The sequence below is a fragment of the Maylandia zebra genome, linkage group LG4 (genome assembly GCF_041146795.1).
Source record: "Maylandia zebra isolate NMK-2024a linkage group LG4, Mzebra_GT3a, whole genome shotgun sequence".
NCBI lineage: Eukaryota > Metazoa > Chordata > Actinopteri > Cichliformes > Cichlidae > Maylandia > Maylandia zebra.
In genome coordinates, this window is record NC_135170.1 from 18370422 (window position 1) to 18514600 (window position 144179).

The 144179-nt window shown below is 41.6% G+C and overlaps 5 protein-coding genes across 15 annotated transcripts in view; 3 read left to right on the top strand and 2 right to left on the bottom strand.

Moving 5' to 3' along the window:
- Positions 1-10503: 10503 nt before the first annotated feature.
- On the top strand, positions 10504-12225 carry ier2a (immediate early response 2a). Its single transcript, XM_004558487.4, has one exon. The coding sequence runs from the start codon at positions 10598-10600 to the stop codon at positions 11162-11164; it is 567 nt and encodes a 188-aa protein (XP_004558544.1). The 5' UTR covers positions 10504-10597; the 3' UTR covers positions 11165-12225.
- Positions 12226-16516: 4291 nt separating this feature from the next.
- cacna1aa (calcium channel, voltage-dependent, P/Q type, alpha 1A subunit, a) lies at positions 16517-118314 on the bottom strand. Of its 8 annotated transcripts, none has more exons than XM_076883095.1 (48): positions 116383-118312; positions 98801-98906; positions 98382-98521; positions 88639-88730; positions 87861-88013; positions 87375-87562; positions 85305-85408; positions 85071-85186; positions 84106-84150; positions 83913-83996; positions 82722-82928; positions 82309-82421; positions 81965-82077; positions 81749-81880; positions 81450-81522; positions 80990-81107; positions 78767-78834; positions 78502-78608; positions 76048-76098; positions 75074-75212; positions 74175-74770; positions 73736-74085; positions 73525-73648; positions 70674-70803; positions 70178-70237; positions 69968-70080; positions 63051-63150; positions 62707-62867; positions 62384-62524; positions 62093-62294; positions 61842-62006; positions 61510-61620; positions 47441-47524; positions 43012-43128; positions 39149-39214; positions 38743-38840; positions 38478-38628; positions 37843-37970; positions 36612-36708; positions 32504-32609; positions 31846-31953; positions 29435-29535; positions 27721-27836; positions 27486-27618; positions 25911-26024; positions 22957-23173; positions 22438-22709; positions 16517-20844 (listed from the first exon to the last, which is right to left on the bottom strand). In XM_076883095.1, the coding sequence occupies exons 1-48, from the start codon at positions 116712-116714 to the stop codon at positions 20050-20052; spliced, it is 7437 nt and encodes a 2478-aa protein (XP_076739210.1). In that variant the 5' UTR covers positions 116715-118312; the 3' UTR covers positions 16517-20049. The 8 variants fall into 8 exon arrangements, with proteins under 8 accessions (XP_076739210.1, XP_076739209.1, XP_012776554.1 ...); XM_076883094.1 differs by having other exon boundaries at positions 27721-27812; positions 75044-75212; XM_012921100.3 differs by having other exon boundaries at positions 75044-75212.
- A 6945-nt stretch (positions 118315-125259) lies between these two features.
- Positions 125260-127107, top strand: alkbh7 (alkB homolog 7). The gene is made up of 4 exons (XM_004558478.2): positions 125260-125666; positions 126030-126203; positions 126288-126412; positions 126568-127107. Exons 1-4 carry the CDS (start codon positions 125394-125396, stop codon positions 126686-126688), a joined length of 693 nt encoding a protein of 230 aa, XP_004558535.1. The 5' UTR covers positions 125260-125393; the 3' UTR covers positions 126689-127107.
- Positions 127108-130002: 2895 nt separating this feature from the next.
- On the bottom strand, positions 130003-135958 carry gtf2f1 (general transcription factor IIF, polypeptide 1). 4 transcript variants are annotated; one of them, XM_004558476.4, is made up of 14 exons: positions 135868-135958; positions 135267-135320; positions 134242-134291; positions 133956-134028; positions 133555-133748; positions 133231-133401; positions 132894-133099; positions 132642-132792; positions 132474-132529; positions 131901-132032; positions 131715-131788; positions 131313-131454; positions 131022-131154; positions 130003-130857 (listed from the first exon to the last, which is right to left on the bottom strand). In XM_004558476.4, exons 2-14 carry the CDS (start codon positions 135276-135278, stop codon positions 130653-130655), a joined length of 1599 nt encoding a protein of 532 aa, XP_004558533.1. In that variant the 5' UTR covers positions 135279-135320; positions 135868-135958; the 3' UTR covers positions 130003-130652. The 4 variants fall into 4 exon arrangements, with proteins under 4 accessions (XP_004558533.1, XP_024657958.1, XP_024657959.1 ...); XM_024802190.2 differs by having other exon boundaries at positions 131709-131788; XM_024802191.2 differs by having other exon boundaries at positions 131709-131788; positions 135267-135323; positions 135868-135910.
- Positions 135959-144077: 8119 nt separating this feature from the next.
- LOC101463852 (adhesion G protein-coupled receptor E1) overlaps positions 144078-144179 on the top strand; it is a 6006-nt gene continuing 5904 nt past the window's right edge. The window contains exon 1 of the mRNA XM_076882789.1: positions 144078-144117. Coding sequence (XP_076738904.1) covers positions 144078-144117 — 40 coding nt within the window. The remainder of the gene's footprint in view (positions 144118-144179) is intronic.

The window sequence follows — 144179 nt, forward strand, 5'->3', positions numbered from 1 at the left end:
GGCCAGGTCTAGGGTCAGGGTCACAGAAAATCTTCAGCGTTTTCCAAGCATCCAACACTGAACGATAAAAAGGTGTTAAACCCGTCATCTCAAGCTCTGAAGAAAGAAAGAAAGAAAGAAAGAAAGAAAGAAAGAAAGAAAGAAAGAAAGAAAGAAAGAAAGAAAGAAAGAAAGAAAGAAACTGATTTTATATAGGATTGAGGTCCTGAGACTGTCTAGGGCAGCGGTCCCCAACCCCTGGGCCTCGGACCGGTACCGGTCCGTGAGTCGTTTGGTGCCAGGCTGCGAGAGTTGAGGCTCAGGTGTGAAATGTATAGTTTTCAGGGTTTTTATCGGTTTTCAGTGTTATTTTGTTATCGTTTTTATCGTTTACTCAGTTTTCCTTGGTCTTTTCATGTGTGTTATGAATAAATTTCTTTTTTTCGGTACCGGTACTAGTTTTATTTTGTTGTATTTATCCACGACACCTTAAAGGCCGGTCCATGAAAATATTGTCGGGCATAAACCGGTCCGTGGCGCAAAAAAGGTTAGGGACCGCTGGTCTAGGGCATTCCATGACACTAATGTGTTTCTTCTTTAGCCACTCCTTTGCTACCTTGGTGTTATGTTTTGATGACTGTCATGCTGGAAATTGCAATTAATTGTGGCAATGGCTAGTGTGTAGCTCGGGAATGCTTTCGTTTTTCTGGGATTTAAGTGATGCCTCACTGATGTAAAGTAATGCATTGCCTGATAAATTTGAAATGCAATGTAGATATCTGATACTGAATGAAGACATTAATAATGCATGACCAGAACAAAATGCAAGGCAGCCGTAATGCATCAGCTTATTCTCGTGTACTACAATTATCATAAAACTGAATACTCCACTCATTAAGACAGGAAATGCTTTGTTATGATTTTGTTTCAGCAAAAAAAAGAAAAAGAAAAAGAAATTAAAATTTAAAAAAAAAATCCAATTTTAAATGGCAAATAAAATGTTACAATTAAAGAGCAGATGACTTACTGCCAGACATGATGTGCTGTGTTATAAAAAGTTGCTTAATGCGGTATGACAGACTTCCTATCTCTGTCCTTGCGGCAGCAGATCAGAATCATTCTGTTGTGTTCCTAACCTCTTACTTTTGGGTGTGATCACCATCTCTTTCATCGTATTTGCATTCAGAGACAAATCTCCCAGACCACACAGTTTTTCCTTAGGTGTTATGATCTGCAGTTGAGACTCTGAGGTGTACAAAGTGAACACGGTGGAGGCACTGTCCCCTGTGGAGCTACTGTACAACAGATCACCAAAGCAAACAGAGTACTCTCCAATCACAATTCCTGTGGTCTACAGTGGCTTGCAAAAATATTCGGCCCCCTTGAACTTTTCCACATTTTGTCACATTACAGCCACAAACATGAATCAATTTTATTGGAATTCCACGTGAAAGACCAACACAAAGTGGTGTACATGTGAGAAGTGGAACTAAAATCATACATGATTCCAAACATTTTTTACAAATAAATAATTGAAAAGTGGGGTATGCGTAATTATTCAGCCCCCTGAGTAGAACTTTGTAGAACCACCTTTTGCTGCAATTCCAGCTGCCAGTCTTTTAGGGTATGTCTCTACCAGCTTTGCACAGAGACTGAAATCCTTGCCCATTCTTCTTTGCAAAACAGCTCCAGCTCAGTCAGATTAGATGGACAGCGTCTGTAAACAGCAGTTTTCAGATCTTGTCACAGATTCTCAATTGGATTTAGATCTGGACTTTGACTGGGCCATTCTAACACATGGATATGGTTTGTTTTAAACCATTCCACTGTTGCCCTGGCTTTATGTTTAGGGTCGTTGTCTTGCTGGAAGGTGAACCTCGGCCCCAGTCTCAAGTCTTTTGCAGACTCCAAGATGTTTTCTTCCAAGATTGCCCTGTATTTGGCTCCATCCATCTTCCCATTAACTCTGACCAGCTTCCCTGTCCCTGCTGAAGAGAAGCACCCCCAGAGCATGATGCTGCCACCACCATGTTTGACAGTGGGGATGTTGTGTTCAGAGTGATGTGCAGTGTTAGTTTTCCACCACACATAGCGTTTTGCATTTTGGCCAAAAAGTTCCATTTTGGTCTCATCTAACCAGATTCTGACAGAAATCTGCAGCTATCCTTTGAAGCACCGCTCCTCTAAAACAGCAATAAGGATAATTATTAGGTTATGTACATTATTATGTAAATAACTAACTTCAAGCAAAAATTGGGAAACGTAAAGTCCGAAGTCTTTATATTAAGGGCCATCAGTCAAACAATGTTGTTTGGTCTGGGTCTAAACACAGCTCGTTGTGTGACGTCTTCTTTTGCGCATGCGGGCCGCTTTGAGCGTTCACACTAGATGTCATGGCCAGGCGGATCAGCTGCACGCTGATCAGCCCTCTCTGTCTCTCTTCCTCTTCTCTCTCGCCGGGGCGGAACTCACTGTGGGTTCATGCCCTTGGCCCACGCCCTCGGGAGATGAGACCCAGGTGTCTCATTAAGGGGAGCAGCATTTAAGCCAGGAGGTGACTGCTGTTCGTCGCTGGATCGTTGTCTACCACGCAACCTCTTGGATTTTTCCCCGTGTGTTTCCCGTGTGGCAGTGTTGGAGTGTGAACCTGTGATCGTGTGAGTGGATATTCTGAAGAACGTATGCTTTCCCTTGGACTTCCCTGGAGACCCCTTCTTCCCCCACTCAGCTGTATATAACACCCCCCTGCACATTCTTGTATATACACCTGGTGACTTGTAAATAAACTCTTCTTGTAAGCATCAGTACCGGAGTCCTGCGCTTGAGTCCTCCTTCCAACCGTAACAATAACGATCCAGCCATCATGGACTCAGCGGACTCAAACCCCACCCAGCAACCCGTCCTCACCCCGGAGGCAATTCTGGAACGCCACGAACACATGCTTCGGCACATAAATCAACAACTGGCCGCACTCACTCAAGCCCTCGCTCAACGTCTACCGTCGGTAAGCCCACCCTCACCCCCTCCGTCTGTTTCTCCTCAGCTATCGGCTCCCAGTCCCTCTGCAGCCGCTCCGCCTGTTTCCCCCACGCCGGCCTCCACAGAACCACCGGAGCGATCGTTACCAGCGCCGGAGCCTTTCTCGGGTGAGTTCGAGAAATGTGGTGGATTTTTGACTCAGATCACACTACAATTCCGTCAGTTACGAAGAACATATGAGACAGATGGGGCCAAAATCGCCTTTATGGTTCAACTATTACGCGGGCACGCATTAAACTGGGCGCAAGCTGTTTTGAGAACAGCCCTGGACATTTCTTATGAGGACTTCCTCACCAAATTTAAGAGTGTTTTTGAAAGAGGCACCGGAGCGGAGGCGGCTGCCCACAGACTGTTAAATTTGAAGCAGGGGAGGCGGAGTATGGCGGATTTTTCGGTCGAATTCTGGACCTTGGCCGAAGAGACTGGCTGGGGGCAGTCGGCATTGATAAGTACTCTCCTGAATAATGTTTGTGATGAGTTAAAGAGAGAACTGATGATGAGAGCTGTTCCTAAGACCTTGTCTGATGTGATTACGCTGTGTGTGAAGTTGGATGAGCACCTACGGGCGCGTCGGGGAATCGGAAACTACATTTCCCAGAGGCCCCCCGGCGCATGGAGACGTCAGGTGGGGGCGCGCCTAGCGGCAGTCACTTGTTGGACAGCACGGAAGAAAGTGAACAGCCCATGCAACTGGGCCGCTCCAGTCTGTCGCCCGAGGAGCGGTATCGTCGCTGGAGGGCCGGTGAGTGCTATTATTGTGGCCGCAAGGGCCATATTGCCATGGATTGCCAGGCGCGGCTAAAAGACAGCGCCCGCCGGTAGTGAGGAGTGTACGGGTGGGCGAGGTCTCATGTTCTCAGTCTCCTCCTCGTCTCATGATTGCGGCTAAGCTAACGGTTCGTCTCAGGACTCATTCTCTCGACGCTCTGATTGATTCCGGGGCAGAACAGAATTTTATTGATGCCTCGCTGGCACTGAAGTTAGGTTTTAGCACGGAGCCTCTGTCTCATTCACTCCAAGTCACAGCCCTTAGTGGCCAGCGTCTTCCAGACATTACTCATGTCACAGAACCGATTTCCCTGTCTCTTTCCGGCAATCATGTTGAAACCATACAGTTGTACGTCTTTAAGGCCCCACTCACTCCACTAGTCTTGGGCTATCCCTGGCTATGTCAACATAACCCTGTGATTGATTGGAGGAAAAAGAGTATTTCGGGGTGGGGGGAGGAGTGTCACATGTCCTGTTTAAAAGCCGCCACCCCCGCCACGAACCTACCACCCAATAAAACTATTTCAGAACTGCCTGATCTGTCCTCCATACCGTCTGACTATCACGACCTGGCGCAAGTGTTTTGTAAAGATAAGGCACGCTCTCTTCCCCCTCACCGGCCGTACGATTGTGGGATTGACCTCCTCCCAAGCGCGCCGCTTCCGACCAGTAGCCTGTCTCGACCGGAGCGGGAAAGCATGGAAAATTACATCAATGAGTCACTTGCCGCTGGTCTCATTCGCCCCTCGTCCTCACCTGTTGCTGCTGGTTTCTTTTTTGTCACCAAAAAAGATAAAAGTTTACGGCCCTGTATTGACTATCGCGGCCTCAACGCCATCACAGTTAAAAACAAGTATCCCCTCCCTCTGCTGAGTTCCGCGTTCGAGCTTCTTCAGGGTGCCACCATCTTCACAAAGTTGGACCTGCGCAACGCCTACCATCTGGTGAGGATTAGGGAGGGAGACGAGTGGAAGACGGCTTTCAATACTCACCTGGGCCATTTCGAATATCTTGTGATGCCTTTTGGTCTCACCAATGCTCCAGCTGTGTTTCAGGCTCTCGTGAATGACGTGCTCCGAGATTTCATCGACCATTTCGTTTTCATTTACTTGGATGACATCCTCATCTTCTCCCAGTCTGTCGCCGACCACCGACGCCATGTCAGGCAAGTGCTTCAGCGTCTCCTCGAAAATCGTCTCTTTGTTAAAGGGGAGAAGTGTGAGTTTCATGTCTCAACTGTTTCCTTCCTGGGCCACGTCATCGATCGGGGTAACCTCAAGACTGATCCCGCAAAGGTTCAAGCCGTTGTTGACTGGCCGACCCCCTCTAACCGTAAACAGCTTCAAAGCTTTCTGGGGTTCGCGAACTTTTATCGGCGCTTTGTTCGCAACTATAGTAAACTGGTCCTGCCTCTGACCCGTCTTACTTCTCCCAAGGTTCCCTTCTGCTGGGATGAGCTGGCTCAACGTGCATTTGCCCATCTGAAGGACCGCTTTGCCTCGGCGCCCATTCTCGTCCAACCCGATCTCGACCGGCAGTTCGTTGTGGAGGTGGATGCCTCGGACGCTGGAGTGGGGGCGGTGCTTTCCCAGCAGCAAGGAGGTAAGCTGCATCCCTGTGCCTACTTTTCACGCCGTCTCACCTCTGCAGAGAGCAACTATGATGTGGGAGATCGAGAGCTACTAGCCATCAAGCTAGCCCTGGAGGAGTGGCCCCATTGGTTAGAGGGTGCTGCCCAGCCGTTTGTGGTCTGGACTGATCACAAGAACTTGGAGTACATTCGATCGGCAAAACGCCTCAACGCCAGGCAAGCCAGGTGGGCCCTGTTTTTCACTAGATTCCAGTTTACGATCACTTACAGACCCGGTTCCCGTAATGTCAAGCCAGACGCCCTCTCACGCCAATTCGCCGCCTCCGAAGACGCAACTCGGGACTCTCCCATTCTACCGCCCACCTGTGTAGTCGGGGCCCTGACCTGGGAGATCGAGTCGGCTATTCGAGAGGCTCAGCGGACAGAACCGGACCCCGGAACGGGCCCTCCAGGGTTGCTCTTCGTCCCCTCCTCAGTAAGGTCACGAGTGTTACATTGGGCTCATACTGCCAGATTCACCTGCCACCCGGGGGTCCACCGCACTATTACCTTCCTCCAACGTTTCGCCTGGTGGCCTTCCCTTGCCAAAGACGTCCGCGAGTATATTTCCGCATGCTCGACCTGCGCTCAAAACAAGAGCGTCCATCAACCACCCTCTGGCCTCCTTTACCCTCTGCCGACTCCGAGCCGCCCTTGGTCGCACATCGCTGTTGACTTCATCACTGGTCTGCCCGTCTCGTCAGGTAACTCTGTGATTCTCACCATTGTGGACCGCTTCTCCAAAGCTGCTCATTTTGTCGCCCTCCCTAAGCTCCCCACTGCTCTAGAGACCGCCCGGCTGCTAGCTGACCACGTGTTTCGCCTCCATGGCATCCCCACGGACATTGTGTCAGACAGAGGACCGCAGTTCACGTCGCGTGTATGGAAGGAGTTCTGCAGTGCCCTCGGAGCTCAGGTCAGTCTCTCCTCTGGTTTCCACCCGCAGACGAATGGCCAAACGGAGCGTGCCAACCAGGAGCTCGAAGCAGCTCTCCGGTGCCTGGTCTCCACTAACCAGTCAACTTGGAGCGAGCAACTGTCATGGATTGAGTATGCTCATAACAGCCTTACCTCCTCTGCCACCGGTGTGTCCCCTTTCGAGGCGTCCTTGGGCTATCAACCGCCACTCTTCCCAGCCGTCGAGGGTGAGCACTTTGTTCCCTCTGTCCAACAGCATCTTCGGAGGTGTCGGCGCGCCTGGAGAGCGACTCGGGCCTCCCTTCTCCGCACGGTGGAACGCAATAAGCGCCTGGCGGATCGCCACCGGACCCCTGCTCCCACCTACACACCTGGACAAAAGGTTTGGCTGTCTACCAGATTCATCCCACTCAGGTCTGAGTCCAAGAAACTGTCTCCCACTTTCATCGGTCCCTTTGAGGTCGACTCTGTGATTAACCCTGTCTCTGTCCACCTTCGCCTGCCCCGGAATATGAGGATCCATAACTCCTTCCACGTGTCGCAAGTGAAGCCGTGTCTCTCTAGTCCTCTGTGCCCTCCTTCCGGACCCCCTCCGCCCGCCCAGGTCATTGATGGCCACCCGGCTTTCACCGTTTCACGGATCATGGATGTCCGGCGCCGGGGGCGCGGTCTGCAGTATCTCGTGGATTGGGAGGGCTACGGGATGGAGGAGCGTTCTTGGATCCCGCGGGCGGCCCTCTTGGATCGGGGTATGGTGCGGGCGTTCCATGCGGCTCACCCTGACAAGCCTGGGGGTCGCCGGGAGGCTCCCGTCAGGGGGGGGGGGGGTACTGTCACGGCCAGGCGGATCAGCTGCACGCTGATCAGCCCTCTCTGTCTCTCTTCCTCTTCTCTCTCGCCGGGGCGGAACTCACTGTGGGTTCATGCCCTTGGCCCACGCCCTCGGGAGATGAGACCCAGGTGTCTCATTAAGGGGAGCAGCATTTAAGCCAGGAGGTGACTGCTGTTCGTCGCTGGATCGTTGTCTACCACGCAACCTCTTGGATTTTTCCCCGTGTGTTTCCCGTGTGGCAGTGTTGGAGTGTGAACCTGTGATCGTGTGAGTGGATATTCTGAAGAACGTATGCTTTCCCTTGGACTTCCCTGGAGACCCCTTCTTCCCCCACTCAGCTGTATATAACACCCCCCTGCACATTCTTGTATATACACCTGGTGACTTGTAAATAAACTCTTCTTGTAAGCATCAGTACCGGAGTCCTGCGCTTGAGTCCTCCTTCCAACCGTAACACTAGAGCGCGTTTGCTGTCGCATTTTATTTGTAGTGTGAACGAGCAGACAAAAAAAATCGGATTTGATCAAAAAATCGGAATTGAGCATTAAGACCTGCAGTGTGAACGTAGCCTTAGTAGCAGCTGAATTGTGTTAGGTGCATTTAAGGAACCAAAGAAGGTGATCCTCACAGTGTAGCCATTACTATCTAGATGGGAAAATAGTTTTTGCACTACTGTGACTGTTTCATCCACCCTCAATTTTGGTTGATATGCAAACTGCACAAGATATATTTTCATTTCTGGTGGGCTGAGATTAGTATTTTTATCTCCCGTGAGGAAGCTGTGGTTTGAACACAATTACTCAATAGTTATTAACCTCTGATGGTGTCAACTTCAGTACAGGAACCAGAATGGATGCTTTTCCACAACACCAGTATCTTCTCCTGCTTCAGACTCAGGTTGTAATTGTGACCCACCTATGCTCTCCAGTCTGCCCTCTAGCTGTCTGTCACCTTAAACCCAGTGATTTTATTTATTCCACTCAAGACATCCCTTGTTTTAAGCCCCCAGATTCCTCTTGTATGAGTTTTTGGATTTCCTCAGTTTCACCCTAAGGCCATGCTGCACTCTCATCAGTTCTTCCCCATCTCCAGACCTAGAGAGTAAATTCTTTATGAGCACATATTATAATTTTTTAATAGGCCGCAAACGCCAACATTTTGAGTCACTTCCATAAAACAACCACGAGAGGGCAGTCTTTAACTGCTATCTAGCATTTTGTCACAGGGGACCAGAAACAACTTTGAATTTACCGAGGTTAAAATTGACCTCTACCTTTAATGCGGGAGCACAGAAAAATGATTGCAGGAGCAGTCATTTTTACACACAGTCTGCTCAAAGTCTGAGCAGAAAATAAAGCTCAAATCACTTCACAATTCATCTGGTAGGTGATTTTCTTAAACTTGTGTAGCTTTTAGATGATGTAGATGTTTAGTCCAGATAAGTCTACATCTAATCTGGACTTTCTGTCTCGTTCTCCCTCTCCTAGTTTTCTCGCTTCTCTTTGGTAGATTTGTTTAGGGTTTTCAGTCTATGTATTACCTGTTTTACTAACACTGAGAGTTAATGCAAATGCAACATTTGACAATTATCTCCAGGACTTTTACTTGCTTACTCTGTAAAGAGATAAAGGGAAAGTCCCACAAGTGTCTGTGAAACAGCTTTTGGGGGAATTATAATTGATCTCCTAAAAATAAATCACTGTGTATAAATAATGCCTCTTCAGCTTTTTTTACGATTTTGTTGAAGGCCTCAAACTAAACTGAAATAACCAAAATGTTGTCAACTTTCAAAAATGTGTCAGCCTAAGTCTATTTTTCCAAGTAAGAACATGTTTCAGGGGTTCAGACCTATCATTATCGAGAATTTATGTTTTAGTGAGAGGCATTCTCAAGAAAAAACAATCACCTGCATGCCAGAAATTGCTTAGGAATTACGCAGCTCGAGATTCAAAGTCTTCGCGTTTCCTTCATGACCCAAAAATCTTATGTAGCACATCTTTAAACCGGTACAGTATACAGTAATTTTTAAAGGTTTAAACTTCTCATATTTATGTTATATTTCATGTAGACCGCTCTGGCACTGAAAAGGGAAGCGGGCACACTGCGGTTTCTGATCACCCCATAATGTAGCAGAGTGAGTTTCATTGTCCAAATATGGTCTGAAGGAAGCAGCAAGCACTGACGCAATCTGGTGTTGTTACTTTAAATGGCTTCAGGAAAGCAGGGCTCCCATTCACGTCATGGGTTTTCCTTTGCGCTGGCCCACTACAGCCGGATGAACTAAATATGGGCATCTGTGTGTGCGTTTGTGTGTGTGTGTGAGAGAGAGCGCAACACACTCCACCTCCCATTTTTCTTTCTTCCTGCAAGAGGAAGCAACACCCTGGGGGGATGGGTGTCATTGGAGAACTCACAGACTGATTGGATTTAACCCTAGAAGTGAAACGTACCGGTAGTTCGTCTCTGGAGTAAAAATGTGACTGAAAAAACAAATAAACAAAAACGATTGAATTTATGCACTTCTTAGTAAATCTGCTACAGATTGCCTGCAAGCAGTAGAAGCTTGTTGAGTGCAAAAACACAGGTAAATAATTTCCTTAGGGAGAAATAATAATAATAATAATAATAATTATTATTGTTATTATTATTATTATTATTATTATTATTATTATAAAAAACCGCATTGTTGCAAATGAACAGTGTCATTAAAAGAGACACTATTGACTCTTTTAAAAAACACAGCCAGACTCCAATTTTTACATTTATTTATGAATTGGTACTAACTGATGTCAGAAAAGGGCCTTTTCAAGAAATTATTGTTTATTCTCTTTTCCATTAATTCACTTATGTGTTATATATCTCTACAAAGATCTCCAATAATGTATATACCTTGGACACTTCATAGACACTAATAACTGTATATAGGTTTATATCATGTGTAATTCATATTTATATTTTGATGGCTCATATTCACTTAGCGCGCTGTTTTACATTATTTTTTCATTATTTCTAGATACAATAAAGCTGACTTTGAATAATTTTAGATATTGTTTATCATAATAATCATCGCTGTTGATATTATTAGTAGTAGTTATCGTTGTTGTAGTAGTTTTATCACTGGGCGAGTTATTTTCTGCTTTGTGTGTGTGTTTTGCAGCTTACAGTAAATAGTCGAGCTTGTTGTGTATCTTCGAGGATTAAAATAGCTACAGTTGTCTAACCAGCTGGTGCACGGCTGTTTGAAACAGGAGTCCGGGTATGAGGCCGGTGGGCGGGCCTCTGTCGTGTGACGCTGCACTGAGTGACGTCAAAGAGGTGATAAATAGCTGTCTCGCGCTTCGTCCGTGTCTGTGTGAAGTCAGAGGGGGAAACACGGGATATACAAACCTTTTGACTGTTTGTCTGGGAGTAGTTTCAAAACAAGCCGTGACATGGAGGTCAGCGCAGAGGCCAAGAGGATCATGGTCGTGGCTTTGGGGAAACTGTACAGCTCCCGCACCCAGCGAGGGGGTCTCCGTCTTCACCGGAGTCTCCTGCTCACTCTGGTCATGAAATCTGCCCGGGACATCTATCATGCGGCCCAGGCGACAGCTCAAAGTGCCGCCCCGACATGTGAACCACAACACCCGGCTGTTAATGTGATAACCACAAGGCCAGCTGCCGCTCAGGGGCTCCAGAGTCCCGCTTCTCACCCAGCTGAAGAGTCACGGACCGCCGGTTCATCCACGGAGCTGCGCTGCGCGCCGCACGCGCACGACCACGCGGAAAACAAGGAGAATGTGTGCCCGTCCGGCCCCGCACAGCACTCCAGGAAAAGACGGGGCAAAGCGGCTGCTGAACCGGACTTTCTGCCCTGCAAGAAAGCAAAACTCGAGCAGGTGAACTGTCATCAGCAGCTCATTGTCAGCTCCGTTTTGAGTGACTATGTGAAGTGCAGTAGTGAACTGCGAACAGCCCCAACCCTCATTCCCGTGCAGACAGCCATCGCAGCGTGTTGAAGACCTGCTGAAATTAAAGGCAGTGAACTTTTTAAGGCCTGGATGTCTGGACGTGTCCATTTTGCAGGCTATACCTGCTCCAGGGACTGGCTTTGGATGGATGACCCAAGAGTCCCAGTCATGGCTGAGCAAGGAAGCCCCGGAGCATGCCCACCGTGGAGGTCTCAGTGACTTGTGATCTAATTTATGACCTCACCTGTTCAGTTCAGAGGCGGGACTATCATTACGCCTTAAACTAGACTGTATGAATTGACTCTATGTACATTTTACACAAGTGTGTTTGGGGACCATGCTGTCAAAACAGCAAATGTACATTTTTACTGAAGTTTTCTTTTTTTTTTTTTTTTTTTTGCGGGGGAGGGGGGGTGTAAAACCTTGAATGACTTTATCTACCTCAGTATTTATTAAACCTTTGGTATCTAATATGAATCTGAAGTCGTGTGTTGTTTATAATCTGTCATATCGTATCGTACAGATAGCACAGTGAGAGACCAAGGTGTTGTGTGTAATGGGTGGCAGGGTGGAGCGCTGTGAGGTGCAAGAAAACCGTGTGAAAGTTGGATGTGGGTGTGTGTTTGTCAGTCTGACAGGAAACTGGCTTGGGTGTTTTCCTCCCCCATGCCTCTTCCACCTCCAGGCTGATTTGCAGAACAAAAGCTGGGACAATTCCAAGGATGGGGGGCTCTAAAGAATGAGGAGGGGGAGGCTGTCAAGCCTTTTGACTGACCAAACAAGGAGAACAATCGGGGTCCTGTTGCCATCCAAGAACTACACTGCTGTTTTTTTGTTCACATTCGTATGCATTCCATACGCTCTAAACCTATAAACGTGGATAAAGCTCTTGGCTCTACTACTATTTGAGTGTTGCAGCAATTCATAATTATTTAAACAAATCAAATAATTAGACCTGTTTTTCAGACATTTCCAGATTATTATTTTTTAATCTGTATTTAAAGGTTTAAAAGGCTTATGATTGTTTAGCTCTACGGAAAGCAGTTTGTGAGTTTGTTATGTTTTTAAAACTCAGTATAAAAGTCACAGCATGAAGCAAGTACAACAGGGATTCACCCGCCGCTGTTTTTGTGTTGGGGGAAGGGGGTTAAGCCTGGAAAATAGAAGCAGGAATGTGGGGGAAGTGCCTGTGTGGCCTCCACGAGGCCTCAACTTGTGCAGCTTAGTCTTCCGGCTGAAACCGGAGGGCCCAGAGGGGCTGGGAGGAGTGGCCGGAACTGTCTCTACATGCCTGTGAAAATACACATCAGACACATGAAACTTTTAAGTGCATGTGTGTGGCTTTTCCAGTGCAGACTGCTTCTTTACTCCACCTTCACACTTTTTTTTTTTGTCCACACACAAGCTCATTTGGAATTTACATGCTGACAAACTCAAGTCTTCTTCGTGGGGAAGCATAAAGGAACTTATTTATTATATACTTCAGAACTGAAATACAAAATACAGGGGAAAAATAATTCAAATTAGACCAATTAAAGCAACTCAGATGACTCTGTCCCTTAATCAACCCTGATATTTAAAGGTTTGTAAATCTTATATTTTAAGACACCAAATATGTCAAATCACTGTCACATCAGAGACCAACCTCTCCATGATTATCCACCATCCTGCAGCACTCAATACTTGTTGCTTTGCCAACATCTTCAGCTAAATTAGATCTGACTGCTGTGTTAAAATGAGGAAGCTAAATGAGCTGACTGAGCCTTTTCAGGCAGATGTGTCAGCGAGCCTCAGCATAGTGTTGCAGAATGGAGGAGGCCTGTTTAATTACAATTCATTTTTATGCTGAGCAAATCATCATATTGGGTGTGATTATTATGATTACTGAGAATATTGTAGCTGACAGGCATCTGAAGTCTTTACGTTTCACCAGTGAATCGCGTGAATTTCAACAAAACACGTGTTCCTGAACACGTGACCGCTGACTGCCCTTACACTGCCCGGAAGGTTTCTGTGTCTGGTGTTTGTGCTCACACCAGTTGCTGCTGATGGTAAAAGCAAATATGGTTTAATACCACAGTTTTCTTAAATTCTCGAAGGAGGGAAAAAAAAGAATGAAAACAAACAACAACAAAAAAAGAGAGTAACTGGATTTTATCCATTAGTATGTGAGCAACCCTGATCCAATTTTCATGCAATCATGAGAGCACTTTAAAAGGAGCTGGCCATTTTACTGCGCTTCTCAACTTTTCCAAAGTAATCTCCAAAAAGATAGCAGGGTCACTGACAATCTCTCTGTTCTCTGACTACTTCATAAAAGTCAAAATGTGTAATTAAAGTGTAAAGGTGAAAATTGTAGCATCATCAGTTCTGCAACCTCCAGATCAGGGTCCTCTCTTTTTGTCAGTAAATGGATTGCATTTATATAGTGCTTTTTTGGGCACCCAAAGCGCTTTACAATTCCACTATTCATTCACTCTCACATTCATGCACTGGTGGAGGTAAGCTACAGTTGTAGCCACAGCTGCCCTGGGGCAGACTGACAGAAGCGAGGCTGCCATATCGCGACGTCCGCCCCTCTGACCAACACCAGTAGGCGGTAGGGTAAAGTGTCTTGCCCAAGGACACAACGACCAGGACAGAGAGCCCAGGGATCGAACTGGCGACCTTCCGGTTACAGACGCGGTTCCCAACCCCCCGGTCGCCCAGTACTACAGTACAGTACAGTACTACCATCTCCAAACTCATCGCAACAACCATCGCAAACCCTTTTTATTTTGCTGCTATCCTTCTGTCATAAATCAGCCCTGACAGTCATCTCCAGCTACCCCACCCTGCCTGCAGTCTCTTCTTCACCTCTCTTGTGCACTGTCTGTGCTTCGGGTGACTGACCCCAGGTATTAAAACTTATCTGTCTTCACTACCTCTTCTCCTTTTATATTCACCTGTCTCCTTCTCATTTACACACATGTACTCTATCTTACCTCTACTGACTTTTTTTCCTTTTCTTTCCAAAGCATGCCTCCACCACCTGTCCAGGCTTTCCTCCACCTGTTCCCTACTCTCACTACTGATTAGAATCTAGTCTGTCAAGGTTGTAGTCCATAGAGACTCCTGCCTGACCTCATCTATCAATGTGTCCCATCACTACTGCAAACAAGAAGGGGCTCACAGCCAAGCCCTGATGTAATCCCACCCCCACCTTGAACCCATCTGTCATTCCTACAGCACACGTCACCACTGTTTCAGTGTCCTCATACATGTACTGCACCAGCCTCACAAACTTCAATTCCTCATAGTACCAAATATCCTCTCTTGGCACTTTTTGTTATACACTGTTAAAAAACTTTAAAGGAACACTTTGAAAACACATCAGATCCCAATGGGAAATATTTTGTTGGATAGCTATACTGATATGGACTGGGTAAAGTTTTAGGAATGAAAGGATACCAAAGTGATTAATGGAAATGAAAATTACCAACCTACAGAATCCTGAATTAAAAGACACCCTGAAAATTAGAGTGAAAAATGCTGCAGACTAGTCTACTGTGCCAAAATGTCATTGCAGCAACTCAAAATGGGTTAGGGCTAGCAGTTTATGTGGCTCCTGCCTGCTTTTATGCATGCCTGACAATGTAGGCTATGCTCCAAATGAGATGACGGATGATGTGCTGGGTTGCCAGTTTTGACAAATGCCAATTGGGCTCCTTGTTCCGGGCAGTGAGTACAGGGTCCACCAGATGATGTCTGGCCCTCAGGCAACCCTAATGAAGTCTGTTTTTGCTTGTTTAGTCATAGATATTTATAACAGTGGACTGAGACTTTTTTACCAGTATTCCTGTACTTCCTTCAATTCTGTGACTATCCCACATTTTCTTTGCTAATCCTTCATAAAGTTCTTCGTTTGGTAATACATTTACCTGCTATTTTATTAGGTATACATTGCTAACAAAGTGGTTTTGCCTTAAGAGCTGTTCACAGATCTTGGTCCTTATCGACATGATTACATCATGCAGTTGCTGCAGATTTGTTAGCTGCACATCCATGATGTGAATATCTTGTTGCATCACAACCCAAAAGTGCTCTATTGGGATGAAATCTGGCCAAGTGATTATTTGAGTTTTGTGATATGGTGCATTACTCTGCTGTAAGCAGCCAGGAGAAAACGGATACACTGTGGTCATAAAGGGGTGGACATGCTCACCAACAATACTACAGGTAGGCTGCGGTGTTTAAACAATGGTCAGTTGGTACTAAGGGGCTCAAAGTGTGCCAAGGGAATATCCCCCACACCATTACACCATGACCACCAGCCTGAACTGTTAATACGAAGCAGGGTGGAGCCATGTTTTCATGGTGATTAGGCCAAATTCTCAGCCCTAAATCTTAATGCTGCAGCAGAAATCGAGACACATCAGAGCAAGCAGTTTTTTTCAATCTCTCATTGTCCAGTGTTTGTGAGTGGTGCGAATTGTAGCTTCAGTTACCTGTTCTTAGCTGACAGGTGTAGCACCTGGTGTGATCTTCTGCTGCTGTAGCCCATCTGCGTCAAGGTTCAACATGTTGTGCATTTAGAGATACTCTTTTGCATAGCTTGGTTGTAATGAATACTAATTTGAGTTACTCTCACTTTTCTATCAGCCCAAATCAGTCTGGCTATTCTCCTCTGACCTCTCACATCAACATTTTTACTCAGAGAACTGTCGCTCACCAGATACTTTCTCTTCTCCATAATGTTCTCTGTAAACCCTAAAGATGGTTATGTGATAAAATCACTGTGGACCAGGTGATTTAGGATCACTTAAATCACCTTTCTTCCCCATTTGGATTTTCAATTTGAACTTCAGCAGGTTTTCTTGACCACGTCAGCATACCTACACCGAGTTACTGCCATGTGACTGGCTGATGATATATTTCCATCATCCGTGGTTGACGTGCTGTACCTAATTGAGTGTATTTCTTTAAAGTGATTATAAAAAGCAGAGTAAAAGTATATATATATATATATATATATATATATATATATATATATATATATATATAACATGTGCTTACTTTCACCATGACTGCAAATCCTTTTTGTAATAAAAAATAAACCAGTTGTTAGCTGTTTTTTTGTGATAATACTACACAAAGGTAATGTGGCCAAGTACAGTTTTAAAGTTCATGTGTGGCCTTCACTTTCTGTGAGTAATGCTTACAAGCGTTTATTTTTCTTGACTGACTGACAGGTGGAGGAAATGGACTGAGAAACCTATGCACTTTCCTAGGGCACACACACACACACACACACACACACACACACACACACACACACACACACACACACACACACACACACATGCAAATTCAAAGCTGAAGAGGACTTGGCGCACAAAAAAGAAATGACACAAAGCAGTATGCATTCTCTCTGGATTTTATTCTTTAGGAAGAGTTTCTGTTTGGAATTACAAAATGCACTGGTAGAAATAGCGGTGAGACTGGCTGAGAGTGTGACAGGTAAGAGCGTGAGAGAGACAGGGTAGAGAAAGAGAGAGAGATAGAGGGAGAGAGAGCGAGAGAGAGAAAATAGAGAGTGAGTGAGAGATCAAAGGACCATCAGCCAGTTTTTAACAAGTACATCAACAGTTTTGGCGAGCTCCTCCATCCCTTGACCCTCCCCAACACAAAAGTATAAGGAAGAATACACCATCGTCTGAACTGTACTTTCTTTTCTTTCTTTATATTTTTATTTTTTCTGTTAAATTAAAAACAGTTCTTTTTTTTTTCATGGTGTCCTGAACATGGTTGTGCTGTGCCTCAACCCCATGTAACAGAAGAAAAACAAACAGGACTTTGACTCTCACCAAAGTCTCTTTTTTGTGTTTTTACTCTTTAGATTTTTTTTTAAGTTTTTAAAACATTTTTTGTTTTCAAAAATAGAAGGAAAAAAAGGAAACATTGCTTTTTTAAAAACATCTATTTATATATCACTTTTTTCTTTTTTTTTTTTTTTAAATTCCTCTGAATTAATTAATCTGCTTTTTCTTTTATGTCCTGAAGATGACTTTTTAACCCACGGTGTGGCATGCACATAGCACATGCATTTCTGGAACTAGATATTTTTTCCTTTTTTAAAATCTTTTGTACTTGAAAAACGAACAAAAAGAAAAAAAAACATTTTTTTTTTAAATTTATGTATTTTTTTCCCCCAGTAGCGACTTTACATTGCTTTTTGAAGACTTTGTGTGGTTAATCAGCGTGTTAGTGGATTTTACTGCAGCATATACACAAAGATGGAAGGTGAACATTTTGGGGCTTTGCACGTTCCATTCAGTGGAGGGGGCAGGTGGGAGGGGCTTTACTGACATCACACACGCACGCACACGCACAACCACAGAGCTGAAGGTCGTTACAATGATTTGATTTGAATGTCTTAAGATTTCAGAAGAGTTCTGGAGAATTTTTTAAAAAAGCATTCAGAAAAACAAAACATAATTTTATTTGAAACACACCCACCCGTGTGCATACATACACGCAAAAACCCACTGACACACACCACAACCAGGAGCTACATACCTTAGTGTGCTTTCTAATTTTACATGTAGTGATGTGAGAAATATTTTTTGTGACATTCCACTGAGGTTGGAAAGACACTAATAGGCAGTGTTTTCTATTTTTTTTTTCAATGCATTCTCTGGTCAACATGTGATAGGCCTCCAGGTAAGATGTGGGTCAAGTAAAAGAATGAGAGAAAAAAAAAAGGAACTTAAAGTAAAAAATAACAGTAATGTTGGGTCTGACGGTGGTGTGCGTTAGTGAAAAGTGTTAGTTTGAGGCACACAGAGAGAACTGAAACTTATACAAGAGTGATACACACAGAACGCAGGTGATTTTTAGGACTACAGCGAGGCCCAGGCATCCTTTCTCCAGCCCATCTGCTACAATACGACTCACACACCTGATTTTTACACAGATAAGGCGGTCTACTAGCGAGAGAATGAGCTAAACTGCATTTTTGGTGCACTCACTGTATAAGTATAGTGAATAGACCGGGACACTATTTGTCACACAGCGCCATCTGTAGGTCAAAGGCGATGGCGAGTGGATTGTAAAACCTGCAATTCAATGCATTTTGATGTACAAATTTCAAATAGTTATTAACTTTGAAGAAGACTCAGAGTAAGAGGACAGCTCTGTCCTCCTGATAACTCATTCTCCCACAGTGTAGTGGTGTGTTCCAGCGCCACCCAAGGGTTGGAAAAAGGATTATTTTCAAATCTTCAAAGATCAAAATAAAAACAAGCACACAGAAGAAAATATAAGACCAAATATGGAGAACTCGCCTCATTCTCAAGCTCATCATGATCTTTACAAACGATGGTATAAGTTTATCCCTTAATACGTTCAGCAACAAAGAAAACAAAGATGAAGAGTTTCTCTCCTTTCTGCACATTTCTATTGGTCTCTTTCTGCTGCCTCTGTGTTAACCCCACACCCTGGAAGACTTTTGAGATGTTACTGATTTGTCAGACATAATTCACCATATCCATGTTTATACCCTGCGTCCCATTAAACCATTTTTTTTAGCCTTAATTACAAAAAAAGGTAACTTCCACAAAAATAAGTACAATTCCAGCTGTATCAATGGCAGGCATTTGGCACGGAATAGACAGTAGACGAGCAAGCAGAAGAGTTATCATTTTGTTCCCTCTAGATATACATACAGTAAATATCCAATCTCCATGTAACTTTCGGGCCACTGGTGTTTTTAGCATATGTGAAGGTACAGAGAGAGGAATATCATTCAGAGGAGAGAGAGAGAAAAACAGAAAGCACTTTTAATCATAAATAAAAAAAAGAGAGAGAAACCCTGCAGACCATAACAAAAAAACAGGACTGAAGAACATTTTCCCTCTGCAAACAGTAGATTCTCAGTGTTGCTATTATTAGTATTCTTTTGTATCATTCATGCAGGATTCCATAGAGTGTACAACTCTGCAAGTCTACAAAAAACGAAGCTGTGTGGGGGTGCAACAGAAGATTCAAGCTTCAATGTTTTGAAGAAGTAGAAGAGAAGGAGGAAGAAGAAGCAGCTCCAGGAGTAGAAGAAATACTGCAGAAAACAGTTTGTTTCTCTGTTTCTGAAACCCATCCTCCACTATTTTTTTCCCTCTCATAGGTCATAGGTTGAGGTTGGTTAAATTGTTTCTGGGAGGAGTGCAATCTCTCCAGATGCACCCATCCTCTCCTCCAGATGTCCACGGAGGGACTCGTCGACCCCCGTGCAACACTCCCCAACTCTCCCACCCACTTAGCCTCCCTCACCTCTTACAGGTGGAGGGCTCTGTGTCAGGTTTATTTGTATTTAAAAACACAGATGATAAAACTCATCAATATTCAACTGGTGGCTGGGAGGGTTGGTTTGAAATCTTTTTGCAGCTAACTTAACAGAAGTTAGCTCAGAGAAGCAAAGAAAACAAACAAACGACAACAACAACAAAAAAAGAGGTCGCTCATTTTTGTCTCTGACTGTAAAGTGTCTTTTGTCGAGTCGCAACTCTTGACATCTTGTAAGTGGCTATAGCTCATGGCCAGAGGCATAATTTAAGACACAAAGACTAGTGTCTGACGCTCCTCCAGTTTGGTCTCATTTGGCATCAAAAGAAATGATCGACAAGACGCGAGCAGAACGCGGAGGTGTTTCGTTACCTCCTCGTATCGCTTTTGGATCTCCAGATTCTGTCTCTGCATTCTTGTTCCATCCCATGACACCGGTTGTTTCATGTAGCTCACCGTCACTTAGACAGCAGTGGAGGAGAGGGAAAAACAAATCGAACAGACAAGAAAGAAACGTTTATATTTTTTTCCCTTGGCAGTCAGTGCTCTGGCTCATCTTCTTTCGGTATTTCAAATTTTTTTTCCTTGTTAAGTCCCACCCCCTTCCCCAGAGGCTAGCACCAATCGTCATCCTCCGTTTCACTGTAGGGTTCATGCAAGCCTTTGCGAGGACCCCTTGGATGCCCAGCCGGAGGAGGGACCTTGTGGGGACCAGTGTGTGGGGGTCCGTGGACATGTGTGGAAGGTGATGAAGAACGATAGCCGTTGGGTAGCCGGCGCTGGGCGGCAGACTGAACTTGGCCCTGCACAGGCCCTGTCAGAGCCGTTGTTGGCGGAGGCGCGTGATGAACAGTTCTAGGCGAGGTTCGGCTGGGCTGAGGATGGGGGTTGTTGACTGGGTGTGGCTGTGGGGGAGGTAGGGGATGGGGGTTATGCTGCTGTGGTTGTGAGGGAAGTGGCAGTGGGTGGTTGGCATGAGGGTGCGGGTTGCCCCCCTGCACGGGGTTTGGCTCATAGGCAGGTGGTTCATGATGGGGCTCGTAGTCCTGGTAGTCCTGGTTGTAGAAACATCCATCCCCTTCTATAGAGCCCCCTCCTCCACCTGTGTCTCCCCAGCGCAGTGGGGGCTGATGACGTGGTGTGCCATGGTGGCCCAGCTGAAGGCCAGCGGGGGGAGGACCCTGGCCTTGGGAAGGTTCTGGAGAAAAGCGGCGAGGGGCAGGAGCTGGGGCTGAGGGTCTGCCTTGTGCCACCCCAGGAGGGGTGGGCATAGCCTTACGGACTACAGGGGAGTAAGTAACATGGGGCCGGGGTGTTGCCGGGGTCTGAGGCAACTGCCGACGGCCCCGCCGCGGTGTACTGGTCCCCGAGGTTGAGGGGACAGGGCTTCCGCTGACTGAACTACTGCCCTACACAAAAAGTGAAATAAAGCAAATAAAAAAAACGAACCACAAATTCAACGACAAAACATGTAGAATAAAGTAGAGGATGGTAAAGATTTAGCGTGAAGCCAACAGAGAGAGAAGGAAAAGAACGCAAGACAGAGAGTCCAGATAGAAAAGCAAGAAAAGGACCAGAGCAAGATCCACAGCAACAATAAGAATAAAAGCACCATCCATAAAAGAGTGGCAGAAATGAAAGGCATTAAAAAGGAGCAGAGCAGATGATGTGGATAAAAAAGATGAGATTTCAAACAGGACCATACATAAAAAAGCAACATGTTACGCAGAGGAAAGAAAACAAAAGACGACAGGAGAAAAGAAGGATAAAGGGTTGATTTCCAGGATAACAAATGCAGTACAGGGTAAATATGGTAACTAAACATACATAAAATGTGTCTGGTTTTGCATTATTTTGAGCAAGCTGTGTAGCATGTATGTATAACACAAATTCAAATAAGAAAATCCACTTCCTCCCCTTTAAAGAAAGCTGTTGTTCCTGCAGTAATTATTAAAATATATTACAAAATCAGCGTGTTTAGCTAAATAATATGCATTACCAAAAATTCATGAGCAAAGAAAATTTAGGTCTAAAGTATAGTGAGCAATAAGCTTGGAAAAGAATGTCATAAGGAAACATAGTGGGGAGGGCATGACAGAACATTTAGACAGGGCAACTGGGAACAGCAATAAGGTACTCAAATATACATTCTTTATGCATATTTGTTTGGTTGTTGGTGGTTTGGTAGCAAACACTTCTTACTCATTTCTGCATTATTATACCAACAATAATGCATGTTTATGTGAATATAGTGAAACATAAATGTATATACAAATATACATAAAGATACACATGCTATCTGCTGTCATTAACATAATGCCAACAATTAAACAATGGCCTCTAATCTGAGGGCAGAAGACCTTATTAAAAGTTGGACCTAGGTTCTGAGACTGGTGCATTAAACTTGCATTCTCTCTATTGGCCAGCAGGGGGCAACCCTTCTGGCTTTCAACAAGAAAATGATTCTGTTTGACACATATTACTTAATACTTTTTGCTAATGAGTTTATGGCTTAATTGTTATATTTAATTCTTATTTATTACAGAATGATTTTTAATTTTAATATATGATTATGTTTATATTTTATATCTTGTGTATTTTTTAAAGTACGGCTAGCCTGTAATTGTGAAGCCACCATACGGTGATTCAAGAAACTGAAACAAGCTTTCAAAACAGTAGTCCACAAACCAACAGGTGATGTCACGCTACATCTATCTTTTTTATACAGTTTCCAATCAGAGGAACATTTCTAACATAACTACATCAAAAAGTTACACCTTATGTAGACTATACAGCACTGTGTTTGGTTACAGCCAGAAAAGGTTATTGGGGTTTTTCTAGCTGATAGTCCACCAGTTAACTACCATCAAATTAGAGGCCCAATATTAGACCACTTGAAATGTGTTTGACCAATATTTATTTAATTATTTTTCTCCTCAAAAACCAACAGGTGTGTTTTTCCAGCCTAGATATCAAGTACACTCAATACCCCAGGAGCCCACCTGTCTGTGTGTCACGCAATCGCGACCCTCGCTGGGAGATCGCGACCAGCGCCGGTCCCTTTCTCGCTCCCGGTCACGGTCGCGAGAGTGCCTGTGGACGTACTCGCCCCCTCGTTCTGCTACATAGCGCTCCTTGTCCACAGAGCCGTGGTGATGGTGATGATGGTGGTGGTGCTTACGGTCTTTGGAACGGCCGCGATCCCTGTCTCGATCCTTGTCTTTTGACGTGAGGTCGCCAGACTGAGTGGTTGTGCTTAGGTCTGTGCCCAGGCCTGATGACAGAGTGTTTAGAGGGGTTCGTTATTATTGCACTCCAGCGACACATTCTAGCAGCCCTTGGAACAACAACAAAAAGACTTTTATGTGCTTTTTGTTCAGTTGTACAAAAATTGGATTCATTTATTGCAGAAGGTGAGACGGTTAGAGAAAATGAGTTCTGGATAGTGGAAATATCTTCTACAGTACCTGTCAAATGATCAATTATGCAAAAAATGTGTGTGTGTTTGTGGTTTCACCCACCTGTGTCAGCCTCAGTGTAGCGACAGAGGGACCTCTCAGATGCCCGATGGCTCCGGTCTTTTCGCCGGTGTCCGTGTCTGGAACTTCTTCCCTCTTCTGGGATTGCATGCTCCATGTTGTAGTCGTCTGCCCCTCCTTTGTCTCTGTGACCACGCCCAGACCTGCTGTGGCCCAGGGAGGAGGCGGAGCGTTTCATTGGACTGCTGTCATTGATGGTCTAAGAGAGGAAGAGAAAGAAACCACCGAGGGATGGAGGGAGAGAGAGAAATGCAAGGAGAGGTGTTTCCTTTGAATGTCAGGTTGGTGTTCCATTTATACAATGGGATAACAGATATGTATAGGGGTGTATATATGGGTTTAACTGGGGTCTGTTTCTATGAAAGCCCTCAACGGATCTTCTTCCTTTAACCTATACCAAATCATAGACCCCCAATCATGCTACTTCATAAACAGAGACATTGCATACAATTTATAAGGCAGGGGTCGGCAAAAAAACCCATTAGCCAAGTTTAGTGCTTGTAAACAATCCATCCATGTATTTCAGTAGCTAAGCATGGCTAAAGCAAGGCCAGTGCAGTGTTGTATTAACATTCAAACCTGGTGCAGGGCTCAGATGCCGACCCCTGATACAGAAGATTAAAAAAAAATTCAAAAGGAAGCACAGGGAAAGAGATGATGGCAAGCGACCATGCCTTCCATGCTTCTGTAACTTGTAATGTTAAAGAAAAAAAGGGGACAGAAGCGTCAGTTCAGCACTTCTCCATTTTCACCACTCATTAATGCCCTCGAACATGGCGCATTCCAGGCTGCACAAAACTCTTCTGTTTCTGCTCTGTCTCAGCGTGCTTCCCTGCAACCATGCATGTACATAGGGGATGTCCTGAGTCTGCTAACGACATTCCTCTGCAGTGCCGATGCCTCGTGACCTGAGGCAGGACAGGACAGCAGGACAGCGCCTATGGTGCCACAAGTTGATGACCTGGGCATGAAAATCATATCAGGTTACTTCAGTGCTAAATCCTTTTTGCAGCTGAGCTGAGCAAGTTTTGTAGACATTGTGAATTGTCACAGATTAAATTACAGAAGATGGGTTGGCAGATTAACTGGCCTCACAGAAGTAGCACTGAGAATCCTATAAACATATCCATTCATATGCACGTATGTCCATATCCCTCCTTGTTTCTGACACTCTAACCACGCACCACATACATTCACGCAAGCATACACTCACTCAAACAAAAAGATCTAAGTTCTAGCATGCAGGTAGGTAGTCGTGAATGGAGACTCATAATGGAGACTGTTAACAGCAACAACACAAAGATAAGCACACAGGCATGAGGACATGAGACAACGAAGCACCAGGAGCAGCAGCTGAGTAAAGAGAGACAGAGATACGGAAGACCCGGAGACAGTCATATGACCGTAAATGATGAGAAGGGACAAGCAGAGTTCAGCCCGAATCCAAACTTTCTGCATTAAGTGCACGAGTGAAGTAGTTAAGGGTCAGTAGGATTGGTTTGGAAACTGGACTTGCATATGAGTTCATGCTAAAAATGGTTGCTTTAATACATCTTAAGAAAACCCCTGCTTAAAAACACACAACACAAAGACATGTTTGAGAAGGGGACTTGAATAAAGAGAAAGGGGAGGAGGGAGAAGACAGAGAAGACAGGGTACATACACTGAGGTTACTGCCACGTTGCTTCCCTTTCCTCCGCTGCTGTATGAGCACAGAGAAGACACACACACACACACACACACAAACAATGCCACAAATACACCAAATGTATGGATGTGGCGCAAACACAAAACAAGGAGGAGAAGTGATGGGGAGAGGGAGAGAAGGAAGGGAGACAGGGATGGTGTGATATGCAGTGATCAAAGAGGAAGGGTGAAGAGGAGTACAAGTTTAAAAGCGTTAAATTGAGGTTCAACCCAAAAAGAGGATGGGGTGCCAGAGTGGAGAGATGAAAGAGAGAGAAAGAGAAAAGGAGGGACAGAGAAAGAAGGTCCGATTAGACACCGAAGCAGCAGCGAGGGTGGAAGAGATACACTTACCACAAATACTGGGGGTGATTGGTGCCACGAGAGTGTTATACAGACAAGATCACCATGAAAGTGCTCAATCAACAGAAACACGGTCACAACATCAATGATGATAATCAGCGAAAAACACATATAAAAACAAGCTCCAGAACACACAAACACGCACACATCTGTAACACTCAACATCATACTAGAACCAGTCCTGCTAATAAAGGGGGGGAAGCCCGGTTCGGCACTTGGAAAACCTCTGCTAGGAAGGAAGAGACAGTTTAGCAAATCGAGAAAAAAAAAGATAAATAAATCACGGTCCTGACAAAAGAAGAAGAAATAATGTGGGGTGGGTGTGGGGGTAGAGAACTGCGCATGTCTGTGTGTGGTTTATAAATGTGTCGTGTGTGAATGACAACCAGAGCACTCACCGAGATATGAAACAGTTTAACATGGATGAGGGTGTGGGATGGAAAACAAGGCAACCGCATTTCCGAAAACACCTCCATGCAGGTGAAAGAGAGATAAGGGGAAGAGAAAAGCAAAACAGTCGGGAGAAAAGAAAAAGAAAGGAATGAAAGGTCTGACTTTGCCTTGCTGTGGTCCTTGTGAACCCAAGCCTGGAGGTCAACATGTCAGCAAAACATTTACATGTTTTACCCTGAAATACTGTCATGATATGCTAGCGGACATCATGGTTGCAACCACGACACCCAGCGCAAAATGTAACCAGTGATTGTAAAAGTTTGTCGTTCGCAACCTCGTCCCAAACGTTCTCCACTCTGGATTCAAGAGGCCGCAGCAAGAAATCCATAAGCAACGAGTCAGACCTTTGTGAATGTCATTGTTCCAAACAAAAGGAGATAAGGAGCGGACACAATGAGGACAACGGACAGTGGAAAGGTGAGAATGCTGCTCACTTGGTTGTCGCCTGGGAGGCGGGGCATGGAAGCGGCCCTGCCGTGGCCTTCCATTGGTGGAAAGTGCTCAGTATCCGAGTAACCATCCTGCCCCATCTCTCTCATCTCTACCGTCTGTAAACAGAGCAGGAGAGCAGGAGGTGGTGTGATTGGCTGCCATGAAAACTAATAGGGAGGAGGAGAGGGGGGTAAGGTGGAAAGGTTATCCAAAGAGAGCAGAAAGCTGAAGGTCCCAGAGGAAAATCATGTCAGTTGGATAATTTGGTCTTTAATTGTTGTTTTCATTTTTAAATCAAACAGAAAAAAGGAAATTGTGTGTTTTGGTCTTTAGAAAATACTCCAACCAAAATCCAATTTTGTGTTTGCATATGCTGCTGTCACTTGAGTTGCAACAAATGCGAGCAGAAGGTGATTTGTTGTTTCCCTTTTTGTTTAGTGGCACTCAATGCCAGATGGAGGAGGTTGTGAGTCACGGCAGGAGTGGATTCTGGGAGGAAAAAACCACGTGCAGCCAAAAAGAGGCATGAGGGGAAAAAAAGAAAGAAAAAAAGAAATCTGATCAGATGATAATGTTAGCCAGGTGCAGGTCCTGGTACATTGTGGGCACTAAATGAGGTTATGTAAAACTGAAACTGCACTGGTGGGTCAGCTGCACTGCAGTTATCAAAAATCCAGTATGTTGGGGGTTTTTTTTTAATCAGAAACATGCAAATTTTATGTAGCAAATTTGCAAAATTCGATTTTGTTTGGAGTAAATCGCATTTTAGTTAAATCTGAACTGATAATCAAAGAATATCAGGTTGTCTCTCTGGCTGCTGAGTTTAGTCGTTCCTTTAGAGCTCTGCTGATTGTGGACAGGTGGCTACAATAAGAGGGCTGACAGATGCATGCACCTGCCAGACCCCCACCCTCCCCCCGCACGAGGTCTACAAGCAGACATGTTTAACGGCATGAAAACAGAGACATGAACCAGTCTGAGTCAAATGAGATGCAGAGATATATAGCCACTGAACAATTCAGTGAGATTTTAAAGAAATAAAATAAAATAAAAAGACTTGTGTGTAGAGACAGGTTTGAGAGATGGAGCTAATCAAAGAAATGTTCAATGTTAGTGATATCTGAAGAATCCAAAAAAGAGGAACTGCAGGAAATAAGTGTAACAACTTCAGTAAAATGATAAAGGCAACAGTGCAGTAACGGTGATGCAGTCTGAGCTCTGAACTTACGACACCATAAGAATGGGAGAGTATTCCTAACAATGAACATACTGGGAAAAAACTAAATAAACTTATCAGCTGCCCTGATTTGATCTAATCCTCTATAAAAATCAGGTGTTACAAATGAGCAGGTCACTGCTGAGCCTGGATACGGAATTACAAACTTGAACAGTGAAGATTTTACCACGTAATTGTCCTCAGTTGCAATTGGGAGCTACATCAAGTAACACGGCACAAACTATTATCTGTGTGGTCTCTGGCCAGCTTATTGTGCCATTTCCAGTGTGTGTGTGTGTGTGTGTGTGTGTGTGTGTGTGTGTGTGTGTGTGTGTGTGTGTGTGTGTGTGTGTGCTTTTACCTGAGAGTTGGTCATGCTTCCCAGGCCATCCACAGGGTGTCCCTCAGGGCTCCAGCTGCCAACCTTCTGAGACATTTCCTGAGCGCGAGCCGTCACCCACGACTGGCTTTCCGGGACACCTCCCTCCACCGGCCTGTGACACACACACAAACACATATTAACAAGTCAAGGGTATGTCTTTCTTCAGCAAACCTGTTCCTGTAAAGTGAAAATAATCCAGAAGTGTCCAACTCACAGGCTGTTGGTGGTGTCTGTCATCTCAGGAGGAGGCAGGGCATTGTTAAGTCCCGGACCCCCATCCTGGGAGGGGGTAGGTGGCTCCACGCGCTGAAATAGTAATGGCGTTCGATTCTGTGTGAGATATACAACATGGCCGTCGCCAGCTATCAGGCAGACTGACAGGGAAATGGGGAGGGGGAACAAGGGCAGAGCATGAAGAGAGGGGATAGAGAGAGGGGGCTGCCGGTTGAAGCGAGACCGGGCAAACGGGAGAATGGAAGAGGGATGAATGCAAGAGCAACGAATGCCCAGCAGCTAGCAGAAGGAGAGAGATGAGCAGACTCAGATGTCATTCTGGGATCAAAGCAAAATGACGATCAGTGAGGAAGCGGGATTCAACCACTGCATCCAGAGCTTCATACAGCAAACTATCACATTATGGTTGTCATCTGATGCATTAACAGGCTGAAATTTAATGGGTGGGGGTGGGTATGTAAAAAGAGAAGAAAAAAACATTTGCAGGACAATTAAAAAAAAAAGATCCTATTCTAAAATGATAGAGGACATTGTAGCAAAGAAACACAGCAAGAAGCCGGTAGCAGGCAGGTAAAGTACACGATGGCACGTGTCAAATAAGAATTGCTACATTTGTTACAACTGCCTAATGTCCACTAATGACCACTTAAATCTAAAATTTTATTTAGTTGTTAAATTATTTTATTATTTTTCTTTTGTTTTTCAGTTTACTTATGTGAAAATACTGTAGCAAGCATCCCAATTAGTTTGCAAGGAATAAACACAATGTGAACCCCAACAAGTAAAGCACATCTAAAACTTGTGTGATCCGGTCTGGCCTAGCTGCGTTTTCTATAATGAAACACTGCATAGATCTCTCTTTGCATTTCTAGATAATATGGTAGCTGAGATCTGAGGCTCTAGTAAAGTCACACCGCAGACTGTGTGATAAAAAGTATGTATAAAAACAATTGTGTGAGAAATGCGTCTGTGTGTGGATGTGGAACATTGCAAAGGACTGAAGGCAGGAGAAAATAATGAGGATCAGAAATAATAAAGAAGGCAGTGGCTTGCTGATGTTTCGGGAACATCATGAGAAGTATCTCATAATACATAACACGTGCAATGACAATATTAAGTGCAAGCAGACCTTTATATTACGGCTGAATAATAATGTTAGGAATCACATAATTTCAGCATTGATAACATATCATCTTGTGAGGGAGGTCTATACCTTTCCAAGGTGACAAGCATGGGTAACAGGGAGTTAGAAGGTAGTGTATTGTTACAAGCAGTTGATATAGGAAAGACACAAGCTCAGCTAAAGAAGCCATTGTGAAGATTCCCATCAGGTTCAGGCATGGGCACATTTGGGATTGTGACAACATTTTAGCTTAATGTGAAAAAAATAACCTGCTACATTCTGTATGAGGAAAATGTTTTTTTTTTCCTCAAGAATTTCAGTGCTAGTGTAACAAACTTTGCCCAGAAGGTGGCAGCATTGTTTCTGAGCATTACCTTTGTGAAGTTATTGCGTTTGCCTTTATAGGTAATTGAATGGACACGCTTCCCTAATCTGAACGAATGCTGTCACAGTCCGGGCTTGTATAGATGAAGTTACAGACCTGTGGCCTCGGTTTCAGCACGTCAGTCTGCCTTTAATTTTAAAGGATCGGATGCAGGTAGAGTGTTACTTCACTGGAGACAGGCAGTACCTGCTCATCACGAAGAGCCTGGGAACGTTTGATCTTGCTCTGCCGGTAGTACTCCATGATCATCATGGCGGCATAGATTTTCCCCACTGTCAGGTCGGTCGCTGCAGAGAGAATGACAAGTTACCCTGCAGGATCAGGCTCTTTGGTCTTTGAGCATGAGGAATGGTAGAGAGGTGTGAGGCAAGCGCACAGGAAGCACTTGCATACATGAACATACGAGAAAATAGTCTTTTCACTGCCAGGCTGATTAAAAACTTCAGTTAACTCTAAAAAACACTTCTATGTGTCACAAGTACAATGCTGTAACTGAACAATCTCCTTCTGATATATGGCTCGTGTTTAGTGTGTAATATTAAACAAACTGTGGTCTCCAGTAAAATGATTAAAATTGTTTAAAAAGAGATACAATCTGTGCACATCAAGGCATCACAGAATGAGAGCAACTACTGATTTATACTTTCCTCAATATAACTAATGGTAAAAAGAGAGATTTGCCCCTAGTCTATAAACCTGCCTGCCACGGAGTGAAAAGACATCTGTAGAAGGTTTATCTATAGTAGGACACCCTCTGATCTCAGGCACAGAAATGGGTAGAAGTGTGAATGTTAAGGAATGGTGACTCTTGCGTTTGTGAGTTTAAGGAGGGAAAAAAATGCAGTATTCATTTTGTAATTTTGTGATTGCAAATGAATACTTTACCGCCACCTGTTGGACACAGATGGTAGCTTCAGTCTTGTAACCCTGAACTAGCAAAAGTTCACAACTACCTTGTTTTTTTCTTGGGCTGCTGACCTATTATGGCCAACGCATGCAGAATTTTTCCATGTACTGTATTGTAGCATGCAAAGAAAGCCCTTTAAGTGTGAGGCAGCATTAAAAATGCCAAAAAGCAACACAGCAGTAGTTCACAATCATAGCAGGAAGTCGCTGCAGCTAGCCCGAAATAAATCATCAGGGTCTGTTACTGTCATTATTCATTTGATGGAGGGACGTGAGGAAAAGTCAGCTGAATTTACGTCATGAGTGAGTCAGAGAGGAAATACGCCCAAATGCATAAGAAAGTATACTCTGTCATTCTCCGAAGGAAAGAAGTTTCATAAATATTATTACAGGAGGAAGTTTACCCTCATTAATGATTAGAGAGCACTCTTGGCAATTCCCGGGCACAGAGCCAGCCATCCCCACTCTGGCTGCATTGAAAAAGCAGCATTGGGTATCCATACTTACAGTATTTAACCATGACAGAGTATTATTGAAAGTCATCAGGAAATGAAAATGCAGATACATTTCTTTAGATGGGAAGCAGTGATACGGGTAAAGAAGAAGAATATTACTTTTTTTGTCTCACTCACGAAGGTCTTAGAACAGATGGCCAAATCACGTACACGATGACGCACTCGAGACATTCTTATAGACATCCAACTGGGCTGTGTGTGGTTCAAAGATGGGTCTTCTAGGAAGTGACGGTCATAGCTCCTACAGTTCAAAGAGCAAATACGCTGAATGGCCTACATCGCGAACATGTGGCCATCTGCCACATGAAAGCATTTGCAAGAAGCTAGTTGTGGTGGCTCCATCTGGAAAGGGGTGGTGGTAAAGAACTGCAGCACATGCCAGGAAATGACAGGCTGAGGCTCCGCTGCTGTGATAGAAGCGGCCAGCCCCTGTGGCAATATGATGGGCAAGCATGACTTCCCCATGATTCAAGTGGGTATTTCACATTTCCATAATTTTTAGCTTCTTATGGATAACCAGAAGAAGTGGTCTGCAACAATCAACCAAAATTCATCCCAGTAAGCTCAGGTTACTTCTGAGGGTATGTAGCAGTTAACAGACTCCAGTTTCTACAGAGAAACAACAAGCAGAGCACTGCCTTTAACAAGTACGAATACCACCTGAAAGACTGAATCTTTGAACCAGTGTTGTAGTTTATTTAATGAAGTTTTTTTTCTCCTTGTTTTGGATAATTGGGGATTAGGGGAGGAGTGTAATGGATTGGAATTGCAGGAGACTGTATTATTGCACTGCCACCCATTGGACATTTTTGATATATTCAGTGATGATGGAGAAAGGGTTTTTTCAGGTATGAGCTGTTGTCCTTGTGTAGTTCAGTCTCAGTCAGTTTTATTGATCTCCACTTCAAGATACTGCACTATTGCGTGGGTGTGTGGAGCTGTTTTGTGTCTACCATGCAGCTTGTTTCTGTGCTTCTGTTTTTTCATGATCATTTTCACACAATCTGAGTACTGATGTGTGAGACAGATGTGAAAGCTAATTCAGAGGGTGCAGCACTGGAAAAAGACTGGTTTGGAGAAGCAGACCTCAGGGGGCATGGAGAGGAACAATGGTGGAGCATTAGGTGGTAGCAGAAAATGGCACTGCTGTGGTTTACCCAAACTCTGGTCACTTACACTTGTGTGGTGTCACCAGCAAATCCAGATGCTTCTGGGAGAGGTTGGGCCAGATTGCCATCATCTCTTTCCTTAGCTCTGCATCCATCTGGTGTTTGTCGATACCACCTAGACATATTCATTAAAAAAACAGAAGCATGCACACACATGCAGATACACACACACACATGTATGGACATCCATGCCCAAGTATGAGAACACAAATGAACACAAAACACAGAAAAATGCACATTAAGAAAGTTTACCCATACACACAAAATTACACACATTGTTTATAGCCATTCAGATTGAAAGGAAAAGGGGGAAAAGACATACAAACATGGAAACAGACAAACAGAAAAAAAAAAGGTTCCTTTTATTAGTCATGTAATTAATATAAGCTCACAACTGAAGTGAAACACAAGCAATCAACTTTGTGAGCTACATTCAGTCTCACCTTCAGCCTCACGCTAAATCTAGAAAAGTTCTACATATAGAATCTAAAGCCTTGGAAATAACAACACATCAGTTGCTGTATAGAGGATTGAGCATCAAGAAGAGTTCGAAGTTTCTGGTTCAGCACAGAAAAGACAATTCTGCTTTGAGGATGTTGGGGTTAAGAGAGAAGGAAGAAGAAAGCATGTGAAAATGTGACAAGTGAAAGTCAAATTGTCCGTACCCTTGGCAATCTTTATGTCCAGCGCTGTGCGGATCAAGGCCATGAGAGTGGAGTTGAAGTGGACCGTGTTGTCATCAGCCACGGGCAGATCCATACGGAGCAATCTCTGCGAGGAAGCCAGTCAGGCAGTAAGAACATTGAGGAGAAGGTGGGGTGCATGTGGAACCTCCAGGTGAAAAGGGGGAAGGGCTCTGAGCTTGTAGCAGGGAAGGAGAGTGGGTAGAAGGGAAGAGGGGGTGGGTTCGGAAGTTGAAGGAGCTGTGCATAGCATCTGCAGCAGGCCCTGACTTTGTCTGTCAGCCTATAGTGGCTCAGACTTAAGTGTCAAATTAGGCGCATATGTGATTATGAGTGCTGAAGTGACAAGAGAGTCGTAGTAATGCCCAAATTCTTGTTCATTTTTAAACATCTAAGTCACAAATTGATTAGTGGAGACTTTTTTCAGAATCACATTCTTATTTGCTTCATAACTGTCCAGGAACAGGCTGAGCAGCAGTTACTATTATCCAGAGCTCCCCCTAGTGCTTTGGAGGTTCACAGTGAAAACAACAGAGACCAGATGATAAACCAATAAGCCAACCGAGGGACTGGTCTAAGAAAGAGGAACACTGTGGTTTTTGTTTATTGGTTTTATCCTTTGCGGGTCTTGTTGGTTAGTAACAAACACACACGAATAATACGATTTACATCAACTAACAGAGTGATGTTCATGCATGTTTGGTGACAAAAGACAACAACCCGGCGACATCCAAGACATGCAGCGCACCATGCATCTCCCCCGTCCCCACATTCCAAAAATATGCCTCTCCTTTAATCCGTCTTTCCCCCCAAATCCTTCTTGCGCGTTCCACCCCCATGCAGCATGCAATGCAGGCACAATATGCCTCACAGGACAAGCAGCTGTGCAGCTGTACACAGAAAGCATCCTCTGTTGGCGACATTAAAATGAGTTTGTGAGTTGCTTTAATGTGGCTGTTATCGGAGGCATTAAGAAAAATAGTAGACAATGAGGCTACGCTGACATTTTCTGATGTCAAATGTGTGAACAAATGGGTATAGACTCGAAGGGTTAATAGGTGAGAGAGAGCAGCGTTCTGTGGAAAAAGAGGAAAAAAAACAACAACAACAACAAAAACAAAAAAAAAAGCCCACCATGGAAGCGTTGTTCTGGTGCTAAGACGCGTAATGATTTTTCAGGTGAACATAATCCAGGCGTGTGTAGGAAATATGAGGTGAAGCGAAATATTTCTTCTGCCAGAAAACAGATATAATAAGAACTGAAAGGGAAAGCTTAAGGGAAAGAGATGATAGAGAAAGAAAAATCAATAGGTTATGAGCTGGAGCACATAAAGAGAAAAAGTGACCGAAAATAGAAAAATAAAAGTCAAAACAATGTAATGTAAAAAAAGAAAAGGAATCACTGCCATACTTAGTTGGCTGTGTCTGTAAAGGGAAAAAAAATAAAGCAAGCAGTCCTGCCTGAAAAGCCATGCTGTCTCTCTTCAGGAGAGAATAGATCAAGGGTTAAAAGCAGCGACACTAAAAGGATAGCTATTAGGTGGACTGGATGGAAGGTCCTAGTTAAGATTTAGATTCGCCTGGAAAGCAAATTGAGACTTATGCTAAATAAATTTGGATCTAGTAATATTTATCAGAGAAGATAAAGATGCTCAACCATGCATAAAAAGCATTATAGAATGCTAAGCACACCTACCAGGATACATTTTGGTATTTTTACTTTTACATTTCAGGAAGGAGGCTCATAGTTTGAAAGTTTATAGGCCCAAGTTGGATGATGGCGGGTGTTAAACATAAAATGTTCAATTAAAAAACAGAAAAGTAGAGAGTTAAAAAGCTTGGGTCAAATAGCACATTGTATCAGATCACAACGTCAGCAATCTTGACTTCTTTTATGTAATCGGATAAACGTGTTTAATCACATGCAGCTTTAAATCATGTAAAATCTCTGCACTATTTGCCCCAGCTCTACTGGAAGAGAAGTGGGAGGTGGAGAAAGCAATGGAGTGATCGTCTGTGCCTACAGATTGTGTGGCTTGCTGCCTCCTCAGGCTAACAGTAATCTGAAAAAGATTTTTTTTAACCTGATCACGTGTAGCATGTAATGTAAATGTGTTATTAATGTTTAGTATATTCTTAATCTAACGGTTTGCGTGATATCCATTGTACCTGTATTGTACTTGACAAATAGGGCATGTGCAGGAGTGATGCGGTGGTGTTGGTGGGGACTGGCCATGCAGGGGGGAAAGTGAGGGAGTGTACATGTGTGGAGAAGGGAGCAATATGCAGAGATAATGGGGGGGGGGGCTGGAAACAGAATAGAACTGCATTGACGACAGAACCAAAGGACAAAGAGAAGATTGGACTTGCAGATAGAAAAGGCTGCTTGGGGGCTTGGAGCTGCTACATGAAGGGTGACAGAAAAAGAACTGCTTCTGTATGGCAACCAAAGGCTCTCTGAGGAAAACACATCACTGACACAAGCCCTTCTGCTCTCTCTACCATGAGAAGTAACAGAAAATATCTGTGTAGGTTGATATGACCTATTTCTGTGTGTTTCTGTGTATGCGTCTACCTCATCCACAGGATGGAACGAGTCAGAGGACATAAGTCTAATGGACCTTCCAAGCCCTGCTGCACACGCATGCTTCTGTGTAAGTGTATGTATTGAAGGGTGCCTACATGTGTGACACGTTTATCTGCTTAATAGGTGTCTTAATGTCTTCATACAGCATTGATCTATACAGTTAAACGAGGACACTACTAATCGTGAGGTGTGTGCCTTTTGTGCTTTTGTGTATGTGAGCTGTACACGGTGCAAATGAGCTGAGAAGGTCCCTCTTTGTCATCCCCTCCTGTGGATACAGACCCCTTATCTAAACCCGTCAACCTAACCATCCTGCTACCTCCACCCACAAGTCCCACATCACCACACAACGTCACAACACCGACCAGCCCACCCCCACTTTCCACAAAAAGAAACAGGAACAGAACCAAAGAAACAATGACACTAAAAGTTTACACCACGTTGATAATTTAAATCATTGTTCTAGATAGCCTTCCCCCCCAAAAAACCCACATCACCCATAGAAGACTTGGGTGAAGATGGGGGCCTTTCTGACCTTGTAGGCCACCCGAGCTGGACACCTCTTCCCGAGGCCTAGTGGAGGACTCATGTGCCTCAGCATGTCATACATTTCCCTGCAACTGATCCTGCCACTGCATCATCAGCCATGCCACCACCCCGTTAACAAGAAAGAGAGAGATGCAGATATTCCAAGAAGGAGAAATACAATGGAGAGAGAGTGAAAGAGTAGCAGAAAAGATTTTAGAGAAAGATAGACAGAAAGCAAGAGAGAGAGAGAGAGATGACTGAAACAATGTTTAAAAAAAAACAACAACAGAGAGACAAGGTTATTGGGAGGATTTGGAGAGACTGTTTTGGCTGTGTGGCTTCTCTTTGAGTAACAGTACTCTCTAACAGGTTGTCATATCAGAGAACAGGGTAAATGACAGTGGATAGGGAGGCGAGCAAGAGGAAGAATTTAAGGAATAAATATCCTCTTGTAGTATCAGAAGATAATTCTGTGCAAGAACAGAACAGGCAGAGCCTGACAGCGGGCGCCAAGCTGCTCCTGCTCAGACAGGAGAGGAAAAGGAAGAGGAAGGAGTGAGGGAAGAAGTGTCAATGCAGTTTCTGTCGTTCCCCCAACCCCCCAACAACCAAGAACAATGCAACACTACAGTGGGCGACCGTAGCTTGCTACATTATAGCCATGTCTCCACAGCAAGCAAAAGGAAAAAAAATGCTCATATATTAAAAAAAAAAAAAAGATTATTTTTTCCAACATGATAAAACGCCTTGATGTGAATTACCCCTCCCTATTTCGGTTAATGCATTTCGCATGCTTCTCTGGGTGTCTGCATTGTCCCGCACATTCTCTCGGCAGTTCAGAATGCAAGTCGATAATGGTGGAAACAAAGTTGTAAAGTTGAAATGAAGAAGAAAACAAAGCGGCATTCACTCCATTCCTGGATGCTGTGGCTAGCAAGAGTGATTTAAGAAGTTTTGTTTGAATGGAAGTCAAACCTTGCAGGCCACCCTATGGGGGCATTTCTTGCCTAAGCCAAGAGGCGGGTCGATAACTCGTAATAAACTGTACATGTCCTTATAATGTATGCGCCCGCTGCAAGAAGAATACAGGGAGTTAACAAACACGCGCACACACACACACACACACACACAAGAAAAACACATGCACGCGCACACACACAGGCACACACATCAAGAAAGAAGAGGGGACATTGGGAGGAAGAATACAAGATTGACAAGAACACAGTATCTGGAAATACTTTACAATATAGAAGAACTGTAAAAACTGACTCTTACGACATCACTTGAATGCACTTATACAAACTCTACATGCACATACAGAAATAGCAGAAACATAACTGAATGGCACATTCTGTTTAAAGTTGTCCTAAACAGTGCCTTCTTATTGTATTCTCTTCTTCTTCTTTGTTTATTACTTGGTTTCCTTAGAGGTTAAAAAATAGCATGTTAGTCTCAAGAAAGGCAATCCTAACACAACTGTACAATAGAAATGGTGCACAGCATATTTATTGCACACCATATTATTTGTATTTTCTATTTATAGTAGTGCATTCTATAGGAAGGCATGAGGGAAAAACACAGGCACTGGAATACAGATACCATGAAACTTAGCATGTCTACAATATACATTTGGACTACACGGAAGCTTCAGTTTCGAGTGTAGACGTTGCCGTGTTAAGTTTTTGACAGTATACCGATTCCAGAAGAGGGAGAGTGTTAGGAAGGGGTGAAGGGAGTTTACAATAAAGGCGAGGACAGAGTGGGAGGGGTTGTACGGTGTGAGAGAGATAACCAGATGTCTGATGAGGTTATACTCAGATCCGTTACAGCCCCCTTGCAGCTATTTCTTTAGTAAATTAATGTTTTAAAAAGCCGATGCTTGTATGTGTTCAATTCTCTTGTTCACTGTATCACTTTAAAAAAAAGTCTTCACACCAAAAAAAGAAAAGAAAATCTCAAAATTAAGGAGAAGTAGCCGCTTTAACTTCTTGCGTCTCTCTGTGTGGGCAAGCTTATTAAAATATAGAGAAAAAGATGCATTAAAGGTGTCTAAATATCAGGTTTTAAATAGTGTCTTTGTTGTTGTATGTACAAACTCTTAAAAGTATAATTTTATGAATATATGTGCAAGTACTACATGTGTAAACAGATCTGTTCCTTGTGCTTGTGCCTCTTTACACCTGAGTATAGGCGTTATATAACTCACCAGGCAGCAGGGTCATACTCCGCCCATATCCTGACATACTCATCCAAATGGTGAGGTCCTAGTATGGATGAATCTCTAGTCAGGTACTCAAAGTTGTCCATGATAACAGCTACAAACAGATTCAGCATCTACGCATGCATGCACACAAACACACACAGCGACACACATACAAACAGAAAAGTTACAAAAAAAGTTACAAACAGCCACTGATTTCACAAAATCACTGGTTTAATAGCTGTGACGTGAAATGCTAATTTACTTAATCAGCTTTAACTAAAAGATGGACAATTTTATGTTATTGTTAGTCTTGTTATGTCTTATTATGTCATATTACGTTATACCAAGTTATGTCATGCAATTTTACGATATGTCAGGTTACAATGTGGTATTTCATGTTACGTTATGATATACTATATCGTGATACATTATGTTACGATGTTATGATCGGTCACATGATGTTATGTTAAGTTTTGTCAAGTCATCTTATGTTGTGCTGTCGTGTTATGCCATCCCTAGTTATGTGTATGTTATAATGTGTTTTGTCATGCTGTGTGACATTGCATTGCACTGTGTTGTGTCATGTAATGTTATATTATGTTATGTCGATCAGTAACTGGGATAACCCGGGGGCTCACCAAGAATGAACAGAAGAAGATGAACGACACAAAGTAGAGGTAGGCAAACTGGCTGCCACAATCTGGATCTACATTCCCTGACTTGAGGTCACAGTCCTTACCCCCAAGACACGCCAACATGATCTCGTGCCATGCCTCACCCGTTGCACTCCTTCAAACATACAAAAAGATTATTTTACCTATCCAGAATTGAATGACCTCAAGAGAGACTGGGGCATGCATGGAAATGTATATTATAGGTTTACAGAGTTACATATAAAAGCACCTAAAGAGAAGCATAAGAGCCTCTACAAAGGTCCTGAAGTTGTTATGTTGGTTGATGGCACTGTCTCCAACTTCTTCAATTGCAATATTCCCAAACAGCTGTCAAACACAATGATACTGTTAAAAGTGAAAACTAGACGATGGTTGTTGATCGCTGAACATTTAGTCTTTTTTGCCACAAAAACATACAGGAACAAAGATTATAAGTAACAATCTGAAACTAAGACATAAATCCCATTTTGACATTTTTGTAATGTTCCTTCTCTTGCTATTATACTCCAAATATGATCACTCTTTTCACTATCATTTAGTATGCTGCACTCCTCGTCATTATAGTTATACTATAAAATATATTTAATGCATCCCAGCAGCACTGGAGCAAGTTTTAGGTTGAGGTTCTCACCCACCTGCATCCCAATGATGGCGTAGATGAAAAACAGCATGGCAATGAGGAGGCAAACATAAGGCAATGCCTGAAAAGAGACACAATAAATGTTAACTAATAAGCTAGATCCTGCATCTATCTATCTATCTATCTATCTATCTATCTATCTATCTATCTATCTATCTATCTATCTATCTATCACCTGGTGGAATATCTCACAATTAATACAGTGGGGCAAAAAAGTATTTAGTCAGCCACCGATTGTGCAAGTTCCCCCACTTAAAATGATGACAGAGGTCAGTAATTTGCACCAGAGGTACACTTCAACTGTGAGAGACAGAATGTGAAAAAAAAATCCATGAATTCACATGGTAGGATTTGTAAAGAATTTATTCGTAAATCAGGGTGGAAAATAAGAATTTGGTCACCTCAAACAAGGAAAATCTCTGGCTCTCACAGACCTGTAACGTCTTCTGTAAGAAGCTTTTCTGTCCCCCACTCGTTACCTGTATGAATGGCACCTGTTTGAACTCATCATCTGTATAAAAGACACCTGTCCACAGCCTCAAACAGTCAGACTCCAAACTCCGCCATGGCCAAGACCAAAGAGCTTTCGAAGGACACCAGGAAAAGTATTGTAGACCTGCACCAGACTGGGAAGAGTGAATCTACAATAGGCAAGCAGCTTGGTGTGAAAAAATCAACTGTGGGAGCAATCATCAGAAAATGGAAGACATACAAGACCACTGATAATCTCCCTCGATCTGGGGCTCCACGCAAGATCTCATCCCGTGGGGTCAAACTGATCATGAGAACGGTGAGCAAAGATCCCAGAACCACACGGGGGGACCTGGTGAATGACCTACAGAGAGCTGGGACCAAAGTAACAAAGGTCACCATCAGTAACACACTACAACGGCAGGGAATCAAATCCCGCAGTGCCAGACGTGTTCCGCTGCTGAAGCCAGTGCATGTCCAGGCCCTTCTGAAGTTTGCCAGAGAGCACATGGATGATACAGCAGAGGATTGGGAGAATGTCATGTGGTCAGATGAAACCAAAGTAGAACTTTTTGGTATAAACTCAACTCGTCGTGTTTGGAGGAAGAAGAATACTGAGTTGCATCCCAAGAACACCATACCTACTGTGAAGCATGGGGGTGGAAACATCATGCTATGGGGCTGTTTTTCTGCCAAGGGGACAGGACGACTGATCCGTGTTAAGGACAGAATGAATGGGGCCATGTATCGTGAGATTTTGAGCCAAAACCTCCTTCCATCAGTGAGAACTTTGAAGATGAAACGAGGCTGGGTCTTCCAACATGACAATGATCCAAAACACACCGCCCGGGAAACAAAGGAGTGGCTCCGTAAGAAGCATTTGAAAGTCCTGGAGTGGCCTAGCCAGTCTCCAGACCTCAACCCCATAGAAAATCTGTGGCGGGAGTTGAAAGTCCGTGTTGCTCGGCGACAGCCACAAAACATCACTGCTCTCGAGAAGATCTGCATGGAGGAATGGGCCAAAATACCAGCTACTGTGTGTGCAAACCTGGTAAAGACCTATAGTAAACGTTTGACCTCTGTTATTGCCAACAAAGGTTATGTTACAAAATATTGAGTTGTATTTTTGTTATTGACCAAATACTTATTTTCCACCCTGATTTACGAATAAATTCTTTACAAATCCTACCATGTGGATTCATGGATTTTTTTTTTCACATTCTGTCTCTCACAGTTGAAGTGTACCTCTGGTGCAAATTACTGACCTCTGTCATCATTTTAAGTGGGGGAACTTGCACAATCGGTGGCTGACTAAATACTTTTTTGCCCCACTGTAAGTGCCTCTATTGGTCTTATGAAAATCCCTCCATGGACTCCAGAAATTTCTGAAAACCATTGTTTTGAAATCCAAGTTAAAAGTTTAACCTCAAACATGCAGTGAAAATAAATATGAAGACCTCCGTCCTCTCTTGGCTCCTTTGTATGATACACATACAGTGGGGCAAAAAAGTATTTAGTCAGCCACCGATTGTGCAAGTTCCCCCACTTAAAGTGATGACAGAGGTCAGTAATTTGCACCAGAGGTACACTTCAACTGTGAGAGACAGAATGTGAAAGAAAAATCCATGAATCCACATGGTAGGATTTGTAAAGAATTTATTCGTAAATCAGGGTGGAAAATAAGTATTTGGTCAATAACAAAAATACAACTCAATACTTTGTAACATAACCTTTGTTGGCAATAACAGAGGTCAAACGTTTACTATAGGTCTTTACCAGGTTTGCACACACAGTAGCTGGTATTTTGGCCCATTCCTCCATGCAGATCTTCTCGAGAGCAGTAATGCTTTGTGGCTGTCGCCGAGCAACACGGACTTTCAACTCCCGCCACAGATTTTCTATGGGGTTGAGGTCTGGAGACTGGCTAGGCCACTCCAGGACTTTCAAATGCTTCTTACGGAGCCACTCCTTTGTTGCCTGGGCGGTGTGTTTTGGATCATTGTCATGTTGGAAGACCCAGCCTCGTTTCATCTTCAAAGTTCTCACTGATGGAAGGAGGTTTTGGCTCAAAATCTCACGATACATGGCCCCATTCATTCTGTCCTTAACACGGATCAGTCGTCCTGTCCCCTTGGCAGAAAAACAGCCCCATAGCATGATGTTTCCACCCCCATGCTTCACAGTAGGTATGGTGTTCTTGGGATGCAACTCAGTATTCTTCTTCCTCCAAACACGACGAGTTGAGTTTATACCAAAAGGTTCTACTTTGGTTTCATCTGACCACATGACATTCTCCCAATCCTCTGCTGTATCATCCATGTGCTCTCTGGCAAACTTCAGAAGGGCCTGGACATGCACTGGCTTCAGCAGCGGAACACGTCTGGCACTGCGGGATTTGATTCCCTGCCGTTGTAGTGTGTTACTGATGGTGACCTTTGTTACTTTGGTCCCAGCTCTCTGCAGGTCATTCACCAGGTCCCCCCGTGTGGTTCTGGGATCTTTGCTCACCGTTCTCATGATCATTTTGACCCCACGGGATGAGATCTTGCGTGGAGCCCCAGATCAAGGGAGATTATCAGTGGTCTTGTATGTCTTCCATTTTCTGATGATTGCTCCCACAGTTGATTTTTTCACACCAAGCTGCTTGCCTATTGTAGATTCACTCTTCCCAGTCTGGTGCAGGTCTACAATACTTTTCCTGGTGTCCTTCGAAAGCTCTTTGGTCTTGGCCATGGCGGAGTTTGGAGTCTGACTGTTTGAGGCTGTGGACAGGTGTCTTTTATACAGATGATGAGTTAAAACAGGTGCCATTCATACGAGTGGGGGACAGAAAAGCTTCTTACAGAAGACGTTACAGGTCTGTGAGAGCCAGAGATTTTCCTTGTTTGAGGTGACCAAATACTTATTTTCCACCCTGATTTACGTATAAATTCTTTACAAATCCTACCATGTGAATTCATGGATTTTTTTTTCACATTCTGTCTCTCACAGTTGAAGTGTACCTCTGGTGCAAATTACTGACCTCTGTCATCATTTTAAGTGGGGGAACTTGCACAATCGGTGGCTGACTAAATACTTTTTTGCCCCACTGTACACTGTACCTTTAAGCACAACAATGCTACCAATGTTAGGAGCAGCTTCCTCTAAAAGAATTGCTGGCAGCCAATTTAAAATGAATAATGCCTTTTAACAACACGTTTTACAGTTTAATATAAGGTTCAAATCAAAATCAAATTCTTTTTTTTAATATACTTTTGCACTGCACCAAAACCTCTTTTGTAAAAGGAAGGGATCTATACAATGAATACACTGCACTGACATGTAGCGTCTACACATATCAATGCATGTGATTTTTCAGGGTAATAAGCTGTATAATTGGAAGCAAACCTTGAAAGACTGAACGAAGGTCCAGAGCAAGATTCGGATGGTTTCTCCCTGTCTCAGCAGTTTGATGAGACGAGCTGCTCTGAACAGCCTTAGGAAACTTAGGTTGATGAAATTATTCTACAATACAGCCACAGTATAACCAGAGAAATGGGGGAGTTGAGGAAGGGAAAAGCAAGGGAAAGAGAACAGAAATAAAGGATTGTGAAAAGGGAACAAGAGGGGGGATTGGGGAATGGAAAGGGAAGGAAAATAGTTAGTCGTACTTCAAATTATGCAGGCAATCTTCCTTACAGACGAATAAAAAAAATGAGAAGAAAAACAGTCAAATCCAAATTAAAGAAGATTCAAACTCAATACAAATAATAATAAAAAATATCAGGAGCCAAACAAGTCAAAGCAAACCAAACTCAAATCAGCAAGGCTCCAAACAAGCTTTTCATATCCAGTAATGTAGAATCAAACCATACAACACAGGGGAAAGGAAATCATCCAGATCTAACCAGTTTCATCCAATTGGGATATATGTTTTTAGTAATTGTGTTAGGACTGGTGAGGAGTTAGAGTGCAGGGACTTCAGGACACTTCTTGGAAAGACAACCAAATGCACTAATTCTCCGAAGGCAAAATATGCAACGTTTCAAATGAAGCAAGCCGCAGCATGCAGATGTGAACCAAACACAAGGCAAAGCAGCCAATGCAAGGCAAGCAAAAACGGCAGCTCATGCACCATCCAATAGGACCGACTGCCAAAGTCATGTGACATACAATAGTGATGTCACTGTCAAATAAGAGCAGAGGGTGGTTCAAGGACCAACAAAGGTCATTACTACATAGGTGAATTTCTTTAGGTTACCATTTTCCACTCTCATCAGACTGAACACGTGACTAATAAACTGTACATAGTTTAGCAGATAAATCTATTAGACTGCAGGTTGAGATGTGAAGTGCTCAAAAGTAACTGGTATCAGCACATGCAGGCTTTATTCAATTACTGCTTATATTGCATTGCTGCATGTTTCTGTGTGTGTCTGTGTGTACAGGGGTTTCTGCCAGTGGCATGCAATGGGCAACATGCATCACTTGTTCTTCCTGCCACTGTCAAAGCTTTGGATTTAATATGTTGTTACTAGAAACACTCTCCCAGCAACTTTTATACATATATGTGGATAAATTTTACCATCTACTGTAGTTTCTAAAACCCAATCCTTTACAAACCGAATATTAGTGTTGAGTAAAGGATATATTTCAGCACACGCTTGTGGAGATATACAGTGACTAGCTGGGAGATAACAAACGCAAATGTACAAGTTAAGGGTTCAGAGTGATCATAGCAAAGCAGTCAAGCAAACTGTACACATTCCAGAGCCAGAACGTTGACTGGGATGCAGCTGAAACACATGCAGTAAAATAAGATCTCCAAAAAATTACAAACCATCTACATGTGGATGTTGCAGAGTTATGGTTTATAGCAGCAAATTTTTGGATTATTGGTTGGTTCGAAGAACAACCAGAGAGATTGACCAAGCCAGTTGTCATGGGTGGACACAGAGGAATCATAGTGCATTTTGATTGGATGGAATCACAGCAAGTAGTAGGTGTTGAGGGGAGAAGGGGATTGGAGAAGTAGATTACAGTAGATCGTCGTTAAGTTTGAGGACGATTTAAAGAAAGCATGTGAAAAGATAAAAACAAGAAAGAAATCAACAGTCATTCAAAGAGAAATTAGCACAAAGGTAAGTGTCTGTAGATTTTACACATTCATAATGCTGATACCAAGAATCAAGGCAGCATGAAAAAAGAAAATACATGGATTCTAAAAATCCATGACTGTATGTCGATACATAAGTGAATGAAATCTTGAGTAGAAATAATCAAGACCAAATGAACAGAGATTCACGCTCTGTACCAATTAATAAATAAATAAACTAATAAATAAATAATAAAAAAAAAAATAACCAGGAGCTAAACAAGTCAAATCAAACCAAACTCAGAAATAGAAGATTTTCCTATCCAGGCAGGTAGAAACAAACAATACAACACAGGGGAGAGGAAATCATCTAATCATACTCAATCAATTGGGATCTATATTTTTATAATAATGGTAAGATTGGTGAGGCATTAGAGTGGAGAGACAACAGGGCATCTCTTTGAAAGGCACTAATTCTCAACCTTTCTAATGAAGCAAGCTACAGTACTAAGATGTGACCCACATACAAGGTAACCAAAAACTCATACACCACCCAATAGGACTGACTGCCAAAGTCATGTGATATATAGTAATGATGCAACTGTCAAAGAAGAGCAGAGGTGGTTATAATAATGTAATGTTTGCAATGTAGGTGGATTTTCCACGTAGTTGAGGCAAGAAATATACAGAGCACACAGCCTCCACTTATTACGGCTTATATTGCATTATTATAAATTGTTAAAAAAAAGAGAGAAAAGCCTTTCAGTAGTAATTGTTACATTGGCTCTTGATTCTTGGTTACAGCTGCAAATACTCTACAACTCTGACTTCAACATTATTGGGGATAGTTTTTGAATTTCTTCTTAAATTAATTCTGTCCAAGAAATGGCTTCATCTCCTAAATACAGATTATGTACAGGGAGTGCAGAATTATTAGGCAAGTTGTATTTTTGAGGAATAATTTTATTATTGAACAACAACCATGTTCTCAATGAACCCAAAAAACTCAGTAATATCAAAGCTGAATGTTTTTGGAAGTAGCTTTTAGTTTGTTTTTAGTTTTAGCTATTTTAGGGGGTTATCTGTGTGTGCAGGTGACTATTACTGTGCATAATTATTAGGCATTATTAGGCAACAAACAAAAAACTCACTCTCATTTCATCAGTCTTGACGTTTCAGCTTGTGTGTCTTGTTCAGTGGTGGTCGTCTTTCAGCCTTTCTTACCTTGGCCATGTCTCTGAGTATTGCACACCTTGTGCTTTTGGGCACTCCAGTGATGTTGCAGCTCTGAAATATGGCCAAACTGGGTGCAAGTGGCATCTTGGCAGCTGCACGCTTGACTTTTCTCAGTTCATGGGCAGTTATTTTGCGCCTTGGTTTTTCCACACGCTTCTTGCGACCCTGTTGACTATTTTGAATGAAACGCTTGATTGTTCGATGATCACGCTTCAGAAGCTTTGCAATTTTGCGACTGCTGCATCCCTCTGCAAGATATCTCACTATTTTTGACTTTTCTGAGCCTGTCAAGTCCTTCTTTTGACCCATTTTGCCAAAGGAAAGGACGTTGCCTAATAATTATGCACACCTGATATAGGGTGTTGATGTCATTAGACCACACCCCTTCTCATTACAGAGATGCACATCACCTAATATGCTTAATTGGTAGTAGGCTTTCAAGCCTATACAGCTTGGAGTAAGACAACATGCATGAAGAGGATGATGTGGACAAAATACTCATTTGCCTAATAATTCTGCACTCCCTGTATTCCTATCAATACCATCTGTTATTCAGAGTTTACTTCTTACGCAACAAGAGTCTTTTCTTAAAATATGTCCCAACAATATACAAAGAACATTTGTACCAACCTTCAAATATTAGCTTTAGGTTGAGTCTCTCTGATTACCTTCTGTATGTAGATTTATACAAATGTACTATTTTTGGGGTTCTACGTTTAAATAGATTTTTAGGATTGAACAAGTGTTTCACAAATGATGCTCAACCCAGTTTCATGCATCACATAATAAATGCACTGACACACAATTTCATCTCCTTAATGGACATAGTGAGGTAATACAACATTTGAAAAATCTGAATGCAGGTCCTAAATAAACTGAATTAACTCATTTTGTTTACTTGGTTCAGCGTGTCATTACAGGCAATTTGGTGCAATATTTAGCAAAAATGTAATGCTGCACACCAAATCTAGGGCACTCATTCATCATTGATCTTAATATACCCATAATGTTGTTGATGCTGTTGTTGTTTCAGGTACTTCTGATGCAGTTGCAAACTGATGCACCCACTGACCACCCTAATATTATAACAAACTAAAAGGCTGCTTGGAGAGGCTATGGCTCACTATAGGTAATCAGCATGCTTCCTGCCTTCCTGCCTGTCAGTGGCTCGGCACTGGTTGGCTGTATTCCCATCCCACCAACTGGGACAATTATATAAGACTTTCAAGAGATACTCATGCATGACTGAGCAACTCAACACTGGCCTCTAACTCATGCTCTCTCCTTACTCCTTGTCTTGTCTACTTAATGTTTTTTAGATGGTGAGGCAGATGTGAAAGTCCACAAACACATTCTGAAGTTCACCAAACATACCTCAGTCATGCCTGTTTAAGAAAGAAACATGCTAATGTAATATCACATCTGTTTGCTTCCAGTTTGACTTTTCAATACAGGAGTGTAAAACATAAACATCTGTACACAGACACCTCAAAATCTGGTACTTACCCCAAGCTCAGTAACGAGGATGTCTGTAATGCTGCCCAGAACTGTCACACAGTCAAAAATATTCCAGGCATCTTTGAAATAATTCTGTGATCAGCATAAGAGAGAGGGAAAAAAGAAGTACAAGAAAGCGAGAGAAAGAAGAAGAGACGAGACAGGGACAGAGAAGAACAACGAGCAGGATAAAGGAGAAAAAAGGAGGATATGAGGTGACATGAGGCAAGAGTGACACAGTAAAAAGCAGAAGAACATTGATGTGGCAAGGAAGCAGACAAAGAGTAAGGAGGGGAAGAGATAAAGATTGACAGAGAAATTGAGCAACGCAACGGGATGGAGCGCAGACAGATCACATGAAAATAACAAGCAAAAGGATGTATAAGTCATATTTAAATGAAAAACCATACCAAGGAGAAAAAAAAGTAAGAAGTAAAGAATTAGAAAATGAGACAAGGACAGAAAAATACAGAAGGGGAACAAGAAAGTGGAAGAAAACAAATGTCAGTGTAGGACAGGAACAGGAAAGAAATTAGATGAGACAAATTGACCATCAGTGAAGGGAAGCTGGAAAGATACCAGTACACCAGGGACACATTGTACTGTGTGATCAGGAGATATTTTATTTTGTATTCTCACAATCAGTTATCATTGATTATTCATTTGCCATTGTTGAATCTGTTGACAGTATAATCTTTTAATTACATCTGTGTTACTTTGAGCAAATATTAATGTACATTGATTGTTTATATTAATCCACACTGACTGTTTATATAAAGTTGTTGCATGTTAGAGCAGAGCAGTCACACTATACAGATCCACGAGTCCTGTTGGGCCCTGGCGGGCCTGCGTGTAATTTTGCACGTACGCCGGTCTCTGCTTACATGCACGCACTTATGTAACACACGCACGGTCACCTACACACTTAGTAATAATAGGAGGGTCATCTGAGGACAGTTTTTCGGATAAATACACTTTCACAAAATGCACAATGTAATACACACTTGTTTTTCTCTTAAGAGTAGCAGTTGATGTCTATATAAGGGAAAACTTTGGGATAGGCGGGGAATTGTTATCATTTGAGATCATTTCCAGTAAAGATCCAACTGTGATGTCATAAAGGCAATATAAGGAGACTGATGCTTCAGTTGACGAGAGGATTCGATTGCAAATTGTCTTTTCCCACTCTTGTGCACAGAGTGTAATAAAGATCACTATTTTTGACACCTACTTCGACTTGGGCTTGCTTTCTTCTCTTCCCTAACTCGACCGAACCTTAACAATCTGGTGCCGAAACTCCGGGTGGGGAGGAGTTGCAACCTGCAGCTCGTCGGGGAAGGTGACAAAGGGGGCAAAGGCCAGCAGCCTATCTGAGTGACGCCAGGCGACATAAGAAAAGGTGAGTGCCACCTGTTGATTTTTATCCAAAGGCGCTATATTGGAAGTTAAAACTAAATTTAATTAAATAATATTCACTCAGTCTGGGCTTCTGGCGTTGGTCCATAGTGATCTTGACTAATTAGTTTTAAAATAGGGCATAGTAGTCTGACTAAATTCATTGTTGTTCATTTTGGGGGTGAATTTTGAGTTAAGAAGTTATGTGTTTAAGTTAATACGGTTTAAGGTGTGTGGAAATAAATAAATACGGTTTAAGAGGTTAAAAATGTGGGTTGACTGGGAATGCCAGCCAGTCAATCGGTAGTGTAGGGTTAATTTGGTTTTGATTGAGTAGCAAAAACGCGGTTTTGGGTCTCAGGTAATTAAACTGGAGGGCAGGGTACCCACAGTGAGGCTTTTAAAATAAGTAAATTTAATTTAGGACTGGGGCGCGGCCCCTAGGAATGCAGTTGTTCAGCGTTTTGGCAGACGCCACATGCAACGGACGCGTTGTTATGGTTAAGCTCGGTTTGGTCTACCGAGGGCACTTGGGACGCCCTTAATGGCCAGGTAATCTATGAGTGATTGCCTTCTACTGCATTAATTGGCAGGTAGAGTCGCGGACCGGCTGCCTCCTATTTAAACGTCAGGAGCTTGTGAACTTTAAGTAAAGCCAAAAGCGTGATCTGGGATATTCACGCCGCTGGTGGAGATCCGGGTGTCCGGGCGGGGAAGCAGTTTTAAAGTACTAGAACTTAGTAATTTGACCGTTTTTCAAGGCGGCGTACTTGAGACGGGTAATTGATTAGCAAGAGCGAGGCTCTGGGCTGAAAGATGCTTTTAAATTAGTCAAAAATTTAGCAACACCAGCAGAGAAATAGAGAACTGAGATAAAGTTGTTCTGGCATATGGTGTTTTTTAGGAATTTGAGCGCTATCGGGAGGGCGTTCCCGAGGTGTGTATTGACCAGCAAGGCGAGGCCTGGGCTATAGGTGCTTTTAAATTAGTCAAAAAAGATAGGAGTAACCTCTTCTGGTATATGACGTCTATGGGGCCCGTGTATACTGTATATAAATTACTCGTGTGTCTGTGCATTTAAAAGTGTAAATTGTATAAACTGTCTTGTGTTGTTGAACTTTTTCTGTGTGGATTCAGAGTGTGTGAAAAAACGAAAACGCCTTTCTCTTCTCTCGCTCTCAGGGAACAGAGAGTGTGTGTGTATCTCTCCTGAAGGAAAGGGGAGGGGTGTGTGGTGCTGCGCAGTAGCGGGCACACGCGCGCGAGTACGAGCGGAGTGTGTGTGTACAGCTGCGGCCCTATTTCTCCCTTTTTTGTCCTTCTGAGCTTCTTTTCGTTAGGTGAAAGGGGGTCTCAGACGTATGGTTAAAAGATTTCAGTATATTAAATAAACTAAACCTTGTAGTCTTGTGTTGGTGATTTCCTAATGTGATTATGGTTTAATAGAATTCCATGAGTAATGATCCCTTGTGTAAAACTCCAGTAAGGTAGGATGCGGGGATAAATATCTTGACAAAATTTGAGAACTTTGTGTGATTGTTGGGAGATTTTTAGTTGGGTCGTATTTCTTTCTCTACCTGGAAAAGGCAGAGATCTGTGCTCTATTTGATGTTGTGTAAATAAAGCTTTTAAAAGTTGGTTGAGTCTCTCGTATAAGGAGGGAAAACGGTGCATGGTAGATTGTTTGGATTATTCTTGTATGTGAAAACTTTGTAGTTGTTAGGGAAGTGAATGTGAGAGTGAATTTTCGCTGGCTTTGCGTGCTTAAAACTGTTATATTAGACGGTTGTCAAGCTTTGAGCTGGAAAGGAGGATTAGAGGGTGTGTGTGTGTGTGTGTCTGTGGGCGGTCTCTCTCTCTCAGGCTGGAGCCTAGCGGAAGTTCGGCTTGACCAGCTTGTGAGATTCTGACTGCCGAAAGGAAAATACAACGAGGCAACCCCTAGGGGAGGAGCCTAAGACCGGCCATTTTGGTAAGGTAAGTGAGGTCAAAAAGCAAAATGGCTGAAGAGGAAAAGGCGACCCCTGGAGGGGGAAAGAGATACAAGCCACTGAAGGAGCAAATACAGGAATTGAAGAGAGCCATTAAAATGACTGAAGGGACGTCTTCAAAAGAGATTGCTCGTCAGTGTCAGGATTTAGAAAAAGAAGTGAAGGAATTATGTGAAAATCAACAGAAGACATTGGAGGACAGAATCCCTCTCCACTCCCTCTTTCAACGACAAGGGGAGAAATGTGAAGAGAGAATCAAGGAGCTTGAAGAGGAATCTTTAGGACGTTTCCAGGGGAGAAAAATAAAGGCTGAAAAGAAACTTATGATGGAAAAACAAAGTAAGTATTGTAAGCTTATGATTATCTCCCAAGGTGTTTCCCACTGGATGCAAGAGGAAGTGAACGACATCCAGCCAGCCTTAAAAAAGGAAGCTGAGGCTGAAGGAAAGCTATATCCCAGCCTGAAGGACTTCCTGAGTGGCCCACCCCCACCTTATATTTGTCCAGTGGTGGCCCTGGAGGGGGGTACTATGTGGGGGCCGGAAGGAAAAACAGGAAAAGTGACAGGTGGAATTGTCAACTTACAGGAGAATCCTCCATCATCGACATCTGCTCCAGCCACAGTGGAGGCAGACACAGGAGTAGTGCAGCCACAATCAGGGGCACCTGCACAGAAAGCAATGCAGTCTCAATCAGCCGCAGCTGCATCAGAGGTAAGTCAGCCGCACCCAGTTGCTGGGACATCACAAGGAATTACTACACGGGGGTTGATCTTGATTCCTCCCTCTCTTTTTAGCCCAGATAGAGCTACAGAAGAAGCTCAACCTGTGGCGTCTACAAGTACCGGACAGGTGACATTGCAACAGCCCAGCCAGGAAAATCCATCCCAGGAGGTCTGGACTTCAGAGGAAGACTCACCTTCAATGCAGTATCAGAAGGCGCCATCAAAGGCGACCCGAAAAACTAATCAGAGGTCAACGGTTGATGATTCTGAGAAAGAACAGTGGCAAGGCCACGTTTTTGGAAAAGAATCTGACAATCGGGAGGCTGTGATACAACTGGAACGCCTCCTGAGAAAATTGGAGGAGGAAGGCGTAGCAACACCACGTAGCGTAGCACAAACACTTTATGCCTTGGAAAAGGACTTGGCGGGCTCAGTAGAGAGCAACACACGAAAATCCAGAGAAGTGTCAAACCTGCAAAGGGGAGGATTTGCCCCAAAGTTTCAGACTCCCACGGGAAGGACGACCCTTCGCTCTGGGAGGGTTCTGGAGGAACCAAGAGATAAAAGACCGTCCATCTTTGAGAAGAACCAGAGGAAGACTGTTGCATTGCCAACTGAAGAAGGGCAGGGTGACACAGAGGAGGAATCATCCCTCACAATGCCTTTATTGAAGGGAGGAAGGGGTGAACCAGTCTACCACCCCTACAATATCAGAGATCTTGAGGCTCTGGTGAAGCAGCTGCCCCCAATCACGGAGGGAGGAGCCGCTTGGTTGAGGAGACTAGGAAGTCTTACAGAAGGAGAGGAATTGGCTCTGGGAGATTTCCGAGCTATCGGTGGGAGGACCTTCAGAGGAGGAGGCCTCGCAGATGTAGAAGAGATAGCAAGAACTGTATGCCAACCAAACGACGTCCCCTATGCAAGGGTGCGAAATGCTCTCTCTGACGCAGTGCGTGAGAAGTATCCGACTCATAACATGGGCACTACACCTAGGATTGTTTGGACCCCAGAACATTCCCCTAGAGAGTATATGGAGCATGCAAAAGAACAGTGGATTCTTCAAACTGGTGAACATCCTGGGCAGAATGGTGAACCAAGGGCGTGGTTCCGATCTGCAGTATTAGCAGGTCTCCCAGAACGAGTAAGAACAGATTTACAAAAGAATCCTGATTTTGCGGTGGCGGATTCAGCAAAATGGGAGAGGCACATTATACATCGACTTGAGCTGGAGAAAGACGAGGTGAACAAGAAAAAACAGGAGCTGGAGGAGGCGCAAGCGCAGTTAGTGAAATTGAAATTGGCAGAGGCGAGAGAAAAATCAAGCGAAAAGAAAAAGGAAAACAAAGATGGACCTAAGAGGATGCTGGTGGCGCAGCCACGGGGCGATCCGGGGCCTGATTGGCCAGATTTGAATCCGGTTCTGTACCCTGATGACCGATGGCCCGCCAATGAATTCCCAAGGCAAGGAAGACCCGCGGGGAATTGGGGGGCTACTAGGTCGCTGAGGGGACGTGGTGGATCCCAAAGGGGAGGTGGACCAAGGGGCCGTGGTCTGGGGGGACCTATGCTGGACCCGAATGTATGCCGAAGGTGTGGAGGACGAGGACATTGGGCTCGTAATTGTCCTACGCCATGGCTTCCAGAAACATCTTATCCATCATCACCCCAGGCACAGGGAACTTTTCGAGGCAGAGTGGGCCAGACAAGGGGACATCAAGCTCCAAACCCAGGCATGGCGCCAGCGGCTCAGTATCCCCTGGGCTACTGGGGCGGTGAGGAGGAGCTGTACTGACGGGACCCACAGAGACCAGACAACATGGGAGTGGCAGATCCTATGTTGTCGATGAGTGTGGAAGGAGATGAAATGACCTTCCTTGTGGACACTGGGGCTACCTATTCAACACTGAAACAAAAACCAAACAGTGCCACACTTTCCAACCATGTGGTCAGTGTTGTTGGGTTTTCTGGGGTACCAATGACGCTGCCAACAACCAATCCAGCCCTGACGGTGCTGGGAAAACAGACATTGAAGCACAGCTATGTGGTGTCTCCCCATGTGCCTGTGAACTTGATGGGCAGGGATCTGCTCATTAAATTGGGGGCCACCATCATGTGTTCAGCTGATGGACTAACAGTGACACTTCCAGGAGGAAAAGAGTTTCCGTGCCTGGGGACATTTTCAAAGAACCAGTACTTGCTGAAAGACTGTGAACAAACGACCGCTGACATCTATTGGGGTCGTGTGGTGGAAGAAGGCATACTAAGACAATATCAGTTGTGGAAACCTTGGATTATGGCCTTGGCAGTCTTCTCTCCCCCCAGGGATCCGTTCCATGTCACCCTCTATTATGATAGAAATGATGATGAAATTTACAGGGACCTGTTCCAGTCTGACCTTGAAGGCCAGACTTGGAATGTGTGTTCTCAAAACATCTATGTCGGTCTGGAGGGCGTCGCGGCAGCAGTAAAATTAACCGACGAACAACGGCCTTGGTTCAAAATGGGACCTGATTCAGTGCCCCATATAACATTGGCGGTCCATGAGAGTCATCAGGCGAAGGAGCTGGGGACGATGGTCAAAAGAGCCCTCGAGGAACCTGGCTGGCAAGCTACTCAGATTCCAGACGTTTGGTACTCGCCAAAATGCAAAATTTATCGTATCACTTGTCAATCAGAGGACACAGTGATGTTGGAGCATCAACAAATCTCAAGAATTCATGGGAGAGAAAGAACAGACCATGCGGATGCAGTTGCCGCACTTGCGACTCTTCCTGACACTTTGTGGTCAGCAGGGCCTACGGATGTGGGCCAGGCCACGTGTTCGCCCGTTTTGTTCCAGCTGAAGTCTGAAACGCCAATTTGGAAACCACAGTATAGGCAAAAGAGAGAAGCTGAGGAGGGAATTGCGGAAACCATTGAGGGGCTATTGAAAGTAGGGGTGCTTGAGCCCTCTCAATCCTACTGGAATACTCCTATTTTGCCAGTAGAGAAGCATGGGACAGGAAAGTACAGAATGGCACATGACTTAAGAGCCATCAATGCCATTTTACGTACTGACACGGTGCCAGTCCCAAACCCATACACAGCCTTGACGGCATTAACACCAGACCAGAAGTGGTTTACATGTATTGATTTAGCGAATGCATTTTTCTGTCTCCCATTGCATGAGTCTCTGAGGGACATTTTTTCATTCACATATGGGGGACAACAGTACAGATACACAAGGTTGCCACAAGGGTTTGCACTTTCCCCTGGCATTTTCAACCAAGTGTTGAAAGAAGCTTTATCGCCATGCCATCTCCCAGAGGGGTGTTCACTAGTGCAATATGTTGATGACTTGCTCATTGCAGCTCCGTCTGCTTCGGCATGCACGGCAGCTTCACTTACCATACTGAAGAGACTCGCTGAGTGCGGTTTCAAAGTCAGTAAAGGAAAGTTGCAGTTGGTCCGACCAGAAGTAACATTTCTGGGCCGTGTCATTGCTCACAAATCAGTGGGTCTGCTAAACACTCATCGTGATCAGATTTTGACACATCCAAGACCGCGTACGGTTAAGGAGTTGCTCTCATTCTTGGGGTTAACAGGATACAGCCGGCACTTCATTCCAAATTATGCAGGCAAAACAGCCCTGTTGAGGGATTTGGTAAAAACGGCAGGTGTCAGAAATCTTAAGGCTGAACTGCCATGGACATCGGCCACGGAGTCGGCATTTATTGCATTAAAACAGGACTTATCCAGATCGGCTGATCTTGCTATTCCTAATTATGAACAACCCTTCTATCTTGATGTTTCTGAAACACACGGGATAGCTAATGGGGTGTTGTTTCAGAAAAAAGGGGGAGGAAGAGATGTACTTATGTACGTCAGCATCAGGCTGAATTCATTAGAGACAAGGCACCCGAGATGCACTCAGCATGCCATTGGGGTGTCAAAAATTATACAAAAGACAGCACATATAGTGAGGGACCATCCGTTGAAGGTGCTGACCACCCACAGTGTGGTGGCATATGTTAACTCACAAGCCTTCACCATGACACCTCTTACACAACAGAGAGTGTGTAGAGTTTTAGACGCTCCTAACTTGACTTTCACACATGAAGGAATTAACATGGCAGATTTAATGGAGTCAGGAGGAGAACCTCATGACTGCGCAAAGAGAGCTGAAGTGGACGAGAAGATAAGAGAAGACTTGAAAGCAGAACCTCTGACAGGAGCTGAAGATTGGTTCACTGATGGATGCTGCTACAGGGATGATGAAGGATTAAAAGCAGGCTACGCGGTAGTTTGCAGGAAAGGGGCTGCATTTGAAGTGAAGGAGGCTGGAAGACTTGAAGGGCAGCAGTCAGCCCAAAGAGCAGAAGTAATTGCTCTAAGTCGAGCCTTGAGACTTGCAAAAGGAAAAAGAGTCAACATTTACACGGACTCAGCTTATGCTTTTGGAGCAGCTCATGTGGAGCTAGCCCAATGGAGAAGAGCAGGATTCAGGACAGCAGATAACGCACCAATCTGCCACAAAAAGGAAATGGAGGAACTTGAGCAGGCCTTGGGAGATCCAGAGGAGGTGAGCATCATAAAATGCAAAGGCCACTCCTCAGGGACCAGCCTGATGGCCAGAGGAAATCAGGAAGCCGATCGAGCCGCAAAAGAGGCAGCGGGTTATAAAGCATCACGACAGATGGTACAAATAACGGTGGAAGAAGAATCAGGAGTTAACATGCTAGAGGAGGCCAGGAAGGCCCAAGGGGAGGCTGCCCCAGAAGAGAAAGGGATCTGGAAGAGTCGAGGAGCCTGGGAAGAAGGAGGTCTCTGGCGAGGACCTGACGGTCGACCAGTGTTGACAGCCAACTTGGCAAAACAGAAGATTGCTGAAGCGCACGGCCTTGGACATGTAGGTGTCGCCCAGATGGGGAGACATCTGTGCCATTGGTGGCATCCCTTTTTGAAGGATATGATCAAGGAAAAGGCTAGGACCTGTCTGATCTGTGGGAAGCACAATCCGAAGCCAGTGATTAAACCAGAGGCAGGTAAGTTCCCCATTCCAGAAAGACCAGGTGAAGAGATTGTCATTGATTTCACTGACATGATTGATCCAGGTCCAGGAGGAGTTCGATATCTACTGGTAAGTGTAGATGCTTTGACGGGTTGGCCTGAGGCATGGCCTACCAAGAGGGAGGATGCAAAAAGTGTGATTAAGTGTTTAATCAATCATTACATCCCCCGGCATGGTTTCCCTAAGCGGATTAGGTCCGACAATGGGACTCATTTCAAAAACAAAGATTTGGCAGAGGTAGAACAGAAGCTGGGGTTACAACATAGATTTGGCACAGTATATCACCCCCAGTCGCAGGGAAAGGTAGAAAGAATGAATCTAAATCTGAAGAATAAAATTGCTAAGATTTCAGCTCACACGGGGCTAAATTGGGTAGCGGCCCTGCCAGTTGCATTGATGATAATAAGATGTTGTGTTAATCAATCCACAGGTTTCACACCATATGAGCTGTTGACAGGACGACAGTTTCCAGGTCCATGGACAACAGTTCCGGCGGCAGAAAGTGTAAAAAGTAATAGAAAACATATTGAATGTTGGAAAGAATTAAAAGCTCTTGTGTCTAGTTTCACACAACAGGTTGGAGAGGGGGTGAAAGCGGAGGACAGGTCCATCCCCGATGCCAAGGCGGTGTGGCTGAAGGTCATTAAGCGAAAGTGGAGAGACCCAAGGTGGACCGGACCTTTCGAAGTAATTGCCCGAACCACCAGTGCTGTCCGTCTAAAGGGGAAAGGGGAGACCTGGTTCCATTGGTCTCAGTGTGCAGTCGCGGACGAGAGTTTGTTGGAGCTAGCTTCCACCCAATCGACGCAGGAGGGAACATAGAGCCAGAATAATACTCGTTCCACCTGTGCTACGGTCCTCCTCAGTAGTCTACCTGAGTGAGGCAAAGGAAGGAGAGGAGCGTCACGCGCCAAGGAGGAATCCAGTACAGGCTCTTAAATAGGCTAGGGCTCTAGTCTAAAGTATTTGATAGTTTGAAGGAATCGTAATAGTTTTGTATGTTACTCGCATATTTTTATACTCATAACCTTATACTCTTTTTGTAACCTTATCTTTTTAGTATAGAGTAAAAGTAAACGAGCCTGGGAACAGTCATCATGAAATTGTGGGAAAATTGGAAAATAACGGGGGTGTTGGGGTTAATAAGTGTTATAACGTGTTTCTTTGTTTTTTGGCAGACAGGTGAATTGCCCAGACACAGAGGTCTATCCGCTCCTGAGCCCGAACCGATCAAATCGTCGAAAAAAGTCAAGCGTGCGGTTGGTTCAGGTGGGGATGATGGGTGTCTCAAAGCCAGTGGCGGAGTCGAGTTTGGGTATGTTAATGGATCTACAACAGCGTTCACATTCAATTTGTGTGAGGTAATTAAATGCTCGGGTGACGGGAATAGCTGGAGAACATATAATGTGTGGGTTTGTTATCATCCAATGATGTGTTACCCTAAGTCGGTGTGGGGCCCATCATGGGATAGTGACATCTACACCTATGTAACGGATCAGTGGTGTTCTTGGCAGGATGTGGTCGCGTGGACAGGAGTAGGATGGCAGCCAACGGTGCCACCGGCCCTTGAAGGAATAGCTATTCAGAGAGATTATTCTGTTACAAATAACCCTATTACTCTTTCCCTAGGACCATGGAGTGAACTCCCTGAACCTGGGTTTGATGGAGGTGCGTTTTATTTAGTAGTAGGGGTAGATAAAGTAGGGACAGATCCATTCGGGTTAATTCGGGTGAATTTATTTAATCCCAGGTCTAAACCGCTGGGAAATGACTCAGCATTGAATCTCACGGTGCAAACGGATCCCGTAGAGACAGTAACTTACAAGGATCCAGAAGAAAAATGGTTTGTTGCCACTGATTATACTAGGTTAAAACCTCAGGAGTTGATAGAGCGTGCCACAGGTTTTGGAGATAGGAATCTTTGGCTAGATTGGGTGGCTCAAAATGCTAAGGAGCAGAAAGTGGTTGATTGTGTTGCTTGTGCTACCGCTCGACCACATTTGTTTACTGAACCCGCTCCTCTGTATCCAGAGGATGAGTGGGGATATAATTGCATGTTGAGATTAACTAGAGAGGCGGTGGACACAGGTAACTGCACCACTTTGTCAGGTTTATATCCGCCAATTGATAAACGCACACAACCAGGTTCATTCACACCAAAACGAGATAATTATACATGTTTTGAGTTTTCTACAGACAGAGTGAGATTTAGGCTAGGAAGGATTAATCCAAGCTGGTGCCAGAGGACAATTACAGGTAGGACTACCAATGATGTAAGTGACCCAAGCACAATTATAGGCACCTGGGCGAGAGGTGGGCTATATTATTATTGTGGGGAGTACACCCTTTTGGTGCAGGTTCCCTTGGGGAGTGTGGGAACGTGTGCTCTGGTGCGCTTAGCGGCACCTTTGATGCTCATAGGCAGTAGGCTAGAGACAATTCCACAGCAAGGTGCGAATGTGTCTACAGCCAGACGGAGGAGAGCCGCAGGAGCTATCCACAAGTATGATCCAAGACGGGACTCGCCAACCTGGATAGACTCAATAGGAGTTCCCCGAGGAGTTCCAGATGAGTATAAGTTAGTTGATCAGATAGCGGCCGGGTTTGAAAGTGTGTTTCTGTGGGTGACTCCAAATAAAAATGTTGATCGCATTAATTATGTTCATTATAATGTGTTGAGACTCTCTAATCTCACCAGGGACGCGGTGGAAGGTCTTGCAGAACAATTAGGTCCGACGTCGTTAATGGGAATCCAAAATCGCATGGCGCTGGACATGTTATTGGCCGAGAAGGGAGGCGTGTGCGCGATGTTCGGAGATTTATGTTGCACCTTTATTCCCAACAATACAGCTCCGGACGGAACAGTCACGCGGGCGCTGGAAAATTTGAAAACGTTATCTAGAACCATGCATGAGCAATCAGGCGTGAACTCAAGGCTGGGAGATTGGTTCACATCTGTTTTTGGGCAATATAAGGGATTGTTTATGTCTGCCATGTTTTCTCTTCTAGTTTTTCTAGGTTTGTTGCTGATCGGGTGTTGTCTCATTCCTCTGGTGAGGCAGGTGTTGGGTAATCTGGTGAGCAGGGCCATAGCTTCTGGTTCAGCTGGGTCAGCTGGTCCGGAACATATGATGCCGTTGCGAGAAGCCGCCTGGACGGAGGAGTGACACAATATCTCTAAATGTTGGCCTTTTTTCAAAAGGCCAAAGAGGAGGAGTGTGATCAGGAGATATTTTATTTTGTATTCTCACAATCAGTTATCATTGATTATTCATTTGCCATTGTTGAATCTGTTGACAGTATAATCTTTTAATTACATCTGTGTTACTTTGAGCAAATATTAATGTACATTGATTGTTTATATTAATCCACACTGACTGTTTATATAAAGTTGTTGCATGTTAGAGCAGAGCAGTCACACTATACAGATCCACGAGTCCTGTTGGGCCCTGGCGGGCCTGCGTGTAATTTTGCACGTACGCCGGTCTCTGCTTACATGCACGCACTTATGTAACACACGCACGGTCACCTACACACTTAGTAATAATAGGAGGGTCATCTGAGGACAGTTTTTCGGATAAATACACTTTCACAAAATGCACAATGTAATACACACTTGTTTTTCTCTTAAGAGTAGCAGTTGATGTCTATATAAGGGAAAACTTTGGGATAGGCGGGGAATTGTTATCATTTGAGATCATTTCCAGTAAAGATCCAACTGTGATGTCATAAAGGCAATATAAGGAGACTGATGCTTCAGTTGACGAGAGGATTCGATTGCAAATTGTCTTTTCCCACTCTTGTGCACAGAGTGTAATAAAGATCACTATTTTTGACACCTACTTCGACTTGGGCTTGCTTTCTTCTCTTCCCTAACTCGACCGAACCTTAACAACTGCATCACAAGACTATAACATCCATCAAACAACACATACAGTACAGCAAAAACCAATTTGAATTTCTTTCAGTTTCAAAACCTTTTAAAAATTCTATTATAGCCCTCCATTTATAGATATATATGCAAAAAAAAATTCAATCTATATTTGATTAGAGATTTTCTAAAGCATTCTTTCAATAAGTGGGGACACTCAAAGCAACGAGTCATGTAATACTCGGGACAAAATGCTAATAAGCCTCTGCTTCTTTGCTTACCCACATATTACCTGGAGCCAAATTGTGCATTAGACAAGTGGAAGGACCAGGGGAGAGCAAGGGAGGCGGATATTAAAATAAACCACTTTGACACACACACACACGCACGCACATACACACACACGGACACTAATATCTCTGAGGGCTGGGATTATGTGTGCTTACGACATGCCTAATACGTACATAAGTTTATCCATGAATCAGAGCTGATGCTGTCTACTCACCACCCGCTCTCTAATCTTTGCTTCTCTTTTGGCCGCCTATATGTCACTCACTTTCATTTTTTCAGTTAATATATTATAATCCCACCTCTGTCCTTTATCACCTCCCATTCATTGTCAAACTATCTCGTCTGTACTTTTTTCTCTCATCTGCATCTTTTGCCGGTAAAATAACTTTATCACTGATTTTTTGTAGCTTCTGATTTGTTTAAATTTTTGGTTTTGTAACTGAAAAACAAATCATTTGATTATTGCCAACAATCCGAATAGCATTAGACAGTGTAATACATAGATTGGTGGAGAAAGTGGGGGATACAGGGTAATCTAGTTGAAAGTCAGGCCCAGATGAAGAGCTGTTTTTGGCTGTAAACGTTTTCAGTTTTTTGTTTTGTTTAGTATATGGGCATTCTGTTCATTTTAAATGGTAAAATTCATTCAATACAGAAAAAAGGCATGAAAATAAATATGTATATATGTTCTTATTGGCTTCTCATATTTTTACAGAGCAGTACATCGTCGCCACACATAAACCCAGAAATACTCACCAGTGCTCCAAAGGCGATGATCTTGAGTACACACTCCATGGAGAAGAGGGAAGTAAACACTATGTTCAGGTTGGCTAACACAGCTTCATAGGTGTCGGAGGCTCCGTAATACTGTAAACAAAAACACACATAGGCAGTACCTCTCTCAGAAAAGCAGAAGTATTTGAATCATTCCAGACTAGTAAAGGCTGCTTGTATTTTTTTTTAAGGCGCAGGCAACAAGAGCTAATGGTATAAATTTAGACGTTAAGTTCAGCAACTCGGTGGCTGTCTTGGTGTTTATGTTGTTCTGTGCGTTACTTATTCCTTGTTTGGAGCTTGCAGGCCTTTACCTTCATCATCAGCACGATTGTGTTGAGCGCGATCATCGCCATGATGGTATACTCAAATGGCGGTGACACCACAAACTCCCACATACGGTACTGAAAGCTTAGCTTGTTTTGTGGCATGTGGCGTGTCAGAGGCTTGGCGTTGATGGCAAAGTCTATACAGGCTCTCTGTCAAAAACAGCAGAAAAAGACATTTTCGGTTTGCATCGTGCCTTTCCATCATGCAACGCTCCAGTTTCGGAATCCTTGCTCACCTCATTCTTTTCTAAACTGTAATCTTCCATCATCTTGTCGCCTTGTTCCTGGAAAGTGATGATAATGAGAGCTACGAAGATGTTGACGAAGAAGAAGGGGAAGACCACGAAGTACACCACGTAAAAGATGGACATCTCCATCCGGTATCCTGGACTTGGGCCCTGATTCTCGTAAGTCGCATCGACCGAGTGTTTCAGCACCCTGAAGTGACAGTGAAGTATTGTTACAGGTTGTCAATATCCACACTTGCTCTATTTATGAATGAATATATTCACATATAGGCTACTCACTGCGGCCACCCCTCTCCAGTAGAGACAGTGAAGAGGGTGAGAAGGGCCCAAGCCACATTGTCGTAGTGGAAATCGTACTTCTTCCACTCCCGCTTCTGCGCCCTCACTTCGTTATCACGTTCGTACACCAGATACTCGCCTCTGAAAAACACAAAATCAGCACAAGGACTGAAAGGAAAAAAACTTATAAACGTTTGCATTAGGTATGACACAGAGGATGGAGAGGAGACACTTTAATCTTTAAGGATTAAACCAAAAGTTATGCAGGTCACCAGGACATTTTCACAGCGCAAGGTGAAAGGAGTTGGATTTTTTTTCCTGACCTGCAGTCGCGCTCAAATTCTTTGGATTCATCAGTGCAGTAAAAAAAACGCCCCTTGAAGAGCTGAACAGCAACCACAGCAAAGATGAACATGAAGAGTAAATAGACGATCAGGATGTTGAGCACATTCTTCAGAGAGTTCACCACACAGTCAAACACAGCCTGAGGACAAAGCAAGAGAACAACATAATATTAGGGGGGGTTAAAGAATAATAGATGATGGTAGATCAGGGTGTAATTTGTTTAATTTTCTTGGTTGTTGTACTTACCTTAAGGTAGATTTCATCAATAATCTGTGTAAAAGTGAAATATAAGTAATGGAGTCTCTTTGCTGCGCAAGCGTACCTTGAGTTTGGGAAGTCGTTTAATAGTCTTTAGAGGTCGTAGCACTCTCAGTACCCTCAGCGACTTGATGGTGCTGATGTCTTTTCCCTTGCTGTTCCCCCTACACGTGTTTACACACCAAAAACAAAGAAGACATACATGTACACACAGGAGAGTGAAAGTTACAAGTCTCAGCAGACTTAGTATACGCAGCACATGAAAGCCTTAATCCTCTCGATTCCAAAATGGCGATGGGCAGCCATTTCTTGATGGCATGTGTGTCCGAGTTAACTCAAAATCAATGAGTAACTACGTCTGGGTTAAGTGCATAGCAACGCATGCAGCATTGCTATCAGATTACGCTTTAGCCTTATTCCTAAGTGTGAGGATAACATCGTAGCTACATGCTAGAATTAGGTGGGGATTTATAACTAGAGTACATGCTATGGGAACAACTGATATCATTCCTGTCTGAATGCTATCTCCCTTGTGTAGTGTTTTGCAATGTATTTCAATGCCTTTCAAAAACACTAAAGCCTCAGTTTGCCCATGCGCAGTTAATGGTGAAATCTGTTCATGCTGCATTGAAACCTTGCTTTCCATGCTGCAGTATTTCTTCTTTTAAGCAGCAGTTTGAGGGGTGGAGAAATTTATTCTATAGAGAGACATTTAGAGAGAGAGAGTTTAGCTGTACTCTCAGCGAGAACAAAATTGTATTCTGTCGTAGGGCAGTTGAGTAAGAGGAGCAAAGCAAGGGGCTCTTCTGCTCGTCACCGTAAATGCGTTAAAAGTTTTAACACATTTTCAAAACGCCTTCAATTTCAAGCATATGCCACAATTTGGTAGTGTTGTTGTGCTTAAAAATGGGAAAAACTTTTTAAATGAACAAGCCAAACTCTCTCTTGATGACTCATCTAGTTAATTTCTATAAGCTCCAGGATTAGCTTGTTTCACAGCATTGTTCAGACAGCATGGAATCTTGTCTTGCATGGTTTTTGGCCAAGACAAAGATTTTATAAAGCATTTCCCAATGAAATGCTGAGCCAAACCTCTCTTTGTTTTTTTTCACTTTGGCAGTGTAACTGTCCAGGCACATATGCCATAGAGTGTTAAATTATAATAGACCTCAAAGGCTATGTTCAGACTGAAGACATGGCAGATTTGTTCCTTAAATCAGATGTTGTGATCAGACTTTCCTTATCTTCAAGTGTTACAGTCGGATTTGTGCTTCCAGACATTACCAACCTAGCTTTATGGGTTTCTGTGGTAACGCCATAGGTATCTCTCTAGCTATAGCAAGTAGCTTAAGATCCCTAGCTACTTGCTATAGCTTCCAAGGTGAAAGGTGTTGTTGTCCAAACTTTCTGAATAAGTTTCTGTAATCTAGACATGTCAAATACTGGATTTGGGCTGGCACTGTGTACAAGGCTGCAGGAGCCTAAAGAAACAATGCAGGAGTTAACTGATGCTGACTTTATGTAAACTGGCTGCGATTAGTTTAATAGAAAATTTGACTGTAATTCAAATGCCCTGATTTTAACAAATCCTCACATATCCAGTGTACAGATCAGGGTGAAGAGGTCACTGAAAGTGATCCTTAGGGGGGCAGCAGCTGTGTATACAGCTGCCTGTGTCTTACAGCTGTTAGACCAGATGGCAGACTGGTGGTGGCTGTGTGTGTATTTGCACACAACCACCACTAATGTGTGTATCTGCATGAGTGTGTGTGTGTGTGTGTGTGTATGCAAATCACTGTGTCTGTGTTTTTATCCATCTTTGGTTAAAAGTTTCTTTCTTGATCATGTTCATATCCATATTTATTGAAATAAAAATGTGTGGAAAAACCTGCAATTAAAGCACAAATATCTCCTTTGCATCTGTGTGAATCAGCTGAGGACCTGACAGAAGTTAAGATGAGGTTTAGTTGGGTTTGAGTCCGAGTTGTTCCATGGTGAACAATGGATTTAAAAAAAAAAAGAAAAATAATATAGACAGATACACATTTCAACTTTGACAATGGATGAATGAGAAGGAAAGAGATGTGTGATCAGAGAAACAGATACCAAGAGTGCAGAAGAAGAAAATGAGGAGGAAAAAGTGAGAGAACTTTACCCGCTGCCGCTGCTGCTCGTAGTCCGAAGAGAGATATGAGTAAGAGGTGAGAACAACAAGACAGAGGAGACAAGGTGGGATAAAGAAACAGAATGGGACACAGAAAAGGAAGGATTTTGAGGGAAACATCCATATGAGAGAGAGAAAGGGGAAAAAAGAAAAGACAGTACCTTCTCTTGTTAGATCAACCAACCTACTCACACATTCAGATAATCTCTTACATTCACAATTTAGCCCCCCCCCCCCCCCCCCCCCCAAAAAAAAAAACAACAAAACAAAACTGCTTGATGAGTGTGCAAGATTTCAAATGGTAACTAGTGCTACTCTGAAAATGATCTAATGTGTAAAACGTCATGATTAACAATTAAATATTCAAATTACTATTATTAAGGACCAGCAAGCCCACATATAAACTCATTTCAGGCACATAGCAGAGTAAGCACTACCTGGTGAAAAAAACCATCTTAGAATGTCAACGTGCGCTTCAAGGCAAACCAAACTTGATTAGTCATCATCTCTGACTCTGAGCCTGTCTGGATCTGAACCTCAGTCTGACTGCAGAAATATGAAGGACAGCTGCATAAGTGGTCCAAGACACAGCAGCCCTCAGACCAGAATAATTTGATTAAGGGAGTGATAAACATCTCCAACAAGACTTCTGATCGCTTCAGGAGTGCTGTTTGATTTCACCAATTGAATTAAGGTACTATCTGGATGGGTAGGAATCTTTTCTTACTGGTTCCGATCTCCCATCAGCCATTAGCATGATAAACCTCTACTATAGTCAAATTGGGCTTGTTTGTTCGTTTTCTTCAGATTAAGGCTACATTATAATTCATACTCAACATTTCCACTGGATGAATTTGGTCTTGCAGAGAAGATACACAGAGAAAGAAAATTCAGCAGTGAAACAGAAAGAGGTTGGGACACACAGAAAAGGTGGAGACAAAGATCTCTGTATATACAAACAGAGAGACACAAATTCAACTAAAATGAGGGGAAAGAGTGTTGGTTAAAACACACACACATATAAAGATGATTCACAAAGAGTGAACGTCTTGACAATGGATCACCTCTACCAGAACCGTGGAGCACCTGCCATGTTCATGAGTTCTTAATTCAGCTGGACTTTAACAATGTACTACGGCATAGTTATAAAGTGAGCAGATAAGCTGGACAACCTAGTTTATGTTAGATTAAACCAAAACTATTTTAGCATAACTGCATTTGAAAGCTGGAAGGTTTTTATTAGTTGAGATTATTGGTAACTTGTTGGGTTTAACTCTTACCCACTGGTGGGGATAGACTGCTGAAGGCACAGACCTGAATCTTGGTGAAATAATTCACGACTATTCCCAGTGACCGTGCCAAAATTTCTAACATTTTTGCCATAGTTCCAGAGACTCTCATTAATTTCAGTAAACAAATTACTGAATGACAAAAAAAGCCTATTTCTTCATTTAAGCGTGCAGAATATTTTCTTCGGTATATCTGGAGAAATACCCGTGAAAGTGCACTGTTTCACAGACTTTTCCGAGACCAGAATGATGAGAAAACTAAGTACATTTTGAGTGTCGTCGTGATGTATGATAAAAAGAGGTGGAAGAATGGACACAAAGTGCAGAGGAGGAGCAGTTCAGTAAAGGTGGCATAAAAGATGGGTCATTAGGACCGCAAAAAAACCCCAACTGTTTGAGGAGATCTGAGGGGACAACGTCACAAGATATCATTCTGGGACTATGAAAATCCAAGGTGTCATCTTTAGTTCAAGTCATTACTCAAGTGTCAGTTTTATTCAATTCAATTCAATAAAACTTTATTGATCCTGAAGGTTGACCCCGAAGGAAATTGGGTTAAGGCTACCGACCTTTGCCAGCGCCGACTTACCCTTCTGACCATACATACATTACACAAACATCACATGGGGAAGACAGGTCAGAGAGGTATAAAGTCAAAAGTTCAAAATGTATTAATTTATTTGTATCACTTAGCTATTCCCATATTAATTTGCAGTATATTAATCGAAGACCTCAAGTGGTTAGATACAGAACACACTCACAGAGTCTCTGAAAGTTTCTCATTTCAGTTCAGTTTAAATAAAACTGTCAAATATATTCGGATTAATACAAATTCTGTACTGTATCACCTATTTACACTTACAGGAGCTGCTCAGCCTGGAAACCCATACTATGAAGCTCCTAATTCATAGTTTTTGTGTTGTTGTTAAATTCAGAGGAGGTTGGGAACTCTGCAGCAGTGTGTTGGTGACTTTTCTACACTGTGTACCTGCCTAACCCTGCTTTGTAACTTTTGTAAGGTCTGCCATATTGTGGTTGTGGTCCATTTTGCAATAATACCAGTTAAGGTTGACTGTGGAATATTTAAAAGGGAAGAAAGTTCATGAACTGACTTGTTGTAGGTATGGTGTCTTATATTATCACCATGCTTAAATTCACTGAACTCTTTAGAACAACAAATGTTTGTAAAGGCAGTCTGTATGGCTAGGTGCCTGATCTGTGGCAAAAGCTGTAGTTAAAAGAGTGTGAAGCCCAAAACTTTTGTCCATAAGTGTATGTTACTGGTGTTTAAGTTAAAATGAGCAGAGCATCCTCCATCCAAGAGGCTCCAAGTCCACCAACTTCAATGACCCAACACAGAAGAATGCTAGGTGCCTTATAATCCAAGTGTCCAAAAGCTCATAGCAGTTTAAGCTATGTAGGTTTGCTTTCAGTCACTTCCACAGTAAAAACAATATCCAGTGTCTTCACATATTGCAGACCTGTGTAAAAATCTATGGTATATCATTATCATTAATTTGAGAGCACAAATATATTATGCGGAAACATATCTACTAGGGGTGCAACAATACTCGTATCGATATTGAACCGTTCGATACAGTGCTTTCGGTTCGGTATGCATATGTATCGAACAATACAAATTTTTTTATTTATTTTATCAACTTTTCTTCTGACCATGCTGTCTGTGTTGAGCGCTCAGTGGATGTGCGTTCGACTACTCCGCCTAGGCTGCACTGTCGAGTGCAAATCCACTGAGCGCACCGCGAGCTAGCAAGACAGAAGCTAAGCTCGTTGCAACATGGCAACTGCCTTAACGCTACCCGAAATTGAACCTCCCCCACCCTCATTCAGAGCTGGCGTTTGGTACTATCTTGGTTTTCATGTGAAGCATGACCCTGATGGTAAGCGCGTCATGGACAAAAGTAAAACAGTATGTCGGATGTGCCACGCAATGCTCAATTTGTGGGAACTAGTGCGTTAGCACAGTTAGCTTGTTAACGTGTTAACGCCATCCAGCCCCACGCACGGGGCGATCCATGGTAACTTGTTAACGGAGATTTGCCGCGTTATGGCGTTAATGTCATTTTAACGAGATTAACGCTGACAGCACTAGTGGGAACACAACAAATATGACTGCACATTTACGCCGACATCATCCTAGTGCAAAGACAAGTGGAAGCAGACAAAAACAACAAGCACGCATGCTACAAACTTTACCCGGATCATTTAGACAGAGCACATGATTCTCCTTATGGGGACCTGATATGTTTAATATGCTGCTGAGAATATAGCCCAGAAGAAGCGTATAGTATAGCTTTTATTTTGAAAAGAGCCATTTCTCTGTTATAAACTCTCTTTTCCAAAGATGAGTGATTTCTCGATCAGATAGATTTATTATTATTATTATTTTGTTGTTTCAGCAACATTAAATTTAAAAACTGTACTTTTGAGTTAAAATATGGTAAATGGTAAATGGCCTGTATTTATATAGCGCTTTACTAGTCTACATATCCAGTCATCCACCCATTCACACACATATTCACACACTGGTGATGGCAAGCTACATTGTAGCCACAGCCACCCTGGGGCGCACTGAAAGAGGCGATATAAATATATATTTATAATTTTAATAAATGACAAATTAAAAAGGCATGAACATTTTTTTGTATCGAAAAAAATATCGAACCGTGACACCAAAGCATCGACCCGAACCGAACTGTGAATTTTGTGTATCGTTGCACCCCTAATATCTACATATATGTGTATATATTATATCCAAAACATGACATCACATTAATGCAGACTTCTAAATCTATAAATTGCTTTATATTCTCACATACCATGCAAAAGCAAAATTCATGCTTTGTACCAGCATAGCACTTATTATCTACAGCCTAACTCAGTAATCAACATGTAGTTGTATTTTTATCTTTACAGCCATGCAAATCAAGTAAAGATTAAAGTACCTGCTTTGTAGTAGAGAACGTAGTTGAGAATTTTGGTGACCTGGCCGGGGTTTGCATGGGCCCTTTTACTTTAGAACGCCCTGGGCACTAAAGGGTTACAGGTGCAAAGGGTGGTCCTCACCTCTCACATGGGGAGGTAGATAGGGAGAGGATGCTGGGATCTATTTTATAATGTGGGAGTGTTTACGCAGAAGCTGGAAGGAGCTTGAAATAGGAGGAGCTTAAAAATTAAAGGACTGCAGGAGCAAAATGTGAACGTAAGAGAAATGAAGTAAGGACATGGCCAAAAAAAGAGGACAGGTCTTTTGCACTCTAAATAAAGGTAAGACTTGGGTTTATGGTGGAGGATAACAGGACACAAGAGAATGAAAAAGTGCCAAGAGAGAAAATGTATGCGAGTGAATGAAAGAAAAGTGTGTAGGATAGAGAAAGTAGAGGCCAAAAATCAGCCATGGTTGAGTGAAGAAGAACAGGGGACGCTGTACTCCAAGGTATCAGTGAGAGGGGAGAGGAGCAGGAGAGGAGAAAAGAGAGCAGAGGGGGAAGCAGGAGGGAGACTTACGCTAAGGCGTAGGCGTAGGCCACCAGAGCACCACTAACCACTATAAAGTCAAGGATGTTCCACAAGTCCCGGAAATAAGAGCCCTGGTGCAAGACCAACCCCAGATCCACCATCTAGAAAAGAGACCAAAAACAAGGACCCATTACAGCCTTTATCAAAAAGAGGAGAATGTTTGTCTCAACACGGAGGAAAAATGCTGATTTGTCTCACCTTTACTAACATCTCAAAAGTAAAAACTCCTGTAAAGACGTAGTCAAAATAGCGCAGAACCTGCACAAAGAAAAAGTGAGCATATGATGATTTTGTATTTTAGATAAGTGCAGTGTTGCACTTATTTTGCATCATCTGATATTATATTACTAAAGAAGGCAGTACTTTAAACTTCAACTGTTTCCTGTGCATGTGTGGTCTGTGAGTTTGTATCATTTTGCTGAGTCTGAACACAGAAAATCCTGAATATTGTGTGTGCCACTTAATTGTCTACCCACTATAAAACTGTCAATAATCATTTTAAGTGCTGGATTTATATGTTCTATCTCATACTCTATGTAGTTAATTCATTTACTGCTCAGACCTCCACGCACGTAAGGCTTGGGAGATGGCAAAAATAACCTTGAGAGTAAATACAAAAACTAATAGATAAATTATATGCATAATATTTTTGTTGCCAAAAGAACCAATAATACATGTATGATGAATTTCTTACATCGTTTCGAGGGGAATTGGGCCAAACAGGGTCTTCAGCTGCCAGGGCAATACTGCTCATTGCAATGACCAGCAGGATGCACATCTCAAAATAACGCAGGGTGCAAATGTAATGGCATGCTCGTCGAAACCTAGGAGCAGACAAAGATATTTGTTTTTCTCTTGCATTAATGCAATGCATACCATTATGTTTAATTTATAACTATAATGAAGGCCATTGTGGAGGCTAAACAAAATTTAAATCCCTCTCAAATACTCAACTAATGTTTAAACAGCTCTGTGTTAATGTTTACACAAACTAGACCTGCTCATTTGCTAAAATTAGGCTTTGTGTCTTCAACAAATTTTAGCAAATGACCTCTTTTCATGCTATGCCAGCACAGTCTAGAATACATGACATCATAGCTGGACTGGCCATCGGGCGATTTTTTGTTTTTATGGGCCGATGGATTTTTTTTTTTTTTTTTTTTTTTTAGGAAGGGTATATATAATGAAAGGTGTTGGATTGGCCAATTGGTCATGATCGACTCTGGGCTGGACCAATTACAGCCGAGGAGGCCGAATGCACCCGCCCCCTTGTTTAGCAATCACGTGATTTTCGCGCATTGCATGCCGGGAACTCGTGGCAAAACAATCCAAGTACCGCATCAAACGCAAGCATTTGCAGCACCGCAAAACGTTCATTCTCCGGTTCCAATACCTTCTTGTTTTTTCTTTGCCGCACAAAAAAGGAATGTACAAAACGAAGGAGAACAATGCCGGTCCGTACAAAGACAGACTCGACGAAAAGACAAAGAAAAGATACGAGGAAAAATCAAACCAGTGAAAGGGTTAGACCCTTACGAGCACACAGAGGGACAAAATACGTTAGCGTGCTGCCCAACTTTCACCACGCTCATATTTATAATTACACGGTTCTTGGGGTGAGTGCATACACTCATGAAGTTTAGTAACTTCAGGTCACTGCAACAAGCCCAGGAACAGTTTACTGACGGAGGGGTACAGGACCTTGAAATGCACCGTGTAGAACGAAAGACCATCGTACGAACAAAGGTAAGTTTACCAGTCTCACAAATCGTCTTCATAAATACACATTCGTTAACTGTTTATTAATAGGACCTTTGAGCTCAATGGTAATTAATTAGCAGTGGAAATAATTTCTGGTTCATTACAGAAATGTAGCAGTGACAATAATACTGTATGCTGTAATCGCACTGGACAATTAGTGATACAAAAAAACTGTTTTATCCTGTGAATAAACGTATATGTTTTTTTCAATGTACCATAATAACAGAAGCGAAACGCAATATCGTGTCAGGACAATTCACTATTTATGCACAATAAATAAAGGAGCATAGCGCAACAATTTCTGTTCAGCGCCAGACTTGCTTGTAACCTATATCACCAATTATGTTATGAAAATGACGCATTAACTACAACAGCAGACTGACCTTTGTGGGAATGCTTGGAGCAGACTAACCTGTGAGCTGGAGTGTTCTGGGACGTTATATTTGGTATATCCAGACCATCCGTCGGCTCTTACTTCGGAAACATGGCTTAAAACATTTCTCTTCAACGACGTAATCCGATTAAAAAAAAAACGATCGGCTTCCTGTGGCTGTCATGCGACCGGCTGTTGCAGTTAATAATACAACAGCTTCTTGCCATTTTTTGTGTTTCTTTTTATCGCTGTGTAACTGAGTTCAATTGAAAGCCTGCGTGCGCTAGTACCTCTTGCCACAAGTTCCCAGAATCCTTTGCGGTTTTACCCCTGAATGACGTCACATTTTCAATCTTTATCCTGGTGGGCCGGTCTCTAGTCAAAATGCCCGGGCCGATTTTTTGTCCCAGTCCAGCCTTGCATGACATTATGATTGAGCTTCATTTGAAATAGTTTTTGAGATAGTGACAGGCAAGTCAATCTTTCCATCAGCACTGTGGGCAATTGTGGGACCACAGTAGAAAAGCTAAAGTAAAGCAGGGTTTACCCAAATATCAATCTGGGAATCCATCAGTTTGTCAGTGGCCGGGCAGTGGCAGTCTTTTCTTGGTTTCTGGTGTAGCTATCAGGATCAGATAACTGATATGTGGTTCATGCCTCCATTTTCCATCCATTGGGCAAACCATTGTAAGGTACAGACAATTTAATAGACTGCTAAATCCACACCAAACTGCATCAAATTAACTAAAGAGGCAAGAGTAGCTGTCTAGACACTAACTACATCCTTCCCTACCCTCAAAATATTATACCAACAATCAACTTTATCTCATACTTTTGGATCAAAAGTCAACTACAATAAAGCTGACTTTTGACTGTGCAAAGTGTAGGCAACAGAAAACAGCTATACAGCATTAGAGGAGTGGAGATATGGACATTACTTTTTTTCACTGCACAAAAGGACAAGAGCGTGAAGGTAAAATGGAAACTGCATCCATTATAGTATTATACTGCTTCATCTCTTTGCAAACATCTGCACAGACAGCATGCTAACGCAAAGCTAGCCAAGAATGATGATAAAGCTGAGTGCATGTTGACCCCAGCCCAGCAGCCAGAGCCTGAACTTCAACAAGTAACAAAAGCAGTGATGAGCAGTCAGGCTTGCAGCCTCTGTTTTGACCTGTTTATGTTTCTCATGCTTTCAAGTCTCTTTGGGCTGGTTTTCATCTTTGCTTTGTGTTGCTGACTTTGTGTTCACACTTAAGGAAAGATGTGTCCTCATTAGGATAGGGATTTAGCCAAAGGTTTATATGGTTAACTGGTAATTATGAGACAGTGTGTTTCAGTTTGCAATTTGTGCATATACTACGTGTGCTAGCCTGTGCATTGGTAATTGTTAGTACGTATCACTTACGGATTGGTGGTCGAGAAGATGAACATGGAGCTATATGGAGGCATGGGCCTAGGCCCTCCTTCCCCTCCTTCCTCATCATCATTTGTAGGAGGTGGCAGAGGTTCAGTGTTGGCATTTTTATTAACTGAAGGTAGGAGGAAAACATTGTAAAGAGCTATAAAGTAGCAGAAGAAATACAAAAGAAAAGAAAAACACATCCATTCACCCCTACCTTGCAGTATGGCATTGGTGGATGGAAATATGGGCATGTCCACAGCAGTATAATCAGGGTGGGGCAGCCTGATCACACTGTTTGCACGGTGATGTCCGACATTCCCATAACTATCCAACGTGACCAAACTTCCACGAGTGCCACTGTTAGCAAGATGAAGGGCAGATCCAAATCCAGGGGTGACAGTGTGACTGGCCACTGGATAGGGGCGACCCTCGCTAGGTGGTGTAGAACCAGACACCAGTTTGGTGTTCATGAGGTTGTCCATGTCCTCACTGTACTGGCTATTCTGCCTTGAGAGACTCTTTTGGATGGGCCGTGTGGTAGATAGGTTTGGGACACTGCAGTCCCTAGGAAGAGGTCAAAGAAAGAATTACAGCCATCAGATTAGAGGAGATTGTAAAAAGGATGACTGGAAAACGAAAAATGAATGACATACTTCCTTCTGTGTGAGCACATACGCTTCCCCTCGCCCTCTGTTTGGCTTCCACGCCGGCTTCTTCTTGACCTCTTCTCACCGCCATTGCCTGCTCGCTCATGCTCTCCTCCTTCCCTACTCCCATCCACTCCTTTGCTCTTATGTCTTCCAGATTTTCCAGCTCCTCCCCCACCTTCCTCACCATCTTCAGCATTCTTTCGATGTGACCTTGGCTTCCTGTGTTCGGACTGCCCTCCTCCTCGACTCCCAGTCCGCGTGTGGTGATGGCGCCTGGATACCCTCTCCTCTGAACCCGGCCCAGGAATCACTGTAGCATCCAGACGGACATGAGAGCTGTGGTGATGCTCACTTTTGCGGCTCCGTCTACTCTCCGTGGATTCTCCCCGCTCCATGGGAGGTCTGGGTGGACCTGAACCTCCTCCACCATCCCCTCCCACTTGGCCATGGTGCTCAGGATGGTGCTGGCTGACACAGAAGTCTGAGTTGTTGCCAGTTGTCTTGTTTGTGTTGTTATTACGATTTTCATGGGGGTCCACCACTAAGGGTCGATCAAGATGGGTCTTCATGTCTGGACGGATGTGACGTGAATAGTTGACCTGCAAGGAAACGAATGGATAGCGAAACAGCACAGAAGGAATAATTTCAAATTTTGTAATTCATGAGAGGAGGCAAAACTTTAGAAGACCTACATTTCAGTTATATATTGGAAATTTCCAACCAATATTTAGACCATAGTTGGTAAATAAGCCACCGATAAATGATTAACAAGAACAAATGAAAACCAATAAAAGTCATCATCAACACTCGTGGCCATAACTTGTGTACACTGATAGCACAAGTCTAGGGGCCCTTTTTGCCTTTTCCTTTACATTGTTGTGCTCCTCCCTCCCTGTCCTTGCCTTCCAGCGGTCATCTGCGTCCAATTCGTTATAGAGGGCCTCGCGGCTGGATGCCAGAGTCTGCTTCCTCAGCTCCTTGGTGCGCTGCTCCCACACTGACTTGTTGACTCCCTTAATGTGGTTCTTCTGCTGCTCCTTGCTGCAAAATGAAGAATGGTGGAAAAGGTAGAAAGGGATTGGCCTCGTTAAGACCTGCTTTAAGACTTGATGCTATGCAAATGAACGCACAAAGACATGAGAATGATGAAGTGGAAACCAACACTAAAAATATAAGTACATCAAATAGCAAGGACATAAAGACACACTGGGGGCCACAGACACTTAAAGGGTCATTTGACTGGACCTATAAAACAACGCAGCTCTTAACAGAACAGGGCTTTGGGTATCTGCACAGCTTGCCGAAGCACAAGGCAGGATGGCCCTATTTTGGTAAACCACGTGGGAAACAGTGTGGAGGATAACACTGAGGCGAGGTCCGAATTTGTTCAAATTATACACAACTAATCATCCCATGCTAAAGTACATACAATTTAATGGACAGATTTTGTGCAGAGCAAAAATAGCCATTGAGCTGAATTGAATGGTTTATATTAGTTAGAATAACTGATTTCTTGTTTTTGCAAAAAGATGAGATAAAAAAACACCCCCAAACTGTCAGTGACCACCTCCTTTCTTACCCTCCAAAATTTCTATCAACTTTAACTTACTTTTCTCTCAGGGCCAACAGTCAATGACAATAAAGCAACAGCCGTAGGCAACAGAAACAGTACTTTAAAAAATAAGCCAACATAAAGAAAAAGCTAAAAAAAAAAAAAAAAATAAGCCAGATATGTACAATAATTTTGAAAAAAACAGATGTTACGAACAAAGGGCCAAGAAAAGGATAGAGATCTAAAACATGAAAAAAGCAAGGAATGGTTGTAAAGTCAATAAACAGAAGGAAGTCATAAATGAATAAACAAATAAATAAATACCAGTCCAGAAAGGGGTCAGAAGCGTTGTGACACTCACTGTGTACTTTGTTGCTGAGGAGGGAAACAGCTGGTGAGTGAGATGACACAAAAGAACAGAAGGAGGATTTCATTCCAAAATGGGCTATCCATTTATTTTTTTAAAAGAAAGGAAAAAAAACACAAAGTGCCAACTCTAAAAAAAATTATCGCTATCCACAACAAAAGTGTTACATGTCTAAACTACTAAAAAAGTAAACTATAATCCTGAAATCCAAAAATGGAAGCGAATCTTAGAATATTTTTTGTCAAAAATTTAAGCATTTTGGAATGCAACCCTTCGTACACACAGACACAAAAGACACATACACACACTCAACAAAATCCATTTTCTTCTATCACTCATTTTCCCTTCCCAAGTGCTGCTGTTGTGCGCTGATCAGTTTTACTTCTTTATAATGTACTGCACATGTTTACCCTTCACTCTCTTTTTCCACTGAAGCTGCTACATTAAAAAAATACTTACCAAAATATGGTCCTGTGGGTATATCCTACATGACAACATACACTGGCATTATGACAACATGTTTTAAAATTTTAATAAAACATGTAATATCTGCATATTTTTTACCTGTACTGAAAACTGATAAACCCTGAAAAGCTTACAGTAAGATTTAAAAATAAACATTTTAAATATGAAATGCTCTGCTTTGTCTTAAAGAGGGTTAGGGGCACTTAAAAAAGTAGATACATTTTGGTCATGAATTTATTTCTGAATTCAGAATTTGTGCATGATCCTCTTCCTAACACAAAATAGCACGCTAATAATTTAAAGGACCAAATCTATAAGGACAACCTAATTTAATATGATTTTTATTGTTTCCAAAGGCTTCTTTAAGCTTATTAAAAACACAGTGCTGAAACTTTTAAAAAAAATTATTCACTATCATTAGAATAATACTTCCTAAAGTGTCTTTGCACTCTGTTTAGAATGCATGGCTGTTTAAGAGAGAGCAATTTCCTTTTGAGAGTACAAACTGGACTTGTGTTGCCTTGGTTTTACGTAGTTTTCTCTGAGTCTGCCATATCTTCTTAAGAGATTCTTCATGCACCACTGATGTCCCCAAGTTTAAAATCCCTCCTTGGGAAAACAGGGACGATCTCCTCTTGAATTTAAATGTCTTTCTGTCTCTATCTCTCTCTTTCTTTTATTTGCACCACAGAAATTAGGGATTTGGATTTACACAGGCACAGTAGAACGTAAGGCAATCTGCAGCCCTACAATGCTTAAAGCTTAACCGAGACTCTATGGTAAACCTCTGTCCTACAGTCTGCTTTCAAAAGATTCAAGCAATTAGGCAGCATGGTTTGTGAAGGTTGTTTTTCTGGATAAATTTGGACAAAAAACCATGGTAACCTAGAGAAGAAATGCTGGATACTATACCAAACCGACATTACCTGAAAACTTCTTTTCTCACACACTCACATACATCCACACACATACACACATACAGACAGATACACATAAACTGTAGTGAAAATAAGACATATTTATATCATAATTCCAAGTAAATTAAACTGATTACACAGACACAGATGGTCACTTCATAGTGAAGCACACTACACGGCACAAACAGTAACAAGAACCTAAGCGATTCATAAAATGATGGAAATGTTAATAAGCATATGTACGTGTGAGTGTATTGAGCTAAAACTCTAGGGCATGTTTGTTCATTGTACCTGCGAGTGACAATGAGTGAGCACAGTCTCACACACCAAACTGCTAAGGACACGACTGTGCTATTATGTATGGTATTTAAAAACAAACATGGTACTCCTGTGTTGTGCTGAACGTATTTTCATGCACGTATTTGTATCTGAGAACAAAGTGTGTGAACTTTACCAGATGTGAAAGTACAGAGCCTTGTGTGTACAGAGAAAAGGGATCAAAGACTAAGATGAAAAGTAAAGGAGAAGAAAGAGATGACAGAGAGAAGGACGAGAAGCAAGTATATGTGTGTTTAGGCTATCCCCAATTTCCTTTCCTTGCCAGATAGATGAAGACATGATTTATTCCACTATGATGACAAAATGGCAAAATATACAGAGAATTTTTACATTCATGAACTTTAAATTTTATATTGAAACAGAAAAAAGTCAGTTTGGAAGATGCTATTTGATCGATGAATATATTGTAATTCTAAGAAAAAAGTGTGGCTGTGTACTTTTGAAGGGTAATTAGTCAATAAAGCTCATTGTGATGAAAGACTATTTGCAATCACCAACATCACCACACGTTCATAAGGTGATGAAGTGATGTTTTAAGAATCCAAACTTGAACAGATTATGGTTCACTGACGGTTTTCCTGACTTCAAACACTCAACTGTGCTATACCGTCCACTTCCCAAAGTGCTGAGTCCGACATAAGTACTAGACTCCCAGATGGTGACACAAAAGTAATAGAGACAGAGACTCACGCTGCAATGGAGAGGTTTGCAGCAGATAGTGGGCTAACTTCAGCCACTTCCTTGGCTTTCTGCAGGGCAATCTTCTGATTGGCAGCTTCCTCTTCTTCCTGTTCATCCTGCAAATGTGGATTAGAAAATAAATCAAAACCCAAATATGATAAAGGCAGGAAAAATTCACATGAGGGAAGCAGAAGAAGTTCATTGATTAGAGGAGGATAACTCGTGGTTAATGTGTTAGTGTAAGAAACTGCACTCATATTAGACTGTACTATACCTTGGTCAGTTCCTGTGCGTTGGCCAGATTGTCCACAGCGATGGCCAAGAACACATTCAGCAGAGTGTCTGAACACAGAGTTAAAAGCAATCCAGCATCTGGGAGATTGTTTGTGCAAGAGAATACAAAATGTAGATAAAATAATTGGCTAAGCCACTTATATTATAATGTACCTCTTGGCAAGTTGATGTATTGGATTGCAGCGTATCATTATTGCTACAGTATCATCCTTGATACAGATCCCTTAACAGTGTGTGGTTCGACTTACAGATGACAACACAGGTCTGTATCAGTATATGCCAGGACAGTGGATTTATCAGAATCTCAATTAGGATTATGACAGTGACATCTCCGTGTTGACAGTCACTTTGGTATTATAATCCCAATTCCAGAAAAATTGGGACGTTGTACAAAATGTAGATAAAAACAGAATGCAGTGGTTTGAAAATCGAATAAAACCCATATTTTATTCACAGTATATCAAAGAAAATATCAAATGTTTAACCTGAGAAAATATACTATTTTAATTACTGACAAAATGCTAGCAATCTAGATTGTGCCTGACAGAGGTTTAACCTGCGTGGCAAAGAAAGGGATTTCTAGAAGTGTTCCCAAGCCCATGCAATGATTGACAGAATCACAGAATTCTGTCTGTTTTCAATGCAGTGCCACCTGAAGGCGAGCATCCATTTCAGGTTATTTAATATTCGAAGATTCAATGTATATATTCCTGGTTCTGGTTCTTTTAGTTGTTTTTCTTATTTGTGTTATATTTGTAGTTTCTGGTCTTAGTTTTGACATCTGGTCTTTAGGTTCTGTTTCCATGCCTCTCCTGTTCGGTGTTCCTTTTCTGTCTCCTTAGTTAGTCTGCTTCCCAGTGTCAAGTGTTATCGTACTTCCTGTCTTATTCTGACAGTCTCTCATCCTGTGTTCTCTGTGTTCGGTTTTGCTTCCCTGTCCTGTTAGGCTGTATTAATTCCAGCGGTGCTCCCTGCTGTTTCCCTTCCTCTCATGATCCTGTGTGCATTTAGGTTCTCTGTATTCCTCCGCTTGTTGTCACATCATCCCTGTCTGCTATGTGCTTCCCTGTGTTTCCACACAGCGCTACATAACATGTCCCTTGTGCACAGAGATTCCTCTGGATTCTGTATTTCATGATATTATGCACTGCATATGATCAGATATTCAAAGCACTCAAAATTTTGCATTATTACAGGAAAAGTTTTCTAATACTGTTCTGCAATTTGTTGACAGTGTTTTTGCAGATTGGTGAACCTCTGCCCATCTTTATTTCTGAGAGACTCTCTCTCTCTCACATGTTCTTTTTACACCCAATTATGTTACTGACCTGTTGCCAGTGAACCTAACTGGGTGCAAACTCCTTGAGGTGTTTCTTTTTAGACCACTTGCTTTTCCAGCCTTTTGTTGCCCCATCCCAACTTTTTTGAGACATGTTGCCACCTTCAAATTCAAAACAAGCCAGTATTTTTTTTATAAAGCAGTAAAATGTCCCAGTTTTAACATTTAATATGTTTTCCATGTTATATATGGGTTTGTCCACTGCTTCAAAACCTTTGAAGAACTGAGATTGTACATAATATGACTCTGTAGCTGAAGATGAAGAGCTGACTCTGCCCTCAGTCCAGCATGAATAAAAGAAGCATGACTATTTCTCAGAGATTGTTCTTTTTCTTACACGTTCTCACTTTGATCTTTTGTCAGCTGTGCCAAAGAACAGGTTGTCAGTGAATAAAACAGTAAATACAACACTGACTGAAGCTCTTGCAAGTGACCGTTGGAGAGCGCCTGGCCCCTGCAGTGAATTGAGCTTCTCAGGCAGACCATCATGCAGGTTGTTTGTCGGATGGTTTCTGTGCAATGTCTCGATGTTTCAATGCAAGACTAATTGCTTCAATGTCGATATGCCAAAAAAAAAGATTAAAGGAAGTCAGGCTAAGAAAAAAAGTAGCACTTCTATTCAGAGTAACAGCAACTACAAAACAACAGCAAACAGCAATAGGTAGAAAGAAGCATTCTAACTATTCCACCTTTGAGGCTGTCCTAAAGAAAACTGTAAAAAAAATCTGCATTTAACCTTTGTATGACTTTTTACTGTGAGTAAAGTAAAAATGTGTAAAATACATCTACAAATGTCTCCACTCTAAATATCTGAGAGCTGCGCATGCATGTAGGCTTATCTGCAATGTCACTGTCAAGGGATACAGTTGCCAAAAAGCGTGAGTACAATGAAGAAGACGGAGAAGGCCATGCCCTTGTTGACTCCACCCTGAGATTTGATGCCATCATACATCACCATATTCCAGTCCTCGCCGGTCAGGATCTGGCAAACATACACAAATATTCAGACGATGCTATGACGAGCACTCTCACATCCACATATTTGCTCAAAATGCTATAATCAAAGAACAGACTCACCCTTTTCTACACACTACTTAAATATTTGAACATGTTTTAGCAGAATTATGCTCCCACCTAATAATCTTTAAGGGTTCTAGAGTAGCATTTTACATTTTATATCACTTCCTCGTGCGCAAATCCTCTTTAGTCCTTTCAGCGTTTAGCTTTAATCCAGCTTTGTCTTCGATTTTGCGGCTTTTTCTCCCTCCACTAGCCTCTCCCTCCCCTTTTCTCCTTTTACAGTACATCGCTCTCCTCTGCTTACCTGGAACACCGTCATTATTGCTGCGGGAAATGTATCGAAGTTGGTTGGAGGGGTGCCACTTTCAAAATTAAACCTAGCAGTGAAAGAATGAAAAAAATATATATATATATAATAGGAGCTGAGAAAACAGTGAGCATAGAGAGAACGACTGAGAGAGCCAGAGGCAAGCACAACAAATGTTTGTCTGAAAAACCAGCGCTCTGAAAAACTGCCTTAGGTCAACTGGCAATTAGCAAAAACCAATAGGTTAGCAGAAAATTAAATCATGGCTGTTAAAGGGGAAGGAGAGAGACACTGACTGTCCTCCGAAGAGCTGCATGCCCAGCAGCGCAAAGACGACTATGAAGAGGAAGAGCAGGAAGAGCAAGCTGATGATGGACTTCATGGAATTGAGCAGAGACACGACGAGGTTACGCAAAGACGCCCAGTACCTGGGAAACAGACACATGGAAATGATGATAATACCATGTCCTTTATTTTAATGTATGATCATTACTGTATTACAAGTGACTCACTTGGTGACTTTGAAGATCCTCAATAACCTGAGAGCTCGTAGCACACTGATGCCAAACGATGTGCCCGGTTGGATGATGGACCAAAGGACTTCAAATATGCTACCACATATCACCTAATATAAATGTAAGCATATGCAATTATAGATAGTTATTTATCATACTGAGCAAATAATCTACAGACATCAGCATGCAGTATGGCACATTTGTGTTTGTGTAAAGTCTATAGCAGAGGTTTTTTTCATCTATTGTTTTCATCCCACAGGTGTAAAGTCCGTCTATAGACCCGCTTATGAGTTTGTACATTGTGTTATTTTCTTATTGGGTGTGGACTGAGAAGGGCTCACAATGCAGTCGAAGCAGTTGAAGGAGGAGTTGAGGTAGGCCTGTCTGCCCAGGCCGTACAGTTTTACAAACATCTCTGTCAAGAATATTCCCAGGAAGATGAATTCGGCAAAATCTGCACAGAGGGAAGAACACAAAAAGAGATGAGGGTGAAAACCTGAGCGAGTCTCTGTGTGTGTATTCGTCCCAGAACCATTTTTGAAAAAGACTTAGTCTGCATGAAAGGAAAACTGTGTGTGCTTGGATGCGCTTGTGTTAAACGACTGGGTCAGCTCTTTCATGGATTTAGCCACATTAATGAAGAATTTGCTCACCCACTCCTTTTCCAATAATCTGTGATGAAAGTATTTGTGCATTTGCGGAGATAATCGGCCCATACTTGCACTAAGTATGCAAGCATTCACCTCCTACTCACATAGAAAATCTGAAAGTGGTTCAGGCTGGTCGTAGTGCACAACAGCCACACACAGCGTGTTGAGGCCCACCAAACACAGCACGGTCCAGTAGAAGCCCTGGGACTTAACAACATGACGGATAAAGAAGCGAAACCGCCGCTCCCGCCGCTTGAAAGTCGATCCCTCCAGCTTGGAGCTCTTCAAGCTGGCACGAGCAAACGGTGAACCTACCATTCAAAAAGGATAAATGAGGCACATCGTGTATCAACAGCTGCACTGTGACATAAATGAAAAGAAGTCAATGAGTGACCAAAAAGGCGACACAATCACTGGCACTAAAATGTTAATGCTATCTTTTGCCTGTATTTTTTTTTAATACAGGCAAAAGATCCCATCCCATTATTTCTGTAAATTATTAGGAGAGTAAAAGAATGCATTATTCTTTTATAGTGGACAGTTACTAAAGTAGAGTCAACTATATCGATGGACCTCCTATTTGCTGGAACACTACAATTCAATCAACCTTTCGGCACTGAATCTGCTTTTTAAGAACAAATTGATGTATAATTCACTTAAAGGTAGCACATGATCAAAGCTGCCTTATCAATTTTGAATTTCTAGGTTGCACCATGTCCATTATTGCTCTAAAGAATGAAGAAAAAAAGTTTGCTTTCAGAATCTTAGAGAAGTGCCTAGAATGACTGTGCTGAAAAAATGGTTTGAGCGGAGAAACGGGAATGAGATGACAAGGGCAAGTTAAAGATAGGGGAAAAAAAGATGAGGGGCTCGGGGACAGTGAAAATGTAACATTAGGAGTGCAGAGCAGCAGAGAGGGAGAAAGGAGAGGGAAGGGCGGGAGAGGGATGGAGAGGAGGGTCAGGTAATGCTGATATGCAAGATAAGATAGCATCTCTGTGTACCTGCGATTTGCCTTTGACTGTGGGTCTGTTTCTCCTGTGTGCTACTCTTAATGTGGGGATATAAATTCCTTTTTACAGTCATAATGGGAAATAAGTGTGTTTTAAAGCAAGATTATCATGGAGTTAGGTTTAGGTTAAGAGCTGTGGTAGAAATGTGTAGGGTTTGGGAGCTTTTGCAGAAAAAAACAAAACAAGTAAATGCAGTGTTCTCTGAGGGGATGTAAAATGGCTTTGTTGTGTGTGTGTGTGTGTGGTAGACAGACAGAGAGAGAGAAACACAACACATCTTACCTACTCCCAGGTCTCCCTCCCCTTCCTCTGAATTTAGAAGCTCAGCTTTGCTTTTGTGGTTCTTTGTGGCTCTCCTACGAGAACCTGTTATACAGTACAAATATATTTATACATTTACCCACAACACAACAGTTCAGCTATTCATTTATGCATATTTATATGTTACATTCGAAAAGAAAAAGGAAATTGATACCATCATATTCATTTTCATTCTCATCATCCGCCAAGATGACCTCTTCTACAAAACACACAAGCAAAAATGTGAATATATTATACATTTATGTGTAAGTTCCACAACATCTTCATACATCTTTTTAAATCATAGTCTCTGTTTCACTCAGTAGTCCCTCTTTTGTTTTATTAGCTTCTGTGTTTTTATGTAAAATTTGTCTTTTCAGGAAGATCAAAGCTCTGTCCCCTTTATCTGCCCCTTTATTCGATTTGACCCTCTTTTACTCTTATTTTCTCTCACATTTCCTGCCTTCAACAGATAGCTACCAGGCCGGAGAGGTGGACAAAACTCTCTATCCAAGGGTCTGTAATCTGTAAGATATTCAAGATATAATATGTGTTATAAGTTCCATTAAATTTGTGTCACTGCTTTACTGGATATGTGTTATGTTAAAGGTAAATGACATTGAAAAAAATGGCAAAAAGAAAGCACAACCATATAGAGCAGCTGCAATGGGAAACTTTTGAATAAGAACAAACCAAAACTTGTCAGTGCTAAGGTGTCAGTGTGTATTCAGCTATAACTATAAAATACAATGTAATATGGATCCTTCTTCCCTGAATAACAACTGTTGTGCAAGTGATTGTGATAATGTCACATTATAACTCATGTTTACTGTGACTGCTTTTATGATAAAATCCACAAAAAGGGATTTTTGGCCTCATTTTTTAAGTGTTTACTTTGACGTTCCGGGAAAAAGTGATGGTTTACTTTCATTCCAGCATCACACAAGCTGGTCTTCAAACTTACAGCTGAATATATATTAAGTCTTCTGAATTTCCAGTGGTTTGAGTGTTAATATCTAAGCAGAAATTTGCTGTGACATCTGACATGTATTACACTGTAATACATGTATTACACTGTAATACATGTCAGGTGTTTTTATATGGTCAAATGTTGCCAGGCATGCACTCAGTCATACATACCAGCTTTACAGATCCACTCCAGGTAACCGTTAAGTTCCCTTTCAATCTGCTGCTGTCTTCGGAGCTTCAGAAACTCACTCCTGTTCTCCACACGCTCTCTCTCTTTGGCGAACTCGCTGCAGACACACACATGACACAAGTATATACCCTGCACATCACATCATCACCTGAGACCTCTGTAAAGCACGTTGGGACTGTTTCTTTTTATATATTTACACATGCACATAAACTTACCCCGACAACACACCCAGCACCAGGTTGAGCATAAAGAAAGAGCCGATGATGATGAGGGGGATGAAGTACATCCAGTTCCATGCACTCCCTGAGGCATCGTTGCTCTGGAAACACACGTGAGGACACACGCGCGCGCACACACACACACAAACATAATTAATCAGGAATCAATGTTTTGCTCTTTACTTGAGTATTTGATACAAAGTGAATTAAAAGAAACCAGTTAATGTTAGATAATGGTTTATAAATGTGAGTTTAACAAAGGTTAATATTAATAAGACGAACTTTTCAGTTAATTTGAATCAAAGGTTGAATTTTTCATTCATTTAAATCAGCAAAGTGGGTACACCTGAAAAACTGAGCAGCTGTAGCTATATATACATATTGATTTGCTGAAAGCTGAAGGCATCAAAATTCATTCTCTACCTCCCTGCTTTGTCACATTGAGGTACGTTCATGTACATATATATGCACCACCACCAAGTTAAAGATATAATATGCTTTATATAGCCTAATTAAAAATAACCTACTGCTATCCTAGTGACTTATTCTTTGACGTTGTCATTAAAGAGTGGAAACAATGTGCTTTAAACTGCTGTCTACAACTTATGGAAACATAAACAAAAGCAGGCATGACATGATTTTGCTTTAAGTCATCTCAGTAAGTAAATGCGTATCTGCCACTCTATTTAGCTGCTCCGAGAGAGTAAATAATGTATAACAAATGCTTTGCTCTCTCGCTCTCGGTCCCTACCATCCTCCCTTACAGACCATTCTTTCATTATCATTCTTTATTCAGTTCTTATTGTTTTGTCTCCCCTCCTCCTATGGAACCCCTTAAGAACGCCCTCCATCTGCCTTTTCATCACTCCCTTATCTATCTCAATGCTAGTTTAACCTTTTCTTCATTCCTTTCTCCATAGCCATCTCCTCACTGTCACTGAACAACCTTTACAGTGATTTTATCAATCCCAACTTGAGACCCGGGCTTTTCTTTTCTGTTTCGAGCTCTCTTTCTCATAGCCTCCCTCCCTTTTCCTTCCAGTCTCCTCCATCTTTCCTTCTTCCTGCATGTAAGCCGGCATCGCCGCTGTGTACCCAATGTACCGCAGACCCTTTTTCTACCATTAAACTTTTATTGCTCCCCTCCCGAGCAGCTGCAAGAATAACTTGGGCTGAACAGGCCTTTTTAAATATAAAGCAGCACCGGGAAGGAGGGACAGAAGGAGAGAGACACAGAGGGAGATCGACAGAACGCAGGAAGACAAGCAGGAATAAGGGGAGAAAGGAAAGGACAGAGGAAGAAAGGTAAAAGAACTGGGTGGACGGAGAGGGAAAGGAGATGGGAAAAACAGATGACTACAGTAACAATCAAAGACCCTCATCTGCCTCTGGTGTCCACAGCAACCGTTGCCCCTGACAGCAGGGAACAATTCAGTCTTGGACATGAGTGATGGCATTGTTAGTACTCATTTAATAGGTAGATAAGCAGTTTGCACAGGTGAAATTGTTGAAGGTTTTAACAGTCTAATTTTTGTACTTGATTAGAGAACGCACTCTCAAATGGCTTTGAGTGAAAATACTCCTGTTAACAAACTGGAGTAAAATTTACATTTTACTCCAGCTTGTTAACAGGAGTTTGTTTAAAAATAAGTCTGACAAGCATGAAAGCTAACCTAAGGTGCACTTCATTAGATCTTTTTGTTTGCTGTTTTGTTATAGATATTTTAGCTAATGTGAAGGTTTAATCCGTAAAAAACAGCCACAAAATATGACAGAAATATTTTTTTTCCCATGATCACCAGATAGCAAAATACACTGATACTGTATTTTTTTTCTAAGATGAATTAACAGGCAAACATGATAAGAGCAGGTTTGTGGAATTTTAGCATGCTGTAGCATTTTTTTTTCTCTTGAACAAGACCTTCTTTATTAAATCTTTTATTTTTGCCTTGCTAAATTTAACACCTTTACATAGACATCCTCTGCTTTCCTGGTTGCACTGGTGTGGCCAAAATGTTGGTCACTGAATGTGTACTAGTGTTGCAAATGCTGTTCAGCTTGACATACATAGTAGAGCAGGTCAGTCCAGCCCTCCATGGTGATACACTGGAAAACGGTGAGAATAGCAAACAGAATGTTGTCAAACTGGGTGATGCCGTAGTTTGGTCCCAGCCAGTACTCTCTACAAACGGTGTCCTCTGGACACAGCCGAGATGGAAGCTCTACCCCACATGGAAACTCTTCCCGGATCTCTTCTAAACATGCGTAAAAGTGGGATAAAACAAGTATGAGCAAATTCCATGTACTCGCAAATGTATTTAATAATTTTAAATCCCTCTTGAGAAAACGTCAAATACTTCAGATGTTGAATGAGGCTACATCTGCAGAAACTGCACAGTATACCAAAAATGTACTATTTTAAGTTCTAATTTTAGCAGTGCAACTATTTAAAGTCTGCCTCAGCGTGAACAGGTGCACTCTTCTCTGAGGAAAACTTGGAGCAATTTAATCCCGACTGAATTATTGCCAAAGTGTAAACACAAAATCCTTTACTTGTTATGTTGTCGAAGCAGGTTTTGTGGAATTTGCCCATGTAGAACTCGAGGCCGATGATGGCGAACATGAGGATGGCAAAGAAGAGCAGCAGGCCAATTTGCAGCAGAGGAATCATGGCCTTCATGATGGATTTGAGCACCACCTGTAAGCCTAAAGCACACAGGTATAAAGTATTAAGATTTTATGAAGAATCATTTTATACATTTCAGTTTAATCTATCCGCTCTCTTTATCCTAAAACTAATTTCAATTAGTTTGCAGTTATGCTACCTTTCTGTAAAGAAATACTTGAATATCCTAATTACACATTTATACCCAATCATTAAACTTATAATAAATAGAAATAAACCATAAACATATATATTGTAGCACCTACTGGTGTGATGCTCTAATTGGCTTTTCATAGAAACCCAAGTGACTTTTATGATGAGTAAGCCCTGGTATGCCTGTTCAAGCCCATAGTGGAGAACAGGCTATTAATAACACTGCTGTGGCAGTAGTGCTGGAACATTACTGCCACTATAACATTTAAAAAATGAGCAGAGTGTGCACAGAAGTACCACTTTTGTTGTTGCATTATGCAGAGCAACACAGAAGCTGCATAAAACCTTGACACAAAATGCTTCTCCATGCTATTTTGATCCCCAAATAAAATTTAAAGATGTTCTGCACAATGTTCGCTTTCTCAATTGTTAAGCAACGACAAAGATGTGGTTCAAGGTAAAGGTGAAGATAGCCTTTTTCAAATTTTTCTCAGATGAAGAATATCGACTTACTGGGAATACCGGACACCAGTTTGAGAGGCCTCAATACTCGCACAGCCCTGAGTGTCCGCAAGTCGAATTGTGAGCCCACAGTGGATAGAATTCTAAAGGGAAAAAGACAAATGCACCGAAATGAGCACAGAGAATCAATATTTAAGCTAGCAAGCTTGTCAAAGTCTGTCAACCTCGCAGTTTCTCCATTTCTCCATTTTCTCATACATGCACAAACCCATGCCAGATCATTACAAACAACTGGGTGAGCTCTGTATGTAAATCCTGTAAGAACTGAACTGATCGATACGGCTGACAAGTGAAGTAAGACAGAGGAGTGTATCAGGGTGAGAGAGGGATGGGCTGAATGGAAAGTGTTTTTGTATCAAGACGAGAGAGCGACTAGACAACGAAAAAGGAGAAAGATGGGGAAATGGAGAGGAGAGGGAAGGAACGGGATTAAGGAAATAAAAAGAGAGTGAAAAACAGAAAGATTATGACTTGCTTATTTATTGTTACATGTTTGATGTTTCTCTTCTGAGTAAACACATATTAGCGTGTGCTACTGCAACTATATATTCACTCATCATCAAAATAAATGCCATAAACAGCAAGAGTGTGTGTGTGTGTGTGTGTGTGTGTATGGGTAAGTAGAGGATTAAAATGTTCCCTCGTGCCGCCAGACTTGTAGTCAGTCCCATCGTCTGACGCACACTGTGAATCATCAAACTTCCCACTTCTCTATCTCTCTCCCTCTGTCTCTCTTTCATCCAGTCTCTCTGACACATTTCTACCTGCCTGTGTTCCTCTAAGAGGCCTAGTGACATTGCAGTCTTAATCACAGGTTTAAGGTCTGCCTGATTCCTTCACATTTGAATAGAAGGGAAAATTGACACCAACTCCGGGTTTTTGGTTGAAGGTATGCATGGTTGTGGTTTTGAATGTGGTATTGTATTACCAGGAAGCCCACCCCCCAAGTGGTTGGTGCTTCATCACGAGTGTATAGGCTGGGGTCCTTGTAATGACATTGTGTGATATCAAATGCCTCATCAGACGCTGACCTGTAACTGAGAGGATCCTAGTTTAGTAGGAGGCGTTAATGCACTTCAGCTGCATGATATTTCTAAAAGAACAGATATCACAGAGATAATACTCAGTGTTATATTAATGGGAACTCAACCTATAAGTTGCAGAAACTGTATTTAGGTATTGCAAAAAAAGAGTATATATATATATATATATATATATATATATATATATATATATATATATATATATATATATATATATATATATATATACATCCAAGAATACATTGGGAAGATGGCCCCAACTGACCGAGTGCTCAGTGAATACCTCAGGCAGCAGAAACCCAAGAAAGAGGAGGGAGACGAGGAACCATCATGGAAGGACAGGCCCCTGCACGGTATGTACCACCGGCAGATAGAGGAGGTGGCTGATATCCAGAAATCCTACCAGTGGCTGGACAAAGCTGGACTGAAAGACAGCACAGAGGCACTAATCATGGCAGCACAAGAACAAGCTCTGAGTACAAGATCCATAGAGGCTGGGGTCTATCACACCAGGCAAGACCCCAGGTGCAGGCTGTGTAAAGATGCCCCAGAGACAATCCAGCACATAACAGCAGGGTGCAAGATGCTAGCAGGCAAGGCATACATGGAACGCCATAACCAAGTGGCCGGCATAGTGTACAGGAACATCTGTGCCGAGTATAACCTGGAAGTCCCGAGGTCAAAATGGGAGATGCCCCCAAGGGTGGTGGAGAATGACCGAGCTAAGATCCTGTGGGACTTCCAGATACAGACGGACAAAATGGTGGTGGCTAACCAACCGGACATAGTCGTGGTAGACAAACAGAAGAAGACGGCCGTAGTGATCGATGTAGCGGTTCCGAATGACAGCAATATCAGGAAGAAGGAACACGAGAAGCTGGAGAAATACCAAGGGCTCAGAGAAGAGCTCGAGAGGATGTGGAGGGTGAAGGTAACGGTGGTCCCCGTGGTAATCGGAGCACTAGGTGCGGTGACTCCCAAGCTAGGCGAGTGGCTCCAGCAGATCCCGGGAATAACATCGGAGATCTCTGTCCAGAAGAGCGCAGTCCTGGGAACAGCTAAGATACTGCGCAGGACCCTCAAGCTCCCAGGCCTCTGGTAGAGGACCCGAGCTTGAAGGATAAACCGCCCGCAAGGGCGTGCTGGGTGTTTATATATATATATATATATATTTTTTTTTTTTTTTTTTTTTTTTAAATTTTATTTTATTTTTTTTTAATATATATATATATATATTTTTTTTTTTTTAATTAATCAGAACACTCATTGGACTCATCTGAAAGCCCGGAATTAATCAAGTTTAACGTTCAACAAATTTTTCTGTTCAGCAATGCAAGTAAATAACTGTAGTTTGGCATCTTACTAATGATAATAATAATTTGCTTTACTATGCTTTCTGCTTAAAAAAACAGTGAGTTTTATTGCTGAAAACGCTGCTTTACCAGGAAATAACCGAGCTGCCCTCTGCTACGCAAGATGACCAACAAAGGAAGTACAGATTTAGTGTTTTGCTCAAGGATACATTAGCCTGAAAGATGCTTGGCAACAACAGAGTGCTACATTAATGCAAGTTAGGATAGCCATGAAGGGAAGATGAAGATGATGTAGTCGAGGATGGTAAATTTGCACTAGGTATTGCACAAGGGGAAAAAAAAACATTTACCATAAGTGCAACTGGGGGGGAAAGAGTGAGTTAGATAGATGCTATACTGATTTTAAATGTAAGGGCAAAAAGAACAGTGGATCAGTTGGAATATTTACCCTCTAAACTGAACTGTGTTGATATAAAAAGGAGAATAGTGAAATTTCATAGAAGGAAAAACCTGTATATCATGCTGCAAAAACATCTGTGTGCTGACATGAAGAAACACATCTACATTTACATATAAAAGATGAACACGTATACCTGTGTCAGTATTTTTGGAACCGCAGTACAGAAACTCTTTGCCAAAAAAACAACCTGTGATTACAAATCCAATTATTTTATATATTTCTGTGATGTGACTATGATTACAGTAAAAAACATTAACAACGCTGATGACTGGACAATAACGATAATGAACTATGATGATGTTGATGACTGTGATGGCGATAGTAACAACGATGATGGTAATAACATGACGGTGATTTCATCTGCCATCACAAATAGTGTCAAACTGATGAGGCAGTTCCTCATTCACACTGTCTCCACGGTTACCGGGTCCTTTCTCATTCATAAGTGTTTCCATGGCAACAGGGACCTTGGCTCATTGATAGAATCTCTGTATCACCTTGGTAACAGGGCCAAGGGAGGAGCTAGATTGATTGTTTTTTTGTTTTGTTTTGTTTTTTTTGTCTTCTTTTCTATTTAATGTAAAAGTTTTGCAGCTTACATGCAGGGCTGCACATTTGCACACCGATACATGCAAAAACACCCGTGCACACGGATGCACGCATCTGCACAGCAAATGGGTGTTGGTTGAAGCTTAAACATACTGAGAGAAAATAATTTTATTCAAGTGTGCACAATGGAAACTGGGTCATTTGGAATAATCAATGGAAAACAATTTCTTCCCTGCCAGGAACAGATGCTCTCTACTGTACATCTTTAAATTCACACACAGAATGCACACACACCTGCATTTAAGTAAAAGGAGAGCAAATGGTTAAGGGGAATCAGATGAAGCAACATCGCTATAACAAAAACCTCATCTCTCCACTTCTGATGAGAAACCAACGCATTATACAAACAACATTTATCCCTGCTATCTCCCTCTGCAGCTTCCTGCTGACTTCAGCTAAAATCCAGCTAAATATCTCTGTCCACATCACTGACTGAATCTCACCATCTCTGCTCCAAGCTCTTCTGTTATCTGTCCTTGTCTCCTTGGTTGCATCTGTGACTATGATTCAAATATTTTGCATTAAATGCACCAGTATGCTCTTTAATGTTTTTATAACATCAATAAAATATTAAGTGTCTCTTGAGCCAGCAATCAGACCTCGACGATCAGCTGACACTCAGAATTTCTCCCAGAATTCACAAGAGCCCACGTCTCCTCCTGCAGGTGGATCCATTGTAGGGAAAAGAGACCAAAGCCAGACCAAGCTGATAATTTACTGGCTGATCTGGGTTTCTATTCTCACCTATGGCAATGTGGAGAAAAGGATTGCAGATACACACAAAATGCTTGATCCTCAGAGATAGGGTGAGTAGCGCAGTCACTCAAAAGGGGCTTAAAGTACAGCACTGTCCTACACAAGAAAGGAGCCAGTTGTGGTGGGTTTAGCATTTGAATAGAATGCCTCTTAGATGCCTCTTAGGTGAGTTATTCTGGGCATGTTCAACAGGGAAAAGACCCCAGGGTAGACCCAAGACACACGGGAAAGAACATTTTTCTCAACTGGCTTGGAAGCACATTGGTATGCCCCTCGTTCCTCAAAGAGCTGGTGGCAGTGACAGTGGAGAGGGACATTTGAGCAGATTTTGACAGTTCTGCTTAGACTGCACATACATTTTCATTGCATTCATTTCTTCTTTTATAATGAAATTCCCTTTAATAAATTGTAAACTGTGGGAATAAAGCATCACATACAGCTTTGCATTAGTCTGGTAAGCACAATTCTAGACACTTTTTTTTTTTTAAATGGGGAGGTAGTACCTCTAGACCGCCCTAGACAGTATTTAATTATCTGAATGTTAAAGCTGCAGGAAATTGCAATAACTTCAAAACACATTTTAAACAGGAAGGCATACTCCTTAGGGATGGTGCAGTTTTGCAGTGGGTAGCACAGTCACCTTAGAGCATGGAGGTTTCTGGCCAGCTCGGTCCCTTCTGTGTGGAGTATTACACAATTATGCTCAGGAAGCTCACAATGAAAACTAGAAAATGCATTTTCTGAAGAAACTGCAGTGTGGATGTTGATGGCTGAATGTTTTGAGCTGAAATGAAATAATTGCTGAATGTTAAGTTAAAAATGTTGAATGAGCTGAAAAATACAGAATTTTTCACCTGAAAACAAAAGTGCAGAACTGTTGAAAGCTGACGTTCACACATAAAAAGTTGAAAAATAGCTTAACATGATTAAAATGTAAATTAGGAAAACCTGAGTTATGACAAAAGAAAATTCAGAGTCATAAAACATCTGAATGAATAATGAAACCTCATATTATTTAAATCACTGAATGATTAAAATGTGGGAAAGTCCACTAAAGATAGGTAAATCCTGTAAGTTTTGATCGTCCAGTCAGAAAAGATGATTCTAAAAGTCATCATCTGACTTCAAATGCCCAGATCTGAACCACCTGTGTGTAGAAGACAAATCCACCAATGAACAATAAGCTTGAATTTAATGGGACAACCAGATTGCTCAATCCAGTTGACTACTGATATGCTTATTACAGTGTGCAAAACCCTGTCAAATCTGAAAAACTGCTTCTAAATCGAAGACCCTAAGTCCTGTCAAAATCAGTTTTGAACTGCAATGATCCCAAGGAATTGTTCTACACAACAGTGTGTTCTTTATGTTCCTGTTGTCAAAATGCGATGACAGGAAAGATTTAACAAGTGGGGTCTTTCCTGCTGTTGAGACAAACTCCTGACTAAAAATACAGTGTATTTATATGGGTTGGTTAGAATGTTATCCATCTACTTGGATTCACACAGTTCAAAATGTTTACATCTCTGAGCTTTGAAAGACACACTGTTGGAAAGAGAACAACGATGGCTACGTCTTAAGGGTCAAATGATGGCTGTAGAGCAAACACTGTGGACCACAGCAGCAGTTGAAAGAGAAGTGTTTAAGATGAATCTTGGCAGAGTGGCAGACAGAGCTCGTTAAGCAGACAGGTGTGAGCCTGGTTGCTATAGAGACTGCACCCAGTGGCACCACACACACACAGACACGTGCCTCTCGTCTGCTGCTTTAAATAAACAGAAAGTGACCCCGAAACAAATGCTTCCCAAGAAAAAACTACAAGTCGTATTGACAAAATTCTTTCACCGTAAGTGCCAGCAATGTCCAGTCTAAAAAATTCTCAGTTTTCATGCCTGTGGAGTTTATTATATGGATGTGGTGACAGTGTAAAGACAGCCTGTACTTCTGATTTTCAGACGAATTTTGGGAGCATTTATAATATTGGAGTCTATGGAAGAGTTGCAGGGAGGAGGCTATGAATTCTTGACATTTACGAAAGAACCATAACATCTATTACAAATGACTGAAATAGTAGTTCTAGCTTCATTCATTTTTTATGCTTCTTTTTAGCTGTTGAATCTAATCAAAAAGTCCTAACACGGGTACAGGAAAGCAAAAGAAAGAAGAGGATGCAATGCAAGAACAGCTGTAAATTAAATGTAACTAGGCTAATAATCAATAGTGGGTGTAGAAAAACAAACAAAGAAACAAACAAATCCAACCAGCTTATTTTCACTGTCAAGCCACTCTGACAATTAACTACAACACACAGGTCAACACCCACAAATGAGACGACTTGGAACAAGACCGTAGAGTAAATAGCTAATCTCGGTGATGTATTCAGACATGTTAAGTGCTATTTGTGTGTTTGTCTTTGTATGTGTTTGAAGAGAGCGCCAGCAAGTGCAGGGAGGGCGAGCAGGACATGGAAAAGAATGTTTGAAGTGGAAATGTCTGGCCGTGTGTGTGTGCGCGCGCCCATGTGGTCACTGTGTTATCAAAGGTTTCCACCAAAGGTTGATAGAAAGGCCAAGTAGCCTTTCATCTTCAAAGAGCTGGACTGCTAAAAACACACTGGCCATTCATAGAAAGCACAACAAAGAACGAGTGCGCCACATGTGTGCAAAATGTATTGACTGCAGGCAGCGTCCTCAATGCATCATGGGAATCTACTATGTGTGTACACTATGTGCTGCTCGGTAAATATTGCTATATACCACAGCTGGTTGACAGGGAGGGTTACAGCGTGATGGCTGCTGTTTAGGCTATACACCAATGTGGTTGTTTCTTCGAGAAATAATCCCTGAATCTGATCATTTCACGCCTCCATCCATCCATCCACCCATCCATCAATTTACTTAGCAGCAGATGGGGTGGAGCTGGTGACACCCAGATGACACTGGGGAGAAGCAGAGCTGTCAATCAATGACAAGGTTTTCACCATTTTTAATTAAATCCACAGCTACAGCCCAGAGTATGCAAAGAAAACCTGCACAGACACAAGAAAAAAGTGCAAACTGCACTCAGAAAGGCTTCGACAAAACCACCACCTTTGTATCAAATCATTATTGTTGTAAGGTGACAGTGCTGACCCCTGTGTTGCCCTAACTTCACACCTGAACCTGCAAAACAGTAGCTCATAATGTATCAGACACTCAGCACAGCATCATTGCCATTGGATTTTCATGGGTGATTTGTCAGGTCTAGAACAAGACTGCTTATGATGCACTTGTCAGTCATCTGTTAGTGATGGACTCGCTGTGAAACTCCACTCGTTAATGCTGATGTTTTTTTTATTTGTTTGTTTTGTTGTTGCTGTTATTTATTGACCCCTTTTCTGAGAAGTCAACAAAAAAATCATTGCAAATAAATAACCATCTTGAAGTCTTGCAACTCTTTGTCAAGCTATTGTTGAATAAAATCCTACATGTTTATGACACTAAATTCCAAATAGGGCCACAAAACCACTTGGATAAAATAGATGTCATTAATGAAGGCCATTATGTTTAGAAAGGGTAGTCAACAAGGCTAATATATGCTGATAAAATAGTGCATACATAATCCATTCAAACAAATCTAGCTTTTTTTTCCCAATGTGTGCCATTTAACAGTGATTGCCCTGAGGTCATCAGATAACACTTCTTCTTTTGGCCGCTCCCTTTAGAGGGTCAGCATAGTAGATCATCTGCTTCCATCTCATCCTAACCCTTGCATCCTTTTCTCTTACACCAACCGTCTGCATAAGTCTTCCTCTGATATTCCTCTTTTCCTCCTGCCTGGCATCTTTATTGTCAACATCCTTTGTCTGGTATATCCACGATCCCTCCACTGCACATGTCCAGATTTACCTCTCTAACTTTCTCTTCAAACTGCTCAACCTGAGCTATCCCCTGATACACTCCTTTCTAATCTTGTCTTCCCCCAATGACAATTCACTTGAGAATAATCTACCAACAGATCGAGTGGTAAAATAGAAAAAATTGGCAAAAGAAATCAAAGATCAGCTTTAAGGACATTCTTGTTTCCTTCTGTTGTACCTCCTTATCCTCTCGGCATTTCACTACTTCCTGCTGTCATGCTGACACTTGTCTTCTCACCTCTCTTCTCTGTTTCAGTCGCTCTATCGCACCATGCTGAGAGGAACTTGTCTTCGTGATTGCTCTTATTAAAGCATAAGGACATACTGCTGCACTGGGTGTCTGCTCAGTGCATGTGTGGTGTCCTTGTGCAAGACAGAGACATTTGGGCAGAAAGGAGCAATCACTGGATTCACCGGTTGCTTCGTCTACCCCATGAAGTCCCCACCATTCACCCCATGCACACACAAGTGGACATAATCCCCTCAACATGATAATCTGTGCCACCACTCCCAAACAGCGACATGATTGTATTGCTGCTAGAATTTGCAAAGTTGTTAAGAAACAACTTTTAAATAGATTTCAAAAATAAATTATCAACCAGTTTACTTTTTTTTTTTTTTTAGCTTTCTTGCAGTTTTTATGTTTTGCAGGTAATTTGCGCTTCAGTTGAACATCAACAGTGAGACATGCAAACACTGTCGTTTGTAAATGCATCACTCATGCATCGCATTCATCTGTGTCACATCAGCCTGCAGCGTCACACAGGTGTGTAGCAGTGGTAGATACATAAAAGAGGCTTACTGTGTCTTTAAAGAAACACGAAGGATAGCAGGAATGACATTTGACAGTCAGCTTAAATGATGGATTAACAGATGGATGCGTCGGGAAAACAGAATCTAGCACAGACAAATGAGCAAGAATGTAAAATGTAAACCCATTTGAATATGTGTAGACGCCATCATCCGCTTCTCTTCTCTGTCTTTCATTTCTGTCAATCAAACCTATTATCTGATGTCTCTGGTCTTTTCATGTGAGATATAATCTAATAAGTGAAGGCAATAGTAAATCCATCATTTTAATCCCATCATGTCTGAACTCGGCCTTGTTGACACCGTTTCTGTGACAGGTTTCAGGTTGCATTCCATCGCTTCCCTTTGCCCTCGTCTTCACCTTCTCGTTGAATGTTCAAATCAAATATCTCATTTACTCATTCCCCTTTCTTACATTGTCTCTTTCCATTCATTCCTACTGTGTCTCTCTTTCTATTGAGGTAGCGGCACCTGCATTTTTTCTTGCCTTCTCTCTAGTGCTGCTTCCCCCTGTGCTCCCCACCCCTTCTGTCGCTGTCTATATTGTGGTGACATTTGTTCACTACCCAGGCTGCTGGCTGCCTGCAGTTCTGCTCTGTGATCTGACTGCTGCCTTGCCCAGAATGGGGCCTTTCATTAGGTCAAAGGAGCAGGAAAAGGACACTTGCACACATACATGCATACAAACATACTAAAACACATGACAGATTTTGACATGCTGTTGGAAAATCCTTTGTTATGTTTGAGTTTAGTCAGGCACACATTTAGATCTGACTAAAGGTTACATACTGTATTATGTATGTATGTGTCTGTGCTTGGCTCATATACATTTGCTTAATACTCACCCTGTGAGCACTACGACAAAGTCCATCACGTTCCATCCGTTTCTCAGGTAAGAGTTCTTGTGGAAGGCAAAACCAAGCGCCAGGATCTTTATTCCCGACTCAAAACAGAAGATTCCTATGAAATACGGCTCTGTATCATCCTGGGGAGCACAAGAGAAAACAAGCAAAGGAGGAGTGGAAAGACAGGAGAGAGGAAAAGCAGGAAAGGTTATGATGGTTTGAAAGGCACAGAAAGACAAAGTAAGTTAGCTGGCAGTTGGCGAATGAGTTTCAGAAGTATTTTTGCAAATAGTCTCATGTGCCAAATAAATTTTAAAAAATAAAATAAAAAATTATCTCACAAATATACAACTATCACCTGAATTTAATTGCATGTACATGTATAACACATGCAATTTTGTCTTGGTTATTCAGCTTACCAGGCGTTCTGAGAGCGGCGTCTTGTCCCCATCAGGCAAATGTTGTTCCAGAGCCAAGACAATGCAGTTGGCAATGATGGTGGCTAGAATCATCCACTCAAATGGAGTGAGGAAGTTCAGTGAAGGAACAAATCTTTTTTAATTGAACCACAAACCACCACATTAATTGCTTGTTAACACAAATATCTCATCACCCTGTCACACGGGAGTGATGCAGCTGAAGCCCTTACTGAAATGCCCAAGTGAGCATCATTTAAACAAGATAAAAGCTCAGATCAACTCAAACTGGTTGCTTGAACAAGACAATCAGTTCATACGTACTCCATAGTCACCACACCTTAATCCAGAGGTTCCCAAAGTGTGGGGTCTGCCCCCCTTGCAGGGGGGCGTGGTATTTTTCTTGTAAAACAAAGGGGGGCCTAGCAAAAAAAAGTTTGGGAACCACTGCCTTAATCCAACAGAGCACAGTTGGATAGTTGGATAGTTATTTAAAAGTGTTACAAATAATGTGCAAATTTACACATACTAGGTCAGGAGTTGCTATTATCATCTTGCCATTGTGGCAAGAACAGAGCAGCACCAACAGAAAAGTAAAAAATTGCAGCACTGCCTTGTTGGACAGATTCACTTATAACGTACTGAGCTAATTTACCTGGCCTGCTAAAAACGTCAGGGCAAATTAAGGGATAATATAGAAAACATCCCTACCCTAACATGAAAGGTCAAAAGGAAGGTCAAATATATATGCAGTTTGAATTCACTGAGTGTAAGCAAGTGTGAAAAGAAAATATAGCAACTCTATCTCAAATGGACCACAGTCTGGCTTCTCTCTGCCACTATTTACCCACACAAATACACACACACACCCACAAGCCATCATTATGAGTCAGTTAAATATGTTCTGCTAAGTATATTTTCTGATAACACACCACCCACACGGACAAGCAAAACAAAGATACACTTTAATATAGCCTGTGTCTTTTTGTGTAAGTGTGTGATAACCAGTGCTGGGCAAGTTACTTTGAAAAAGTAATTAATTATAGTTCCTAATTACTTCTTCAAAAAAGTAACTGAGTTAAAAGATACTAAAAGTATTTAATTACTTGGAAAGTAACTATTACATTACTTGTTTATTGTTTATTGAATCATATTTCATAACTTTAAATGCAAATTAAATTGTCAATTTGAAAATCATAAGCACAAGTTTCACAAACAACAAGTTATTTGCAGCCATTTACCTTTTACCTTTAAATGGTTTTTATTACCATTTCAAACTATTTACACAACAATCAGCTGTTCTGCATTCAATAAGATGCCACACAAATTATTTGTGCCACTCCAAAAAAATAATTTCTGTCCACTATAAAGGAGAACATCACAGCCTGATCCCTGCAGGCCTGACAGCAGCAGGTGTATCACTCCTGTTTGTTTGTTTTTTACCTGGAGACAGCAGTCGCCTCATTGTTCTGACACACAACACCAAACTATCCACAACACTACACACTAACTACACAAGACAACACATTAACTACACACTCCAAACATGCTAAATGTCACAAATCGCTCACATCTCAAAGCTGGCTCTCTCTCTTTTTCTTTCTCTCTCTCTCTCTTTCTTGCCGCCTGTCACTCCTAGTCACTCCTAAAACTTCCCCCTCTTCCTAAACAACCAAAAGTCACGTTGCCATACCTTTTTTTGATTGGTCGACAAGGTACATTTTTCCACCAACACGAAAGGGCGTTTTTTTGTTTGTTTTTTGGGGGTCATAAGCAGAGAGTGCTTGCTAGCGCTGTCCTTAGACAGTAAACGTGACGAAACTATTGAGGAAAAAACTCAGCATATATTGTTTATCATGACTCTGGTTTTACGTGGCCTATCAACACAATTTAAACACTGGTATATATCACCTTGTTGCTTTGTCATCTTAAAGTGGTCATGTGATTGGCTTACCACGACTACTTTAGTGTTCCTGAGTCAAACAGAAGCACTCATGCGATTGTTTTGCCCCCTTAGCTCCAGCTGTTGTACCAAAAAGTGATCGTCGGTCAGAAAGTGATTGCCGCCCGCGGGAGCACGCGCAGCTGCTTAAAGCTGTAGCGCCCAGATTACTTACAGCTATTTCCATGCAACTGATATAAGATGCAGTAAGCTGAACACAGCGGTATCGGCGTTGTAACTATAGAAATAGTAATCAGTTAGATTAGTTAGTAACGCCGTTACTTGTAACGCCGTTATTCCCATCACTGATGATAACATGCCTGGGCACTGACTGAGGCTTATTGTGGCATCACCATTTGGCTCTCAGTATGTAGCATCCGGCAGCTAGTACAGAAATTGAGCCAGAGATAGGGAGAGAGAGAGAGGGAGTACCTTATTACATATATCTAAATCGTTCTTTTTTCTCTAACACACAAACACGCCCACACATCCAGACACACAAATGCACACACAGGCCGAGTCTTCCCTAGTTAGTGCCTCTATCTCATTAAAATCATGGGATAAATTATTACATTTAAAGGAATCAAGTAAACAGACTAAGAAAAAAAGTGATCAGAGGACCAAAAGAAGTAACTAAAGTAGAAAAATCACACTGTGTATAAATATACACAAAACACATGGTCGAAATCTATTCCTTCCCTTTCTTCGTCACCTTTTTTTCCTACTTTCATGCTTCCTTTGGGAGCAGCCATTCCCATGGCAGGGGTGGGAGGGGAAAACTGAACAATGAAAAGACAGAAAGGGCGAAGAAGCTATTTATAGAACATTCATCATGTGTTTAATGTATGTGAGTGTCTATGTGTGCTGAGATCGTGTGCATGTGCTTGACCACTTTTCACACATTACCAGAAAACCCAAGGCGCTGTTCAATTAGCCTCCTTGCTCCCAGCTATGCATATAAATGTATGTATACACATGTAAATGTGTTAATCCATGACAGTGCATGAATGTAGCTGAGTGAAAAGGGGAAAGAGAGAGAACCTGAACCTTTATATCTATTAGCCACATTAGTCTTCTGTTATCATTACGGCAGCGGCTAGTGGCCAGGGCAAAATATAAATTAATAACGCTAATGTTGGAGGAAAACGTTATCAGTCCTGTCCATCTGTTAACGTATTTGGACAGTGTTAATTTAACACTTTACATTACTATATATATATATATATATATATATATATATATATATATATATATATATAAATTGCTATATATAAATATTTAAATTGCTATATATAAATATATATATATATATATTTATATATATATATATATATATATATATAGAGAGAGAGAGAGAGAGAGAGAGAGAGAAATTTCATATTTTATTGATTGCAATAAAAGCAATAGATAAACTGGGCTGTGATTTACTGACATCCAGCATGTGTATGTGTATGTACACTGTAATAGGGACAGCAGTAGGTTGCAGACAAAGATGTCTCGCCAAGTAAAGGTAAGTGAGGCCACAAGTGAGGCCAAATTACACACACACACACACACACACACACACACACACACACACACACACACACACACACACATCTATATATCTTCAATAACATTGTTTTTAACAGAATCTGTGAAAAAAATTGCCATATTGAGACAATTGTTTTGCTGCAAGTAATCATTAACATTTAGAGAGGACTTCCATAAAGAGGTAAAACAGTGTCTACAGCTACTACGACTACATGGTGGAGGCTCTGTCATGGTTTGGAGCTACATGCCAACAAGTAGTGCTGCAGATCTTGTCAAAATGAATGGAATTACACCGGGAAAATATCTCAAACACACTGCCAATACAATATAAAGGTGGTTATACCAAATATGTCGTCTACTGTATGACCATATATGTTCGTACATAATTTCAATAAATCACTGCACCCATTTCCCATAAAGAAATGAGGCGTGGCTCGAGACTCACAGTATTCCACAGAGGCCTTATGTTTGCTTTCTCCTGCCTCCTCTCTTCCTCAGTAAAACCCTTGCCTATATTTCCTTCCAGCTTACTCTGTTAAGCCTCCTCTCTCACACAAGTCTGTGCTCACATACGACTATCCCCGCTTCCAGTCATCTCCCAAATTGTTTTCTTGTCCTCTTCCCTTTTGCTTTCCCTTCTTTTCGCTTAGTTTCTCCCACCGTCTTCCTATCCCTCGTCAGTCCACCTTTGTCTTACCGAGCACGCCCATCAGTCATCCCTATCTGTATCATGCCATCTCCATTCAGTATCGAATGAGAGGGAGAGACAAGGAAAGAGAGATGCTGCATCAGCATGAGGACACAGACATCGAGAGCCAGCATGTTAGGGAGGAGGAAAATATATGGAGAGTTAAAATGAAAGAGAGGGAGAGTAAAAAAAAGGAGAGAGAAAGAAAGAAATTGTCCTGTGGGCACAGACATGATTGAAAGGAGTGAGTGGTGGGGAATAAAAGGGAGAGAAGGAGGCAGGGAATATTAGGGGGAGGGAAACAACAACATGGTTGGGGGTGGGGGGGTTGGGGGCAGAGACTAAGAGTGCAGGACAGGAATACAGCAAAAGAATAACAAAGGGGTGTGAGAGTATTGCAGTATTTCGTTTCTGTATGCCCTTTTGGAACTAGGTTAGTGGCAGAAATCACACTTACTAACACACACACACACACACACACACACACACATACTGTACTGTACGTACACAGATGCACAGTGGCATACAATACTGTGAAAAATAATTGGCGCCAAATGAGCACATGTGCAGATTAGATCATTGTAATTATTTGAAAGCACACACAGTGTTGCTATCACAATACCTAAACACTTCTGCCCCTCCCTCCACTGATCTAATCTTTTCCATACTGACATTCAAGCACACATGATGATGCATGGACACACATACACCAACACTAGACGTCACTTCACTACGCTATTTTTGTCTGCCAGTGGAGTCCAGACCAGCTGCTACCCTTTAGGAAGGTGCCAGCCTCCCCATTAAGATAAGGAAGTGTGATAGCATGGGCCTGTTTTTTGTTTTGAATTCTGGCATTCATTTTATGTCTGATAAAGCATGCAATGTTTATAATGTTTGTAAACATAATATTTTCACTGTTTATAGTGGCTTATTTGACTTTTACTCTTAAATACAAAAAAAGAATAAATGAGGGGTACGATGAGCACTGTGCCTCTTTCTCTCATTATGTGAAAGAGGCCCATGTTTTAGGTATCCTACATTCACCATTTGTTGTTTGTTTTCTTGCTGACAAACATCCAAAGTAACTTATGAATACCAGTGTTGCAAACACATATTTGGCTTTCAAAAATGTGCCAAAAAGAGTTTGTGTTGTTTTCAAGAAGACAAACAGGAAGATGTTGAACCGTAACTTAGCAGCCTTCCCTTTTCTCTCTGTCAGTTTATTTATATCCCTCACTTCTTTCCCCTCCGTCCCCTTCTCTCTCTCTCTCTCTGGGTCCTGTTCCATTATGCAGCAGTGGCAAAACAGCTCAAATCATTTCCTCATTTCTTCACTTGCTTATCACTTTTCTCTCAGAAGCACTGATTTGGTCAAATGAATAGGATTAAGCAGTGTGGTTAAAACCGATCTAATTATTTTGATAATCAGCTGCCCTAAAGATAAGAGACACGGCTGAAGTGCTCCATTTTAGTCCACCATTATGCGATTTCAATAGATTCTTATGAACTGCAGTTAATGTTTCTTTTAGCAATTCAAATCTGGGCTTTCAGTTTTGCTTTTAGGAAGATTTGGGTAAAAAAAACAACAAAAAAAACAGGAATGGATTAAAGTTTTTTGGGGGGTTTTGCTTTTTTTTTAAAGAATTATCCAGCAACAATAAAAACTAAATGGTCTTTAAATTAGTTTGTAATTTTAAATAATCCCTTCAGTATCTCCCTGTCATGGTCCCCGTGCCTGCTCGGCTGGCCCTGTGTGGCTACATGTTATGTTTTGTCTTTTTTCTCTCTCCTCTCTCTCTGCTCGCTGCCTGGGCGGAGCTCATTGTGAGCTCCCGGCCTCCACCACCTGTAGGCAATCACCTGTGGCTCCTCACCTTGTTTGCTCCCGCTACTTAAGGCAGTGACTGAGAGCACCTCGCCGCTGGACTATTGAATAACGCTCGTCAGTGCTACTTTAGCCTCAGCCAGTTTTGAGCTCTGTCCGTGAAAGTTCCGTGCTAACGCTTGTTCTCTGTATGCAGATTTCTCGTGCTTGGTTTGGTGACTCTGGACGCTTTTCCCGACCCCTCTCCGCACCCCTGGGAACCCTGGCCCCCCTCTCCTTCACCTGTATATAGTGCACCTGGAGTGTGTAAATAAACCTGTTTTTCTGAGATTTCAGTCTGTGCCGAGTCCTCCCTGCTCCTCCGTGACACTCCCTCCTTAACTGCAAAGCCTCTTTACATGAGACAATATGCCTCCAGAATTAAAGCAAATTCATGCTGCTGGTCCAACCAGCACCAAAAATAAAGGTTTTACATTTTACATTTGACACAGCTTTGATTGCTTTGCCAAACGAATGGGAGCACCCAAAGGCCTGTTTAGCCCTGCTTGGCCTCTCTTACTCTCACTTAGCATCATTCAGTGTGTAAAGGCCTCACAGCCGCCCACTCTCCCTCCGTGTTTATTCCATACAGCATATGTTGTGCCCGCATCTCACCCCTGCCACTGCCTCCTCTCCCTCATCACCCACACACAGCCGAGTTGTCACTTCGTACAAGATGCTGACGGTGCTGTGTGTGTATGTGTGTCTGCGCTCTATGTAAAGTGCAGCATTTGACTTTCTTTTCTTTTTTCCCTTTTTTTTCTTTTACATTATGTTAATGAGAAGTTTGTTTGTGTATCGAATGGCACTTGCTGATTTAACGGTGAGAACTGACTTGCTTTTCACAACCAAAGCGTGCTCGCGAATGTGCAAGCTTGAGCGTATGCCAGCACGCCCTGCAGGTAGAGTGCAGGTTTCCAGCAGGGTTTGTGTAGTATCAGCTGCTACACGTGACCAAAAAACATGAGCATGAAAAAATCAATCCATCACAGACTCTCTCTCTCTCTATTTTCTCTCTATTCACGTATCCAAATCCCAAAAATAGCTCTTCCCCACGTCACTGTGCCCCTCCACACATACACACACACACTCGCAGACATAGACACATTCTCAGAGAGACACACACGCGCACACGTCCGAACTTGCGACTGAATTATTCAGCAGAGCCCGAACGCAGAGCTGAGAGAAAAGGAAATAAGAAAAATCTGAAGGGAAAGGAGACGGGGATGAAAAGCAAAAGAGAAAGAAAAAGAGAATCAATTTTATCTGCATACAGTTAACATGGATAGGCAAACAGATTTGTGACCAACAGGCTTAGGATCATTCATTCACATTCATAGATAAATATTATGATAAAGGATGGTTGTCCAGATTCATAGTTGGTCAGCTGTTCATTCTTGTTTTGATTGGGGGAGGGGGGCAAACAAACAAAAAAACAGGATTTCATGAAACTGAAATTAGATAGTGTGGTTTTGTTTTTCAAATGGTAAAGTAGAAGATTTGTTCAGCAAAATATGAATCGTATACAATTAACTGAAGCACAGTACCAATCTATGCGAAAAGTATTTAGAGTAGAGGCAATCAGCTGATATGCTGCAATAACAGAGTGACCAGCACAGCCACAAGATCTTGACCCCATTGAGCAGTTAAGGAAGTACCTTAACTAATGGGGGGCTGGGGAGGTTTAGCACTCTATTAATGTAGTGGTATCACTAATTGTGAGGCACTGATGGAACAGCAGAGTTGGCCTAGGTGCATCTCTGCACATAGTGGGTGACACAAAGAGAGAGAGAGAGAGAGAGAGAGAGAGAGAGAGAGAGAGAGTCCAGTCTACACCAGTGAAAGAAATATTGTCTACTTAAAAAATAATGTATTATTGGCTGTCATTGTCATTAGTGGGTGTAAGCGTTCTGATAGTATTTTCAGCTCATTGCATGTGTTTTAAACAGCTAGCATCAACTGTAGGCTCATAAGATACATTAGCTAACAAGTGAGCTGTAGTTTTTATGAATTGTCTGTGTCTTTTAATACATTTAAAGCCGAGCGCTAGTGATACAATATGACCGAAGAGGTAAAAAAAAATCTAAATCAAAAACATGATGGTGTTTAGCACTGGGGGATTTCACTTAAAGAACCAAATCTCTGTCACACAGCTAGCTGCTAAACAACACAATGATTTTGATTTTGCTCCAATTGCTCATTGACAATATATTAAAATAGCACTCACTGGTACCATATGAGAAATAATGTAGCTTACATGCATCATTTACTCTCTGTGATCTGTCACCCCATTTAGCTTACTTGAAGTAAGGGCATGGTAAGCTAGATCTTCTGATGAGTTTATGAGCTGTTCTTTTTTGAGTGTGGAATGACGCACAGCATAGATCTTTAACAACTTTAAGAAAAAAAACAAGAATTGCTTGCACGAGTTCTAATGTATTATCTCTAATCCACACAAGGTCAAACTTATGCACACAGGCTCAAATATAAACATACGCCTCCAATGATATTTGGTTAACTGTCTTGTAGCTACTTGCACTTTGACCAAAAGCCTTTGGTAGCCACCAACAAGCTCCTGGCATAATTCTGGTTGGATATTTGATGTTTCTTTTTGGCATAACTGGCATTTAAATGAGTTTCTTGGCAGCTTTTAAATGTAGTCTATACATTTTCAATAGAGTTGAGGTTGGGGCTTTGGGAAGTCCATTCCAGATGCTTAATGTTAGCCTGCTTTATTCATTCCAAAACCAAGTTTGATGTCTTTTTGTGCTTATTGTCATTTTGAAACAATCACTATTGTCCAAGTTTCAACTGTTGATCTGAAGAGAAGTTCAAGAATTTGAAGGTAGTCCTCTTCCTCCATTATTCTATCCACTTTATGCAATGCACTAGTACCACTGGCAGCAAAGCAGTCCCAGAGCATGATGCTGTTACTACCATTTGGTACAGAATTCTTAGATTAGGAATGTTTCGCCTTTATTCCTCCAAACTTTTGTAATTTTGCCCTAATGTTTGTCTCGGCGGACTAAAGAATTTTCTCTAGAAGACATTTGACCTGTCCACGTGGACAGCTACAAATCTCAGTTGAGCTTCAAGGTGTTGATCTTGGAGCAGCGGCTTCTTACTTGGTGGGCACCCTTTCAGTCCGTGGCAATGTAAAACTCACTTCTCTGAGTTTCAAACTGGTGTTTCAGCTGTTTCCAGTTTCAGACAAGCTTGAGCCGTGGTGGTTCCTGGGCTGCTCTTTAAACAATTTTCTCTCATCTGACTGTGACAGTTTGGGTCTTCTTACAGACATTGAGGAAAGTGGTGGCACAACTTGTGTCCAATTGTTTGAACTTATGATCTTGAATCTGCAGTTGTTTAGTTGTGTAACTCTACCATTCTGTGTCACAGATTGTCACTGACTTCCTTGAACTTTTTCATTTATCTGAGTTTTGGACAATCCAGTTAGTGCTGTTAAGCAAATCCCTTTTATGCTCCAAGGAGCAAACTGCCAGTTGTAGTCAATCATGATCACTAATGAGAAGTTAATAGGCCTTGGCCTTGTCAAGTTGAAAGACATCGTAGAAACTTCAGTACCAATTATCAAAAGATTTAAGTGACTATATGCATATATTGGAGCCTGTACATATACTTTTGACCCTTTGTGGATTAGAGAAAATCCAAAATAAATTCAAACTTGTGCACCCATGTTTTAAGTGACTGAAAATGTGTGGTGCACAATATTTCACCCCGCAAAAAGAACAGTTCATAAAAAGAAATTAAGTATTTTGTACAACAATTTTGTTCCAAAAATGACTGTGCTATCTGTTGTCTTCAGCTTGAAAAGAGTAGACAATGGAAAAAGACAGAGAGACCTCACAGAGAACTCAGTGTTCCCTACTTCTATGAAAAACCATATATCATGCCCTGCAGATGATCAATATCAGCAGAGCACACCCGTTTAAACCACTGTTTTATAAATATTCCAAAAATATCAATTGATTCATAAAGGTATGAAGAAGGGTATACATGTGCATGAGCTGAACGGGAACAGTAAGAGATAAGTAAACTTAATGAGAATGAAGTTGCAGCTGTCAAAACGTTAACATTTTTAGACTAACATAGCAAAAGGCTCAAGCAGCCAGTTAGGCAAAGAGCAGTGGGAGGAATGAGAGGAACAATGATGGTAGGACTGTGAGAAGGAGAAGGAAAGCATGATGGACAGGAATTGAGCAAATGAGAAAAGTAAAGGTAGTGAAACGTGAGAGGAGATGACAAAACATCACATCCTATTAATCAAAGTGAGTGAGAAAAAGAGTAAAAGAAAAAGACGAAGGAAAAGAGAGGGAAGGATTGGCATTAGCTTTCATTGTGTGCATGTTACTCAACATTTAGGGATGTCGTGAGGACAAAAAGGTTCCCACATACCATTTATGGTCAAGACTTGGTGTTTTGGTTAAGATAAGGGCAATGTTAGCTTTCGGCATGTAGCTGCTCAGTGCACTGCTTGTCTGAGTGACAAAAGCAAGTTTGCGTTGAAGTCCAGGTTGCATTCAAGCAGGCCGTCCCAGAGTGTTTGTCTCTCCAGCACTTTGTGTTAAATGATTTATATGCAGACAGGCAGTTTGGTTGTCTCTCTCCATTGTTTCTCATTAGGCTTACTGACTTCCACCCTCCTCTCTCTGCTTCTGTCTTCCCATTGTCAATCTCTCTGGTGAACCAAATGTTTGATTTTCACTTTTGGGATTCACATATTCAATTTTGTATTTGTAAGTATGTGTAGGTGTGATTTAAACTACCTCTTATTGCTGCCAATACACCGTACATGTGTTTGCAGTTCTAAAATAAGGATCCTTAAAAAAGTAACATCTTTAATTACACCCAAAATTAAGTATGCTTTCCAAGTCATGTCCCCCCAACCAACCAGCCGACAAGGCAGAGCAAAAAATACTGCTGATTACAACAAAAGTGCAAGAGTCCAAAAAAAGGGTTATTTTGGAGAGCTGAAACAGCCTTTTACCTCATCTTAACACTGTAACCCTCACCTAACACAACAGGTTAAGACATTTGAAAAACACATTCTTAACAAAGACTTGCTATTTTAGTTTTTTGTTAGCAGTGTGGCTACAATGAGACCTCTATGTGAACTGGAGGACATAAAAGGAAAGAGAGCTAAAGAAAGGAGGGCAGTGTATCATCAGTGAAAAGTGCTCTTTTCAAGCAGCTCCTGTTATTTTTAGTCTGGCCTGATGTGAAAGACGAACTCTTGGACATAACCACACTGGATTTTTTTAAAAAAAGAAGAAAAAAAAAAACAACCCATATGAGAAGTACATCTGTATCAAATGACAGAAAGAGAAACAAATAGGCAGCAAAGAGATGGCTGTCCAGTATCTACAAAATTAAGCTGGTGTTTTTAGCTATCAGCTAACAGTAGCAGTCTGGAGGAAAGCTAGTAAAGAGTTATGATTCTGCAATGATTATCGGCTTACAAAATGTTCATGTTCACAAAGAAAGCGTGTTGCAGCTACTAAAAATGGCCATCCAGGAGTCCGAATTAAGCTATTATTATTATTATTATTAGATTGACTTAATAAATCACATTTTTGAGATAATTACCTGAAAGTTTAAAAATTTAGCCCCAAATTTTGACTTTCGACTGACAAAAAATAACTTTGTTTTTTGTTTGTGGAAAAAAGCTCCATATTCCCTGGACCACATTGACACTGTATAAACAGTAAGTACAATTTCCTGCTTTTCTCTGTATGTCTCAGTGCAGAACTCAGACAGACACTCCTGAAAAATCCCAGTGGGTTTCCCAAAAGGCAATTAATAAAATATCATACCAAACAGCATATGTCAGCGAATGTAGGAAACTTCAATCAGCCTGTCCTACAAAAGTATGAAAAATTTAAAGCACTTCCACACTCTATTTCTTATATTTTAATAACCTTTTAAATGATGTAGGTAATCATTTTTATTTGCTTGTTATTAGAATTTTCCTTTAGGTACCACAATGGTAACTGTCTGCAAAAACACAATTTAAAGCTTCGGCTATAAGACTATTTAAAAATGTACTTTTTTATCAATTATCAACCTCTGTCATTAAAGAAACACAAAAGCCAATAAAGCTCATTAAATTTGACTAAAATTTGAACGAATTAAGTGTTCTGCAAAAACAAAACCAATGGTGCAACTATCTCATATTGCACTGTTAAAAAATTCCTTCCAATAATCTTCATCGCACCAGCCTCAGCCACCCAGTATCTATGGTCTTTACAGCATCTGTTACACTTTTAATACCACAGAAAAACAAATACACTGTTTCCTGAATTTTCCTGTTGAATTGATACCAAAGTATTAGTCATGTCTTAATAAAAGCTTTTTAAGAATGCCCCCCCCCCCCCCCCCCACACACACACACACACACACACACACCCCACAAAAAGGCCAAATTTGCCCATCTTTAATGGTCAGTCATTGTTGTCTCCAGTTCCAAAGCATTATCCATGTCTAGCATCAAATACAAAACTATAATATGATTTAAAAAATGCCCTTTAGTGTACTGGCATGAACACAGAGCACAAGCACACCATTGCCTTACAGCATATACAGACCCTGAAAAAATTTATTGTTTCTATTAATACTATTAAAAATCTGATAAATGCATTTGTATATAAATAAAGCTTTTGGATGTTGAATATTTCACCATTTGTGCAAGGAAATTAAGGAACCATCATTAGAAAAATAGGTGTAAACATATATAATAAACATAAGCACGACTGATAATGGCACCTACAGCGTATGCAGAATGTTTGAAGAAAATCTTCAATGGCACTGGATGCCCAGGCAACGTGTCAGGTTACAGAGTTCTGAATACTGAGTTTTACACATTATATATAGCAACAAAATATTAAGAGGCCACCAGAAATTCTTAAATCTCCCTCACGCCCACATTAAGATTATTAAAAGGCATAATTTGTGTTCCATTTCATGAGAACAGTGTTGCTATAGATAGAATATACTGCATATAGACTTCTCTATTTACAAAAAAACAACAAAAAAACAATTGACGATGATGATGCAATGGCACCATATGGTGTACATGCAGTGTCTACTTGTAAAGCTGCGTCAGTGTGTATGTGTTTGTCTGCACATGTTAAAAAATTTGTGTGTAATGCATAGATGTAGATTACCTAAGCTGACCCAGCACGACACATTACTTAAACAGAAAAAAATGAATTACATGAAAATGCATTTGCAGGGTTTACAGAATCTCATTGGGTGACACCTGACACCCTTGGACAAGGTCATTCCTATTAGATGACCCTTTTAGTTTCAGCTTCCCTCTGCTATATGCTCTAACATGCATTGTGCAGTAATTTCAGGTACAGACATTATTGCGACAGAATAATTCATAATACTTGTTCAAATACAGGATTGTTTATTGATGAATACGACTAAAATGTAATTTAATTACTATTGTTTCAGCTCTTAACTGTTATGACACACCAGAAAGAGCCTCCACAAGATAACATTTAAGTCTTTGACACTGAATTGTTGCCAGCTCAGTTTTAACGGTTACCTTTGTTCTGGTACCAACTTTTTACACTAACTTTTTATTCTAACTAGCCTTACTCACTTCTAGCTAGCTGACTCACTGTGACTGCACACATTACCTTGTTAAAACTGCAGACATTGTGCTGCCAAAGATACTCAATGATACCAATTATTTTCAAAAATGGTTATAAGCGTGTGTATGATGTCAATCAGCCCCTAAAAGTCTAAGCAAAGTGTGTGTGGGGTTTGCCATTACTGGAAATAACTATTCACTGTTAAGTAGCTCACACTTTCCTATCAACATATAACCCACAGCAGTCATTTAATTAGCAACCAAAGAGTTCCTGTGTCCTGTGACTCCTAAGTTCCGACACTTGCCCAGTGGAACCAACCTATGGACTGAAGTCTGGAGCTCTGAAAGATGACACATTTTTTACATAAATTTGGTAGAAAGAATTTTGTCACTTGTGATTTGTTTGTTTGATAGTAATTGACATTATTTGTAAAATATAGTTAATGCTAAAATGTATATCTCTAAATGTATTTATTGTTTAGAAAATTAGTTTAATTTATAGATTGGTGACGAATTAAAGGGAAACTGTAGAACAGTGAGGGGATCTGGTAAGACTTGTATGTTACGGGAGGCTTTTTCTGGCTTGTTTGAGACCTCCCTTAGAGGGAGATCACTGCAAATCACTCTGAAGTTGTGAGTGATCACCGTTGTCCTGGGATAAAATATTTCTATCCTGTTGGGTGTGATCTCTTCCAGGATGACAATGCCCCTATCCATAGGGTCCGTGAGGGGTCGTTGAATTTATGACTATAAATGATGTGAATCATATGCTATGACCTTCACACTTCACATATTTCAAATTGAACACTTACGGACCGACATATTAGATATCCCTCTTTTCAGCATATCATCAAAGCGCCAATTATTTTTCAGATAAATATTGTTGTAACAAAAGGGAAAAAGCTAGGATTAAATCGCATCTGAGCACTACTTCTAAACTATTCACAGTTTGTTTGTTTTTTATAAAAATGAAATGACGCAGTATTGAGACTGCACCCCATGATGCTATTTCTATTTAAATGACCAAATATTAGCCTAGTGTATGTAAATGTGCACGTGAGAGCACAGTTATTTATGTGGCACTCCCACGGGCTCAGTTCACAACTAAATAAAGCCGCAGGTCACGGTTCGACCTGTTAGTGAGTCCACTGAGACTCACACGTCTGGTGAATCAAAAAGCTGTTTCAGTCTGCACTCAGAAAAAAAACAGTCAGTTAAATCTACCAAATAACTCAGCATGCAACACTTGCATGTATTGCAGGTTCAAATCCATCAATTACATTTCATGAGCAGCATTCACTGTTGTTTTATGTAGTAGATTTAATTTAATGTTGTGTATGTATTGAGCAACCTTATGCCCAGGTAAAGCTCTGTAATTTAAAATGTTTGCAGACAGAAGGGGAAACAGGAGCTTCCAGAGAAAACAGGTAATAGTTACACCTCATAATTAACAATAAGTAAGTAATTATCGGGAGGTAAACCAACACCCCAATGCTGCCGTAACAAAAACAAAACCATTTAAAAAGTGCTTGACTGATTTATTGGGCTGCCTGTCTTAAAAACCACATCTGTTTTAGAAGTAGGTGAAAAAAAAGTCTAAAAGCTGTATTGTTAGTTATTAGGCAAACAAAAAAGTGCCTTTATATTTATACACAAATTTGAGCCGCCACACTGGACTTCTTATGAAAGTCAGAAATTAATCATGTATAATAAAACTTTTTTTGGTTGTTGTTCAGAAAGGTAGGTAACTGTAGTTTGGCATCTTAATAAAAAAAAATGTGTGTTTCACTATTTCTTCTGCTTTTCTATAAAACAACGCATTTGAAAATTCACAGGCAACAACAATAATTATATTTTAGCAATAAAAATATGATTTGGATTAAATAGTTTACGCATACTGATGGATTAACATTAGAGAGACATTAAAAAATATTTAGTTAATTTAATTTATGGAAGCTGTGGCACCAACCTTACACTGGGTGGTGGTTTTGCATGTGACATCATCATGTCTCTCAACCCCTTCCCTTTTTTTTATAAGAAAAAGCTAGCTTTTTGTTAAAAACTCAAATATAGCTCAAATTTTAAAACAACAAGAAAAATGCACAAAATGCAAATGAATCACACAAGACACAAAATGTGGACAAAGACATGCAAAATGATTCTAAATGGTTTCAAAGAGATCCAACGTGACCACAAAGGAATGCAAAACAACTACAGAGGGAGGCAAAAACTTCAACCATGGCACACAGAATTACATAAAACTGAGAAAAATCAGCTTCTATCATTGGCTGTACAGCTATTTACATAATTAGGATTGGGGTGTCCTTGTGGCCTAAGAGCGTATGTATGTGTATGTGGTTTTGCATGTGACAGTGAATACCACTCTTCTCATTTGGTCTATCTCTACAGTCTGCTACAAAGTCTGATGAAGGAATAAAAGACAAGAAATATTAGATCAAATAAGCAAAAAGTGAACAATGCCCTGTCTTCATTAGCGTTATCTTTGCAGGCACTACCAAATATGCTCGGAAGAAAAAAATCCAAACAAACTGAAAAGAAAAGAAACTATATTTTATTTCATAATGTGAAGCTATCTGGTAACGGATACGACAGTTTGTAAAGTGACTTCTTCAGATAATTTGCTATAATAGGAAAAGCACAAGTGGTTGTTAATAAAAACAATTCATGCTCTCAGTAAGCAAGTTGACTGTATGTTTAACTGTTGATTCGGTGGTAATGTATACATACACATATAACCTCAAAATCCCTGCACACTCTTGCGTTTGCTCAGCAACACATCTGTCATTTAGTCACTAAGACATGATTCAGAGGCGCTCTAAGTATCTATGCACAGGAACAACCCAATTAGTGTGTGTAGTTATGTCATGGCTCAAGCATCAGCATAGATCAATGTAATCATTACTCCAATTTTCCCTCTTGTCATTAACAGTTGCACAGAAACTCACTTCCACATTTGCATGCATTCATGCCTGCATACACAAATCCTGGAAATGAAAATACCGAAATCACTTTTCATTTTCTCTCCCTAGGAAACCTGCTGGTTTCAGAAATGTGAAAATGCAGGGGATTGCTGGAAATGCAACACTGTCACACTTAGTGGTTGGAGTAGGCCTACACAAGCACACACACACGCACGCACACAGTGTGAAATGATGACACATTCATTCAGTGACACCTGCATCTTCTGTGATTAAGATGAGCATCCACAAAATTTGCAAGTTTCTATATTCACACTGGCATACTTGAGTTATTACCCCCCCGCCACCACCACCACCACCACCCCCCTCTCTCCCTCTGTCTCTCTGCCACACACACACATACACATCATATAGGACACCTGCATCGTGCTGATATGGGAACTTGTGTGCGTTGCCACAAGAACACACGTACACACACATTTAACTAATCTAAATTCCTTTTCTCTCTTTTGGTTCCCCCACCTCCTCTGCTCCTTCCTCCTGTTTCTGTATACCCTGGCTGGGCATTGTGACTATACTGCACATGCTGACATCAGCAACCAGATGCGCCCCCTATACCTCCACCACAAACTCAAACCACACACACACACACACACCACTTAGGAAGCGTATATCAAACAAGTCTCGCGGGATTGCGATGTGAAAATGCAAACAAATGTGATTAATGGTGATCAGAATGGTCCACTGTTACAGAACCACCCTCGTTAATTGACTATTAATTAAACACCCAGCAACTCCTCTGTCACCTACTGTAGCCTATACCTCATTCGTGACTTGCACGGATGGATCTGCTTGTTTGATACTGGGACATAACGTAAAGTCTGCAGCTCATTTAACGGGGAAAAAGTGAAACATTATTAAAAACAGCTGTCTGCACACAGGCCTACCTGTAGGTAAGGCCTATAAAGGCGTTTACCCACTGCACACATGGTAAAGGATATGGCCATTCGGTGATCTTTTTGGCGTATTTTCTCACGAAGTTGTCCTCGCTGAAAATGAACAGCGAACGGTTGACAGTGAAGCAGTTCTGGCGTACGGGGATGGGGTTATACAGTGCCATTGTCCGGGCTCTCTGCGCCATAGACTGCTTGTACATTCTCTGGGCCCCGGGCCCTCCAGGTGGGCCGTGGCCATGCCCGTGACCATGCCCATGACCGTGTCCGTGGCCGTGTCCATGGGGTCCTCCTTGCCTGCTACCACCCCGGCCTCCCGGGCCTCCTCCGCCAGGTCCTCCGCCATACCTGGCTGGTACCTCGTCTCCGAACCGCGCCATTCTCTGGACACCAAAAGCCAATCTTCACGAAGCAGCGGAGAAGGAGACCAATGCTCAGCTGTGCAACCACACAACATTACATCCCATCTGGATCAGAACGTCTCATATGCACAACGGGTTGTCTTGTAAGCTTATGCTGAACACCTGCACCCGGCGAGCAGTTTTGCAGCGCTTGGTTTTAGCAGACGAGGACGCCCATGTACTGTCTCCTTTTCTGTGCGTCTCTGCCAACGGCCAATTGTGGGTGTGAGGAAATTAAATGTGTGGTCGGTTGGCTGACTGGTTGCACTGTAGGGTAGTGCTGTGGGGTTTCTCAGTCTTTGTCCACTCTTATGTCCATATAAAGCAGGGTTCGCTCCCAACATGAAATCATGGTGAGACTGTAGCGAGTTAACATGAATGTTTCATGTTGCCTACGGTACAAGCCTGCCTCAGAGCGCACCCGAGCTTCCTGCACCTTGCTGGACGTTTCATGTCTTTGCTCTGACAACGTTAACGCCCGAGTATAACACAGGCCTCGATAAATAAGATTGTTAAAATAAAAATAAATAAATAATAAAACAGCTTACAGCTATCCACGACAGTCACTGGCGTTCAGGTCGGCATTTTGGAAACAGTCGCGTTTCCACAGACTTAAAGGCATTGAAATGGAAAAGCTACTATTATTTATTTATTTCTGAAACATCCGCAATGTTTGGTACAGTGTGTGGTAATAACGTGGCTCCAGCCACCTTACAGTTGTTTTACCAGTACACTCCACAAACCTTTGGACCGGAAAAATGTGACATTTGCTATTCACGAGCCTTATTTCAGAATGTGAAATTTCAGAAGGCAGCAATGAGACAGAACAAATACCGTTTTTCCGTGAATCATCGGTGTCAATGCTGTCTTAGGTGGAATAATTTTCTCAAACGATTTCATCAGCACCCATCATCTTCTATCCCTCACCTGCGTGGCCATCCAGAAGCCGAGCAAGGGACACGCGAGCGACGGCGTCAAAGACAAGGGTAAGACGGTCGCTTCTCCGCCGCTTTACACCCTCTCATGATCTTGGTTTGGCCATTCTAGGTGTAGCAGTACGAAAGTCCATCACCATTCCCGCCTTTAAAGAAAAAAGTCTACCTTCGTCCGCACCGATGAGCTCAAATGTCCTGGCAGAGCGTCCTTCGTACCTCTCGCTCTCTCCCTCTCTCTCTCTCATTGGAGTAGTCCGTTCCTCAAGGCCTCTTCTCTTCTCTGCTCGTCCGGCAGCCCCCAAGGGGAGGGAGAGAGGGACGAACGGACAGGATGGATCGATGGATCGGTGAATGGATGGTGACAGGATGAAAGGGAGGGGACTGACTGTTTCCCTGGGATTCGGGCCCGAGTCTGTCTATAAATGAAATAAATCGCTCCTCGCGGTGTCTCTCAGCTTGTGTGAACTAGAATGGGAGTCTGCTCAGTTCTGCAGCCAGAGCACATGACGCACGCAGCGCGTCCAACTTCCAGACCTGTGTCAGGGATGGAGGCATCGCCTACTCGCCTGTTTCTTTTAAGGTGATTCGGGCTACATAGCCCTGTCTGGCTGAACTGAAACACAGATATCCCGCTGTTGTCAAACTGAGGCGGACACTCTTGTCTGTCTTCTTCAAAATAAGTATTGTAGGGACTTTTTTATTAGGAGCGTGTGTGCGGCGGAGGGGAACTGTGCGCGCGTAAGTGTACGTATGGCGACGGGGTGGGAAGGATGCTGGGGGGGGGGGGGGGGGGGGGGGGGCATTATGCAGCTCTTGCAAAGATACAGCTGCAACCCAAGCTGACAATGACTGCGCGCACACGGGCTCGTCAGTAAAGGCGCGTCAATGTGTGTACGCGCGATCCTGCGTGTGTTTGTTAGGGAAGGTGGTGTGTGCGTGTGTGTGTGCGTGTGTGTGTGTGCGCGCGCGGGAGGGGGGGGGGGGGGGGCAGGCTATTCTTAGCAACAGACATTTGGAAATTAATGGACGAAGAGAGCACTCCTCACTCCCTCCCTTCCTCCCTGAAACTGAGTCTAGGATCTTCTTTCCTGCCTTCATCGCTCCCTCACTCTCCTCTCCTCGAGGCTTTCATCATCGCTCCACCGAAAACACCGGTGCCTGCTGAAGGTGTGACCATATGGTCTGCGCTAAGGCCCAAGCAAAACAGCAAATATTTTCAGTGACAACACAGAGGGGAGACAGGGGAGGTGGATGGACGGCGCCGAGAGATGATGTGATTTATTTCATAGTGACAACATTTCTGCACACACCACCATTCCACCTTAAAGCATTTCTTTCTTTTTTTCTTTTTCTTTTGTTTTGTTGTTTTTTTTTTTACCTAAAACACATCGTTTTGAAAGCAAACCTCCAAGTGGACGCGGGAGAACGGTGGCAAAGAGCTGTTGTCATATGTAATCACCCAATATACACCTTCAGCAAAATGCTGGTGCCACATTATATTAAGCCCCTAAGAAGAAGAGAGAAAGCCCAAAGTCTGGTCCAGGACAACATCCCCTTGTATGTGAGCTAATTGATTGACTCCACACATAGCCGTGTCAGTGAATGGGAAATCATCTAGCATATAGAGATTTAAGGGTGCCTGGCAAATCTAACAAATCGAATCAGCAGAGGCGTGCGGCACGTGTGAAAGCCAGTCGATACTTTGCCACCTTAAACGCCTCAAATATGTCAGAAGGGGATCGTTTTGCTCTGTGTGCACTTAAGCAAAGAATTCGGCCATGAGAGATACTGACCCCTCCTCAAGGGCATGCAGGATACAAAATTTAAATGCTGATCAGAAGCATCGATATTCTGGTAGATACATTTTTTTTTTACTGTTCTTTTGTTTTGTTGGTATTTTACTTTGATACAACTTTGGCAATACAATTGTATTTCAATACAATTTCAATTCGACTAAGAAAAACCTGATGACTGCTATCCTTGGCATCACTTCAGGACAATGGACAGCACCACAATTCAGCACCGTGGAGAACAACGTGAAATCAGAAACAAAGCCCCAGTGTTACAAACCTGCACGATTGCGCAAGTTCATTGTAGGTCTGACTCACAGGGAGATGCCACTTCAGACAACATGGTTCATGTTTGTGTGCGTATATACAAATTGCAATCCATTACCTTCATTTATTTAGCCACAATCCATTACATACCCATTTTCTAGCAATTGAAGCTGTTTCGGGCTATTTTTCTACTACCTTACACCATAGTCTTAGTGATTATACTCAGCTAACTGCAGTTCAGCGTAATTCTTCAATTAACTTCTTGTTTTTTTTGTTGCTTTGTTTGCTTGTTTCTACCATTTTCTTTCTGTCTGTTGCAGTATCCTTTTGTGGGGGGAGGTATTTACTTTACTTTATGAGGTTATTCATGATAGTTATGATTTAGGCGATTGGGAGTAAAGTGATTTTCACAAATACACAAAGATAAAGATCTATGTGAAACACCTTTGTTGTATCATGAAGGAAGTGCTGAAACATTATCATAGCAGAAGAAGAAAAGTTAATTGTAGTACTTCCAAATTTATAATTTCTCAAATTTTACTATTTCATTTTTTCTAGAATTAGGCCATTTGTGTGTATTTGAGTCCGACCTCAAATACACACAGGTTCATATTTTTACTTAAAATATATGTAAGTAGTACAGGAGAGTGACAGTTTCAAAGGAAAAAAATATGTTGTAATTCTCTATTTTGCATCAATTTTTTTTTTATTAATGATTAGCTCTAGTGTATTTTAAAAGAAAAGACAAACAAATCATCTTTGGATTCTTTTAAAAGTAACCAGATAAAATAATACAGCAAAGTTTTTCTTTTTTTTAACGCCAAGCACTCCAGTAGCCATGTGCAGGGGCACTGAGTTGTGGGCTTTCTTGTAGTCACTCTGGGCAGTGCCCAAGTTGGTCTGCCTGATACTGCCTTAGAGTCTGTCAGCCAGGAGCTGGTGCTTTGGCCTTTTGGTGTTACTTGCAATGCCCTTCTGAGCTGTGCTCATGTATTACTCATGTGCCTACTCATCTTGGTTGCTACGATGCCTGAGAAGAGCTTCAATGTAGTGGAGAGGTTGGTAATGGCCAAGTAGTTGTTGGGATCCTTCATGATCAGAACTGTTCTGCTCTGTGTGGATGAGAACCTGCTGTTAGCAGACCATATATTTGTGCTCAGTGATCATGGAGATCTGTTAGCTTCTTCAGCCAGTAGGTACGGATCATGTCAGGTCCTTTCTTTATTCTGGAGACTTGTTGTTGGAGGTTGCTGTGGTCTGCTCTTAGGGGCGCCAACCACTTGTTGTGTGACACCTCCTTCTCACAGATGTTTTTCCAGTATTTGTCATTTTTAGCTCTTGTTGGGTCTGCCTTGGTGCTATTCTACCCTTTTACCTGAGAGCACACCCTCAATGGATTTTTGAAGAGCGTTTATTCTCTTGGCCTCTGCTTGTCTGGTATATCTCTTCAGTCTAGTGCCCAGAGCTATGCCTCAGCCTCTGCTATGAACATCTTGTTGTACTTTTTTTTTCATTCTGCACCTGTCCATCATGATGCCCTTCTGCACCTCACTTAATTGACTAACATCCTCCCGCACATGTTCTTCATGCTGAACTTCCTCTATCTGAATCCTTGATCTCACTGGGTCAGCTCACTTAGTTGCATTCCATCAATTTGATCTTCTCAGTTCTTGTACATATGTGCCCACTTCTCATCAATGTGTCCCAGTTTCTCAACACCTAACACGGAACCTGTTAAGCCAGACAATGTCCCTTGAGTACCCCTTGCCCAAGGTAGGCTGGGGTAGCATGCAGGGCCTAGCTTGGGGATCCTTAGTGAATGAATCCCTGGCCAAGATTCAAAACCACAAACCTATTGTTCTAAATAAACACAAGAAAGTGAGTTTGGCAAAGACGTTACGCCTTATATCTTGTGACAAAATGCAGAGTTGGGATTAGTTAACACAATGATGTATTCATTATTCATTATTAACCTAATAAGATAATTATACTCTGTGTCGGCTGTTACGTTTCCTTCTTGTGAGTTATGTGCGTTAGCATTTAAATAACGTTACTAATGATTGTCATTTGAATCTTGTTTTTGAAACATTGTCTTTCCAAAACCTCTAGACTGTTACATGCTGTGTGTGTTTGTTCATAAATGTGTGTATTTACACTTGTGTGTGTTGATCTGTGAAATTATCTATTGCTGTTCAGTGCCAGAGGCTTTAAGGAGCAGCTCCTTCTGTCCAAACCTGTTATTCCACACAGCCGGCATAAGAAGCACTGCGGAGCAACAACACCAAGGCCACCCATGCACAAAACATTGTTACCTCACCAGAGCACATGAACTGTCTCTATAAAAAAGACTGCGGTAAATGATAAACAGGCTGTATTTATTGTGATTTTACTTCTATGACTGAAACCACACGTTTTTCCTTACCTCTCTCATTTAGTGGAAGAAAGATGTTTTGGGCAACCCAGACTTTAGTTCATATGATGTTCACAGTAATAATTAATTTCATAAGAAGGTGCAATGGTAAAGATGCTGACATTGTTCATATCTGTCATAGGGGCATTGTTTTTTAATCCATCAAGTTAAATATCACAACTATCCCGCATACTTTTCCTGTTAAGTGCTTGTAATTGTCAGGGCAGTATGCTGACTGCTTTTTTAGAACTTCAGGTAGTGTTTTAAATTCAGTTTGGGGTCAAAAATCTGTGCAAAAGTCTCAACATATGCCTCATTTCTTTTAATACTGTCTTGAATTTGTCTTGGTCTGCAGCAATAGTTCTCCAGGTTTTGTTATGATCAAAGTTTTTCTTTGGACAATGGCTGCTTTTTACTTATTGTCAGTCCAATCCTTGTACCGCACCATTTTAGAGGAATTTTTATTGTTGTTGTTTGTTTTCTGTGAACACTGACCCCAGAATTATCCAAGCATCAAAATGTCACCTCAACTCAAGGGATGAACAAATTTTAAATTGCATCTTTTTAGACTCTTTGTTATTAGCAGCCTCTTGCAAAAGCACAAAAGAAGAAAAAAATTGCAAAGCAGGAGGTGTTGGAATTACAGAAACAATGTTTTTACTTGTTATACTTTATTTTCATGTATGTTTGTGCATATACAAATTGCACAGCACTGTAGAATATACACAAATACGGACAACACGGACATCTTTGAAAAAAAAAAATGTTTCTGCATAACTGGCTAGAGAACCAAATTAAGTTTGACTTTAGTCAAAGAAGGAAGATGAATAATCAGGACAGAATTATTCGTCAACCTGTTAAAAAATGATGGAATCATGGATGTAAATGCAACACACACAAAAGCTAGTCTATCCGTAGAGATTGAACATGTCTGAATAGTTCTCTGTTGTTTTTCTTCCTCTGTCAGATGTTCAAATAGCGGGTAGCTGTGAGGCTGCAGCTCAGAGGCGAGGACCTAAAAAGGAGTGTCGTGACTCAATGATTCATAAGACTGAATAATTCAATCGCTGGATGCATGTAGAGCACTCCGCCCCTGCTGAACCCGGCACTCCACAGACCAGTCGCAGATTTTCATGTAAACCTCTGTAACACTGGCTCACATTATACACAGCAAACAAAAAACGACAGATTGCTCTAAGGGTCAAACGTGTTATTTTCCTGTTGTTACAGCATCATCATCTTTACATAACCTGAATTCTGAGGTATTTGAGTACTCAGGTGTTCAGCCTCAGAAAACTGTGTGTGTGTGTGTGTGTGTGTGGGGGGGGGGGGGGGGGGGGCGCTGATTCAACAGAAGGCATAGTGATGCCTCCAGGAGAATCTGACCCATGATAATTCAGTGAATCACAGAGCCTTTAAATGAGTCCACCAACTGGGAATTGAAATATGAACCCACTCTTCATAACGCTTGTCATGGCTGGATGAATGTAATGCTGGGGGCAGCAACATGGCATCCAACAACGAAGTGGGAATCACATCAGTTGTATGAGGAGGAGATATGTGTGTTATTGTGGATGTTCACTGACTGAGACCAATACTATAGGCTCACAGAAGGAGCTCAAATTAACCTTTTTTATGCAGGGGATTCATGCGGATGTTTGGAATCACGTGCACACATATCTGTCTCTGTAGGAGGAAGGATGGTGGACTAAAGTTTATCAGTGCTAGAAGAAGCTCACGTTTTACATTTTTAAACATCCAGAATTATTAAGGTAGTTATAAGTAGAGTAAAGCAGGTGGTCCTCTACATGGAAACATCTTTTTCACTTTATCTTTGCATATTTAAATCACAATTTAACTTCAATGTAAAAGCAATGTACTTCTTGTGGGGGTAAAGGAAATACCTCACTTTCCTTCTATAAGAGTTTGCCTGGATACAAACCAAAAGAGGGAGCAGGAGAGTGGACGTGCTAACCTTAGTGGTAAGTAGGCCAAGTAAGCATTTTTTTTCTCCTTGGGATTCTCCAGTGAGGATGAAGTCATCATCTCCTCTATGAACTCCCTCCTTTCTCCTGTTTTTTTTTTTTTTTTTTTCACATTCTTCATTTTTACAGCTTTCAAAATTTCGCACAGATTCAGAGTCACTCAGTGGATTAATGAAATTGTATAAACTCTTTTTATACATTTTTATTACTTTCTATGTTAGCTTTTTTTTTTTTCTTAATCCAGTTTCTGCATAAGTTGTCATGAAAATCCTGTGCAGCAGGTTAAGAGATTTAAAGCCTGGCAATTACAAAAAAAGATCTTTGTGTATATTTTGTCAAACACTATTGATACAGTTAGTGATGAACAAATTGGCAAAAACACCACCTCCTGTGTGGAGGCTTAAACATTTTTACTAGTTGAAATGTGCTGATTAAGCTGATTCAGTTTGTAATCATGGGCATTCAGTTCCCTCCAGTGTTCACATGGATAAATTGCAGCATATGGTTCCCTGTATTTATTAAACCTGTAAGAGAGTTTGCTCTCACTGAGCCTTAACTGTGGCTGGAATTAATGTACATGAAGGCGTGTTAGACATATGGGTCACATATATATGAGACCAGACCACAGGATCTGATACTGTTGACCATACTATTTTCCCTCCACAGACTTAGAAATCTGTTTATCCCAGGTTAAAGGACATACAGTGATGTGTAAAGTGTTTTCCGTCTTCCTGATTTAATTTTTTTTGTATGTTTCTCACACTTAAATGTTTCAGATCATCAAACAAATTTAAATATTAAATATTAAAGATAACACAATAAACACCAAACTTCAGTTTCGTAATAAAGGTGTTTATTAATAAGGGGAAAAAATCCAAACACTCATGGTACCATAGCAGTTCGCCATTAAAATAAATAAATAAATAAAATATTTAAAAAGAAATCTGTATAGAATATCTTTTGTATAATGTTTTATAGGGTTTTTTGTAACTCTAATTTGTAATACTATTTTTTGTAAATTTATTTTCATTCTTATCCTTTTATATGGTTTGCATGGTACGGGTGGCATTATCTTTGAGATGACGGAGGTCAAACATTTTGTTTTTCCGGCGTTTTACTGAAAAAGAAAAGACTTCGAGCCCCACAATGCTTTGCGTTTCCAACATGGCGCCTCCCATATCTGCTTGACTTATGTCAACAAGACCGAAACGCCGCTGAAGGTAAACGGGGGCTTTATAAGGACACTAACTAATAATACATCGACAGGGACGATGAAAGTGTTGTTGGCTGTGTTAAAGCAAATCCACAAGCCAGCTCTTTGCACCGGTAACCCGCGCTGTCTGAGCTCCGGGGCCACCAGTGGCCTGTTACCTCTCGGGGATGAAGCTCCAATGGTGGGCTCCAGCCCGGAGCTGGTGCAGAAGCTGCGCTCGCAGGTGGAGGTGAGGACGGACTTCATCACTGAGGCAGAAGAGGCTGCTTTTCTGCGGGAGCTGGACCCAGGCCTGAAGAAGAAACGCTACGAATTTGATCACTGGGACGATGTAAGTCAGGTTCATTGTTGACTGAAACTTTAGGAAAGTTGAATGTATTGAATATTTAAAAAGGTGTAGGTGAAGGTGGTTTACTGCACTGTGATTAGAAGTGATTCTGATAGTTTGTCTAACCCAACAACGTTTATGAGGCAGGATAAAATATTAGACACACTTCTGACAGTAATGCAGTCCAACACCCCCCCTATGACCTCAGTGATAAACAACATAAAGTACAGTAGTTCGTTTTTAACTGCATCACAGAGCTATAGCTGTATTCACACCTAACACTGTCACTGATCAGTGTAGTTGAACTGTTTTCTCTTCAGAGTAACACAGGCTGTGAGACCGACTTTGTTTTTCCTGCACATTTAGGCAATCCACGGGTACAGAGAGACTGAGCGTCTGAGGTGGGGCGCGGCATGTGAGGAGATCTTGAATCGGGTCCGATCTACAGCATTTCCTGAATGTAGCCAGCTCCTCGGCCCTGTGCACGTTATAGATTTGGACAAGACTGGCTACATCAAGCCCCACATCGACAGTGTCAAGGTGGGTTTGCCAGGATTTTTGCACAGTGGCTTTCTAAAAAAAAAAGTTGCACACATGGTGATCTTACTCTCTAACTTTTTCCAGTTCTGTGGAAGCACCATTGCAGGGTTGAGTCTGTTGTCTGACAGTATTATGCGCTTAGTGAAGGAGGACACACCCAGTGAATGGCTGGATCTGCTGCTTTCCCGACGCTCCCTCTACATACTGAGGTGCTGCATTTGCCTCATATCTGTCTTAATGTTTCCTAAATATGACGTGTTTGAGATTTTGATTAATACACAAGGCTGAATGGTTATAGTAAAGAAGCAGCTGTGGCAGTTTGCAATTAACAAAGGTTCACCCTGTCCTTTTTACACCTGTGCAGGGACCAGGCCAGATATAAGTTCACTCATGAGATCCTGAAAAATGAGGAGTCTGTGTTCAACGGGCAGAGAGTGCCTCGACAGCGACGCATTTCTGTCATCTGTCGTAACCTTCCAGGATAAGCTCCAGCTCTAATAACAGCAGCAGATCATCAAGTCCAACTTTGAGGTTTCTGCCAGTGATACTCATGGAGATATCAAGGCTAAGATCTTTCAAGTTTATTAGCGACTATAAATGTGTGTGTTTAGAATGTTTATTGGACGTGACGCTCTTCTGGTCATGCTGTTGAAAAAGACTATAAATTGATTCAATTTAAATGGCATTCTTCTAAATTTGCACTGGATCTTACCAAAGACGTCGGATTTAAACGTATCTGAATGTTGTTTTCGGTTCACCTTTAAAATGTTGTTTCAGATTTGTGTATTTATACAATAATTTCATCACTTTGTTGCGCTTTTCTAATTCTGTATAATACAGTCTCTTTGTGAAACATTTCCAATGTACCTTAGCAAATAAAATTATGATCTTGAATGTTTAAAAACTTTTAACTGAACACTGTGTGAGAACTCAAAAAATGGTTTATTAATGAATATAATTAGGAACAAATTACACAAATACGCAGCTGGACAACACTTGGAGTGAAGTGCTGTGAAACAACAGCACTTTACTCCAATTCTTTAAGTACTGACATCACTACACTAACATCTAATGTTCTAATTGAAAACAGTGTGTCCTTCTGCTCAATGGTTTGCCTAAAAATGCACTTTAATGTTTATATTGTTTATAATTTCCCCTAGGGATCAATAAAGTATTCTGATTCTGATCAACTGATCAACATGTGCTGCTGCCATCTAGTGGCAGCAGCACATCTTCTCTGATAAGGCAAATTCATTGCAGGAGGAACCGCACTCTATTCGTTGATCCTAAATGAAAGGGATCAAGACATAAAGTACTTAAACATGACTTCCTGGGCAACCCTAGTTTAGACAAATACTCCTTATGTACTTCTTTAGTCTTTTAACACAGGTAAAGAAGACTGTACTAAATTATTTATTTTATTGTAATGACTGCATACGAGTTGGGTTTCAACACACTGATGACACCACAGTCGGGGAGTCAATATAATAGTATATTGCAGAGAGGAATGGGGATTAGGTCTCATTCAAAGACATGGTGGTTACAGAACTTCTGGGCCTGGGATTAAAAGGTAAAATGCGTCTTTAAAGACGATGTCTGTGATGTGCTAATTATCATGTTTATATTTTTCAAACAGGGGCTCTAGACGCAGGCTGTGGAGGAGCTTCCCGGGATGCCCTGACCACTTCTTCCATACCCATGTGATTTTTTTTTTTTGAATGCTCTGTTGCATGTTGTATCTTTTATCTATACCATCCTTCAGGTTTTATTTTGTCTTTTGTTGTTCATGGTCTTTCTTCTCTTTCCCAGCTGGCCAAGGCAGATGTTTGTTCTTCTCTGAGTGTGATTCTGTCTCACATATAAACCTAATGAAAGGGAGTTCCTTCTCTCGACTGTTGCCAAGTGCCGGTTCATAGGGTGCTTTGTGATTTTGGGGGTTCTTGCTCTGATATTGTAGAGTCTATCCTGGTTTGAGCTGGTGCAATGCAAATATATTTCAATTAAATTGTATTTATATTGTGCCAATTCACAACAACAGTCACCTCAAGGCACTTAATTTTGCAAGATACAGTATTAGAATGAAACCCTAACAATCACACAACCCTCTATGAGCAAGCACTTGGTGACTTAGGGACAAATTCAAGCACAACCAGGCTCAGGGAGGGGCAGCCATCTACTGTCACTGGGTGGGGGTGAGAGAAAAAAAGAAGAGAGCGAAGAGAAAGAGGACAAAAGGTAAACTACAGGAGTGATGGGCAGAGTTTAAGAATTGCTAATGACTAAATACAGAAGTGATGTATAAAGACAGACAAGTGAAAAGAGCAGCTTGAAGAAGAAGCACTCAATAGATCGAGGGAAGCCTCCCAGCAGCCTAGACCTATTACAACACAACTAAAGGAGGATTCAGGGGGTCACCTAATCTAGACATACCTATATGTTTTGTCAGAAATGAAAGTTTCTAAACTTCCAAACTGGGAGCTGGTCTCCCAGAAGAGAGGTCTGATAGCTGAAGGTTCTGCCTCCCATTCTATTTTCAAATGTCCTAGGGCCCACAAGTAAGCCTGCAGTCTGAGAGTGAAGTGCTCTATTGGAGTGAAATGCTACTATGAGGTCATTAAGATAAATGGAGCCAGATCACATAGGTTCATAGATAGATAAAACTGGGTATCATCTCCATAGCAAAGAAAATGTACCCAATGTTTTCTAAAAATATTACCTAATGAAAGCATGTATAATATAAAAAAGTACTGGTCCCATCACAGAACCCTGTTGAACTCCCTGAATAACTTTTGTGTGTGAAAAGAGGCTCCTCGTTCACATGAAAAAACTATAATCTACATGTGTGATACATGTGATTCACTACAGTACTCTTGATACCAACAGTGTGTTCTAATCTCTGCCGTAACATATTTGGTCAGTGATATTGAATGCTGCAATAAGGTCTTGCAGGCCAAGCAGTTAATAGTCAAGAGGCCATAAGACTTTAACTGGTGCAGTTTCTGTGCCATTCTGCACTCTAAATCCTGACTAAAAGATTTTAAAGTAAACAATTCATTTGAAAAATGTTCATTTAATTGTTTGACAACTACTCTTTCAAGACTTTTTGAAATAAAAGGTTTGAAATTGGTGTACAATAGAAGTGTTTTTGCTTCAAATCGCACCACAATCTTTGTAAACTCACAAAGACGAGGAAGATGAGAAACCTCAGACAACACTGCACACAAATCACTTTTACATCCCTTTAACAGTATTGGCATTTTAAGTGCTGTACTTTTTCATCATTAAAATAATAAAGTTACTTGCTGCCTACCAGTTGTGTCAAAATAGTAGCTTCCTTTTACGTGATAAAGGTTATCCCAGGACAGTAAACAAAGCAGCAAACTAAGGTTTTGCAAAAGACAGTCTTAGCTTCCTGATAGTTATGCAAATGAGCTTTCAAAAATATTTGCATGCACCCTATTTCAGGGTAATCTTTGTCTTTACAGAGGGAGGACAAAATAAACAATCGATGCGTGTTCTGTGCCCAACTATACTTCATGAACAACAAGCACCCAAAGTAAGAAGTGAATGTTAGTTGCTGCCATTTCTTTTTAATGCTTTCTTTGAATTATTTTCACTCTAAGCAACACACATACATATTTAGATGTTTAATGTGAAGTGTGTTTAATAAATCTGTTTATATTAAAGTACTTTCAGGAACAAGTGATTTGATAAACTGACAAAGAAATAAAACTGCCCAGTTTTGTCCTTAAAGGACAAAAGGTTTTTTTTAACATTGAAGGAGGTACAAAAACTCAAATCCTTACATAAGAATAGTTTTATTAGAAAAAAATTTCTATGCAAGGAATTAAAAACAAACAAAAAAAAAACAAAACAGAACTATCAGGTTTTAACTATCAGGTCAAAACAAAATTTTTCATTCAACATAATTTCATGGACAAGTCTGTTACTTAAAGGGAACCTATTGTACTATTCCTTATTTTCTGTTATATACACATTTTTTTCTTCTCTGGGATTTTTGATGTAAATGAGAACCCTGTAAAACAACTTTTTTTTTTTTTTTTTTTAGGAGGGGCAGCCAATCAAAACAAAGTTAGCTTACAAGGAAGTGGTAGGCAGCTAAAACAAAGGATAAACTGCACTACAGCAAAGTGGAAGATAAAAAAATCTACATGTATATATTTTGAACTGGAAATCTTGCAAAGCAATTTTACTGTTTTAGAGTTCAAGAATAAAAATACAGAAAAGAAAACTGACAAAATAAGTCCGCTTTAAGGTGACTTCTGCTGAAGGCGGGTCTAGCTTCCTGTGCTGTGGCATATCACAGAACAACCTGTGCAGACTATTCTTCCATGGGTTTTATTGAAAACACTATAACCTTTGAACAAAAGAGGGTCAGTTTTAGCACTTCACCACTTCTACAACCACAACATCCCTCTGTTCCTTTGGTTATTCAGTGAGGTAGAAGTGCATTTTGTCGTTTATGTTCTTGCGCTCTGGATTGAGGCGCTTAAGGATCTGTGCCAGCACGTTGACAGTCTGCTCACTGCTCAGGCCGGTGCGCTTAGTCTGGAACTTCTTCAACAAGTCTTTAGTGGTCATTGGTTTACGGATCAGGTAGCGGCGGACTGCTTCCTCTGTCAGCTGCACATCACTGTGGGGTGAATGAAAAGTAAAGAATACAGTTTAACACTCATATTTACATTATATATCTATTGGTGTATTTATGTTAGCCTTCTGAATCGTAAGACAAGCAGGAAGAAATAACTGTGTGTCTATGAAACTGTATTGAAGAAAAAAAAAAAACCTGGACCTTACCTTGAGCTTGGGGTGGATTTGCCTGATTGGGGTTGAGGTGTGCTCTTCCCAGAGGGAACAGGGCTCTGGGTGCTGGGTTCCATCTTAAGCTTTTTGGCAGCAGGTGAGTCGATGCTAGGACCTTGTCTCTTACCTGGAGACAAGACAGAGAAGACAAGTTTGTTTGGAATGGAATAACAAAAAGAGAAGATTTGAGAGTAGAAAGCTACTTGTGAAGGTCCTGCATATATCTACGTATGTACACTATACTGTGAACGTATGAGCATTTGTGTGGGCTTTCTGAGAAATCACCTTGCTCCAGCTTGCTGGCGGCAGCACGGAGTGTGTTCGAGGTGGAGGCAGAGTCTAAGGATGGAGTTCCAGGACGGCTACCAGTCCTGGAGCTGCCTGCAGAGCCACGGCCACCAGCACGTTTAGGAGGTGTGCGTTTCTTCTGAGATAGGAAGGAAAAGACGATAATTGATGAGAATGCAAACAAAGAATGAAAAATTCCAATATAGAATAACAATCCGCACTAATATGAAATACTCCAAAGCTTCAGCATTACAAAACTGGTCGCACACTGGTCGAGCCATTGTTTTATTAAGCAACAACGGTACTGATGTTAATTATGATAATGATAGGAAAATATATTACAAACTAATTTGGCTTAAAAAGAAATAAATGTGAATTTGTTCAGTTACGCACACTAACCGCCATGAACAGAGCAGAGGCCGTCTCTCCTTCGATGTCACTGTCATCTGAGCTGTCTGATTCTCCACTGCTGTCTGTGAAGCACAAGAACATAAATCTGACTACTCATACACACACATTGCTCACATATTTTAAAATACTCCATTCAACAGTACGTGTTGTGACTCTTTTTTAAAAATTTTTTACCTTTTTTCTTCTTCTTCTCCATTTGAACTGGGGTTTTCTTCCCTTCCTCCTCCTCTTCCTCCTCTTTTGCTTCCTCATCATTCTGTTTCTCCTCCTCACTCTCTTCCTCACTTTCAGATTCTTCATCAATCCCTACAAAAGGATAAATATTCAGAAACAATCTAAATACATTGATTAGTGAAAAACTAGACACTTCTGGCAGGTATCTGGCCATAACGTTCGTCCAGATGCGGAGCTAAGTTATATGAGACCTAAGTCATTTTCAAGATTGTGTCTACTCAGGTCACCTTCCACTCACCTAACTTTTCAATGCCTAAAATAAATTTTTTGACACTGTATGCATAAAATCATATGTTTGGGGGTGCCTGTGCCGCAAAAGATAGAATGGTGCGTCTACCAATCAGCATGTTGAAACCGTGAGTCGCCTGTGATGCATCCATCAGATTGTGTTCCTTTAGGGTTTGTATGAATGTGTGTGAGACTGTGTGAACATCCAAGTACACGTCCATTTACATTTACTGTGTTTTATAGCTTCACTTTTATTGAGTATTTTTAACAATAAATTGATCTGACCTTTAGGGTGTTCCTCTGCTTTGACAGGCTTTCCCTTTTCCGGTTCTTCTTCTGAGCTAAATTTGAAACACAAAATAAATGAATAAATAAAACAACAAACAACAAAAAAAACCCAAACATTGTTGATACAGTGTGAGTCTTTGTGTGCTACCGTGTAACGGATCTGACCTGCTTTCATCTGACATATAATCCACTTCTAGGCCCTCGTAGTCTCCGTCATCGCTGTCTTCCAGAGCCTCGTTGTCTTTACTCTTTTGCTTCTTTCTCTTTGCTTTTCCTTTCCCAGCATCTTTTTTTACCTTTGGCTTGCTCTCTCCATCTGTCCAACAAAGCCAAAGTGTTTGAAGGAAGAAAATCAAAAGATGAAAGCTGGAGACGTTTTACAATAGTCTCTTCTTCTTGTTGTGTCTTTCTCCTTACCGTCCCCCATACTGCTGTCACTGTCATCACTGCTCATCTCCAGCTCGTCCTCCAGGTCATGAATGCGCAGGTCACCCCCTCTTCCGCCCCCCTTCTTTTTCTTCTTCCCAGATTTTTCTCCTTCGTCTTCGTCTTCCTCACCCCGCTCCTGCTCTCGAAGACGTCTCTGAAGCATGATGCTAAAGTGATTCACCACCTTGTTCCGCCTAGAAAAACAGAGGGTGACTGTCTTAAAATCAAACAATTAACATCTAGGGTCAACTGAGTACTTATTTTTAAGTACTCATTTTTCTTCATCACTTTTAATCCCAAACCACCCCCGTCCTTTCCCTTTCACCTGCCCCACTCCTCCTCAGCCTCCTCAGCAGTCAGAGTTCGGTGTTTGGCCTGTGGTGTAAAGTTGTACCAGCCGTGAACAGGAAAAGCCTCGAAAGCTCCATCGGGACACTGCGTGAAGATGTAGTAGGATGCATTTTCTGTAACGCCACCCTTCTTTATACCTTTGAACCTTAAAAAAAACAAAAAAAAAACAAAAAAAAAACATTCTTTACAGACATCAAGTCACCGAGATTTCTCTAAATAATAACTCTTATAATACATAATTTTATCTTGCATTACCAACACTTTTGGAGAGTAACTCAGAGGGAGTCTCTCTACTCACCTCTTGCCAGCTTTACCATTAACCTTGAGAATCCAGGGCTGATCCTCCACTTTGAATTCACGCGTGACGATACCAAACTTCTTCCGACGAGCTTCCTCGCGCTGCTTTTTGCCAAACTCACTACCTGCTGCGCCTTCAGGGGTCTCTTCCTCCCCATATATCTTCCGAGCACTCATATCTCTTTCCATACGAGCCTGGGGAAAGGAGAAAGAGCAATGGAAAAGTGAAAAAAAAACAAACCCCAGCCTACTCATTCCTAAATTTATCACATCTTTCTCGCTCTTTTTTTTTGTTTAAGGCGAATAAGACTGGCTGATATTCCTTTCTCATATCAACTCTAGCTCTGTCATACTGAAAACCTAAGCTTTGTCTGTGAGGTGTAGTTAAAGTATGAAGCCCACCTGTGTCCATGTTGAACAGTTGACTCTGTCCCCTGCATTGAAAGCCATTATATTGTACTTCTTGCTAGTGTTTCTATGCAAAGAAAAAAAAAAAGAAGAATATAGTGAGTTATTGTGCAACATAACTGAGCTCAATTCATTTGCGTCACAATCATCTTCTAATAGTCATGCACGTCTTCAAGTGACACCTAGAATGACCAAAACACACATGAACACATGCAAAACAGTGACATAAGGCAAGTCCTGTGCACACAAATCTCTTTGGATATTTACATGTGTTACTCACTTGGGGACACGCACGATGTATTCTGTGGTTGAGGTGCTGCTGCTGCTTCCCTGTAAGAGAAAAAGTGTTCTTGTTGGAAGCCTGTCACATTTGAATAATGTGCACACCATGAAAGCCATGTCAGACCAGTACAGCTCAAAAGTCTTGAGTCTCTTCCTTTATATTTACAAGTAAAATGGAAATGCAATAACTTACTCAAACCACATATAAGGTAAAAATGGAGTTTGTACAATTGTAACAAACTTTAAAGTCAATATTTAGTATAATTTGCTTAATTCTTCAACACAGCCTGAACTCTCTTATCCAAGCTTTCTTGTCATTTCTTCCAAGATGTCTTCTGTAATAGTTCCCCAGGCTTCCAGAAGAACGTCCAAAGCTCATTTTTTGACAACAAACCTAATCAGACACTTAAAATCATTGCCAACCTGATTGGACAATGTAAAGAAGACCACAAAGGATCAAAGCATTTTCAAGGAAGACTATGGAGACAAATAAAAGCAAGAAAAGCACTGGAAAAAGTGAATATTTTTTTTGCATCTGCTGTCAATGTAGTTTTTAGAAAGAGAAAAAAGAGAGAGAGAAAAAAAGGGAAACTGGAATTAGCCAAACTGAAATGAGCCAAACTGTAATGAGGTACAACACTGGATAATCTTTTGTGTTACCTGCCTCTTTCATGCTTGAATAATAGGTCAGTGTTAAGTGGTTGACAAACAAACCGACCAACAAAAAAACAAAAAACAAAAAGCAACTCCTCTGAAAATAATTAGGTGCAAGGACTGGACTGAAAATGAGTTTACGAAGCAGCCAAAGAAAACTCCGTCAGAAAGCCTGGAGAACTGTTTCCAAAGACCACTTAAAAATACAATTAATTCTGGCTACTTGGAAAAAAAACATGGAGAAATGAGGGATGGCTCAAGACTTTTGCACAACACTGTAGATTCACGGCATTAAACATAGCACAAGAGTGGATCAAATTATCAAAAGAAAATAAAGACATACTTTTGTGTTGTCAAATGAAAGCTTACCAGTGATGTCATGGTTGGTTGTCAGTCTCTGGATTTACGACACCACATCAACAGCTGCTTTAGGCGAGGTGGACACACCGTTACGAAAACAGAGTAATGATACTAATAAGATAATACATAATAATATATAATTCAGTCAGTTTGTGTTTATTTTTAACTCAGATTATCCAGCTGAGAAACAGAGAACCGAAAAGGTCTGTGAAGGTACGATATCCCTGCACGAAGACATTCAAATAATGCTTTATAAGCGTTTTCAGCAAGTTATGACAATTTTAGGATTAAAACAAACGCGGCAGAATAAAGGAAACCTATCCCCCTTCCATGACTCATTTGTAATATTACAAGAAAGACTGACTAAAGTTAAATTAGGCTAAAGTTATACGAAACGAGGTGTAACTGATGTTTATATCTTTGTACGTTAGCTTTAGCAGCACCACATTTTGCAAGCAGCTGTAGCTGCGGTCTGTAGCTAACTGTGAAAACAAGCAGGAACACTGTAAACTCATGAGACCTATCCATCTTCGACCAATGCAAAAAATATTGGAAATTAAAAAGACTAAATATGAAATATCGGCTCATAAATGATTATATACCGTCTTACCGCTGTGTGCACTCCAATTGCACTTGTTCCGTTTGCCTCTATGGTCAATAGGAAACATTTACTGTAGACATTGGTTCCTACCAGTCCCTTTGAAGGGTTCCGCTTGTTCCCTTGTATTCACCAGTTTATCTTGTTTAAGAGTTTCTTTCTACCACCCCACTACTCATCCACCGAGGAAAATATTTCCAGAAAGTGGCACTACCTTTAACGCAACATTTTCAAACACGTGTGTAAGATGATATCCACAATCTGCACTAATAAACTAGTAAAATGTGTGTTTTAGGGTTTTATTAGTTTTAAATATTCATTTTGTGAATAAATGCAATTTGCCTGTGTGAGAAGCAATTAAAGAGACATAAAATATCCCTCATAGTACCTGTATGTCAATAGCATTTAGTGTGTAACAGAGGATTTAGCGAGTGATTACAATGATAGCCTGCTCTGTGGAGCAGTTTAATTCAACCCTGTTTCATTTATATTAGATATACATTATACACACACACACACACACACACACACACACACACACACACACACACACGCACACACACACACACACAATATTAGAGACAAAAGAAACCCAAGAATGTGTCACATGTGCTTGAATTGCAGGCTCTGACCATAACAAGAACATACCTTGACATGGGCCTTAGAACACGTGTACAAATTTGTCCTATATGACTTATCAAAACCCTCCCAGAAGTAACAAAACAAAAAGAGAAGTGTAATTTTTAAAATTTATCTTGTCAACTAGTAAAGTAGTATTGATTGTTGCCTTTACTTTCCATTATCCACATTGATTGACTCACAAAAACAGCACTGCCAAGGAAACATGACATTAAATGCTACAAACACTAATAAGAAAGAGAAACTTTGATGAACAATCTGAACTGACTAATAATAATTACTTATAGGCACTTGTTTATCCTTTATCACACATTTGACTGTTTAACTTCGACTTGTCGCTGGTCATATAATAAGGTCATATAATAAACTTGTTAGCAAGGAAGAAGACTATGGATTTGACCAAGATTAGATCGAAAAGCTATGATAAAGGGAAACAGATACACAGTGTATATATATGTATGCACGATACAGTGCATAAGATAAGCAGTGATTAAATAATGGGCTATTTTAATTGCAATCCTTGAACATGTCTGCTACAAATGGTGCACAGTGACTGTATTTTTTTTATCATCTTCAATTTGTATTTGCATTATCTCTTTGCATGTTTAAGGCAGGATTAACTTTTTTGGGAAGCAATTCAAATTTCACAGTGTGTGCTACAAGTATTCAGGACTGACGAGCAGATGTCATTGACACACGATGTTTCGTATGATGATGAATTACTTTGCTTTGTCACTTCTACTTGGTATGTAATTTTCATTCAATTCAAAATAGAACCTGAAAGCAGAAAAAAATCTAGATTTTTTTTTTAATGAAAAAAGCTCTTTTTGATTGAAATTGTATTTTGCCTTTGATAAATGTTCTGTTGGCAGTCCTAAAGAAAAATACATCTGAACATACGCTTTTGGTAACCCTCAAAAAAATTATTATAGCAAATATTTGACCACTCTTTTGCATTTGCATGGACCCGGCTTTAAAGCGTAGTCCACATATTTTTAGTAGACTTGAGGTCAGGGCTTTGGGAAGCTCATTCCAGAAGCTTTATGGATCATTTCTCAACAACTGCAGATTCCAAGATCAAACAATTTTATGGAAGTACAAGTTATTGTGCTGTGTCATTACTTTGCCAAGTTTTGAAAGAAGACACACTGTGAACCCAAGATGAGGGGACATTGATTAGGATGTGTAGAAACAAGTGAGGAACCACCATGTATTCATGTGTGTGTATGTTACATATAAAGCAATAACACATCAACAGAATGCTTGTTTTTTTATAAATAGGTGTGAATGTGGAAATGAGGCAAGTTGTATAAAGTGCTTTAAGTTGTCAGGTAGAGTAGAAAAGCACTATATAAGACTCAGTCCATGTAGGTGGATGAGGATTGTTGTAGTTATTTTTATGACTATTTTGATTAGCATTTATTTTGTCACCTGGAGAGCATACTTAAACTTGCAAACACAGCACATCTTTCCATGCCGTGTGCACTACATTAATATATCCTTTGTCATGTTCCTTAATGTCCATCCATCCATCCATTCGCGTCCGCTTATCCTGTTCAGGGTCGCGGGGGGCGCTGGAGCCTATCCCAGCTGTCATAGGACGAGAGGCGGGGTACACCCTGGACAGGTCGCCAGTCTGTCGCAGGGCCAACACACAGAGACAGACAACCATTCGCACTCACATTCACTCACACATTCACACCTTAATGTATTCTACTAAAAAAGAAAAATTATACAGTCTTGGAGGCATTCCTCAGTTTGATTCAAGTGTAAAAATGAAGTTGGTATGTGACATTATAGAGATGGTAACGTGAATGATTACTTTTCAATAGTATAACAATTTAACAGTAATTTTTAAGATTAATTAAACATTTCTATAACTTTTTATCTTCTTTGTTTCAGGTTTGCTTGTGATACCTGTTATTACTGTGTTTCCTCCTGGTATGAACAAATAAATAGCCAATATATGTGATTTAAAATCACCATAAAGTAATAAATTATGTGTGATAATTATTGTACATATTTGATTTGCATTGTGCAGGTTCTTGTGATGGATACACCAATATAACTCAGTCGTGGCGCAATCGGGGATTTGACGCTACTTATTTTGGTGCCACTCTTGTCAATGACCAGCAGCTTCTTAACAAATGGTGGCGCTTTACAGGGATTGGTGGAGACAGAGTTATTATTAATTGTGTACCCCCTTATCGTGGTGGCACATGGGGTGCTCTTTTTATTTCATCACCTTATCCAACCACTGAGTCTCTGACACCAACAACAGTGACTGCATATGGCTTCTATTCTCGGTGTACTGACATGTCCGCTGTAGTGAATATAGCTCTCTGTCCTGGAGGATTCTACGTGTATCAACCAATGAGTTACCCATATTCCCAGCAAGGATATGCGACCTGTGAGTAGTAACTAATTCTTGTCACCATGCTTCTGTTCATTTTTACTTCTAAAATAGAAATCTTAGCTTGAATCCCTTTTTCAAATATTCAGAAATCATTCATTCATTCACTCATTCATTCTTCTCTTGGTAGAGGTGGATGCATCTTTCCCCCTCTCCCTCCCTTATCTTTCCCTGCTTGGTTTCTGTTCTTTTCTAGTCTTGTCTAACTCTAACCCTCAGAGAGTCTCTCAGTCTTGTTCTGGATTTGATCAATTAGTCCCTTAATGAAATTGACACTGCTTGATGGTCAGTTGTGTCGTGTGCCTGGCGACACTCTCAATGGGGGGCATTGAACAAGATGTGGAACAATGATAACAGAGTTCTCGCTGTTTGGAGCTGGCTCGGACCTGGCTTATCGAAGAACAAAGAAAGCGATTACAGCTGTTCAAAACCCCACAAGGCTAGCCAACATTACTGACGATGGGCAAGCTGTGAGTACTCAGACTGTGTTTATTGAACACAATATTGATAAGATCTTGGAGAAGCTGATGGCTCCTCGATGGGAATTGAGAGACTTGATGACCAGTGATGGACATTTAGACCAACTGTGAAACTGGAATGCAGTTGTTCGTTCGAACCCAAACAACCATGTCCTTCATGCAGCTTTCCAAGGCCAAGACTGGCCAGAACAACAATTCTCCCTGATAAGAGGACTGTATTATGACTGTCTGCTCCTATCCCTTAAGGTCACCTATGTCAGGTGGAGGAATGTTGACTTTTGCTTGACCGGGAGAAAGGACTCTCGCTCTCAAGTTGAACACTCCCTCCCCCCTCCCAATGCCTCCGAACGCTTACTCCCACTCGAAGTAGACAGGCGGACCTGTCCAACACCGTACCAGGACCAGGCTGCTGTTCATATGGGCTAACTCTTGACTTTTTTCGTACCTCTCTGATCTTTCTTCCCAATGTTTTGCTTGTGTATTCTATGTATGGTCAGAAGGGGTGCTCATGATGGCGCCGGATCATCTGGCAGCCTGCGAAACAATTTCCCTCAGGATAAATAAAGTACTATCAATCAATCAATATAAATTCTAAATTGCTGAAGTTAGTTATCTGCAGTGCTGAAAGTACTTTAACTGGCATGGTCTCCAGGCCTAGGATCAGTTGGCTGGTCACATGACATGCAGACTAGGAGAGAGGAGTGCACATTGCACATTACGACTGTAAAACTATGTCACTAAATATCTAAACCCTAATTTCAAAGGGCAAAACTCGCTAAATTGAAATGTTTTTTTGTTGATAGTCATTTATGTTATGATTGTGTTTCACAATTGTATATGTATTTAGATCATTATGACTGTAAGCCAGACTCTTGTGGACCATTGGCCAAGTGTATGCCAGATGGAGGCTGCAATTGTGAGGATGGTTATGAAATCCCCCAAAACCACCTTCCTACTCCGGCTTCATTTGGTTGTGTTGGTAAGTACGTGAAATTAAAAATAAGTAACTATTCTATATTTCTTGTTTATTCTTATGAAAATAATGTATAAAACAAAGTACATCATCTTTTGATCCTGATGTCTTATGCCTAAAAAAATGATCTGGGCCTTACCAGGTTAAAAAAATCATTTGATCTTTCAAAAGGACAATGCAAAAACTGCTACTCATAAATCAGAGTCCCTTTATAGATAAAACTTTCTACCCTAAGTTGGGAAAAAAGGGTTAACATTTTAAATTATGAGGGAAAAAAAGAGAATATTACGTAATAAAGATTTATTCCTTTACTCATTCCTTTTAAGACTTTAAGTGGGATCACAGGTAGGAATATTTGAAATTCTCAAAAATGTGTGGAATGTGCTGGTCAGTTTACCAGCATGCCATGCGATGAAGCAAACTAACTTCTTTAGTAACAAAGTTGACAGTGTGAGATTGCATTTGCAAACAGCAAAGACTAATCTTTCTTGTAACATCATCCCCTGGATTAGGGTCAATAAAATATGTCCTATAGTATTTGGAAAGGTTAATGAGGATTCGGCTGAGGATATGTTGTCATATCCTTATCTTCATCTTTTATAGATGAGACATCCATAGGCATAGACTTGGATGGAAAACATATTTAAATCCTTGACTTTGCTGTTCTCCCAAACGTCCTTCAAACAGCCTTCAAATTGTTTGCAAATGGTCTTATAATTCAATGCTCACATGGGCAATGACAGTGAGACCTGGAAGGGTGTAATTGGGCAGAACCGCATGCCTGATCTAAACCTGAGTGGTGTTTTGTTATTGGACTTTTGTGCCTTCCACTGTTTGTCCATAACGAACACCATGTTAGAACATAAGGATGTCCATAAGTGCACATGGCACAAAGAACACCCCAGGTCACAGGTCGATGGTCGATTTTGTAATTGTATCATTGGATCTGCAGCCGTATGTTCTGAGCACTCGGATAAAGAGACCGAGCCTTTCAATGATCACCACCTGGTCTTGAGTTGGGTTAGATGGTCGAGGAGAATACTGGACAGACCTGGTACGCGTAAATGCATATTTAGGGTGCTCTGGGAAAGTCTGGGGGAGGCCACTATCAAAGAGATCTTCAACTCCCACCTCTGGCAGAACTTTCACAGCATTACCAGGACACTGTAGGTAAGGGGGGCCATCAAGCTGATCAAAGAGCTCTGGGTAGAGACCACAAAATTTAGAATGTGGATACAAGTGGCAGAAATGAGCCTTCTCCAAAGGATGGCTGGCCTCTCTCTTGGAGATAGGAACCATGCTGAATGATAATAATACAAAGATTTACACTAATGTTTGTTCTAAATAAACTTCACAAACAAACTAAAGTAACAATAAATAACTAAAAACAAAAGAAAATAAACTTCACTAAATGTCAATACTGTTAAAGTTTGCAGCTGGTTTGTTATTATTCTTTTTGTCAGATATTGATGAGTGCCAGAGGACTACAGGGATTTGTGGTCCTAACTCAAATTGTAAGAACACCGTCGGGTCATATATATGCACCTGTTTGAATGGTTTCAGTGTAGCAGATCCAACACTGCCACCTGGAACGTCCAATGGATGCACAGGTACCAATAAAAACACAAAATAACAAAATCTATTTTTAATGCAGATTTTAACTTGGTAACTGTGGTATGTTTAGATATTGATGAATGTCTTGCCAATATCTGCGGGCAATATGGGTCCTGCACCAATACAATTGGAAGCTATGTGTGCAACTGCAATGAAGGCTTTCACATTCAATCAGATGCAACCCCTGTTTGCCAAGGTCTGTATTATTATTTATGTCATGTGTTTGGTAGGAAAATCCTTTTGTGTGTTTGAGTGAATATAGCTTGTAGCATAAAGTTCTTTGAGTGATTAACATAATTAGAAAAGCATATTAAGTGTAATTTTCAGTACACAAAGAACATAAATTGAATTTGTTTACACTGACTGTCTTCTTTTCAGATAATGATGAGTGTCTAACCTCATCTATCTGTGGCCCTGATTCTATCTGCACAAACACACCTGGAGCTTATACCTGTGGGTGTATACCAGGTCACGCACCAACTGATCAATCCAAAGAACCCAGCATGACCAACATATGCACTGGTATTTACAACATATTTACAAAGGCACTAGCTGAAAACTGTAGATATAGGCAAAGAGACTGCAGTTTAATATGAAAAAATGCAGAATATATACAAAAGAAACAGGTTCAGTCTCACAACCTGCCGTAGTATTTTTTGACCTGCAGCTTGAATTTGATTAAATGTGTGTTACAGATATTGATGAGTGTGCTGACCATGTGTTGAACATCTGTGGAGCAAACTGTAACTGCACAAATTCAATTGGATCTTACAACTGTACCTGCCTTACTGGTTATCGAGTGGACAATCCACATGTTATAGCCAGCATTGCTAACCCATGCAATGGTATGTGCTATTCCTATGCTCTTTTGTTTCCAAAAGCAAATAAATATATAATTTCCAAAAAACAAACAAGCAAGAAAAACAGCCCCTTGTGTTTCTCTCACCGCTTTAGATATAGATGAGTGCAGTGAAACCCCTGGACTGTGTGGTAACCAAACTGTGTGTACTAATGCACCAGGCACCTTCTATTGTTCCTGCCCTGATGGATTCTACCCATCAACTGGTGTAATTTGGAAGGCGGGCATCACTTTTTGTAAAAGTGAGCAAAGCTGACTTCAAAGACATTTTAGATTTTCAAAAGTGTTTAGAATTTAAATGTATTTTTTTAATTTACTGACAGGCCTTGAAGACATTCTAGATGAAATCAAACCTAATAAGGTAAGACTCGTGGTGATTTATGTTTTAGAGGCTAACTGGCTAACTTTTTAATGCATAACAAAGTTCATTAATAACCCGTTATGTTTCATGATTTTGATTGTAAGTTAGTTCTTTGATAAAGATCACTTTTTCACAGTAATACATTCGACTGTAATTAGACAGTTATACAAAACATAAATCCCCGTTTTTTAAAGATGCAATCGTGTAGCAAACATAAACTAAACCCAAACGTTAATTTCAGGATAAGACAAAAGAGAGAGCTTTCCTTGAAAACTTGGGTGAAGACCTGAAGAACAATACAGGTGTCCTTTTACCGGATGTGGTACGTAGTTAAAAACGTTAACTTGTAAATGCTACACAACAAATAGGATGTAACGTGATGCACAGAAAACCCGGCAGTTATTTTTTATCTAACGCAATTTTCTCCGTTCTTGACATTTTTGCAGACAGTTGCAAACTGCTTTTCTACATCTATGGTACTAAAAAGCAGAGTCATAGCTTTATATTTCCAGTTTATTCATTTCATTTGCTTGTTTATTTGTTCATTACAATAACTCAAGTCTTCTGTAGATGGTTTCAGGTGTTGGAACACTTACCAGCACAAGCAGTGAAGGAGACGGGGAGACTGGTAGTGTTATTCTTGGCCTCTCAGAGCAGCTCGTTGTTGCAATGACTCCGTCGACTGAGACGAAAATAAAAAAGGAAGTGCACACTTCAACAGTGGGTAAGACCAAGCTCAACTTTACGCTAATAGGTCAAATTTGAGTTCTTAGTAAATACAAACATAATGAATGCATATCTGTGTTCAAGATTTGAGTCTAGTGGCCATTGGTTCATTGAGCTATGATAGCAAGAGTTCATCCCTCTCTGCCAAGGAATACGAAATGAAAATCAACTTGGAGGATCTAGCTAGGGCCAACAATGGTAAGAGCTTTTTTTAAAAATGTTGACTGACACAGGTGCATCAAGATGAATGTGGTTGTTGT

Coding starts and splice junctions, on each gene's coding strand:
- cacna1aa (XM_012921100.3), bottom strand. CDS start 116,714: ATGGCGCGGTTCGGAGACGAGGTACCAGCCAGGTATGGCGGAGGACCT. Junction 82,078..82,308: donor TCAACTGCTTCGACTGCATT/GTGAGCCCTTCT, acceptor CATTTATATTAG/GTGATATGTGGTAGCATATT. Junction 29,536..31,845: donor GCTGGTGACACCACACAAGT/GTAAGTGACCAG, acceptor TTCTCTCTGCAG/CGACCGACCTGACAGTGGGG.
- ier2a (XM_004558487.4), top strand. CDS start 10,598: ATGGAGGTCAGCGCAGAGGCCAAGAGGATCATGGTCGTGGCTTTGGGG.
- alkbh7 (XM_004558478.2), top strand. CDS start 125,394: ATGAAAGTGTTGTTGGCTGTGTTAAAGCAAATCCACAAGCCAGCTCTT. Junction 125,667..126,029: donor AATTTGATCACTGGGACGAT/GTAAGTCAGGTT, acceptor CTGCACATTTAG/GCAATCCACGGGTACAGAGA. Junction 126,413..126,567: donor CGCTCCCTCTACATACTGAG/GTGCTGCATTTG, acceptor ACACCTGTGCAG/GGACCAGGCCAGATATAAGT.
- gtf2f1 (XM_024802190.2), bottom strand. Junction 133,749..133,955: donor ACTGTTCAACATGGACACAG/GTGGGCTTCATA, acceptor TCCTTTCCCCAG/GCTCGTATGGAAAGAGATAT. Junction 132,793..132,893: donor TGACAGCAGTATGGGGGACG/GTAAGGAGAAAG, acceptor TTTGTTGGACAG/ATGGAGAGAGCAAGCCAAAG.